This window comes from Pelophylax lessonae (assembly GCF_965119305.1).
Source record: "Pelophylax lessonae genome assembly, chromosome: 4".
Lineage (NCBI taxonomy): Eukaryota > Metazoa > Chordata > Amphibia > Anura > Ranidae > Pelophylax > Pelophylax lessonae.
In genome coordinates, this window is record NC_138771.1 from 665,285,920 (window position 1) to 665,414,587 (window position 128,668).

General features: G+C 47.3%; 1 protein-coding gene across 1 annotated transcript; it reads left to right on the forward strand.

Moving 5' to 3' along the window:
- The first annotated feature begins 54,145 nt into the window (after nt 1-54,145).
- LOC309554219 (nucleotidyltransferase MB21D2-like) lies at nt 54,146-96,102 on the forward strand. Its single transcript, XM_082255852.1, has 3 exons — nt 54,146-54,215; nt 83,887-84,059; nt 94,949-96,102. The coding sequence occupies exons 2-3, from the start codon at nt 83,888-83,890 to the stop codon at nt 95,992-95,994; spliced, it is 1,218 nt and encodes a 405-aa protein (XP_082111978.1). The 5' UTR covers nt 54,146-54,215; nt 83,887; the 3' UTR covers nt 95,995-96,102.
- Nucleotides 96,103-128,668: the final 32,566 nt, after the last annotated feature.

Sequence of the window (128,668 nt, forward strand, 5' to 3'; positions counted from 1 at the left end):
AACCCACTAGGAACCCCAAAATGTGGGAGAAGATGGTGATGATGGACTTTGAGCGGGCACAGGGTTCAAGGGGAGATCCCCTCTTCCTCAGAGTAGAGGCTCTGAGGAAGAGTCTTGCCTTGCGTTATTGCTTTAGGCTTCTCTGGGTTTTACAAGCTTAAGGTCTGATTGCTTACGCTTGTGTTCTGCAGTTTTCTAGAGTCTAGTGGGTGGGAGAGTCAAACAGGTAGCCTGTCAATTCATGCAGCTCCAGCCAATTGCTGGGGAGGTTTGCCCAGATAGTGGTTGGAAGATGCATAAATAGAGAGGGTTTATTTTCCCTGGAAAAGAGGCTCTCAGCTAGAAGGGCTGCCAGCCAATCCTGTCCATCCAGCTGAAGGTTCAGCCTGTTCATCAAGGTCCCTGCTGTGCTCAACTGGGGGGGGGGGGTCTCTACAGCCACAAGCCCTTAGGACTCATAAAAGGTGCCACTGAGAATCTGCCCTGGAGGCTTCACAGAGGAGTCTCCCTGCTGGGGTGTAAGGGAGACATTCCAAGCCTTGGAGGGCACTGTGAGTACAGACCTAAGGGCGAAAGATCTCTGCAACTATTGTTGCTGTTAACAATGGCATCACTATGGTTGCATGGTGTCACCCCCCCCCCCCATAACCTTTTTTCCATGGGAGGCAGATTCTAGCTAAGCACATTGCTGCCACTGACAGGTGTATGTCAGAGCTTTCACCATGTTCACCCTTCCTAGGAATGAAGGCCACTAGAGGGGAGGGTGAGCACTCATTTTAAAGGGAGGGTGACACCCTAAAAGGACAGAGCCCACTAGGAACCCCCAAGTGTAGGCGGGTAATGATGATGTTTGAGCAGGCACAGGGTTAAAAAGCAAAGGTGAGGTGGCAATGTTTTAGGATTATGAGTTAGTATGGTAATTATGTCACTTGAGTTTTTAATTATGGTGATCAATACAAATGGTGTTAAAATTGTCCAGTTTGTAAGATGATGTGAATCATATTTAACTCCAGCCACGTCTACCTGACTAGAGCCCTTGAGAAACTCATGTGATCTGTGACGCAACGCGTCGGTAGGAGCCGGGTGACGTCACTTCTGGTCACGGCCGAGACCGGAATTTACAATACTTATTGATGCTGCTTGTCTTTTAAGTTCATGTAAGTTACTTCTGTTGAATAAACCCGTTTTATATAAAATACTGCACAACGGAGATTTTCCTTATCTCATGTGGCCCTCATTGAATGGAGGAGAGGAGGATTATGACGGCACATTGGGAGGGTCATTGATCATCTAGGACTGCCCCACTCATCCCACCCCGGGACTGTGATCTGAGGAGAGGAGATTATAGAGTGACCTGTTGCAAGATTTTTACACCCTTGTGTTCTCTACTTGAGGTGAGCTGCTAGAACACACTGGATGTGTCCGGTACCAGAAGGACCCCCCAGATTCCTGATGCCCAGGACCTCCCTATTCATGTTTGATGCCTGTTTTTACGCTACTCTTGTGAGTAACATTGCTCTCACTTTGTAATAAAGTGGTTTTATACTACACTTAGATTGGTGCTTGTGGTTCTCTCTCATTGTGTTTTAAGACCATCGCCAAGCAGCTTAGTGAGAGGGTGACAACAGTTGGTGCGATTATTCGCAAATGGAAGAAACACAAAATAATTGTCAATCTCCCTTGGTCTGGGGCTCCATGCAAGATCTCATCTCGTGGAGTTTCAATGATCATGAGAATGGTGAGGAATCAGCCAAGAACTACACGGGAGAATCTTGTTAATGATCACAAGACAGTTGGGACCATAGTCACCAAGAAAACAATTGGTAACACACTACGCCGTGAAGGACTGAAATCTTGCAGCGCCCGCAAGGTTCCCCTGCTTTAAGAAAGCACATGTACAGATCCGTCTAAAGTTTGCTAATGAACATCTAAATGATTCAGAGGAGAACTGGGTGAAAGTGTTGTGGTCAGATGAGACCAAAATCTAGCTCTTTGGCATCAACTCAACTCGCTGTGTTTGGAGGAGGAATGCTGCCTATGACCCCAAGAGCACCATCCCCACCATCAAACATGGAGGTGGAAACATTATGCTTTGGGGATATTTTTCTTCTAAGGGGACAGGACAACTTCACCGCATCAAAGGGACGATGGACAGCGTCATGTACCTTCAAATCTTGGGTGAGAACTTCCTTTCCTCAGCCAGGGCATTAAAAATGGGTCTTGGATGGATATTGCAGCATGACAGTGACCCAAAAAACACGGCCAAGACAACAAGGGAGTGGCTCAAGAAGAAGCACATTAACCACTTTGCCACTGCTCACTAGAGCTCTACTGTGGCAAAGTGGTTCGTTATCGTCTGGCGACGTAGACCTACGTCGCCAGACACTCCCCCCTCTCGGCGGCGCGCGCACGCTGCCGGAGGCTCGCTCCCGCTGTATTCAGTCACAGTGGGAGTCGGGCCAGGGGAGGAGCAGCGGCGATCGCCGCTGCTCTTCCCCGATCGTCGGGGAATCGAGTCTGGAGATCCGCCCGCTTGTGTAAACAGAGCGGGCGGATCTCCGAAGTGACAGGCAGGGTCAGATTGCAGGATTCAGCATAGCTGAACCTGCGATCTGTCCCTGTGTCACTCAGTCACCTCCCCCCACACATGTCACTAAGCACCAGGTATACATTAACCCCTCCCTCTCCAATAAAATTAACCCCTTCCCTGCCAGTTTCATTTTTACAGTAACAGTGCATATTTATAGCACTGATTACTGTAGTAATGTCACTGGTACCCCCAAAAGTGTCAAAAATGTCAGTCAAGGGTCCGATCTGTCCGCCGCAATGTCGCAGTCCCACAAAAAAAATTGCAGATCGCCGCCATTACTCGTTAAAATAAAAACACCAAAAACGACAGAAATCTTTCCCTTAGTTAGTAAACGCAATAACTTTTGCACAAACCAATCAAAATACGCTTATTGCGATTTTTTTTACCAAACATATGTAGCATAAAACAAATTGGCCGAAAATGATAAAAAATTAGATTTTTACATTTTTTTTGGGGGGGGGGGGGATTTCATATAAAAAAATGTGAAAAATATTGTTATTTTTTCAAAATTGTCGCTATTTTTTTGTTTATAGCGCAAAAAGTAAAAATCGCACAGGTGATCAAATACCACCAAAAGAAAGCTCTGTTTGTGGGAAAAAAAGGACGTAAATTTTGTTTGGGTACAGCATCGCATGACTGTGCAATTGTCAGTTAAATTCGCACAGTGCCGAATCGCAAAAAGTGGCCTGGACGTAAGACAGCAAAATCCTCCGGTGGTAAAGTGGTTAAGGTCCTGAAGTGACCTAGCTTCAAAAATTTGTGAAGGGAGCTGAAGGTTCGAGTTACCAAACGTCAGCTTCAAAACCTTAATAACTTGGAGAAGATCTGCAAAGAGGAGTGGGACAAAATCCCTCCTGAGATGTGTGCAAACCTGGTGGCCAACTCCAAGAAACGTCTGACCTCTGTGATTGCCGACAAGAGATTTGCCACCAAGTACTAAGTCATGTTTTGCAAAGGGGTCAAATACTTCTTTCACATTAAAATGCAAAACAATTTATAACTTTTTTGAATTGTTTTTCTGGATATTTTTGTTGTTATTCTTTCTCTCACTGGTTAAAAAAAAAAAAAAAAACGACTATTAAAATGATAAACTGATCATTTGTTTCTTTGTCAGTGGGCAAACTTACAAAATCAGCAGGGGGTCAAATACTTTTTCCCCCCACACTGTATACTCAAAAATCACTCATAAAAAGAAAACACAAGAAGACTAAAAAGTGTTTTATAGATTTGTCTGGAGTTATTTTTATTCATGTGTTACATCAAACAGTGACTACACCTCTCTCTCTGACATTCTGCCCTTGCATGGTGACGGTGGTGGTCTGGGCAGTTACAATGTAAGCCGGCTGATTGTGTCTCTTGATCTCCCGAGCCATCTGGCACCAGGTGCAGCACAAACACCAATACAACATACAGCAGTCATCGCAGATCGATCCCTGGGGGGGGACAGAGGGTGTAGAGGGGGAAAGAGTGAGAGAAGAGTAGGGGAAATGAGGGGGAGGGGATGAGATTGAGAGAAAGAGAGGGGGGGGGGTACAAAGCAAAAGAGTGGAACAGAGGGAGAGGAGAAAGAGTGTGCAGGAAGAAGGAAGAGAGGTAGAGAAAATAGATAGAGGGTAGAGGAGAGAGAGAAGTGGGGATAGGAGAAAAAAAGAAGAGAGAGAGGATGTAGAGGGGGAAAGAGTGAGAGAAGAGTAGGGGAAATCAGGGGGAGGGGATGAGATTGAGAGAAAGAGAGGGGGGGGGGGTACAAAGCAAAAGAGTGGAACGGAGGGAGAGGAGAGAGAGGAGAAAGAGTGTGCAGGAAGAGGTATAGAGAAAGTAGATAGAGGGTAGAGGAGAGAGAGAAGTGGGGATAGGAGAAAAAAAGAAAAGAGAGAGGAAGAGACCAAAGGGGGGTGGAGAAGGAAAGAGACGGAGGTAGAGGAGAAAAAGGAAAAGTTAAGAAAGAGATATAGAGAAAGGGGGTAGGGAGAGAAAAAGAAAGAGATGACAGGAGAAGCGAGAGAGAGAGAGAGAGAGAGAAGGTGGGACAGAAGAGAGAAGGATTAATGGATGGCAAGTGGGAGAGGAGACAGAGAGGAAGCAAGGGTCAGAGAGGAGAAAAAGGAGAGAGAGAGAGGGTGGGGGAAGAGGAGAAAGGGAGGATGGGAGAGGAGAAAGGGATGGTGGGAGGGAGAGGAGAGGAGAGAGACCGAGGGTCAAAGAGGAGAGAAAGAAAGAGAGGGAAAGAGTGGGGGAAGAGGAGAGAGAGAGATGGTGGGAAAGGAGAAAGAGGGGGTGGGAGGGAGAGGAGAGAGAGACCGAGGGTCAGAGAGGAGAGAAAAAAGAGGAGAGAGAGGGTGGGGGAAGAGAAGAGAGAGGGGTGGGGGAGGAGAGAGAGAGGGTGAGTGGGAAAGAGATAGAGAGTATGGGACAGGAGAGAGAAGGGGAGAGGGAGGGTGGGGAGAGAGGAGAGAGAGGATGAGTGGGAAAGAAAAGAGAGAGTGTGGGACAGGAGAGAGAAGGAGAGACCCACATGGAAGAAAAATATATTAAAAATATATTTGAAATGCTACAATTTTGGCCATATTCAATATATTTCAAAATATTTTTTCCATAAATATATTGGAAATACATTTTTCTTCCATATGGGGAGGGAGGGTGGGGAGAGAAGAGAGAGAGGATAAGAGAGATGGGGAGAGAAAGGGTGGGAGAGGAGAGAGTGATTGACAGAGAAAGAGTAGACAAGGAGAAGACAGAGGGTGAGGGAAGAGGTAAGAGAGATAGAGAGAGAGGGTGGGAGGAAGAGGAGAGAAGGAGAGAGAGAGAGGGTGAGTGGGAGAAGGGAAAGAAAGAGAACGTGATGGTGGATGTTAGAGGAAAGATAAAGAGGGTGGGAGAGGAGAAAGAGAGGGGGAGGATGGGGGGGGGGAGAGGGTGAGTTGGAGAGAAGGAGAAGGTGGGACAGGAGGGAGAGAGAGTGGATGGGAAAGGAGAAAGAGAAGGAGAGCAGGTCAGAGAGGGGAGAAGAAGGAGAAGACAGAGGGTGAGGGAAGAGGTAAGAGGGATAGAGAGAGACGGTGGGATGAAGAGGAGAGAGAGAGGGTGAGTGAGAGAGGGCGAGTGGGAGAGGGGAGAGATAAAGAGGGAGGATGGGAGAGGAGAAAGAGAAGAAAATAAAGAGAGGATGGGGGACAATTGGAGAGAGAATGAGAGAGGGTGAGTGGGAGAGGAGAGGGAGGGTGAGTGGGATAGGAGAAAGAAGTTGAGAGTGATGGTGGGTGGGAGAGGAGAGATAGAGATGGTGAGAGAGGAGAAAGGGAAGGAGAGAGGGAGGGTGGGGGGAGAGGAGAGAGGGTGAGTGGGGGAGAGAAAGAGAGATAGTGGGACAGGAAAGAAGGAGAAAATGATAGCAGACGGGAGAGGAAAGAGAGGGTGACAGAGGAGAAAGAGAAGAAAAGAGAGAGGGTGGGGGAAGAGGAAAGAGAGAGAGAGAGGGGGGATGGGAGGGGAGAGAGAGAAAGAGTGTGAGTGGGAGAGTGGAGAGGAGAGAGTAATGGTGGGTGGGATAAGAGAAAGAGACAGAGAAGGTGGGAGAGGAGAAACATAAGGAGAGAGTGGAGGGAGAGGAGAGAGGGGTGAGTGGGAGAGGAGAGAGAGAGGGGGTAGGGGAGGAGAGAGAAAAGGAGAGAGAGAAGAGAAAAGAAGGAGAGAGAAAACAGGGTAGATGTTCATATAGAGAGGGGGGATTAGGGGGTAGAGAGAAGATACAGAGAGTTATTCAGTCTCCAGGCCTTGAACAGAATTACTTTCATTAATGTACACTACAATACACATGTACATTCCGGTGTCTGGAGACATCATGTTGTATCTGCAGCAACGGTGAAGGCCATCTCCAGGAGATGGCCTTCACCGTTGCTGCAGATACAACAGGATGTCTCCAGACACCGGAACCTAGCCAAGGCACTTTCAGTACCACTCTATTCTATCAGTGGAATTTCAGTGCTTTCAGCCAACATCCTACAATCTTGTAATGCTGAATCTGATTTAACCTTTGGCCTCTCCGGATACTTTATTCACCATTTTATGAGGAACACCCTCTGTTGGTGTTTTTGCATCAGGCACATGCCTATGTTGCTTTTATTGCAGTACCTTGAATAGTGGCTTCTGCCCAGGTTAATAAAGGCACATTTTCTACACTATGATACATACCCCTGAAGAAGCGGATCATTATAGTCCGCGAAACATGTCGGGTTGAATTCCGATGAGTCTCTCATTGGAATATGTGTGTATATATATATAAACTGCCACTGCAATAATAATGTATATATTTGTACTGCACAGTCTTTTTCTCAATACTGTAATTGTTTGATTTTTTTGTCGTGTTTTTAACATGGATTAATAAATATTTTATACTTCTAACCAAAATTCTGTAAGTTCATGAGCTACGGTACCAATTAAAAATCCCACTAGCCCTCTCCTTTTTCCCTTGCCTCCCTTGCTCTTATTTTCTTTTTCTTTTTTTCCCTCTTCCCCCCCCCTCTCCCCCCCCTCCCCTTTTCTTTTCCATTCTGCCCTTCCCCCCCACTTTTTCATCCCTTCCCTCCCTTCCTTTGCTTTCCCCTCTCCCTATCTTCTACTCCTTCTCCTCCCCCCCCCCTGTTTCCTACTCTTGGTGTTTGGCTCTGACACCTTGAGCTTTTCCCAGTCTCTTTATGTTTTTTTTTTTTCCCTATTTATGCATAAAAAGGAAATAGAGTAATCTGAAGTAATCTGATAATTAACTCATCTTCTTGTTTTCAGAAAGAATATAAATACAGTAAAAACGACACAAAAATAAATACATTATCTCACAAAAGTAAGTACACCCCTCACGTTTTTGTAAATATTTTATTCTATCTTTTCATGTGACAACACTGAAGAAATGACACTTTGCTACAATGTAAAGTAGTGAGTGTACAGCTTGTATAACAGTGTAAATTTGCTGTCCCCTCAAAATAACTCAACACACAGCCATCAATGTCTAAACTGCTGGCAACAAAAGTGAGTACACCCTAAGTAAAGTTTTAAAAATTGGTCCCAAAGTGTCAATATTTTGTGTGGCCACCATCATTTTCCAGCACTGCCTTAACCCTCTTGGACATGGAGTTCACCAGAGCTTCACAGGTTGCCACTGGAGTCCTCTTCCACTCCTCCATGACGATATCACAGAGCTGGTGGATGTTAGAGACCTTGCGCTCCTCCACCTTCTGTTTGAGGATGCCCCACAGATGCTCAATAGGGTTTAGGTCTGGAGACATGCTTGGCCAATACATCACCTTTACCCTCAGCTTCTTTAGCAAGGCAGTGGCCATCTTGGAGGTGTGTTTTGGCTCATTATCATGTTGGAATACTGCCCCGCAGCCCAGTCTCCGAAGGGATGATGCTCTGCTTCAGTATGTCACAGTACATGTTGGCATTCATGGTTCCCTCAATGAACTGTAGCTACCCAGTGCCGGCAGCACTCATGCAGCCCCAGACCATGACACTCCCAACACCATGCTTGACTGTAGGCAAGACACACTTGTCTTTGTACTCCTCACCTGGTTGCCGCCACACACGCTTGACATCATCTGAACCAAATAAGTTTATCTTGGTCTCATCAGACCACAGGGCATGGTTCCAGTAATCCATGTCCTTAGTCTGCTTGTCTTCAGCAAACTGTTTGCGGGCTTTCTTGGGCATCATCTTTAGAAGAGGCTTCCTTCTGGGACAACAGCCATGCAGACCAATTTGATGCAGTGTGCGGCGTATGGTCTGAGCACTGACAGGCTGACCCCCCACCCCTTCAACCTCTGCAGCAATGCTGGCAGCACTCATACGTCTATTTCCCAAAGACAACCTCTGGATATAATGCTGAGCATGCACACTCAACTTCTTTTGTTGACCATGGCGAGGTCTGATCTGAGTGGAACCTGTCCTGTTCAACCACTGTATGGTCTTGGCCACCGTGCTGCAGCTCAGTTATCTTCTTATAGCCTAGGCCATCTTTATTTAGAGCAACAATTTTTTTTTCAGATTCTCTGAGAGTTCTTTGCCATGAGGTTCCATGTTGAACTTCCAGTGACCAGTATGAGAGAGTGAGAGCGATAACACCAAATTTAACACACCTGCTCCCCATTTACACCTGAGACCTTGTAACACTAACGAGTCACATGACATCGTGGAGGGAAAATGGCTAATTGGGCCCAATTTGGACATTTTCAATTAAGGGTGTACTCACTTTTGTTGCCATCAGTTTAGACATTAATGGCTGTGTGTTGAGTTATTTTGAGGGGACAGCAAATTTACACTGTTATACAAGCTGTACACTCACTACTTTACATTGTAGCAAAGTGTCATTTCTTCAGTGTTGTCACATGAAAAGATAGAATGAAATATTTACAAAAATGTGAGGGGTGTACTTACTTTTGTGAGATACTGTATATAAAGTCCTAAGATTCCCACCAGAAGATCTGGACAATCCCAGGAATCAGATGACCACAGCACGTCCCGCCACTGCCAAATCTTCCTTGTTCCTCCTCAATGTTGCCAGTCAGCAGGGTGACAAAGCCCAGGAGCCTGCCATTGCTCCACACTGCACTTCAATTCAAGAGAGAGGGCCATACAATGATGTCTTAAAAGTCCACCCGATTTTACAGAACAAGCAAATATGTTCCAGCACACACACTGTAAAGCCTTCTACCTCTAGCCATACCGCCAACGCACGTGACATGATTGGCGACATTATAAATCCCTCTTATGAGTTAAATGCGTTGGAGGTGTGGCTAGAGGTGAAAGGCTTTGCAGTCTGTGCTGGAACCTATTTGCTTGCTCAAAAAAATAAAAAAAAATCCAGTGGACTTTTAAGATGTCATTGGTGTGCAGTCTTTTTTTTTTTCTTTTAATGAAATCCAGGAAATTAACAAAATTTCCTGTGCCAATATAATGTATGTAATGTATAATAATCAGAAATGGTGGGCAGGTCTATCTGCACCTCCTGCACCATTTTCTATTTCAGAGTGAGATAGAAACTAGAGCAGGCCTGCCCCTGATTAACAGGAGGAATGAGGCAGTTTTTTATATAGAAAATTGCCACATATTCCCACTAGGGATGATCGAACGGTTCGGGTCGACCATCGGTTCGATCCGAACATTGGCTGTTCGAAATTCAGCCAAATTACGAACTTTGTGCGGTAAAAGTTCGGAATTCGGACACCAGAACCGCCCAAAATGCAATGGGACAGGAACTGGGCTTTAATAGCCCGTGATTGGCCCAGAAACATCAGTAAAAGCAGATTGGAGTGACTAGGGGGTCCAGAGGCCAATCAGGAGTGAATACGCCCCCCATACGCCCCCCAGTATAGAACATAGCCCTGCCAAATCTCTAGCACTGTATTAGAGAGGCTGTGGAATAGAGTGGAAGCATTTCTGCTGCTCCAGTGTCATTTAGCAATTATTGGTGTGAGGAAAGGGATATGCAGTGTAGTTAGGGTACTATAGACCACTATAGTTAGATTCAATAATCTAGTTTCTGTAGGGAAAGTGTTAGGTGTCAGGGTGACTGTAGTGTAGGGTGAACTGACTCTGCTATGCCAGGGTGACAGAACTCTTCTATGTCAGGGTGACCGCCAGAAAAAAAAGATATTTTTTCTTAGAATTTCAGTAGCGCAGGGATGGGGCTCCGCTCCTTTCACACCTATATGTGTGTATGTGTATATGTGTATATATACGTGTGTGTGTATATATACCCCTATACAGAAGTTCAGATGTCATGCCTGCCTCCAAAGACGCCCAAAAAATGCCCAATAAATGCCTGCAACAAAAACGCCCAGGTGTGAAAGGAGCGGAACTAAATCCCTATGCTACTAAAAATTCTAAGAAAAAATGTTCTTTTTTTTCTGGTTCTGGACATGCTACAGAGCTGAAACGTCACATGTACACTTTTTAGACCCCCCCAGACACTAAATCCAAAGAAATCTCATTTTTTTTTTTTTTAATAATTTTTTCAATAATTGGCTCTCTATCAAAAACGACAATTTTTAAGAACTTTTTTTTGTGTGATTAATAGTCCCTGGGGCATGATCCAGAACCCTAGGCACTTTTTAGGGGCATTTATTGGGTTTTAGGGCTTCAAAATTGTGTTTTTTGATTCCAGAAGTTCAGGTCCCATTGATTTCAATGGGGTTCTGGAATCCGAACCGAACTTTCGGGAAGTTCGGTTATTCTGGTCGAACCAAACTTTTCAAAAGTTCGATCATCCCTAATTCCCACCAGGTCTGACCTTGCAGTACGGAATGTGAACTGTTAGCCTGCCACTCACATCCCTATCTCTGCCCATGTACTGATTACCCTGCACAAGCAGAGCCTAAAGGGTTAGCAACCCTCCTCCTCCCTCTCGCTCTGAGCTGAGCGGGGGGGGTGTGGATGGGCAACCCCAAGTTTTCCTTCCCTGTGCCATGTGCTGTCACAGCCACAGAACTGATTGCTCCTAATTAACAAAGTGGCTTGCACCCCTTTTGTTAATTAGGAGAAACATCTGCACATTTTTTTATGTTCTGAAGAGTGAAGCAAGGATTGCGTAAGCATCGCTCTTCGTTAATTCCATCCAGGGGTCTCACACTTGCATCAGAAGGAAATTTGCAGAACACATAGTTGACTCCCAGTCTCTATTCCAAATTTCGGCAGGCAAAAAAACGCCTTCACATCCAATCTTTCCCATTTAAGGGTTGGCATTACCCTGTATAATTACATTTTGGTCCAGGAGATCTTCATCCTTCACCTACCACCACTGACCTTGACTCCTTCCTCCCCCTCCAATTCCTCCCACAGCCTAGTTATCTATCCCCACTCAACTAGGATGATGGGCAGAAAGGGTCTTCTAGCAATCCATTGGTGGGACTGCTCTATAAAGGGAAACTACACCCCATTAAACTCTTTGTAGGGCATGCATCATTGAACTTAATGTTGTCTAGCTCCAAACATCACCAAGAATATTTATTTAGTTTTATATTAATTTATTTTATATATATTTTATATATATATATATATATATATATATATATATATATATATATATATATATATATATATATATTCTCAAAAAGCCTTTATTCTAATATTATTATTATTATTATGATTATTATTATTATCGTCATCATTAATAATCATCATTAATAATAATTATTATTAAAAATAACAAGAATAATAATAAGAATAATAAGTTATTATTTTTTTTATTATTATTTACTTATTTATTTAACCCAGTTGATGACCTGAAATGGCATTTGTCTGGAGTATTGATTATCTACTGACATAAATTTGGCGTACATTTTTATACATACAATACCATTGGCTATAGGATATTTGGTTTTAAATATTGACCCCCCCCCTTAGGAGGGAATGTTGCATTAATATCTGATTAATATGAAGATGTCCTTACGGTTTTTTTTTTTTAGCCCTGATGAAGGGGGTAGTCTTGGACCTCTGAAATGCATTGAGTACTTTTTGGATCGTCCCCCGGATTTTTATTGGAATAAAGTTGTATCTGGACCTATTAGCAGTGGTGTGGTGCTTCAATTATTATTTTTGATACATTACACTACAAGCCAAGGAGATCGTGGAGAACCTCTAGGGCAGTGATGGCGAACCTTGGCACCCCAGATGTTTTGGAACTACATTTCCCATGATGGTTAACTGTACTGCAAAGTGCATGAGCATCGTGGGAAATGTGGTTTCAAAACATCTGGGGTGCTAAGGTTCGCCATCACTGCTCTAGGGTGTAGAAGTCACCTGACCAAGAACCAGATCATTTACATCAACATCAATACTTAAGATAGCAATACCAGTGAGATAACTTTATGGGTCCAGTGTTATTTTTCCACTTTCTTCAACTTTTTTTTATAACAAGAACATACCCAAATCCATATCTCTGCTAAAGACTTGTTCCTCTTATTATACATGGACAATACCGATGCTGGCTGCTACGGTCCATCTCCACTCTCCATCAAAGATATGGAAAAGTATATTATCCGCACTCCAAACTTAGCTCCTCTTGTTGTATTTATTGATTAGTAGTTGATTAGTAGTGATGAGCCGGACATCCCCCTGTTCGGTTCGAACGGAACATCTCGAACAGGGGCAATGTTCTAGTATATTATCCGCACTCCAAACTCTTATTGTATTTATTGATTAGTAGTGATGAGCTGAACATCCCCCTGTTCGGTTCGAATGGAACATCTCGAACAGGGGAAATGTTCTAGTATATTATCCGCACTCCAAACTTGGCTCCTCTTGTTGTATTTATTGATTAGTAGTGATAAGCCGAACACCCCCCTTTTCGGTTCGCACAGAACATCTCAAATAGGGGAAATGTTCTAGCGAACATATGAACTCCATTAAAGTCTATGGGACACAAACATGAAAAATCCCAAATCCTCATTTTAAAGGCTTATATGCAAGTTATTGCCATAAAAGGGTATGGGGACCCGGGTACTGCCCTGGGGGACATGAATCAATGCAACATTTTTTTTTTTTAAATTATCGTTTTTAAAGGAGCAGTGATTTTAATAATGCTTAAAGTGAAACAATAAAAATGAAAAAATCCTTTAAATATCGTGCCTGGGGGGCCCCCTTAATGAACCTGTAAAGTGGGGTATCTGTACAATGTATGGAGCCTGCTGCAGCAATACTGACATTTCTAAAGGAAAAAATGTCATTTAAACTTGCTCGCGGCTGTAATATATTGTCGGCTTCCGACAATACAGATAAAAAAATGAAGAAAAAAACGGCATGGGGTCCCCCCCAAAATCCATAACAGACCCTTATCCGAGCACACAGCCTGGCTGGCCAGGATGGGGGTGGAGGCGAGTGAGCACCCCCCCCCCCCCTCGAACCACACCAGGCTGTGATGTATTCACTGTCACTGGAAGTGAAAAACAGATACTTAATGGTTTGAATTGCTTCAGATGGGACAGTAATATTTGTCAGCAACATCATTTCTTATATCAATTTCATATACAAATATGGAGATTTAATCCTATTTTACACTGGGAGATTTAGACTGTTATTGACCATTGCCATGAAGTCTGACTCCTAGATAATGTGTATTCCGTGTGCTTGTCTGTGAGAGAGACACACAGACTGTCATTGACAGGCTTCCCTATTGTTTGTGTATTGAAATGGAATGTGGATCGTGTCTGTCCCATTGTTAAATGTTAATGACCTCACATTGTTCAGTCCAGATGGCTAGATAATTAGTCTACTGTAATAAGGCAGAGGGGAGGGATTGTGTACACTGTATGGGAGTGTAAAACTCTGTTTTCATTGGATTACAAATGTCATGTCATTTTCTCCACAAGGTCCACCTGGGCGGTAACCTTGTGGGGGAAAACTGTATAAAAGTCTGTTTCTTGTTCAATAAAGTTTGAGTTCTAATTCACCCTCAATCTAGAGTCCCATCTCTCATTGGGGGAACCTGCTACAAGGGATTGCTATGCTCTTCATACTCCCTTGGATAATCACTAAGCTCTTGTAAGAGCTTGTGTAAGAGCTTGTTTGTGTGCCTGCTGCACTCTCTGGGGAAAGAGGGGGTGCATAAAGGAGGACCGGTGGTACCCCATATCAGTGGCCCTTGTTAGATCAGAGAACATTGGTATGTCTACAGCCCTATATCATTAATTCTTAGTTCCCAGGAGGAGTCGCCTTATTGGATTTTGTTGGCAGTCCTTGTCTCTGTTTATAGTCCAGCACTGGAGCTGAACTCCTACTTAGGCATTAACCTGCACACACGGGCAATCCACGAATGTAGAAATAATATTTAAGAATACATTTCATGTTGGTAGTTATCGGAAGAGGTGAATTGCTCTTACGCTTTGATCGTAGCCAAGTACTTACACGTATTTTGTACCGTTCCCGGACAGACGTTCGCACTGCCAGAGATACAGGAGGAAGAACTGGAGAGTAGCCAAACCAGCTTGTGTCCAGTGCAGGGAGACACAGAAACTCGCCATGGTCATGGACCGTCACACATTGGAAGTATTGGAAGCAACAGAAGGCAAAGAAACCTGAGAAGAGACGGAAGAAGGCAAGAGGTGGAGAGAATCTGTTATGTGATGGAAATCCATATCTACTGGAAATTGGAGGTCATATACAATGAAATGCCCTGGAAATGGGCTCTTAAAGTGGAAGTAAACCCTCCAATTGTTTTCAACCAAGGAAGCTGCCATCTTGGCCTCTGTTTAATCTTCAACTGCCATTGGGCTGCACATGTGATAAGTTATGACACCGGCCATTGAATGGTTTGAGAGTTTGATTGAGAGCACCATCAATGTGACTGTTACATTCCCAACATGTGCCGGAAATGTAAGTTTTTTGAAACTGTTAAATCTATGGGTTTGCTTCCGCTTTAAAGGAAACCAGTGCTGAGCAACATGTGGGCCCCCATGGGGGCATCTTGCACCGCCTTCTTCAAAAGTATAGACACACATCCTTCTCAATGAAAATGTAACAAATGATAAAATAACCTTTTTCTTTATTTCAGTGTTCTTTATTTTTTAAGTTATATTTACCTCAATGTATTATGTCTGTTATTAACCACTTTACCACCGGAGGATTTTGCTGTCTTACGTCCAGGCCACTTTTTGCGATACGGCGCTGTGAGACTTTAACTGACAATTGCGTGGTCGTGCGACGCTGTACCCAAACGAAATTTACGTCCTTTTTTTCTCACAAACAGAGCTTTCTTTTGGTGGTATTTGATCACCTGTGCGATTTTTACTTTTTGCGCTATAAACAAAAAAAGAGCGTTTATTTTGAAAAAATAACAATATTTTTCACATTTTTTTATATGAAATTCCCCCTAAAAAATGTAAAAATCAAAATTTTTTTTAATTTTTGGCCAATTTGTTTTCAGCTACATATGTTTGGTAAAAAAAATCGCAATAAGCGTATTTTGATTGGTTTACGCAAAAGTTATTGCGTTTACTAACTAAGGGAAAGATTTTTGTCATTTTTGGTGTTTTTTTTTTTAACGCGTAATGGCGGCGATCTGCGATTTTTTTTGTGGGACTGCGACATTGCGGCGGACAGATCGGACCCTTGACTGACATTTGTGACACTTTTGGGGGTACCAGTGACATTACTGCAGTAATCAGTGCTATACATACACACTGTTACTGTAAAAATGACACTGGCAGGGAAGGGGTTAATTTTATTGGAGAGGGAGGGGTTAATGTATGCCTGGTGCTTACTGAGGTGTGGAGGGGGAGGTGACTTAGTGACACAAAGACAGATCGAGGGTTCAACTATGCTGAACCCTGCAATCTGACCCTGCCTGTCACTTCAGAGATCCGCCCGCTGTGTTTACACACAGCGGGCGGATCTCCAGACTCGATCCCCGACGATCGGGTAAGAGCAGCGGCGATCGCCGCCGCTCCTCCCCTGGCCCGACTCCCGCTGTGACTGAAAACAGCGGGAGCGAGCCTCCGGCGGCGCGCGCGCGCCGCCCACAAGGGGCGGAGTCCAGCGACGTAGGTCTACGTCGCTGGATGGGAACGAGCCACTTTGCTGCAGTAGCAGCAAAGTGAGCGGAGCTAAAGTGGTTAAAAATAGGGTAAAAAAATATATTTTTGATAAATAAGTCAGTAAGGCTACAATCACACTTGTGCCACGCCACTTATCATGCAACGTTGGACATCAAAGTCGCAAGACAAGTTGTTCCCCATGTTTTCCAATGATAACCATTCATACACCATGTAGCCAGGTGAAAGTAATGGTATGCAGTATAATTGGGGCTGAAGTATTGGTCCTTTAAGACTGATGATCAGTGTGGGTCTCTCCCGTGAGAGGGGTGAGTTGGATCATGGGGGACGTAGTTTGAGGAAGTATAAAGACTGTGCAGGATGGACTTGGCTGAACTACACTCCCAGGGAGCTGTGGGATCCGCAGAGGATTGTGGGAGAAGAGATAAACAGAGGGCGGAGTCGGATGTGTGGCCTCTTGCTTCGGGACCTCGTGGAGAGCGGAGGTGCAGAGAGGAGAGCAGAACCGCTGCTGTGAGCGGAGTGAATGGAGGCGGAGGCCTGAGCTTGGAGAGCGGACCGGAAAGGCACCTGATGTCACGGTGAGGTGACCAGCTTTGTGCAGAAGCCTGATGGACAGAAGTGGAGGAAAGTTGGGTGAGAGAAGCCTAACTGTTCTGAGTGCGAGAGAGAGAGTCTGTGATGCAGCACAGACAAGGAAAGAGCCCTGAATAGCTGAAACAGTTGCCATCGGACACTCCTGAAATTCTGCAGTGCATGGTGATCCGGAGAACCGCAAGTATATGTAAACTATTACACACTGATCATATTTCAAGCAGAACCTGGGTCTACCAATACTCCCTTCCCTGAGGATTACAAATGTCATTTGGTTAACTGACCAGAGCTCCAACTGCCGGCACACTTGTATAAAGTACTCGAAACCCATACTTGAGTAGAAGTGGAAGTGCTCGATCAAAAAGTGACTTGAGTAGAAGTACTAAAGTATTCAACATTTTTTGTACTTAAGTATTGCAAGTAGTTTTTTTTTTTTAAATTTTGCTACTCAAGTACTGAAAGTAAAAGTACAAGTACTGTGTTATGTAGTTATTATAGAAAGAAGTCAAAAGTTCATCATATTGTTTTTTATTATTTCAAACGATTAACCTAAAGGACAATCACAATTCCTTTGGCTGTAACTTTTTGTAAACAAAAACAGATAAAGTATGTCCCTCCCTTCCCCCTCCTTCTCTTCCCAGCATGTTTTTTTTTTCTCCACAGCTTATTGGTGCGCAAAATCATATATAAACCAATGTGATATACAACAATATGTTCCGAAAATGAAATAAAGGAAGAGTGTATGAAATCAAAGTCAATAAAAAGTCCATATATATATAATGCCATAATGCCATAATGCCATATATATGTGACAAAACAAGATGAATATATTTTCAAAGGTGCAGGAATCAAACAGGGGCTATTCCAAATAATAGGTGCAGACTCCTCCCACCACGTTGTGGATTTCCCCCTTACCCGGCGGATGAAGGTAAGTGCAAAATAATATCCAAATAGACTCTTCCAGTGAAACAAAACTGCAAAACCTGTGCTCTCAACTTCCAGTGAAAAAAGCAAAATCAGCCTCTTACCAGAAAAAAGTTCTATGTACGCTTGTGACTCTCCTTGGTTGGGGGAGGTTCTCTTTCCCCTTAACAGCAGATATGTAGACCATTTTATTTATACATACAGTAGCATTTATTTTCCTATGCGCTGATTTACACATGACATTATACACATTTTTTTGAGCTTCATGAAACCTGCCATCTACTGTTCTGGCCGTTATAATTTTTATAATAGTAACGAGTAACTATGCAGCACAAAAAAAAAATATCGGAGTAGAAGTACTGAAATCATTGAAAAAATGTAGTGAAGTAAAAGTGGAAGTAGGAGAAAAAAATTCTACTCTAGGAAAGTACAGATACCGCCTTTCCGTACTTCAGTACAGTAGTGAAGTAGTTCTACTTAGTTACTATACATCTCTGACTGCCGGTGAAGATTTGCAAGGCCTTGCTAATATAGAGACTCTAGGTATTCTCTGCTAAAGGGGGCCCCCTATAGATGTTAGAGTGCATTCTGCTTGTTGTTAGAGTAAAGGGTTAATAGATGTCAAATACACACACATATATACTGTATGTATATTCAGCTGAGTAAATTAGATCCATCCAGTGGCGTAGCGTGGGTTGTCAGCGCCCGGGGCAAGGTAAGTAATTTGCGCCCCCAAACACAAACCTACAAGACCATTACACAGACCACTACACTGACATCTACACTGAGATCTACACTGACCCCCCCCCCCCATACACTGACACCTATACTGACACCCACTACACTGACCCCCCTACACTGACAAATACACTGACCCCCCATACACTGACTCCCATACACTGACTCCCCCTACACTGACTCCCATACACTGACACCCCCTATACTGACCCCTACACTGACACCCCCCATACACTGACACCCCTTACACTGACCCCCTACCCTGACAACTACACCGACCCCCATACACTGACACCCCCTACACTGACCCCTACACTGACCCCCCCATACACTGACACCCCCTACACTGACCCCTACACTGACCCCCCCATACGCTGACACCCCCTACACTGACCCCCCTTACACTGACACCTACACTGACACCCCATACACTGACACCTACACTGACACCCCCATACACTGACACCCCCCATACACTGACACCCCCCATACACTGACACCTACACTGACACCCCCATACACTGACACCTACACTGACACCCCCCATACACTGACACCTACACTGACACCCCCCATACACTGACACCCCTTACACTGACCCCCTACCCTGACAACTACACCGACCCCCATACACTGACACCCCCTACACTGACCCCTACACTGACCCCCCCATACACTGACACCCCCTACACTGACCCCCCTTACACTGACACCTACACTGACACCCCATACACTGACACCTACACTGACACCCCCCATACACTGACACCCCCCATACACTGACACCTACACTGACACCCCCCCATACACTGACACCCCCCATACACTGACACCCCCCATACACTGACACCTACACTGACCCCCCCCCCCCCATACACTGACCTATCTCCCCCCTCCCATGTCCACTTCCCGGGGCCCCCGGTGCAGGCAGCACATCACTCACCTCTTTCTGTGTCCAGACACTGGAAACTTAAGGGGATCCGGAGCGGAGGAGAGACACAGAGTGTCAGCAGCAGCCAACGTGGAAGCAGCCAGCCCGGACAGCAGGGAGAGACTTCAAGAGCGGTGCTGCACATGCATCGAGCCGCCAGGCGCCAGCTGCCATCTTCACCCATGACAAGCCCCGCCCCCTGGCCGCACGTTACACCTTCAGCGTCCGCCGCTCATCCTGCACAAGTGCAGGAAAGAGCTGGCGGGCGGGCCGGCCTGGGCATTGTCACAATAAAGGGATGGGGACACAATGATCTTGCGGATGGCGGGCGTGGGATGCGCCCCCCCTAAATGTTGCGCCCGGTGCCAGTGGCCCCCTCCGCACCCCCCACGCTATGCCACTGGATCCATCTATTCTGCAGACAGTGCAGAGAAGCTTGCCTGCTGGTCACTCTCACAAGTCTTTTGAGTAAGCTACTCAATATATTTCTATGTACATCTAATTCGATATTTGCATATCTATTCCTTTGTCTGATCACTGTTGCTAGATTTTGGGTCTCGAGTCTCATATTTGTATTTGGGACTTGGAGATTCAAAACCTTATTATATCTCTTGGTTGGTATTGAAACTATATCTGTTTATCTCCCATTTACACTCAGTAAACGAATATACTGATATTTAAAGTGTCATTGGTATTTTTAAACTGATAGGTCAGAACCAATAGTGTCTAGCGGGTCGGAGCTACCTCAGGATTGAAGGAGTGCGGAGGAAATAAATCTACTCAGCAGCCCTCGAGGGGGTCGTGCTACAACTATATTACCAAAAGTATTGGGACGCCTACCTTTACACACACATGAGCTTTATTGGCATCCCAGTCTTAGTCCGTAGGGTTCAATATTGAGTTGGCTCCACCCTTTGCAGCTATAACAGCTTCAACTCTTCTGGGAAGGCTGTCCACAAGGTTTAGGAGTGTCTATGGGAATGTTTCACCATTCTTCCAGAAGCACATTTGTGAGGTCAGGCACTAAAGGCCTGGCTTGCAATCTGCGACCTAATTCATCCCAAAGGCATTTTATCGGGTTGAGGTCAGGACTCTGTTCAGGCAAGTCATGTTCCTCCACCCCAAACTCGCTCAGCCATGTCTTTATGGACAACAGCTAGCAGCTTAGCCAGTTGCACACAGGATGCCTACAAGCAGGCAGTCAGTGCTGGGCCTAGCATGTTTGCACACTGGGTATTATGGATGCACACTGTCATAAATGTGCATCTGCAGGATGTTATAGAAATTATATATAGTGGAGCCATTATACTTTCTGTAGCACCCTCATAGGTAGGTGCTAGGCAAACTATAGAGGGGGCCTTGTCTGCTTATCAGAAGGGCCTTGATGGTTCAGCTAGGCTGTCATGTGTTTCCACTGTTGTGTCTGGGGAGTCTCCCCACTGTATCCAATGAGGGTTCTCATTGGACAGTGGAGGAAACCTGGCCAATGGCACTCCGGGGATTGTATCTATTCCAGAGGGCAGATTCTGCCGCAATGCACCCTGGGGGAGGGTATAAGTCTGAGGGGGAGCACATGATGCAGCATCTTTGGCGGGAAGCAGAGTCCCAGGAGGAGGGTGACGGCTGTCTCTCCTCCTGTCAGCGTCAGGAAAGGTGTCCTTGGCGGTCGGGCTGGAGGACGGAAGGTTGAGCTGAGCTGCAGAGAGGGATCCAGTGTGCTGAAGACCGTGCAGAGTTGTTGGGGCCGGAGTTTCCAGGAAAGCAGTGTCGTGAGTACTGTAAACTGCCCCGGGGTCTGCCTAGGATAGGAGACCACTCCAGGAGGTCAGGGGGATCCAGGAGCCAGCTAGCCTGTGCAGAAGTTATAGAAAGGGGGTGCCAGTGTTAGACCCTGAAGAGAAAGAGGGTGCCAGTGATTGGGCCCTGAAGATTTAGGAGTTGCAGCAGTGTTACAAGTGGCTACCTCAGCCAGGATATGTGCACCTTCTACAAGGGAGCAGTAGATAGGAGCGCATACCACAGATGTGTAGAAAGTAGGGATGCACCGATATATCAGCCGCCAAAAATCCTTTTTATGATTCTCCACAATACCAATTTTCTGGCTTCATCCATTCCTCCCACTTTCTAGGTTTGGTGCTCCCTAGAACTGCATCCCATTGTTAATCATGCCTGGTTCAACTTATAGCAGCCTCAAGAGAGTCAGCAGTGCTTATAGGGAAATATAAAGAGCGTTTCAATGCTAAGTCCCGCCCCTGAGGAACCAGAGATGATTGTTGAGTCAGGAATTAGGGGAACCTTTAAATATCCATGTATCTGAAAAGCTGTATGAACGTGACAGGCAAAAGGGAGGGAATTGTTTTTTTCTAATAGTCCTAGGTAGTGTTGAGCGAACACGGACTGTATTATTCGTGTTCGTACCGAATAATTGGATTTTTTGTACCCGAACACGGACACGGACACTTTACTGTATGTTCGGGTAAAAATCCGTGTTCGGTCGTTTTATTTCCGGGTTTTGCATGCTTTGGCGCTCTTTTCATGGCGGGCTTTCAACAGCCAATCAACAATCGTTTAACTGGTGTGCCTTAAGCCATTCCAGCCATGCCTGCAAATGTCTCAGTAGCTGTGATTGGCCGTCTGAAGCATGTGACCAAGTCTTTATAAGTTCCAGGCAGCCGCAGCGTCTTCATTCTGCTGCTTAGATCAGGGACAGAGCACACATCAACGTGCTGGCTGCTGATTAGGGAAAGACAGGCAGGAAAAAAACATTTGTGTCCGGATAGAATTGAGGGACAGGTCGGAGTGTTTAGGCAGGGCGAGTTGTAGGCATTTTAGGGATAGAGTCTGCTGAATTATAGGGTCAGTGTCTTCTACAAACTACAATCGATATTACTGTGTTGGGGGTGGGGTGACTCTGCACTCAATCCTGATCTACGATCTCTTCTCAATCCTGTTAGGGAGAGGCTGCTGCTGAATTTTAGGGAAACTGTGTTCTACAAACTACAATCGATATTGCTGTGTGGTGTGGGATAGGAGATAGGCAGGTGTCAGTGATCCACATCCATTTTTCTGTGTGTGAGCTGCAGTGAACACAATCTTTTTGGGCTGCAGTGAACACAATCTTTTTGGGGTGCAGTGAACAACGTCCTTTTTGGGGTGCAGTGAACAAAATCTTTTTGGGGTGCAGTGAACAAAATCCTTTTTGGGGTGCAGTGAACAACATCCGTTTTGGGGTGCAGTGAACACAATCTTTTTGGGGTGCAGTGAACAAAATCCTTTGTGGGGTGCAGTGAACACAATCTTTGTGGGGTGCAGTGAACACAATCTTTTTGGGGTGCAGTGAACAAAATCCTTTTTGGGGTGCAGTGAACAACATCTTTTTGGGGTGCAGTGAACACAATCTTTTTGGGGTGCAGTGAACAAAATCCTTTGTGGGGTGCAGTGAACACAATCTTTGTGGGGTACAGTGAACAGAATCTTTGTGGGGTGCAGTGAACACAATCTTTGGGGGGTACAGTGAACACAATCTTTTTGGGGTGCAGTGAACAAAATCCTTTGTGGGGTGCAGTGAACACAATCTTTGGGGGGTACAGTGAACACAATCTTTTTGGGGTGCAGTGAACAAAATCCTTTGTGGGGTGCAGTGAACACAATCTTTGTGGGGTGCAGTGAACACAATCTTTTTGGGGTGCAGTGAACAAAATCCTTTTTGGGGTGCAGTGAACAACATCCTTTTTGGGGTGCAGTGAACACAATCTTTTTGGGGTGCAGTGAACAAAATCCTTTGTGGGGTGCAGTGAACACAATCTTTGTGGGGTACAGGGAACAGAATCTTTGTGGGGTGCAGTGAACACAATCTTTGGGGGGTACAGTGAACACAATCTTTTTGGGGTGCAGTGAACAAAATCCTTTGTGGGGTGCAGTGAACACAATCTTTGGGGGGTACAGTGAACACAATCTTTTTGGGGTGCAGTGAACAAAATCCTTTGTGGGGTGCAGTGAACACAATCTTTGTGGGGTGCAGTGAACACAATCTTTTTGGGGTGCAGTGAACAAAATCCTTTTTGGGGTGCAGTGAACACAATCTTTTTGGGGTGCAGTGAACAAAATCCTTTGTGGGGTGCAGTGAACACAATCTTTGTGGGGTACAGGGAACAGAATCTTTGTGGGGTGCAGTGAACACAATCTTTGGGGGGTACAGTGAACACAATCTTTTTGGGGTGCAGTGAACAAAATCCTTTTAGGGTGCAGTGAACACAATCTTTGTGGGGTGCAGTGAACAAAATCCTTTTTGAGGTGCAGTGAACACAATCTTTGTGGGGTGCAGTGAACACAATCTTTGTGGGGTACAGTGAACACAATCTCATACTTCTGAACATTTGAGGGTGCTGCCTGTTCCATACTCCTCCTCCTACTGCTCAACCATCCTTTTAGGGGTACAAACAATAGTAATTGGGGCCTAGTGTGGTGGTGTACGTGTGAGATACATACACTTTCTTTTTGATCATATTTTCTATTCCGCTATTCAATTAAAACCTTTGGGGATCAATTAAATTGCGTGATAGTCTGTGTCGGTACGTGTGAGATCCACCTTTCCAAGTTTTTGGGGTTCATCTCATACTTCTGAAGATTTGAGGGTGCTGCCTGTTCCATACTCCTCCTCCTACTGCTCAACCATCCTTTTAGGGGTACAAACAATAGTAATTGGGGCCTAGTGTGGTGGTGTACGTGTGAGATACATATACTTTCTTTTTGATCATATTTTCTATTCCGCTATTCAATTAAAACCTTTGGGGATCAATTAAATTGCGTGATAGTCTGTGTCGGTACGTGTGAGATCCACCTTTCCAAGTTTTTGGGGTTCATCTCATCATACTTCTGAAGATTTGAGGGTGCTGCCTGTTCCATACTCCTCCTCCTACTGCTCAACCATCCTTTTAGGGGTACAAACAATAGTAATTGGGGCCTAGTGTGGTGGTGTACGTGTGAGATACATACACTTTCTTTTTGATCATATTTTCTATTCCGCTATTCAATTAAAACTTTTGGGGATCAATTAAATTGCGTGATAGTCTGTGTCGGTACGTGTGAGATCCACCTTTCCAAGTTTTTGGGGTTCATCTCATACTTCTGAAGATTTGAGGGTGCTGCCTGTTCCATACTCCTCCTCCTACTGCTCAACCATCCTTTTAGGGGTACAAACAATAGTAATTGGGGCCTAGTGTGGTGGTGTACGTGCGAGATACATACACTTTTTTTGATCATATTTCCTATTCCGCTATTCAATTAAAACCTTTGGGGATCAATTAAATTGCGTGATAGTCTGTGTCGGTACGTGTGAGATCCACCTTTCCAAGTTTTTGGGGTTCATCTCATACTTCTGAAGATTTGAGGGTGCTGTCTGTTCCATACTCCTCCTACTCCTCATCCATCCTTTTAGGGGTAGAAACAATAGTAATTGGGGCCTAGTGTGGTTTTAGACGAGCGAGATACATACACTTTTTTGGAACATATTTCCTATTCCGCTATTCAATAAAAACCTTTCTAGGGCAAGATCTTAAATTACAGAAATATGAGGAGACCGTCAAATAAGGGCCGTGGCCTGGGTCGTGGTGCTGCTGGTAGAGCTCCTGTTGCAAGGAGAGGACGTGGTCAATCTGTGCCAGCTACACGCACAAGTGAAACACCTTCCTCAAGTGTGAGTAGGCGACAGAACCTGCATCAGTATTTGGTAGGGCATTTTACGCCCCTAGAAGTGATGAGGCCAGAACAAGTGGAGGCGATAGTAGATTGGTTTGCTGCTGACAGTGCCTCCAGTTCCTTCACATTGTCTCCCACCCAGTCTACTGCAGAAAGGTCACAGTTGGCACCTGCAGCCGATGTCCAACCGTCTTTCACCTCACCCCCTTGCAAATCAGGCAAGCAGTCTGAGCCCCAAGCCATACAGCAGTCTCTTCTTCTTTTTGATGACTCTGTCAGCAGGGTTTCCCAGGGCCATCCACCTAGCCCTGCCCCAGAAGTGGAAGAGATTGAGTGCAGCGATGCCCAACCACTTATTTCTCAAGATGAGTACATGCAAGGATCATCGCAGCACGTCTCCGATGATGACGAAACGCAGGTGCCAACTGCTGCGGCGTTCAGCATTGTGGAGACCGACAAGGAGGGCAGGGGTGAAGACTGGGTGGAAGATGATGTGGAGGACGATGAGGTCCTCGACCCCACATGGAATGAACGTCATGCAGGTGACCTGAGTAGTTTGGAGGAAGAGGCGGTGGTCGCACAGAGCCACCAGCACAGCAGAAGAGGGAGCAGGGTGCAGAAGCGGAGCGGCCGTGCCCTAGACACTACGCCCGCTACTGCCCAACGCAGCAAGGGAACGAGCGCACCAAAGTCAGCTCAAAGGAGTTCTCTAGCGTGGAAGTTCTTTAGAAAATGTGCTGATGACAGGACACGAGTGGTTTGCACCCTGTGCAATCAGAGCTTGAAGCGAGGCATAAACCTTCTCAACCTGAGCACAACCTGCATGATCAGGCATCTAAGTGCAAAGCACGAGCTGCAGTGGAGTACACACCTTCAAAACCAAGAAACGTCTCTGGCTCATCCTGCTTCCTCTTCTGCTGCAGTCTCGGCCGCTCCAGCCACATCTGTAGTGATACCGGCACCTGCCACCCCGCAAACAGACGATCTGTCAGCAACACCACCACCTGGGTCACCAACAACCATCTCCACAATGTCCCGTGGAAGCGTTCAGCTTTCCATCTCCCAAACACTTGAGAGGAAGAGGAAGTACCCCCCTACCCACCCGCGATCCCTGGCCCTGAATGCCAGCATTTCAAAATTATTGGCCTTTGAAATGCTGTCATTCCGTCTGGTGGAGACGCACAGTTTTAAAAACCTTATGTCGGTGGCTGTCCCACAGTACGTCGTGCCAAGCCGCCACTACTTTTCCAGGCAAGCCATCCCTTCCCTGCACAACCAAGTGGGGGAAAAAATCAGGTGTGCACTGCGCAACGCCATCTGTGCCAAGGTCCACCTAACTACCGATACGTGGACCAGTAAGCACGGTCAGGGGCGTTATATCTCCCTAACGGCACACTGGGTAAATGCAGTGGCGGATGGGCCTGAGGTGGATAGCAATTTGGCGCATGTCCTTCCACCACCGAGGATTGCAGGGCGCTTCAGTTTGCCTCCTGTTCCTAACTCCTCCTACTCCGCTTCCTCATCCTCTACCGCCTCCTCATCCGGACAGCGTAACACCTTCACCACCAACTTCAGCACGGCCAGGGGTAAACGACAGCAGGCAGTTTTACAACTTGCCTGTTTGGGGGACAAACCACAGACCACGCAGGAGTTGTGGAGGAGCATGGAACAGCAGACAAATGAGTGGTTGCTGCCAGCGAGCCTCAAGCCCGGCCTGGTGGTGTGCGATAACGGGCGAAATCTCATAGCAGCTCTGGGCCTAGCCGGTTTGACGCACATCCCTTGCCTGGCGCATGTGCTGAATTTGGTGGTGCAGAGGTTCCTTAAAAACTACCCCGATATGTCAGAGCTGCTGCAGAAAGTGCGGGCCGTCTGTGCGCACTTTCGGCATTCTCACCCTGCTGCTGCTCGCCTGGCAGCGCTGCAGCGTAACTTAGGCCTTCCCGCTCACCGCCTCATATGTGACGTGCCCACAAGGTGGAACTCCACCTTGCACATGCTGGAAAGACTGTGAGAGCAGCAGCAGGCAATAGTGGAGTTTCAGCTGCAGCACGCACGCGTGAGTCGCTCTGCGGAACAGCACCACTTCACCACCAATAACTGGGCCTCCATGCGAGACCTGTGTGCCTTGTTGCGCTGTTTTGAGTAGTCCACCAACATGGCCAGTGGCAATGACGCCGTTCTCAGCTTAACTATCCCACTTCTATGCCTCCTTGAAAAAACAATTCGGGCGATGATGGAAGAGGATGTGGCACAGGATGAGGAGGAGGAGGAGGATGAAGAGGTAACATTTCCAAGGCTTTCAGGGCAGTCATTCGCAAGGGGCTCCGAGGGTGGGTTCCTGCACACACAAACGCCAGGGACACAATTGTCCAGCAGGGGCACAGTTCTGGAGGATGAGGAGGATGAGGAGGAGCTGGAGGAGGAGATGGAACCATGTTCACAGCAGGGTGGCACCCAGGCCAGCTCATGGCCATCACTGGTGCGTGGCTGGGGGGATACAGAGGACACGGACAATACACCTCCCACAGAGGACAGCCTTTCGTTGCCTCTGGGCAGCCTGGCACATATGAGCGATTACATGCTGCAGTGTCTCCACAACGACCGCCGAGTTGCCCACATTCTAACTTGTGCTGATTACTGGGTGGCCACGCTGCTGGATCCCCGTTACAAGGACAACGTACCGTCCTTAATTCACTCACTGAAGCGCGATCGCAAGATGCGCGAGTACAAGCGCACGCTGGTAGACGCCATGCTGCTGGCATTCCCATCTGACAGCGGGGCCGCAGTGGAAGCACAAGGCAGAGGAGGAGGAGGAGGAGGAGGAGGAGGTCGCCAACGCAACCAGGGCACCGCCAGCACCTCAGAAGGCAGGGTTAGCATGGCCGAAATGTGGAAAAGCTTTGTCAGCACGCCACAACAAACAGCAGCACCAGCAGCTCAGATGGAACGTCTTAGCAGGAGGCAGCATTTTACCAACATGGTGGAGCAGTATGTGTGCACACGCCTACATGTAGTGAATGACGGGTCTGCCCCCTTCAACTTCTGGGTCTCCAAATTGGGCACATGGCCTGAGCTTGCCCTTTACGCCTTGGAGGTGCTGGCGTGCCCTGCAGCCAGTGTATTATCTGAACGGGTATTTAGCACGGCTGGGGGCGTTATAACAGACAAGCGCAGCCGCCTGTCCAGAGACAATGTGGACAAGCTCACGTTCATTAAAATGAACCAGGCATGGATCCCACGGGACTTTTCCGTACCTTATGCAGAATAGCAATGGATACCGACCTTACCCAACCATTGTTCCATTTTTGCTCTTTCTCACTCTTTTGGGGTGTACCCTCATTTAAAATTTGTGAAAAGAAGCAGTGTTGGCTACCTCGTCCTCCTCCTCAGGGCCAGATTAACGTAGGGGCTATTGGAGCTACAGCTCCAGGCCCCTACCTTTTATATAGGCCCTGGGTTGGCCATTTTCACTGTTACCGCTCTTCTGTCACTTGTAAACACAGAAGTCTGGCTTCTATGCTCGCTTCCCCAGGCAGCACCCTCAGAACCTCCCCACACAGCGCGAAGGCCGGACAAGGAGGGACAGTTGCCGATGCATGGATGTGTTTATGGGCTTCAGAGACAGCATCCCATGTTGAATTAGGCATGCATGGCTGCACCCTTCCTCCTCTGGGTGCATGGCAAGGCACGGCCCTTAAGGCCCTTCAAAATCCTCAGCACCAAGCCCATGATGCTCTTAATCCGGCCCTGGTCCTCCTCCACCGCCGCTTCCACCTACACCGCCCATAGATGTGCGCAGCCTATTGCATTAAGGTGTGCACCCCAAAGTTGAAATACACATGCATGTGTTTGCCAGCAGGGAGAGTAATGTATCGGGGCCATGTACCTGTAGGCAAAGAGAAATAGAGCAGAGCAGGTCCGAGGGAGATCTTTCCCATCTCCTCACTGGCAATGCTATGTGCCCTAGGTGATTAGGGTGTGCCCAGGCACCGCCACATCCACCACCACCTCAACCTCCCTCCTACTCCATATGGGCCTCGTCCTTCAGAGATGAAGAAGAACATTGTTTTATTTTTCAGTTTTTTTTTGTTGGTTTAAGTTATTTCTCTATCCACATTTGTTTGCAGAGCACTTGCCATGCTCTTAATTGTGCTTTGCTGCCATTTGCAGCACTCTAGCCCTTTCCTTTGGTGTTTTAGAGCCATTTTAGTGCCTTAAAGTTCGGGTCCCCATTGACTTCAATGGGGTTCGGTGTCCGGGAAAAGTTCGGTAAAAGTCCGGGACACGGACCCGGACTTTTTTTTAAAGTTCGGCCGAACCCGTCGAACACGGACATCTAGGTGTCCGCTCAACCCTAGTCCTAGGTGAAGAGAAGTGACACTTACATGAGCCCACGTCATCAAAGCAGTCAAAGATTGTGTTGTGACCACCGAGGATGGCTGTACTGTGACGGTCTGCATTTCCTGCAAGGGACAATCAATAAAAAGTTAGTGACCTCATATGTTACCATTCTGTGCAAGGGGCAACCAATGACAACATAGTGACCTCACATGTTACCATTCTGTTCACCCCCACCACACCACTGTGAGCATGGTCACACGGAGTCCCAGAAACAGGATCCCCGCACCTTCCATTTATGGCTTCTGGAGACTCCCGCCACACCACTGTGAGCATGGATATGGCCACTATCTCTGACCATCTCTTGTATACTATGTGCAGTCTCTGACCATCTCTTGTATCCTCTGTGCAGTCTCTGATCATCTCTTGTATACTCTGTGCAGTCTCTGACCATCTCTTGTATACTATGTGCAGTCTCTGACCATCTCTTGTATCCGCTGTGCAGTCTCTGACCATCTCTTGTATACTCTGTGCAGTCTCTGACCATCTCTTGTATACTCTGTGCAGTCTCTGACCATCTCTTGTATACTCTGTGCAGTCTCTGACCATCTCTTGTATACTATGTGCAGTCTCTGACCATCTCTTGTATCCGCTGTGCAGTCTCTGACCATCTCTTGTATACTCTGTGCAGTCTCTGACCATCTCTTGTATACTCTGTGCAGTCTCTGACCATCTCTTTTATACTCTGTGCAGTCTCTGACCATCTCTTGTATACTCTGTGCAGTCTCTGACCATCTCTTTTATACTCTGTGCAGTCTCTGACCATCTCTTGTATACTCTGTGCAGTCTCTGACCATCTCTTGTATACTATGTGCAGTCTCTGACCATCTCTTGTATCCTCTGTGCAATCTCTGACCATCTCTTGTATCCTCTGTGCAGTCTCTGACCATCTCTTGTATACTCTGTGCAGTCTCTGACCATCTCTTTTATACTCTGTGCAGTCTCTGACCATCTCTTGCATCATGCCCACGGGAGGGGGGTGTCACCATATTTTACGGCACCAGGTGACACTAACACTAGTGGCGCCATTGGATCAGAATGCCACATTGTAACTTTGAATATCGAGTCAAGGGGTGAGGGGCTGATCTGTGACAGACATTTGTGACAGACACCAGGATCTACATGACTGTCAGCCGGAATCTCAGTCCTGGAAGTAGAGGGTGACCCTTGATGATGCCTGAACAAAGATGATGCCTTTCTTCCGGAGAGAAGTGCAGATGAAGGCATTGTCAGGAGGAGTTCTGTTATCCCTGGGAGGGGTAATAAATACCTGGAAGTTTTTTACCCTGATGATACTCAGCATGCTGCTCTTCTATGCAGTATATGGGATATATGTGATGACAGATCCTCCTATAGATAGAAGGGAGTATATGGGATATATGTGATGACAGATCCTCCTATATATATAGAAGTGATATATAAGAAGTGGAACCCCCCCCCCCCATAATGTCTCTTCTTATAGATCTCCGATCTTATGGGTCCCCCCATCTGTACTGACACCTCCCTGTATACAGGATAATATACACTATATATACAGTATATAGCTGAGTGGTCGGTGAGGTCCTGGCAGGCGGTTGGCTGTGACATTGGCCGGGTCGGTCAGAGTCTGGCACGCGGTAATAGGATGTGAAGACGCTGACACAGCACAGAGCGGTGACATCTGTCAATCACAGAGCGCCATTGTCTGTAGGTCACCCCTATACCGCCGTCTGAGCCGAGCCCGGGACCCGAATCACTAATCTATCTCCTGTTATTACCAACAATGGGGGATAATACACAGGGGGGGGAGGGGTTCTCCTTTATGTCTGTTCTAGGAAAAGGTTCAATTCCAACACTGCTCTGCTGGAGGACTCTGCTCCTTCCTCTATAACTCTCCTCTCCTGAAATACTCTGCACTGCTGGAGGACTCTGCTCCTTCCTCTATAACTCTCCTCTCCTGAAATACTCTGCACTGCTGGAGGACTCTGCTCCTTCCTCTATAACTCTCCTCTCCTGAAATACTCTGCACTGCTGGAGGACTCTGCTCCTTCCTCTATAACTCTCCTCTCCTGAAATACTCTGCTCTGCTGGAGGACTCTGCTCTTTCCTCTATAACTCTCCTCTCCTGAAATACTCTGCACTGCTGGAGGACTCTGCTCCTTCCTCTATAACTCTCCTCTCCTGAAATACTCTGCACTGCTGGAGGACTCTGCTCCTTCCTCTATAACTCTCCTCTCCTGAAATACTCTGCTCTGCTGGAGGACTCTGCTCCTTCCTCTATAACTCTCCTCTCCTGAAATACTCTGCACTGCTGGAGGACTCTGCTCCTTCCTCTATAACTCTTCTCTCCTGAAATACTCTGCATTGCTGGAGGACTCTGCTCCTTCCTCTATAACTCTCCTCTCCTGAAATACTCTGCACTGCTGGAGGACTCTGCTCCTTCCTCTATAACTCTCCTCTCCTGAAATACTCTGCACTGCTGGAGGACTCTGCTCCTTCCTCTATAACTCTTCTCTCCTGAAATACTCTGCATTGCTGGAGGACTCTGCTCCTTCCTCTATAACTCTCCTCTCCTGAAATACTCTGCTCTGCTGGAGGACTCTGCTCTTTCCTCTATAACTCTCCTCTCCTGAAATACTCTGCACTGCTGGAGGACTCTGCTCCTTCCTCTATAACTCTCCTCTCCTGAAATACTCTGCACTGCTGGAGGACTCTGCTCCTTCCTCTATAACTCTCCTCTCCTGAAATACTCTGCTCTGCTGGAGGACTCTGCTCCTTCCTCTATAACTCTCCTCTCCTGAAATACTCTGCACTGCTGGAGGACTCTGCTCCTTCCTCTATAACTCTTCTCTCCTGAAATACTCTGCATTGCTGGAGGACTCTGCTCCTTCCTCTATAACTCTCCTCTCCTGAAATACTCTGCACTGCTGGAGGACTCTGCTCCTTCCTCTATAACTCTCCTCTCCTGAAATACTCTGCACTGCTGGAGGACTCTGCTCCTTCCTCTATAACTCTTCTCTCCTGAAATACTCTGCATTGCTGGAGGACTCTGCTCCTTCCTCTATAACTCTCCTCTCCTGAAATACTCTGCACTGCTGGAGGACTCTGCTCCTTCCTCTATAACTCTCCTCTCCTGAAATACTCTGCACTGCTGGAGGACTCTGCTCCTTCCTCTATAACTCTCCTCTCCTGAAATACTCTGCTCTGCTGGAGGACTCTGCTCCTTCCTCTATAACTCTCCTCTCCTGAAATACTCTGCTTTGCTGGAGGACTCTGCTCCTTCCTCTATAACTCTCCTCTCCTGAAATACTCTGCACTGCTGGAGGACTCTGCTCCTTCCTCTATAACTCTCCTCTCCTGAAATACTCTGCTCTGCTGGAGGACTCTGCTCCTTCCTCTATAACTCTCCTCTCCTGAAATACTCTGCACTGCTGGAGGACTCTGCTCCTTCCTCTATAACTCTTCTCTCCTGAAATACTCTGCATTGCTGGAGGACTCTGCTCCTTCCTCTATAACTCTCCTCTCCTGAAATACTCTGCACTGCTGGAGGACTCTGCTCCTTCCTCTATAACTCTCCTCTCCTGAAATACTCTGCACTGCTGGAGGACTCTGCTCCTTCCTCTATAACTCTCCTCTCCTGAAATACTCTGCACTGCTGGAGGACTCTGCTCCTTCCTCTATAACTCTCCTCTCCTGAAATACTCTGCACTGCTATGGGCTTGTTTTTTTTTTTTCATTATTATTTTTTATATATAATCTCCCTCCCCCCACCCTTTTTAGTCCAGTACTTGGACCCAGTGTTGGCGTTTGGCACCAATTTCATTTTCCTTTTTTATCTCCATGAATGGAATGTGAAGCTGAGAACTGCCTATAATAAAAGTAGATTATCCTGAGTGTAATCTCATAATGGTGAATATTAAAGCTCAAGGTGATTTACCTTCATGCATTCTCTCTATGAAGGTAAAAAACATTCTGCTTTGCAGCCGCCCTCCCCTCCTCCCCCCGCAATACTTACCTGAGCCCCACCTCGATCCAGCGCTGTGCAAGAGAGCAGCGGCTCCCCCGGGTCTACTCCTCCTCATTCCCTGAGACAGCAGCGGGAGCCGTTGGCTGGATGTCAATCACAGCCAGTGGGCCAATGAGGAGAGGGCGGCAAAGGAGCCAAGCTGGGCTCTGTGTGTGAGCAGCTGTTTGGGAGGGAGCCTGCTCGGGTGCCCCCATAGTGAGCTGCTTGGGGGCACTTGGCAGGAGGGAGGGGCTGGAAGCACCCGCAGGGGAGCCAAAAAGAGGAGGATGGGGGCTCCCCTGTGCAAAATCATTGTACAGGACAGTAAAGTATGACATGATTGGTATAAAAATCATAAATCCTCCTTTAATATCACTTTAACATTTTCATCAGATTGCTAAATATCATCATTATCTGCATTGTCCACATTCCCCGCTTCATTTATCTATCTATGTATGACTGAATAACACATCCGGATACCTTGTTTTATGGTTATAAACAATGTTACTTTGTATCTCTCTATCTCCCATCTGATCAATGTTTATAAACAATGTTACTTTGTATCTCTCTATCTCCCATCTGAACAATGTTTATAAACAATGTTACTTTGTATCTCTCTATCTTCTGTCTGATCAATGTTTATAAACAATGTTACTTTGTATCTCTCTATCTCCCATCTGATCAATGTTTATAAACAATGTTACTTTGTATCTCTCTATCTCCCATCTGAACAATGTTCATAAACAATGTTACTTTGTATCTCTCTATCTCCTGTCTGATCAATGTTTATAAACGAAGTTACTTTGTATCTCTCTATCTCCTGTCTGATCAGTGTTTATAAACAATGTTACTTTGTATCTCTCTATCTCCCATCTGATCAATGTTTATAAACAATGTTACTTTGTATCTCTCTATCTCCTGTCTGATCAATGTTCATAAACAATGTTACTTTGTATCTCTCTATCTCCTGTCTGATCAATGTTTATAAACGAAGTTACTTTGTATCTCTCTATCTCCCATCTGATCAATGTTTATAAACAATGTTACTTTGCATCTCTCTTCACCATTCACACCAGCATCACCAATGTTTGCCATATTGTTTTTAATACGATTATCCCCAATGATCATCGGCTCCATCTAGTGGCCATATTGCTGTACCTTTTTTTTTTAAATGAGGTATTTCAGGACAGCACTGCATTTGTATTAGGGATCGACCAATTATCGGCAACACTGATATATTGGGGGCCGATTTGCACTTTCCCAGATATATCGGAATCGGCCCCTGAGGTTACTGATATTGCCGATATATTGGGGGCCGATCTGCACTTTCCCCGATATATCGGAATCGGCCCCGGAGGTTACTGATATTGCCGATATATTGGGGGCCGATATGCACTTTCCCCAATATATCGGAATCGGCCCCTGAGGTTACTGATATTGCCAATATATTGGGGGCCGATATGCACTTTCCCCATATATCAGAATCGGCCCCTGAGGTTACTGAGATTGCCGATATATTGAGGGCCGATATGCACTTTCCCCGATATATTGGAATCGGCCCCTGAGGTTATCGATATTGCCGATATATTGAGGGCCGATATGAACTTTCCCCGATATATCAGAATCGGCCCCTGAGGTTACCGATATTGCCGATATATTGAGGGCCGATATGCACTTTCCCAGATATAACGGAATCAGCCCCTGAGGTTACAGATATTGCCGATATATTGGGGGCCGATATGCACTTTCCCCGATATATCGGAATTGACCCCTGAGGTTACCGATATTGCCGATATATTGGGGGCCGATATGCACTTTCCCCGATATATCAGAATTGGCCCCTGAGGTTACCGATATTGCCGATATATTGAGGGCCGATATGCACTTTCCCCGATATATCGGAATCGGCCCCTGAGGTTACCGATATTGCCGATATATTGGGGGCCGATATGCACTTTCCCCGATATATCGGAATCGGCCCCTGAGGTTACAGATATTGTCGATATATCGGGGGCCCATATGCACTTTCCCCGATATATCGGAATTGACCCCTGAGGTTACCGATATTGCTGATATATTGGGGGCCGATCTGCACTTTCCCCGATATATCAGAATCGGCCCCTGAGGTTACCGATATTGCCGATATATTGAGGGCCGATATGCAATTTCCCCGATATATCGGAATTGGCCCCTGAGGTTACTGATATTGCCGATATATTGGGGGCCGATATGCACTTTCCCCGATATATCGGAATCGGGCCCCTGAGGTTACCGATATTGCCGATATATTGGGGGCCGATCTGCACTTTCCCCGATATATCAGAATCGGCCCCTGAGGTTACCGATATTGCAGATATATCGGGGGCCGATATGCACTTTCCCCGATATATCAGAATCGGCCCCTGAGGTTACCGATATTGCCGATATATTGGTATTTGGTGCCGATATGCACTTTCCTCGATATATCGGAATCGGCCCCTGAGGTTACCGATATTGCCGATATATTGGGGGCCGATAAGCACGTTCCCGGATATATCGGAATCGGCCCCTGAGGTTACCGATATTGCCGATATATATTGGGGGCCGATATGCACTTTCCCCGATATATCAGAATCGGCCCCTGAGGTTACCAATATTGCCAATATATTGAGGGCCGATATGTACTTTCCCCGATATATCGGAATCTGCCCCTGAGGTTACTGATATTGCCGATATATTGGGGGCCGATATTTTGGAAAGTGCTGCACCGGAGTGATTCCTGCAGCTAGAGACATGACCCCAGTACCGGCATCCATAGCCGACGGTTGGCTGACTTGTAATGACAACCGATGCGGCTGAGAAGTCGCTCAGCTGTCATTACAAGGAGCGGGAGGGGACGTTCCCCCCTACCCCCTCCCGCCACCTTCTGCGGCTCGCCCAGGGTCTCCCGTCCCATCCCATTTGGCTCTGATCGGGCCTCCATGTAAAAACCCGGAAGTGATGTCATGACATCACTTCCGGGGACTCGGCGCCAGATTTAAAAAAAATGACAGCATTCAAAACAGCCAAACTTGGCGCTTTTAATGCTTTTAGGTGCAGAGGAGGGATTTGGGGTCTTTTAGACCCCCAGATCCCTCCACAACCGTACCTGTCTAAAAAAAAAAAAAAAAAAATTCTTTTTTTTTTTTAAATGTCCGAAAATATCGGCCGATACCGATATCCGATGACCAAAATATCGGTATCAGTATTAAAAAAAAACGATATCGGTTAATCACTAATTTGTAGTGCCTCTGCAAATGGTTTACACCTTCCACACAGCGAATGTTTTATACATAGACCCCCTGTGATAAGTACTTTTCTTTTTTATTCCCATTTTTATATTGCTGTTGTTATTTAGAGTACAGAAATCTGAGACATGATCTCAATAAAGCGATGCCACATCCCAAAAATGGATATTTGGAAACTGGAAGGGGGGAGGGGGGGGGGGGGGGTAGAATAATATATTTTCATCCCCTTATAGAGAGTGGGACTTTGAAGGCATCCACTGACTGATCTCAGGAAAAATATACAATTTGAAGAAGTATGTATAAAAACAAATTTATTGTACAAAGTACAAAAGGTTCATCATTTTTCTAATTCTCACTTTTCAATAAAGCTTTTTTTTTGGGAAAAAAAAAGGTTCATAAAAACCATCATGCAAACATATATAGATAGCCATGTAACAGAATACTCCTAAATCAAAAGAACCCATATACATGACAAGCATAACATGTTTGATTATTTTCGGACCATATGATTGGTCAAACTTATCTATATAACCACTTCTGGACCGGAAGGATTTGCCCCCTTAATGACCAGGCCATATTTTGCGATTTGGCACTGCGTTACTTTAACGGACAATTGCACGGTTGTGCGACTCTGTACCCAAATAAAATGGACGTTCTTTTTTCCCCACAAACAGAGCTTTCTTTTGGTGGTATTTGGTCACCTGTGCGATTTTTATTTTTTGCGCTATAAACAAAAAAAGAGCGACAATTCTGAAAAAAAAAAATATATATACAGTATTTTTTACATTCTGATATATAACATTTCCAAAAAAAAATTAAAAATCAAAATTTTTTAACATTTTAGACCAATTTGTTTTCTGCTACATATTTTTTGAGAAAAAAAAAATCACAATAAGCGTATTTTGATTGGTTTGCGCAAAAGTTATCGCGTCTACTAACTACGGGAAAGATTTATGTAATTTTTTTGTTTTTTACTAGTAATGGCGGCGATCTGCGATTTTTAGTGGGACTGCGACATTGCGGCGGACAGATCGGACCCCTAACTGACATTTTTGACACTTTTGGGGGGACCAGTGACATTACTACAGTAATCAGTGCTAAAAATATGCCCTGTTACTGTAATAATGACACTGGCAGGGAAAGGGTTAACAGTATAGGTCAGTGATGGCGAACCTTGGCACCCCAGATGTTTTGGAACTACATTTCCCATGATGCTCATGCACTCTGCAGTGTAGTTGAGCATCATGGGAAATGTAGTTCCAAAACATCTGGGGTGCCAAGGTTCGCCATCACTGGTATAGGTGATCAAGGGGTTAAATGTGAGCCTAGGGGAGTGATTCTAACTGTGGGGGGCGTGGCTTGTGAAATGATCATAGAGACATGTGATCCTATATAGAAGGATCACAGGCGCTCTGTGATCATTCCAAGGAGAAGAACGGTCAGCTGTGTTTACAACAGCCAACCGTCCTTCTCTCTCGGCGGGGAGCGATCGCGGATGTCAGGTGGCAATTGGAGCCGCCTGACCCATGCATCGGTATCCCCGCTGTAGACTGGGGGCGGGAGAGCGCTCTCCCCCTAGCTCCCTGCTCGCGACCGATGTAGCCCTACGTCGGTTTGCCTGGGGGAGCCACACGACATGTGGTCGGCAACCGGTTAAGATATGCAGGATTCAGTTGTAGTGGAAACGAAACCAAAGAATCGCTACGCGTTTCGCTCCGCAGCTTCTTCAGGCGGTTCCGTGGAGTTATGGCAGCAGGAGCATTAGATATCTTGCGTTCTCCCCATATGTAAAATCAAAGGGTTGCCGAGATCATATGGTTGTTTCATATATACATCACCTATGTGTCTCCTTTGTGTGTAATAAAACATTACATGCAGAGTGCCGATCCGGGTATACTGCCACCAGCCTCTCCGGGAGACGTTCGTATTGCTGTTGTTATTATTGTCCATTTTGTATATTTTCCTTTTCTCAAAATATTTTGTTTGCACAATTTTTTTTCTCTTTTTCTTTTATTAAACAAAATTTAAAAGTTGTTAAGTTTTATCTCTAATACTCTAAACCAGAACTTAAAGAATTCCCATCTTTTCTGGATCTTCATCTCTGTCATATCCCTGTCTGGCGTGGCAGCGTGTATTACAGACATTTCCCGAAACCTTAGAATTCCTGCAGGAGATACTGGGATCCGTTTACTTTTCTGATAAAATTATTTTTCTTTCATTAAACAAAATTTTAAAGTCGTTAAGTTTTACCTCTAATACTCTAAACCAGAACTTGAAGAATTCCCATCTTTTCTGGATCTTCATCTCTGTCATATCCCTGTCTGGCGTGGCAGCGTGTATTACATAGATTTTCCAAAACCTTCGAATTCCTGCAGGAGATACTGGGATCCGTTTCATTTTCTGATAAAATTATTTTTCTTTTATTAAACAACATTTTAAAGTTGTTAAGTTTTATCTCTAATGCCTCCTTTCCCCTGAGTGGTATGGTACGGTTCGGTTCGATACGGTACGCAATTTTTGCTGTTTCCATTGTCAAAAGTTGTAAGTGGTACCCTAATTCCGAACCGTACCGTACCACCTTTTTGGTACCCTTTCGTTGGGGTACCAAGCACATTAGTACCGTACCAACAGGGTGGAGCAATACTGTTGAGGTACTGTTGAGCTTAGGTACTGTTGGCGGTAGAAACGCAAGCCTGATCAAGATGTACTGTACCAAACCGTACTGAACTGAACTGTACCGAACCAAACCGAACCGTACCGCTCAGTGGAAATGAGGCATTATACTCTAAACCAGAACTTAAAGAATTCCCATCTCTTCTGGATCTTCATCTCTGTCATATCCCTGTCTGGCGTGGCAGCGTGTATTACAGACATTTCCCGAAACGTCAGAATTTCTTCAGGAGATACTGGGATCCGTTTCCTTTTCTGATAAAATTATTTTTCTTTTATTAAACAAAATTTTATAGTCGTTAAGTTTTACCTCTAATACTCTAAACCAGAACTTGAATTCCCATCTTTTCTGGATCTTCATCTCTGTCATATCCCTGTCTGGCGTGGCAGCGTGTATTACATAGATTTTCCGAAACCTTAGAATTCCTGCAGGAGATACTGGGATCCGTTTCATTTTCTGATAAAATTATTTTTCTTTTATTAAACAACATTTTAAAGTTGTTAAGTTTTATCTCTAATACCTCCTTTCCCCTGAGTGGTATGGTACGGTTCGGTTCGATACGGTACGCAATTTTTGCTGTTTCCATTGTCAAAAGTTGTAAGTGGTACCCTAATTCCGAACCGTACCGTACCACCTTTTTGTTTTTGGTACCCTTTCGTTGGGGTACCAAGCACATTAGTACCGTACCAACAGGGTGGAGCAATACTGTTGAGGTACTGTTGAGCTGAGGTACTGTTGGCGGTAGAAACGCAAGCCTGATCAAGGTGTACCATACCGAACCGTACTGAACTGTACCGAACCGAACCGCTCAGTGGAAACGAGGCATTATACTCTAAACCAGAACTTAAAGTATTCCCATCTCTTCTGGATCTTCATCTCTGTCATATCACTGTCTGGCGTGGCAGCATGTATTACAGACATTTCCCGAAACGTTAGAATTCCTGCAGGAGATACTGGGATCCGTTTCCTTTTCTGATAAAATATGTGGTGGAAGCTGCTGTGTGTATGCAAAAAGTTAACTGTGGAGTTAACCAATCCAAGTGTAGATCCCTTCCATTCGGTTGATACATGAGCTGCCATTATCACATATTGATGGAAGAGGATGGGATCTGACCCCCCCCCCCCCCCCCCGGCGCTCAGTACGACTTTACCGGTCCCGTAGGCTGGGTGTAAGATTCTGACTTTAACCAGCAGATGTCCTTCTCATCCCACTGATCAATAATAGATTGAAAATCAAAAGGAGGAATGGGTGGCACTGCCTGGGGGAGAAACTACAGATGGATCCAAGCAGTTGGTATGAATGTAAGAATTTACATACATACATTACATATAGAACTTTGGTAATGAGCCAAAGGGGGGGGGGGGTGTGCCAATAAATATATAAAATCTATCATGTGTCTATAATGAAATTAGGTGCTCAGATGGCAACAAATAAACAATAATTATGATAAATGTTATTAACCACTTGCCGACCACCCGCCGCATATATACTGCGGAAGGCTGGCTCGGCTGCACGAATCAATGTAGGGGTACGTCGGTTTGCGGGAGTGGTGCTGGGGACGAGCACTTCCGCCACGGGACCGACAACCGTGATTGCCGCCGGGCACTCGCGATCGCTCCCCGCTGAGAGAGAAGGATGGGCAGCTGTTGAAAAACACAGCAGACCGTTCTTATCTCTGGAATGATCACAGAGCTCCTGTGATCCTTCTATATAGGATTACAGGTCTCTATGGTCATTTCACAAGCCACCCCCCCACAGGGCTGCTGTTAGAAATCATAGAGCCCCCCTGTGCAGCCTACCCCCCCCCAAATTTATCAAGACAATATTTTCACTAAAAATACACTAAAATAATTATTAGCGGACACAAACATAACAGAGAACCTGTGTGAATTCGCCCTTTTTTAATTGTTTTTTACATTGTTTTTAAATGTATCATTTTTTTTTTTAAATGTTAAGACTTTTAACAATCATTTTATTTTACAATTTTTTAAAAATTATTTATTACAATGTTTAATTATTATTATTTTTTTACAATTTGGCATTTTTTTTTAAAGGACAGGGAAGCCAGCAGCGCTGCAGGGGGGGGGGGGGGCTTCACAGTGAAAGGGGGGCACACGGGAAGGGGGGGGGGGCTCAGAGGAAGGCAGAACAGGAAGGGGGATCGGTGTTGGAGAAGCAATTACAGGAATGATGCCCTGTGTCTGTATCTCTCCCTGCAGCAGCTGAAAGCTGGCAGGAGGGGGAGAAAATGGCTTTCAGCTGCTGCAGAGAGCCGCACAGGGCTTCCTTCTGTAATTTTCCCTTCACCGACTCCTCATGCTGTTGGGGCCCCCCCTGTGTTCCCGAGCCCCCTACAGGAGGACTGGTGGTTCCCCCTATCAGTGGCCCTACTCCCCCATACAGTTAGAAATCACTCCCCTTGGCTCACACTTAACCCTTTGATCACCACTGTGTTAACCCCTTCCCTGCCAGTGTCATTAGTACAGTGACAGTGCATATTTTTAGCACTGATTACTGTAGTAATGTCACTGGTCCCCCCAAAAGTGTCAAAAATGTCAGTTAGGGGTCCGATCTGTCTGCTGCAATATCGCAGTCTCGCTAAAAATAGCAGATCGCCGCCATTACTAGTAAAAAAATAAATAAAAATGACATAAATCTTCCCCTAGTTTGTAGACGCGATAACTTTTGCGCAAGCCAATCAAAATACGCTTATTGGGATTTTTTTTTTTACCAAAAATATGTAGCAGAATACAATTTGGTCTAAATGGATGAAAATGTTTGATTTTTAAATTTTTCTTTTTTTTTTTGGGAATGTTAAATAGCAGAATGAAAAAAATATTGTTTTTTTTTTTTTTTTCAGAATTGTCGCTCTTTTTTTGTTCCCGTGTGTCAAAAGTGTTAACCAGTGTCCGATAGTCCGCCTCAATATCACAGTCCCGCTATAAGTTGCTGATCACCGCCATTACTAATGTAAAATAAAAAATAAATACATATTCCATAAAAATATCCCATAGTTTGTAGACTCTAAAACATTCAAATAAACCAATCAATATTCGCTTATTTGTTTTTTTTTTTTTTTACCAAAAAATATGTAGCAAAATACATATTAGCCTCAATTAAAGAAGAAATTCGATTTTTTTTTTGGATATGTCTCATAGCAGAAAGTAAAAAATATTATTATTTTTTTTTTTTTTTCAAAATTTTCAGACTTTTTTGTTTATAGCGCAAAAAATAAAACCCACAGAGGTGATCAATTACCACCAAAAGAAATCTCTATTTCTGGGGGGAAAAATTACATCAGCTTTATTTGGGTACAACGTCGCACGACTGCACAATTGTCAGTGCCGAACCCCAAAAAAATGGCCTGGTCATTAAGGGGGAAAATCCTTCTGGTCCAGAAGTGGTTCTGTTCGCTTATTGGGATTTTCTCTACCAAACAAATATGTAGCAGAATACATATTAGACTCAATTAATGAAGAAATTCAGTTTTTTTGGATATGTTTTTTTTTTTTTTTTTTTATTTAAAATTTTTGAGCATAACGGAGTATAAAACACATATAAGCAGATACAATAATTTTGGATATGTTTTATAGCAGAAAGTAAAAAATATATATTTTTTTTTTTTCAAAATTGTCAGACTTCTTCGTTTATAGCGCAAAAAATAAAAACCACAGAGGTGATCAAATACCACCAAAAGAAAGCTCTATTTGGGTATAGCGTTGCATGACTGCACAATTGCCAGTGCCGAATCCCCAAAAAATGGCCTGGTCATTAAAGGGGGAAAATCCTTCCGGTCCAGAAGTGGTTAAATAAGCAAAGTAAAGTGTTCAAGTGCAAAAAAATGCATAACGTGATCCCAAAAAAAAGTGTCAATATATAGTAACTAGTGCAAATTGCGTGACAACAACAGGTGAGTTTGACATAAAAAAGTTGAATAAATAAAAATATATAAAAAATAAATCATAAAAATGTATGAAAATATAAATGCTATACATAAAAAAATATTATATATATATATATATATATATATATATATATATATATATATATATAGATATATATATATATATATATATATATAAATATATATATATATATATATATATATATATATATATATATATATATATATATATATATATATTCTATATATATATATATATATATATATATATATATAGACCATTGAAAATAATTATTTTGGATCAAGAATTCATAAGTGAGTCCGTAAGTCCATAAGGTGACAGAGTGTAAAAATCAGTGCCAGTGATTTATCTTCAGTGATAAGCCGTAAAGGTGGGTACAATGGTACTACCCCGGTGCTACCCCTCTCTCCAAGGTCCGCACTCACCAGAATAAGGAACCCCCTGCAGGGGTCATAGGCATCAATCACAAAGCTGTATATATCCTCTTCTCCCATACATGCCCAACGATAGAGACCTCTTACCATGGACCACAGACACCAGCTAGACCACAATCTCTTAGTGTACTGGGTTCCAGTATATTACCACAGGTATAAAGGGATGGAAAGGGGTATCTTATAATGTGAATCCATTAAAAACTTTTTTAATAAAAAAAACAGTGAAGCAATACTCACAAACAAATGAGGAACAAAGAGCTTGTATTCAAAATGCAGACACTGTTTCCGGAACGCAATGCGTTCCGAGAATCGGAAGTGCGAAAGCAGAAATTACGTGATGGCGCTCTACACGTTTCGTCAGTGTGACGTCAACAAGAGCCATGACTTTTTATAATCCACTTGTTGTAGTTTTGGATATCAGGTCACATACACTAACTGGCCACTTTATTAAGTACACCTTGCTAGTACCAGGTTGGACCCCCTTTTGCCTCAATTCTTCGTGACATTGATTCAACGGGGTGTTGGAAACATTCCTCAGAGATTTTGGTCCATATTGACATGATGGCATCACGCAGTAGCTGCAGATTTGTCGGTTTCTCCCATTCTACCGCATCCCAAAGGTGCTCTATTGGATGAGATGTGGTGAGTGTGGAGGCCATTAGAGGACAGTGGCCTCATTGTCATGGTGAAGAAACCAGTGGTGAGATGATTGGAGCTTTGTGACATGGTGCATTATCCTGCTGGAAGGAGCCATCAGAAGATGGGGACACTGTAGTCATAAAGGAATGGACATGGTCAGCAGGGGCAGACTGGCAACTTTTGGCCCAGGGGGCAAGTACAAACCAGAGGCCCATGGTGCACGACTCGGCCCCCCTCCCACTCTCCCTCTTTCTATCCTCCTACTGACCCCTATTCCAGGCTGAAGCCCTGATCCAGGTACTCTCTACTCACTGGCCGAATCTGGGTTCCCAACCTGGCCAACAGGGGGCAGTTTGGGGGAGCTGGGGCAGCTTGATCTGGGCTGGCTTGGGGAGAAGAGTCTCCAGTGGGGTATGGAACTGGCCTCTGCTCAAACACAGTTTACACCATCCATGCTGGGGGTGGATAGGCCTGCGCTTTGTCCTTGTTTTCAACACGCACTCAGTAGGTCAGTAGTGGGGACTTTTTACTTCTCTTCACCAGGAATCATTTAGGCATGTCTATGGTAGAAGTGGTGCAGCCTTTTTATGGGGCATCAGGGCAGCCCAGGGGGCAATTTCCCCCCTGTCCCCTGGCCCAGTCCTCCCCTGATTGGTCAGCAACAATACTCAGGTAGGCCGTGGCGTTTAAACGACACTCCATTGGTACTAAGGGGCCCAAAGTGTGCCACGAAACCATCCCCCACACCATTACATCACCACCAGCAGCCTGAACCATTGATACAAGGCATGTGCTAAATTCTGACCCTACCATCTGAATGTCACAGCTGAAATTGGGACTCATCAGACCAGGCAACGTTTTTCCAATCTTTTATTGTCCAATTTTGGTCAGCCTGTGCGAATTGTAGACTCAGTTTCCTGTTCTTAGTTGAAAGGAGTGACCTCCTGGTGTGGTCTTCTGCTAGTGTAGTCCATCTGCTCCAAGGTTGGATGTGTTATACGTTCATAAATGGTATTCTGCATACCTTGGATGTAACGAGTAGATATTTAGTTACTGTTGCCTTTCTATCATCTGGACCCAGTCTGTCCATTCTCCTCTGACCTCAACAAGGCATTTTTCTCCACACAACTGCCGCTCACTGGATATTTTCTCTTTTTCCCACCATTCTCTGTAAACCCGAGAGATGGTTGTGTGTGAAAATCCCAGAAATTCTCAGACCAGCCCGTCTGCCACCAACAACCATGCCACGCTCACAGTCACTTAAATCCCCCTTTTTCCCCATTCTGATGCTCGGTTAGAACTTTAGCAAGTTGCCTTCACCACGTCTATATGCCTTAATGTATTGATTTGCTTCCATGTGATTGGCTGATTGGCAGTTTGTGTTACCAAGCAATTGAACAGGTGTACCTAATAAAGTGGCCGGTGAGTGTATAAGGTAACACAACCTATGTATTCCCAGGACAGTGGAAGATGACATTCTTTGGGTTTTGAAGTGACATCTTGTTTCTCCATGATGGCTACAAAGTGCAGAATGGTACCCCCACCCAGAAGCACTGTAAAAGGCCTGCTGAGTCTTCCTGTAATAAAATGCAATAAAATATTATTTTCAAGGTTTTATTTTTATAGGTTTTTGAGACAGCATGCGCCACACCCATAAATGCGAGGGGTTTGCTTCTCCAATCAGGTGGCAGACAGGTGATGTCCTCTCTAGCCAGGGGCTGACTGGCAACTTTCGGCCCAGGGGGCAAGTACAAACCAGAGGCCCCATGGTGCAGCGACTCGGCCCCCCTCCCACTCTCCCTCTTCCCAGCCTCCTCATGACCCCCATTCCAGGCTGAAGTTCCGCTCCAGGTACTCTTTACTCGCCAGCCGAATCCGGGTTACCGACATGGCCAGCGGAGGCTGGTTGGGGGGAGCTGGTACAGCTTGGCCTGGACTGGCCTGGGGAGGAGAGTCACTTGGTTTCTTCTGTCCACGTACACTTATCAAAATCAGGTGCATCCCACTCATGTAGGACAATTCCATAAGAACAGGGGCTGACTGGCAACTTTTGGCCCAGGGGGCAAATACAGTCCAGAGGCCCATGGTGCAGCACATTGCACCCCCCCCCCCACTCTCCCTCTTCCCGGCCTCCTCCTGACCTCCATTCCAGGCTGAAGCTCCGCTCCAGGTACTCTCTACCCAATGGCCAAATCTGGGTTCCTGACCTGGTCCGCGCCTTTCCTGTCGTCCTGGGGTCCTCCAACTGTGGCAGTTTGGGGGGAGCTTGGACTTCTCAGTCGGACTGGCCCAGGGAGGAGAGTCTCCAGTGGGGCATGGAACCGGCTTCTGTAGGCTCAGTAGGTCAGCAGTGGGGACTTTTTACTTCTCTTCACCAGGAATCCTTTAGCCATGTCTATGGCAGAAGTGGTGCAGCCTTTTTATAGGGCATCAGAGCAGCCCAGGGGGCAATTGCCCCCCTGCCCCCGAGCCCAGTCCTCCCCTGTCTCTAGCAAACAGAACCTTTCCAACAAGGATACAAAGCAACATCCTAAAATTACAAAAGTTCCCATAAACATGAGATGGCTGTGAATGCATCCGAATCCGAGCGGCATAAATCCGAGGTATTGTGGGATTTTTATGATTTAATGTATTTGTTTATCTCTCTGATAGCGGCCTCATTATTGATGGAAGTAGCAGGATCTTGCATCAGCCGATCGATCTGATTATATAATAAAGTTACATTATATTATTACTTTATTCCACTTACGTCCCCGGGTCACTGATCTGTGGCACTTTGTTATTTACTGATACAAATTATGTCTGGAGATGTGCAAATCCATCCATGAAATTGATGATCAGACTGGGGGGTTGGGGGGGGGGTAGTTGGACAATTCCCAACTGGAAGATTGCTACCAAGAATTTCTGATCTTCGGAAACAAATCTTTCTGTTTTCTTTTTTACAAAAAAAAAAAAATTCTGGTATTTGAGAGTTCCTTAGAAATGGGGAACAATCAAAAGAAATAAAGAAGTGGTGCTGGACCCGCTGCCTGGCTTTCTTCAGATTAAGGTAAGTAGTGGTTTTTATGCAGGGGAGGACTGCGGCAGGGAGCAGGGGGGCCTCCCCGGGCCGCTCTGAGGCTCCGTAAAAAGACTGCACCACTTCTGCCACAGACATGCCTGAAGGAGTCCTGGTGAAGAGAAGTAAAAAGTCCCCACTGCTGACCTCCTGAGTGCGGGATGAAGACAAGGACAGAGCGCAGGCCTCAGCCCCCCCAGCATGGATGGTGTAAACTGTGTCTGAGCAGAGGCCGATTCCATGCCCCACCTGAGACTCTCCTCCCCCAGGCATCCCCGACTGAGCTGTCCCAGCTCCCCCCAACTGTCCCCTGCTGACTAGGTTGGGAACCCAGATTCGGCCAATGGGTAGAGAGTACCTAGAACAGAGCTTCAGCCTGGAATGGAGGTCACGAGGAGGCCGGGAAGAGGTAGAGTGGGAGGGTGGCCGAGTCGCTGCACCATGGGCCTCTGGTTTGTACTTGCCTCATGGGCCAAAAGTTGCCAGTCAGCCCCTGTTCTTATGGAATTGTCCTACAGGAGTGGGATGCACCTGATTTTGAGAAGTGTATGTGGACAGAAGAAACCAAGTGCCAAAATATCAGTTCAAAAGTGAACATAGGCTTTTCTTCTTGACAATGAGGTCACAACCAGTAGAGAAACGATAGTCAACACTAAGCCCCCCCAAAACACGATATCTCTTCTTCTCTACTTTTGAAGGATTTGTTGGGTCACCACCCTTTCCTTTTCATCTCTTGGGGATTCTGGTGGTGGGATCTCTATCCTGAGTTTCTCTTACGCACAACCTATGCAGCTCACTCACCCAAATCACACCCAACCTCCCCAACCTCAAATGAGATCTGCCTCATTCCTGATGAAGAGGGGTTTCATGACCCTTGAAACACATTCAATTTTGTTTCTCTACTGCAGGGTTGCTCAACCCGTGATCTGTGGAGCCTTCTGATGTGGGTAGCAACCTCAAACCAGGGAAGCATGTGCCCATGCTCTGAGATCAGAGGCGAAACTAGAACCTTCAGGGCCCCGGTGCAAGAAATCATGAAGGCCCCCCCTGTTCCCTTCCTACTAATGCAGACCCCTTTACTCCCACCCTGGAACCCTTTATTATGGTCCTGCAGCGGGCCCCTTTCCTGTCGTCCTGGGGTCCTCCAACTGTGGCAGAACGCCGGAGCCCGGTCGCAAGTGCAACCTTTGTGACCCCGGTAGTTCCGCCACTGGTGTCAGTCGTTTTTTATTTTATTTATTTGTTTTTTTAACCATTTTATTTTATGTGTTTATTTATTTACATTTTTCTTTTTTCTCTTTTTTAAATTAGAACCCCCATTGATGGGGCTTCGGTGAGATATCAGAATCCCTGGTGTTTCACCTTTGAGACACAGAAAGGAGATTGATGACACCTCAGTCTCCATCTCTGAAGCCTCCTCTGCACAAAACTAATGAACAGGAATAGCTCTGTACAGAGGCTCCCTGTTCATTCACAAACTGAAGCATAGTAATCACAGTTTGCTATGCCCCAACTATAAATGAAAATAGTCATTAAGACAAGGATTACATGTTTACCGGCTCCTTCCCCGCTCTTCATCATGACAGTATCCCCCACAGCGGCCTGGGGGAGGTGAGAGGAGGAAACCCAGCAGCGCTGCAGGAGGGGCCAGGGGAATACACAGGGGCCCAGGGTAGCAGGAAGGCGATAGGGAGATGGCAAGGGTGGAATAGAGAGCAAACAATGCCCTTCATTTCTTTCCTGCAGCTGCTGAATGTCGGCAGGAGGGGGAAGGGGGAGTAGCGGGCATTCAGTGGCCACATGGAGGGCTCAGTTCCTCTACATGCAGCTGCCCCCCACCGCCCTTCCCATCCAGGTGTACAGGGGGGCTGGACGGGACCCCTGGAGCATGGGGCTGGGCCACAATTGCACCCCCTTTACGTATGCCGCTGTCTGGGATGGTGGGTCAGCAAGCCCAAATAGCTATCAACGGTTGCCAACTCGGCATCTCAAAGCATCAGAGTGCATGGAGCTGGTGCTGGCAGCGGAGGAAGCAGGAGCAGGATCTGCAGAAGCCGATGGATCAGATTAAAGGTCTGCTATGGAATTTTAGGGGGACCTCATGCTATTTTTTGTGTGGAGACCTCCTTAAAATCTGTATCAGACCCCAGAGATCTTGTATGGATTTCCTAGGGGACTTCCTCTTGAAATCTATTCCAGACTCAACATGCCTGGCATGCATTTGTTTTTTGTTTTTTTTTTTGGGGGGGGGGGAGTGGAACTCCTCCCAAAATGGGGAGGTTCTGCTTATCCTCCTTGTTCCCCCTTTTCACACTTTTGGATTTTTTTTCTTTCCCCCCAAAGATATTTTACATCAGAAAAACTTCCCCAAAAAAAAAAAAAAAACACTGAGCACTAATATGCATGCTTACCCCTAAGCATAAATGCCCCCTCCTCCAAATACAAACTAACCACCCTGCTAAAATCCCCCCTCTCAGCATGAATATTTACCCCCCCCGACCCCCAAATCCCCCCAGCTCAAACGCCCCCCCCCTCCCAAAAAAAATTCACCCCTCCTGGCACAAATCCTCTACCCCTAAAATTTCCCCGCCTAGTACATATCTCCCCCACCCCCCTCCCAGCACAAATCCCCCCCCAGATCACTACTCTTAGCACCCCCCCCCCTTATTTCCCACCCTAGAACAATACTTACCTTCTGCTGCCCCCCAAATTCCCCCTTCCAACACTAATCCCCCCCATCTCCTCGTGGCGCCCCCCCACCTCACATGATACCATAGTGCCCAGGGCAGCCTCCCTTCCTGCCAACCCCTTGTCCCGGCCCTGGCCCCGGCCCCATGTTCTTTTTTATTCCTGGAAAGTAAATCTTTGATGTCGTATCAGAAAAGGCACTTGGAATAAAATGCACCCCCCCCCAAAAAAAAAAAAGAATTCACCCCTCCTAGCACAAATCCCCTACCCCTAAAATGTTCCTTCCTATTACACATCCCCCCCCCCCAACACTAATCCCCCCAGATCACTACTCTTAGCACCCCCCTTATTTCCCATCCTAGAACAATACTTACCTTCTGCTGCCCCATAAATTCACCCTTCCAACACTAAACCCCTCCCCCAAAATCTCCTTGTGGCGCCCCCACCTCACATGATACCACAGTGCCCAGGCCAGTTTCCCTCCTGCCCACCCCTTGTCTCTGCCCTGGCCCCGTGTTCCTTTTTATTCCTGGAAAGTAAATCTTTGTTGTCGTATCTGAAAAGGCAGTTGGAATAAAGTGACCCCCCCCCCCCCAAAATAAATAAATAAATTAATGCAATTAAAACTGCTCTGAAAAGCAACACATCCAGCGCAGAAGGCGGAGCCTGTCTGACCTGCAGGAAAGGCACCAATCGGGGGGCCTCCGCCACCTCTGTGTCTCATCCTAATTTTTGTGATCAGAGCTCGCCGTCCTCCCAGCATCAATATGGATGCAACCCTCCCCCCACTCAGAAATTGGTCTGATATTGGGTCTCTGGCAGCCGTGCGCTCAGATGACATCACAGAATGTGTAGATGGCAATCACTAATATTATCCCATCGCGCACGCTCTCCTGCGGTCCCCGGGGACGGAGGACACGGTGTAATTAGATTGCAGGCTGCATCCAGAGATTACATCACCCATGCTTCTTATCCACCAAAGCTGCCAGCAAGCTGAGGCCGCAGTCACACCATGCGTCCTAATAAAGGCACATAGGTGGACGCAACACGTTTTCCTGCATTAGGTTGTGTTGCATTATACAGAAAAAACATCAATCTTCATTTTCCAAAACACAAATGGCTGACATTCGTCAAGGTGCGTTAGGGTGCGATTTAAAACGTATGATGTCATAGTGAAATTCCCTGCACCACAGATCATGCGTGATGAGATAATGTATGGCAAACCGCACACATCACCTTGATGCTCAGGGCTGGATGAGGTATAAAGCCGGAGCCGACTGTCAGGATACAGGTTTGTCCATCCACACTGTGAGCGTGGGTGGAGGAATCTGGGAGATCTCTTGGTTTCAGAATGCAGGCTGGTGTAAGGCCAGATTAAAGCCGGCCATACATGGATCGAAAATTCGCCCAGTTCAGCAGGGACCAGACGACTTTTGATCCATGTATAGGCACCTTGGTTGTACGAAAGTTGGTCTACCAATCAACTTCTGTACAAGCAGCCTGTTGTTTTTTTTTCGGATCGATCAGTGCCACCGGCTGTAGCTGGCAGCACTGATCAGTGGATTCTGATGAAGGCGGCCACTGTCACAACTCTAAAGCACAGCCGGAGGATTTCCCCATCCACATCAAGTATGTGGCTGAAGGAATCGGGTCATTTTTTTTGTTTCATTCAACCATGATTCCTGTATGGCCAACCTAAGACCACCAGGGGCAACCACAGCTTTACTCAGGACAACATTCACAAAAGTCAAACCACATTTTACGTTACCATGTTTAATGAGATGTCATTGACGAATCTTCCCCAACCACACTCTTCTCTCTCTCCCCTCCCCCTCTCTCCCTTTCTATTCCCCCTCTATCTTACCTTCCCTCTCTCTCTCCCCTCCTTCCCCTCTCCTCTCCCTCTCTCCTCCCTCTCTTTCTCCTTTCCCCCCCTTTCTTGCCCCTCTCCCTCCCTCTCTCTCTTCACCCTCTCCTTTCCCCTCTCCTCCACCCATCTCTTTCTCTCTCTCCCCTTTCTTCCTCTTCCCCTTTTGTCTCCATCCCTCTCTGTCTCTCCCCCCTTCCCTCCCTCTCTTTCTCCTCTCCCCCTCCCTTTCTCTCTCCCCTCTCCCCCTCCCTTATCTTTCTCTCTCCTCCCCCCTCTTTCTCCTCTCCTTCCCCTCCCTTTCTCCTCTCCCCTTTACCCTCCCCCTCTCTGTCCACCCTCCCCTCCCACTTCTCCCATCACTTTCTCCCTCCTCCCTCTCCCCTCTCCCTTCCCATCACTTTCTCCCTCCTCCCCATCTCCTTCTCCTCCACTCCCCCTACCTCCCCCCTCCCCCTTAACATTCCACTCTCTCTCTCTCCCCTCCTCTTCCCCTCTCTTAACTTTCTCTCCCCTCCCCTCTCAATCTCCTCTTCTCCCCTCCCCCTCTCTCTGTTCACCCTCCCTCCCTTCTCCTCCCTCTCTCTGCCCTCCCTATTTACGTCCTCCCCTCTCCCTCTCCATTCCCCTCTCCCCTCCCTCTCCTTTCTCCTCCCTCTCTCTCTCTCCTTCCTCCTCCCCTCCCCTTCTCTCTCTCCTCCCTCTCCTTCTTTCCTCCGCCTCCCCACTCTTTCTTTCCTCCTCCTCTCCCTCTAATTTCTCCTCCCCTCCCCTCCCCATTTACCTCCCCCTCCTAACCCTCCCTCTCCCCTCCCTCTCTCTCTCTTCCCTCTCTGTCCTCCTCCCCTCCCTCTCCTTCGCCCTCCCCTCATCCCTCTCTCTCCCCCCTTCCCCTCTCCTCTCCCTCTCTCACCTCTCCCCCCTCTCCTTTCCTCTCTCTTTTTACCCTCTCCTTCCCCCGATCCCTTTCTTCTTCCTCCCCCTTCCTCTCCATTCCTCTCGCCCCCTCTTCTCCTCTCCTCCCCTTCCTTTCCTCTTTCTCTCCTGTCTCCCTCCCCACCCTCTCTTCTCTCTCTTGCCCCTCTCCTTTCCTCTCTCTTTACCCTCTCCTTCCCTCGCCCCCCCATCCATCCCTTTCTCTCTCCCCTTTCTTCTTCCTCCCCCTTCCTCTCCCTTTCTCTCTTTCCCCCTTCTCCTCTCCTCCCCTTCCTTCCCTCTTTCTCTCCTCTCCTCTCCTCTCCTCTCTCCTCCCCTCCCCTCCCTTCCCCCTCCCTCTCTCTCCTCTCCCTCACCTCTCCCCCCTTTCCCTTTCTCTCTCTCCTCCCCTTCCCATCACTTTCCTCTCCTCACCCCTCCCTCTCTCCCCCCCTCTCTCCCCCCTTCTTTCTCCCAATTTACCTTCCCCCTCTCTCTCTCCCCCTCTCTCCCTTTCCTTATCCCCCTTCCCCTTTTCTCCCTCTCCTATCTCCTCTCTCTCCCCTCCCCCCCCCCTCTTTCCCATCCCCTCTCTCTCTCTCTCTCCCTCCATCTATACAATGGGGAAATCTGCAGGCTCTCTATCTATAAATCCTGGAGCTTGCCTCTCTTGATCCCACCGGGTGCGGTGCGATGCGGTCTTGCACATGAAGTTCTGTGTTTTTCCGCACCACCTGAAAACACGCAGCATTCCGCAGACACCCACATATAGCAAATATTATAACAGAAACAGAATACAAATGAAATGTGTGCATGAAAAAGAATGTGCATAATGCAGAGAAGAAAGCAACAGTGCATCAATGTGTATCAATATCCTTCTGGGTAAACGATAATCCAGTTTCATGTAAAATAAGCATGTAAGGAGTTATAAAAGAAGTGTGAATACACCTGGCATGGGACTTTAAGTTTGGAGACAAGGTCCCTTTAATTAGAGTGAAAATCTGTCCCATCTTCAGTGCCAGATCTGTCTCACACCTGTGCAAATCTGTCTCAGATCTGTCTCATCTGATCAATGTCTTCTCTCTGCTGAGAAATTCCCTAGAATGCAGCCCAGCCAGTGCCTCCAGGTGTGACTGCAATCAGTGCTCAGGGGGCGGGGATTCCTCTACAGGTAACAGGTAGGACAGGTGAGGGATCAGGTGAAGAGGAGGGGAGAAGCAGCACAGGTGGTAAGGAAATAGACAGGTTAGAGGGGCGGGGCTAGCAGGGGACACAGGTGAGAGTTCTGCCGTCACATCCAGGAAGAGGGGGATGGAGATGTCTGCTACCAGAGACACGTAAATCACAGACAGGTAATGTTACCTGATACTCCGAACCTGGAGGGATCCCGCAATTTGATTGTTATATAAAGAGGATCCCTCTGTGCCGTATTCCATATTAAACCATCCAGAGCTGATGTGGGGTCATGGTCAGGGCCGGACTGGGAATAAAATTCAGCCCTGTAAATGATTTCATACCAGCCCCATAGCATTATTATACCGGCCCAACAGCATAACGCCATTATTTTCTTGTTCATAAAAGGGAAAACCATGCATTTTGTGTATTGTATATGACAGATATGAAAGCATATAGGGCTTATATATATATATATATATATATATATATATATATATATATATGTCTGCAAATTCCAGCTAAGAGTGGTAAAAGTGTGGACATGGTACAGGTGATGGCAGAGGCTGCGGAGATGGTGCATAGGCTGTGTGGGCATGGTACAGGAGATACAGGGACTGCGGACATGGTACAGGAGATGCAGGGACTGCGGGCATGATTCAGGAGATGCAGGGACTGTGGGCATGATGCAGGAGATGTCAGAGGCTGCAGGCATGGTCCAGGAGATGTCAGAGGCTGCGGGCATGGTCCAGGAGATGTCAGGGGCTGCGGGCATGATGCAGGAGATGTCAGGGGCTGCGGGCATGGTGCAGGAGATGTCAGAGGCTGCGGGCATGGTCCAGGAGATGTCAGGGGCTGCGGGCATGGTCCAGGAGATGTCAGGGGCTGCGGGCATGGTCCAGGAGATGTCAGGGGCTGCGGGCATGGTCCAGGAGATGTCGGAGGCTGCGGGCATAGTCCATGAGATGTCGGAGGCTGCGGGCATGGTGCAAGAGATGTCAGGGGCTGCGGGCATGGTGCAAGAGATGTCAGAGGCTGTGGGCATGGTCCAGGAGATGTCAGAGGCTGCGGGCATGGTCCAGGAGATGTCAGAGGCTGCGGGCATGGTCCAGGAGATGTCAGAGGCTGTGGGCATGGTACAGGAGATGCAGGGGCTGTGGGTATGATGCAGGAGATGCAGGGGCTGTGGACATGGTACAGGAGGACATGTCAGGGGCTGTGGGCATGGTACAGGAGAACATGTAAGGGGCTGTGGGCATGGTACAGGAGGATATGTAAGGGGCTGCGGGCATGGTGCAGGAGATGCAGGGAGAGATGCAGGGGCTGCGGGCATGGTGCAGGAGATGCAGGGGCTGCGGGCTTGGTGCAGGAGATGACAGAGGTTGTGAGGACATGGTGCAGGAGATGTCAGAGGCTGTGCGGACATGGTGCAGGAGATGTCAGAGGCTGTGCGGACATGGTACAGGAGATGTCAGAGGCTGTGCGGACATGGTGCAGGAGATGTCAGAGGCTGTGGGCATGGTGCAGGAGATGGCAGAGGCTGTGGAGACATGGTACAGGAGATGCAGGGGCTGCGGGCATGGTGCAGGAGATGTCAAAGGCTGTGGAGATATGGTACAGGAGATGTAGGGGCTGCGGGCATGGTACAGGAGATGTCAGAGGCTGTGCGGACATGGTACAGGAGAATGTCAGAGGCTGTGCGGACATGGTACAGGAGATGTCAGAGGCTGTGCGGACATGGTACAGGAGATGTCAGAGGCTGTGCGGACATGGTACAGAGGATGTCAGGGGCTGTGGAGACATGGTACAGGAAATATCAGAGGCTGTGGAGACATTGTACAGGAGATGTCAGGGGCTGTGAGGACATGGTACAGGAGATGTCAGAGGCTGTGGAGACATTGTACAGGAGATGTCAGAGGCTGTGGAGACATTGTACAGGAGATGTCAGAGGCTGTGGAGACATAGTACAGGAGATGTCAGAGGCTGTGGAGACATTCTACAGGAGATGTCAGAGGCTGTGGGCATCGTGCAGGAGATGTCAGAGGCTGTGGAGACATGGTATAGGAGATGCAGGGGCTGCGGGCATGGTGCAGGAGATTTCAGAGGCTGTGGAGACATTGTACAGGAGATGTCAGAGGCTGTGGGCATGGTGCAGGAGATGTCAGAGGCTGTGGAGACATGGTACAGGAGATGTAGGGGCTGCGGGCATAGTACAGGAGATGTCAGAGGCTGCGGACAGGGTACAGGAGATGTGAAAGGCTGTGCGGACATGGTACAGGAGATGGTCAGAGGCTGTGCGGACATGGTACAGGAGATGTCAGAGGCTGTGCGGACATGGTACAGGAGATGTCAGAGGCTGTGCGGACATGGTACAGGAGATGTCAGAGGCTGTGCGGACATGGTACAGGAGATGTCAGAGGCTGTGCGGACATGGTACAGGAGATGTCAGAGGCTGTGCGGACATGGTGCAGGAGATGCAGTGCTGCGGGCATGGTGCAGGAGATGCAGTGCAGCGGGCATGGTACAGGAGAATCTCTTGTACCATGCCCGCAGCACTGCATCTCCTGAGGAAATGCAGGACTGCGGAGGGGGTCTTGCTTACCCATCGGTGAGGCACCTTACATTTAAAAATGGCGCCCGGCGGCATCACGTTACTGCGCATGCACTGTCTGCCCGAGAATATCCGAGCGTGTACAGGCTTTCCTGAGCAGCGTCGGCGCATGCACAGTGCACATGTCAGGCCGGCCGCAGCCATTTTTTTTTACAGATGGCACTGATGTTCAGCCAGCCCCAGGGCAGGGGGATTTGCTGGCCTACTGAGAAATTTCCCGGTATCCCGGTTGGCCAGTCAGGCCCTGGTCATGATATACATTGGTTACTTTAAGGCTCCATGTACACGGGACGCTGGAAATGGCCGTTTAGGAGCAGTTGGGCGTTTTTTTCAGAAGCCCCTGAACCCATCTACATTTTATCTTATCTGTCCATGTACACCAGGTCGTTTACAGTCATTTGCTGGCAGTTGCGTTCAGGGACTGTTTTTAGAACGCAATTATTTGCGTTCGAACGTGTGTTTCCCGGCGTTTCAAACGCATAAACGCGTCCGAACGCATCTGAACGCGTCCGAACGCGTCTGAATGCGATGACCCGCGTTTAGCGTTCGCGTTTTTCCATTTTAAAGGGGAATAATTTTTATGACCTCTAGGAACGCTTCTAAACGCAAACTCCCGCAAACGCTGCTAAACGCCCACTAAACGCGGGTACAAACGCGACTGAACGGACGTTTCAAACGTCCTAAAAATTCCAGCATTCAAAGGGACTTTTAACAACGTCCCGTGTACATGGAGCCTTAGTGTTGGATTTTTATGTTCTTTCATTTTATTGGCTGGTTAACTGGTGATTTCCCTGGTAGCATGTTGTAAATGTTATGGTGTAATTTGTCAAAGCTTTAAAAATAGAATATTATTATTAAATAGATTATTATTATTTGCTTTAGTAGTATTTGCCTTATTATTATTATTATTATTATTATTATTATTAATAATAATATTTGCTGTGGTGTTATTATTATTTGCTGTACTATTATTATTATCCACTTGACCTCTAGGCCTTTTTCTGATGCTTTTTATTTGTAACAATCAGGGGGAGGAAGGATTGTTACAAGTGTAACAATCAGAATTTTACCAGATACCAAACATGTCACACTTTAAAATTGTGAATGCCCGTACAACGGTGACAAACAGAAAGTTTGCTATCCATAGGTTACACTTTAACCACTTAAGCCCCGGAAGATTTTACCTGACCAGGGGGTATTTTGCGATTCAGGACTGCGTGACTTTAACGGACAATTGCGCGGTCGTGCGATGCTGTACCCAAATGAAATTGACGTTCTTTTTTTCCCACAAACAGAGCTTTCTTTTGGTGGTATTTGATCACCTGTGCGATTTTTTGATCATGCGCTATAAACAAAAAAAGAGCGACAATTTTGAAAAAAATAACAATATTTTTCACATTTTTTTATATGAAATTCACCACAAAAAAAAAATGTAAAAATCTAAATTTTTTAACATTTTAGGCCAATTTGTTTTCTGCTACATATGTTTGGTAAAAAAAAATCGCAAAAAGCGTATTTTGATTGGTTTGCGCAAAAGTTATTGCGTTTACTAACTAAGGGAAAGATTTTTGTAATTTTTATTGTTTTTTTTTTTTAACGAGTAATGGCGGCGATCTGCGATTTTTTTATTTTTTTTGCGGTATTGCGACATTGGGGCGGACAGATCGGACCCTTGACTGACATTTTTGACACTTTTGGGGGTACCAGTGACATTACTGCAGTAATCAGTGCTATACATATGCACTGTTACTGTAAAAATGACAATGGGAGGGAAGGGGTGTCCCTAGGGGCGTGTTTCTTACTGTGATTGGATGTGGCTTTGTGTGTAAAAGCAGAGATCAACAGTCCTACATAGCAGGACCGTATGATCTGTGCTTTTACACAGGGGAGAATGACAGGCGGCTTTGTTTACATTAGCCGCCTGCCTTTCTCCCTCTCTACCCGACGATTGCGAGTGACCGGCGGACATCGGGTCCACCAGTCACACGCGCCGGCTTCTTTGGATACGAGCGCTCGCCCCCTATTTGCTCCCAGGCTAGTGACGTACCGGTACGTCACTTTGCCGGGGAGGGGCTGACCGCCGCCGTATATAGTCGGGCGGCGGTCGGCAAGTGGTTAATGTCCAGGCCATTTTTTGCGATTCGGCACTGCGTTATATTAATGCACAATTGCACGGTTGTGCGACACTGTATCTAAATACAATTAATGTCCTTCCCCCCCCCCCCCCCCCCCCCCACAAATAGAGCGTTCTTTTGGTGGTATTTGATCACCTGTGCAATTTTTTTTTCCCCGCTATAAAAAAAAACAAACCACAATTCTGAAAAAAAAAAAAAAAATTTTTGCTTTCTGCTATATAAAATCCCACCCCCCCCCCCCCCCCAAAAAATAAAGAAATTTAAAATCATTTTTTTTTTTCATACTTTTAGGCCAATATGTATTCTGCTACATATTTTTAATAAAAAAATCCCAATAAGTGTATACTGATTGGTTTGCACAAAAGTTATCGAAGAATACAGTAAGTCCAGACATGCAGGTGAAGCAAAGGATAGGGGGACGTGGAATAGAAGGGGAATAAACAAGCATGTTTGGATGGCAGGGGATTTAATTGTGCCACATATTCACTGCAGAAACACAAAATATATAAAAATATCAATTTTATTAGTTATAACATCATTCTAAAAACAGGGATAATTACAGTTATTGAACATAATTTAGCACATCTCTCCAAGGGGGAGGTGTGCATCCAGGTTCACTGATGGATCAACGCGTTTCGCTATGGCATCTCCATCAGGATCCAGCAAGTATATTTCAAAATAATGTGTACAATATTGTAATATCATTCATCTAAAATCAAGTTCAAGAATGTTGAGACATCATATCATCCTATCAATCTAGTAGCCACGGCTGTTTCATGGTTTCATGATGGCTTCATGGACACTTTGTTCTGCTACTAAAACCTATAGAGGTAATGATAAGAAGACATCCTTTCTTCATAGGCACCCTGGTGGTGGCTGTAGAGGCACATGGGCTCAGACATGAGTTGTGCTTTTACTATGGGGCTGATGGAAAATAATAAGATTCCAAGCCTTTAGTTACGGGCTGTAGGAGATGTCAATGGACTGCAAAGACAACACTGCACTTGTGTTCCATTGAGAACTAGAGTCCCTCCGCTGTAGTGGTTGATAGGACTTGTAGTCTCTTCATAGATGATGTGGTTGTGTGGGCAGAGTCACGCACAGCAGTGCCAAAGTGTAAAAAAGTCAGGAGCCTGCGGGGAGAAGGACCTGGAGATTCAGTAAGTGAGCATGGTCTAGGGCTCAGGGGCAGTGGATTCTGACCATGTTACATGAGTGTGACATCAAAAATGGTCCGAAAGATGGACTTTTAATATAGTTTGCAACAGCCAATAGGAGAAGGTTGTTCATTGTTTTGTTGTTGACGTGTTGCACCATTGGTATGACACATGCTCACCTATTGCTTTAATCCCTTTATTGGCCAGCTGACTATCCAGTCAGGTGTTAGGAAGGAAGACTAGATGGTGAGGGTGAATGAAAGCACCAGTGTTCCCTCATCTCTAGAGATTGCTAGAGTTTCAATCTCCCAATTATTGCATCATCCCAGGAAGGGGAGGTGGCTACCCCCCTACACCCCCTTTTTCTCCCACAACTGGAAGTTCTGGACAAAAGGAGTAATGTGGAGAGCTTGGCAAAGGTAAGTATTGAAGGATGAAGGGCCTATCAAGAGAACCTTTCACCTTGCCCTGGAGCTAAAGAGAAAGAGAAAGCTGCAAACCTAGATCAGGTCCAGTTAAAGTTTATTTTACATAAAGTTGGAAGATAAATTCAATGCATACTTAAGCCCCGTACACACGATCAGATTATCGAACGATCTGTCGTCCGTTTTTTGTGGCATGCTATTCTGATGTGGAAAGTGAAGAGATTTTTTTCATACGAATTTTCCCGTACAACAGAATTCTACTTCAGAAGTGATGTCATGTGTTGGATTGCTTTGTATGTGTTCTTTCTTCTCTGAGCATGCCCAGTCTTGCACTCAAGATTTTTTTCCGTCGAAATCTGTACTAATGAGACGAAAATTGGATGTTGTATTACGGAAAACAAAAATTTTATAGCCTGCACGTCAGGATTTTGTCAGCCGAAAAGTCGGAGTCGGCTGTCAAAAGCACCATACTAACAATCCGAAAATCGTCAGATCGGTCGTCGGACGAAATTTCCCTTCCGATATTTCTTATCGCGTGTACGGGGCTTTAGTGGCTCAAAACTCCTTCATCAGGGCTAGGAGACAAGATAGCAAGAGGATCTATGATAATGAACACATGATCAGCAAACCATATTTCCAAAATCCTCTTCTAGAACAGTCCATGAGATATAGAATCTTCTACAGGAACAGGAATCGCATCACATAAAGTACTTTAAAGTAAGTCCTCCTGCTGAACTTGTGTTTCCTCTGGCCAGAGGAGAAGCATGACCTGGGTGAGGGAGGCCTCTGTTTCTCAGGCTGTCCTTTTCTTTCGCCCACATTCTTACCTGCCTGGCTCCCCTGTGAGCAGCTGGTAGGGTTCTCTGCTAGACTGCCCTACACGATCCCTCCTTGGTATGTGAAGAAGGTGGCTTGGTTCCCTTTCTCCTTCTGTGCCTGGGGAAGGCCATGTCTGGAGGTGGTACACCCCCTTGACAGGGACCAGAACAGGCAGGGTGGGTTTGCAGTCTGGGTGCATTGGTGGAAGTGCCTGAAGTTGGAAGATTCGGTGCGTTTCATGCGCTCAAAACTCCTTCATCATGGCTAAGTGACATGATAACAAGAGGATCTACAAAAATGAACACACAACCGAAAAACAATATCTCGGATCTTCTTATTTGCATTATAGGCTACTTGATCCATTTAGCCCTGATAAAGTTTGAGTTTTGTCCCCCCAAAATATGTTGACTTTTTTTTTTTTTTCTGACCTGTCAAAAAAAAAAAAAATCTTTTACTGGACTCATTTACTCTCATCTTTACATGCTTTCCTCTGGAACACTCCCCTTCACCACGGAGCAGAACTTTTGGGACTACCTTGAGGACCCCCAGGGATACCCTGGTTGACAGCTGCCTTCAAGAGTTGGATTTTAAGCTTAATTTTGTCTTTTTAAGCTTAATTTTTCCTTTCCCTAAGTCCAGCGTTGTACAAATGTCTTTTGTCAAACTTTGTCCATAGGGTATAGAAAATAATTTTCCTGGAAACTGCCCGGGATACCCTATCCAACAGGGTACTGGTTCCAAGAGTTGGAGCTTTACCTCCCCTTTGTTCCATCACTCCACCAATACATCTTTTGTCAAACTTTCATTAGTGACAGATTCTATTTAAAAGATCTTCCCATCTTCCTCCACTGCTGACCATTGGGTCTCCACTTACTGATTGCTACTGAGCATCTCTGAGGCTTCTACTGTGGAAATGTTTTTTGAAGTACTGAATGAAAAACGAGTCAATGGATAAGAAAAGAGTATAAACCTACAAATGCCAGTTCTGAATATTTATGGAAACCCAGGCAGTCCCTGCAGAGGTGTATGGCTTGACGCCTCAGAGCAGAGGGTCTTTGGATCTTGGGAGAGCCAGGGGGCGGAGCCGGCCGGCGAGTGAGACGGAAGCTTAGCTGCACATCTCCTCGCCAAGCAGTCATCCCGGAGCGATTTATCTCACAGGGGGTCACCCGACAGTCACAAGACTTACCTCCCAAGATGCCTGGACGTCAAGCGCAAGTGCCGGTGAAGAGAAAGGGGAAAACTAAGCCCGGTAAGCTCCTTAATTTCTTCCAGCCTGCAGGTGGGCCGCTCAGCCAAAATGGCACTGGAGCCTTTACAAGCAGCGCCACGCTCCCCATACACACATCCCCCACGATCAATCAGCATACAGGGACTCATCAGGATACAGGGGAAGCCTCAGACATACAGGACAGGGTGCAAGCAGCTTCTACTCCCCGCTCTGCATGTGCAAGCCCTGCCAAATCCAAAATCAAAACTACAGCTTAATGAAAGCAATATGGCCCCTGGGGATAATGCAGATGACACCCTGGAATTTCATGATACCATTTCCTCATTTCCCACAACAGGCCAACCTGTCATGGACTCTTTATTGAAAGACACGATGTTATCCCTGCGAAGCTCTATTCATGCAGACATGCTTCAACTCATGTCTCAATGTAATAAAGCAGTCACAGCAGTTGACTACAGAGTGGAACATATTGAGACCAAGGTGGGCGAATTTGCTGATACATTTAACAATATGGTAGATGCCCACAACGAACATGAGGATGATATTACATGGCTTAAGGCTAAAGTTGCTGATCTTGAGGACCGGTCAAGACGCAACAATATTAAAATTAGGGGGATCCCTGAGACGGTCAAGCCCCAAGAGTTGGCAGAATTCCTCACATCATTAATGCAAGAAGCACTTCCTGATGTCCCCTTGTGCGACATGGCAATTGACCAGATACATAGGCTGCCTAAGCAGAAACACATTGCAGCCTCCCTACCCAGGGATACTATTGCTTGTATACATTTCTACACTGTAAAGGAGAAATTCATGTCCTTGGTGAGGAAAGGCACAGGCCTTCCACCCGCCATGAACAATTTATCCTTCTATGCTGATCGGTCTGCCTATACGATGGATCTTGGGAGAGCCTTGCTAGAGGAGTCCCCTGTGTATCACTCCCCCCCCCCCCCCCAAAGGGCCTCTGGATTTTAGATTGGGATGAGTGGTTATGGTGGGATGCCCAAAACTAAATTCAGTAACAACTTGGAGGGCACCTTCTCTATGTACACTTGCAGCAAAATGGATCATAGACTGTACTCCCTCCAGAATAATGTCAGTCCTTAATGGATCCATAGCAAATATCTTCTTACAGGAGCTCTATGCCCCCTTAGTGGGAATAGCAAAGCCTTCACTATATGCAGGAGCTCCATTTCACCTTGTAGAAAATACCTTCTCCCTTATTGGCCCAGGGGATGATAGGTAGAGATACTTATACTGTCCCCTTGAATCCTGCTGCTTGCATAGACTGCTGTTCAGTCCTTTTGTTGGACAGATCTTTGCTCGCTCGACAGGGTGTTTCCTGGATGATATGGCAGATAAGGGAGATCCCTCTGCAGCTTCACTTCCTCTCTCCTCAGCTTTGACCTGGGGGCAGCTCTGGGGTCCCCTAACAGGCCTCACAACTCCAGCCTCAACACTCTATCTTCCACCCAACAACAACCCCCTGCTGGCCAGGCTCTTCCATATTTATAAGCCTATCTAACTACCTTGCCAGGCCACTGGCCTGGGGATTGATCAGATTATCATAAATATTCAGATAACTGCCCCCTCACCTCTGCTTACTAGCTTCCAGAACTTTCAGGTAGTTTCTAGAACCAGGGGGCGGTGCCAGAGTCTGACTTACATTTGAACCCACAGCAATCACCCATACTCACTTAAGCTACTGTTTCCCTACCAGCTTTGTACACTAGAGGGTGCTACACCTATCTGAGGGGTTCTGCCCCTCTGGGCAGTCTGGTGGGATGCTGCTGTGAGATCATTTACTGTGAGGGGCTATTCCTTAAAGTCTAGAGTTTCCTGTTTCTTCTTTGGTCTGGACAAGCACTCTGGAGGATGCCAGATTGAAGGTGGATGGAAGAAGGTCCAGTGGTTGGTGGTATCATGAGTTTGCGTTTCCCCCACTCAGTGAATATCAGAAGGTAGCAGCTGCTGATCCTGAGGCCTGTGAGTACTGACCGATGTTCTATGCCCCAGAGACTGCATGCAGTTCCCAGGTCTACCCCGAAGCAACTGTAGTATTTCTCCTAGCAAGTGGAGACTTAGTGTGAGTCCTCTTCCGGGACAGAGAGAAGAGTCCCCAGTTACTTCAGTTCCCTTGGGGTATCCCATGCCTCCCCCATACCTATCCAAGTTTTATATGAGCAATACAAATACAAACGATACCCCCATACTTTTATAATTGATTGTGCTCTAATGTATAGATTAAAGTTCCTTGATACCTACATCCCAAATCACATAGAGAGATACCAACTTCCAATAGAGGATGTCGGAAAAGAATTGGGCTAAAGGGGACTTTTTCTGGTATCGTACTCAGAGATATATGGACACATATCTATAAAAAATTAACAATTTTTATTGGATTCTAAAATTTGAACATGCATATTTCTCCAAGTTAACATTACAAAACATGTATACAAAAAAGACAACATATATATAACCAACTTGGTGACATTTCACAGACTTATTTGACAAATTCGGTCCTCTTTACATGGTTATGGGGCTATTGGTGCCTCCATTTTGGATCCTTGCCCGACATGTTTCGCTATATAGAGCTTCCTCAGGGGCAAAAGAATTCAATAGAGGTATCGTTATTGTCTATAAAAACATTAATGCAAATAGTTACATATCAATATACATGAACATTCTGAGAGTATAGATACCCCCATACTGTTTTATTGAGGCAGTGTGAGAGAAGAAAATGTTGTGTGCCTGGCTGTGTGTGCTTTAATGGGATATTGGACCACTTCATGTCAGCAGATTCAGTGGGAGTAGAGATAGACTACATTCATGTCAGCTGGTGAGTATTGGCATCAAAGTTGACTTGGAGATTCTTGAGTAATTAGCTCAGCTGCTTGATTTAGCATTCTTTAGCACATGGAATGGAGAGAGACGGTCTGTAGATGGCATTTGGCCTTCTAAAAGCTTGGCCTTGGGGCTGTGTACTCTACATATATACAGAAGTGTAGACGCTTTCCATAATTCTTTATATGGTGAGTAAACCATGTAAATTACAGTAGAAGGTACCTTCCTGCTGGTCTCTTAATCAAATAGAAACTATATCACGACTCCTCTCGTTAGCTAACATTCTGTAAAAAGCTCAATATAGACACTTCTTCATGGTTATGAAAAGTCCTGCATGTATACCAGCTTTGTCCTTCAAATAATACATGTAGAAGGACAAGACGGAGTCTATGTTCAAAGGTCTATATAATGTCAGAGACCTTATGAAATGAATCCACCCAATCGGAAGGGACATAGGTGGGCTGGGGTATATGAATTGTCCCAGGACCTCCAGAGGCCCAACTTCTTCCAAAGAGATGAAAGAGGGACATAAGCTTGGGTGTGGCTTGTTAGGAATGGGTGTGGTTACATAGGTCTAAAGCCTCGTACACACGCAACGAATTTCCGCCGACCGGTCGTCCGTCTTTTGTTCAGAGTGGTGTCTGTTGGTTGGAATGTGCTCTAGACTGGACATGAATTTTCCCGTACGATAGAATTCTACTTCAGAAGTGATGTCATGTGTTGGATTGCTTTCTTTGTGTTCTTTCATCTCTGAGCATGCCTAGTCTTGCTCATAAGATTTTTCCCCATCGAAATCTGTACTGATGAGACGAAAATCGGACGTGTTTTGACGGAGGACAAAAATTTGAATGCCTGCACACCAGGATTTTGTCAGCCAAAAAGTCGGAGTCGGCTGTCGAAAGCCCCATACTAACAAGCCGAAAATCGGCAGATCGGTCGTCGGCCGAAATTTCCCGGCCGAATTTCTTATCGTGTGTACGAGGCTTAAGATGGGGCTTACCCATAATGTCAAAGTGGGACCATTGGAAGAAATCTTGTGTTTTTTTTTTTTTTTAGAACATTTCCTTTCTTTAGTAACAACTGAGATGAAAATGTAAAGAGGAATTTTATCTTCTCCATCAACTTTATGTCTTTCTATATTTATATATGTATCACTACTCCCATGGGAGCTGCTGGTTACGGATTCCCCTGGGTTACCCATAGCAAAAACACCACAGTTTAGCATTTTCAAAGTGCTTGGCTCAGTCAAGAAACAGTCTAGGAGTTTTGTTTTTTTTTGTTTGAGAACTTGGATAGGAGAAGGGATGAGGGGGATACTCCAACTTGAATAACTATGCACAGTTTTCTGGGACTGCTGAATATTATAACTGAATGCGGCAAGGCCGATGCTTCACCTTTACTAAGCAGTGAAGAAGTATTTAGATGAACTGTACTGTAATGCAGAACACTCTTCAGGGCCCTTCCTGGTACCCCCCTTTGTCCCTATTCTTCAGGGTCCTCTACACGGCACCCCCTTTATCAGGGGTGGACATACAGGGGTCGCAGGGGTCGCCACGGCGACCGGGCCCCATGCTGCAGGGGGCCTGAGAGGGCCCCCTGTATGTATAGAGAGGAGGAGCGGCAACCGCAGCTGAGACCGGAGCTCCCCCGATCCTCCCGAGAGAGGTGATCGTGATCACATTAGAAAGAATGGAAAGTGAAAGCAGTGTGTGCTGTGCTCTCTGCCTCCCCCTACAGTGCAATACCCGGCAGGAAGTTACAGGAAGGTACAGTCCTTTCTGCCGTTTTTACTGTAAAAAGGCTTTCTGTATGTATGTTTGTGTGTGTATGTGTGTGTATGTATATGTATGTATGTGTATGTGTTTATATGTGTGTGCATATGTGTATCTATATGTATGTGTGTGCATGTATGTATGTTTGTGTGTTTATATGTGTATGGATATACTGTATGTACGTGTGTGTGCTTATTTAAGGGTACATGCCAGTTGTGTGGGGGACACTTATCATCTAGGAAGCAATGTGTGGTGTGCTTGTCATCTGGGAGGCGTTGTGTGTGCGGGCACCATTCCTGGGGAGGTGCTCTGAGTGGGGAGCTTGTCAACTGTGGAGTGCGGTGTGTGCGGTGCTCATGAGTCATTATCTGTGTGTGGGTTGCTTGTTATATGAGGGGGGCTGTGTGTGGGTAACACATATCAGCTGGGGGTGATGCCTGTCAGCTTTGTGGGACACATCAACTGGGAAATGCATGTATGTATATATATGTATATGTATATGCTATTCCTCTGAAAAGCGATCCATACTCATATGGCTTTTCAGAGGCATTTGACAGGCGGTGAAAAGGCAATATGTTGCTTCCTCACCGCCTGTTTTAACCCCCTAATGCAGAGGTGGGGAACCTGCAGCCCGCACAATCATTGCCCGTGCCGCTGAGCCTGTGTATGCCAGCGGAGCTGTCAGAAGGAGCCGATGGCTCCGTCCTGACAGTGTGAGTCACAGAAAAGCTTCAGAAAAGGGTGGACCCGGGACGCAGAGCAGTGCGCCCTGAGCCCACCCATTTGTGTGACAATAGCGAATGAAAATTCACTATTGTCACACGGATCCTCCTCCTAGCCAATCAGGAAGCGGGTCCAAGACCCGCTTCCTGTTTGGCCAAAAGGCGAACACATGCCATTGGTCGAGGAGCAGGCGGGAGGACTCGAGGAGAAGCCGCCACTGCAGCTAAGTGCACTGGCTTTCTGCATTGAAAGGGGGCACGCTGTGGTCAATCTGCATTGAAAGGGGGCACGCTGTGGTCAGTCTACATTGAAAGGGGGCACGCTGTGGTCAGTCTGCATTGAAAGGGGGCACACTGTGGTCATTCTGCACTGAAAGGGGGCACGCTGTGGTCTGTCTGCACTGAAAGGGGCACGCAGTGGTCAGTCTGCATTGAAAGGGGGCACGCAGTGGTCACTCTGCATTGATGGGGGCACGCTGTGGTCAGTCTTTATTAATAGGGGGCACGCAGTGGTCAGTCTTTATTGAAAGGGGGCACGCTGTGGTCACACTGCATTGATGGGGGCATGCTGTGGTCAGTCTGCATTGAAAGGGGGCACGCTGTGGTCAGTCTGCATTGAAAGGGGGCACGCTAGGTAAAAGCAGGAGCTGACTGGCAATTTTTGGCCCAGGGGGCAACTACAAACAAGAGGCCCATGGCACAGCGACCTGACCAGCAGCGGGCAGTTGGGGGGACCTGGGACAGCTTGGTCGGGGCTGCCTAGGGGAGGAGAGTCTTCAGTGGGGCATGGAACCGGCCTCTGCTCAGACACAGTTTGCACCATCCATGAAGGGGGGGGGGGGGAGGCCTGCGCTATGTCCTTGTCTTCATCCTGCACTCAGTAGGTCAGCAGTGGGGACTTTTTTACTTCACCAGGAATCCTTTCAGCATGTCTGTAGCACAAGCGATGCAGCCGTTTTGGGGGGCAATTTCCCCCTGCCCCCTGGCCCAGTCCTCCCCTGGGTAAAAGATACTTCTAGGGCACAAAGCCACGCACAGGAACATTAAACAGCCTCCAATAATAGAAATAAAGGGGATAAAAGTGTAACGGATCAACCGGCACCCTGACTGGGTACCTCCATTGACGGATGCTCCTAGTGCTTCCCGAGGGCTCGAAGCACTCCACCAGACACCATAACTAACTCAGACCCCACGAACCGCCGCACCTTGGTTGGGGTCTCGTCGTAGCCTACCCATCCAGGACCTACGACAAGGCTCCAGGTTTCAGTGGGTGAACCTCTCTTTCCCCAGAGGTGAAGCAGGCACAGGAACAGGAACAAGCTCTTACAAGAGCTTAGTGATTATCCGAGTATGAAGAGAATAGCAATCCCTTGTAGCAGATTCCCCCAATAAGAGACAGGATTCTAGATTGACGGTGAAGTAGAACTCAAACTGTTTATTTAAACACATGCACAAAGAGATATACACTGTGGCACAATCCCACTCCCTCTTAGCAGCCAATCCACATACACATATACATCCCATAATAAGTTTATCTTAAGGCAGACAGAAACAATAGAACAATGGGATACAGGTACTTACCAATAACAAACCCCACCCACCTCACTATCTAGCAAGGGTCTATGAGACACTCCTGCAATATTCTAGCAATCTGAAAAGTCAAACCATTCATCTTCATACATTTCCTGAGAGATATTGCTGAGAAATATTACTGTCCCATCTGAAACCATCCAAACCATTCTCTCAGCTTCCCCACAAGTATCTGTCCCTCACTCCCAGTGACGGTGAACACCGTCACAAAAAGGTAATAATAGAGAGAGAGAAGGAGAAAGGTCAAGAAAGTAAGAAAAATAAGTCCTTCCTTCATCACTCCCGGGCTAGTGGAGCATGCTTTTCCATGAACAAGTAAAATTGTAAAGACTCGTGGGGAATCCTCTCAAGAATACCAAGGCTCCCAGATTGCGTTATGTCTCTCAGCCGTATCAGTGAGACGAGCCGTGAGAGATTCCATAACTTCCACATCTTTTACTTCTAGCATACAACTCAATAGGGGTTGGAGGGGTCTGCTTCTTCCATAGAACGGATACTTTTTTTTCCCACCATTTGAATTGTGGTCATTTATAACCACTTGAGAAGACCTGACCTTTTCTTGGAACTTTTTGTTTACATGTTTAACCACTTGCCGGCCAGTTGCTGTAGTTTTACGGCGGCAGGTCGGCTCTGTCCCGCGAAATGACGTAAATGTACCAGCTAATGAGCAGCTCGGACCGCATTTAAGAAAAAAAGGGCTAAAAAAAAAAATGAGCTTCATCTCCATAACTCCGGGAAATCATTTGCATACCGCAATGTGTGTGTATGTTAGAGCTGCACGATTAATCCTTCAAAAAACGCAATCTCGATGCACCCCCCCCCCCCCCCCCCCCCACGATCTTAAAACGGTATGTCCTTGATTCGAGCTGTTCTCTGCTCACTCACAGCTGTCAAAAAAAAAAAGCCTCAAGCAAATGTTTATTAACATTGTTAAAGCCTGGAGATAACTATAAACACAATGTGTTACAATGTATCATTTCCTTCTTTTACATCAAAGGAATGAACTTCCGTCTGTAAGTGGGGGCAGTTTAACCTCTTAACCACTTTAAGACCGGAAGGATTTTCCCCCTTAATGACCAGGCCATATTTTGCAATTCGGCATTGCGTTATTTTAATGGACAATTGCGCGGTCGTGCGAAGCTGTACCCAAATAAAATTGATGTCCTTTTTTCCCCACAAATATAGATTTATTTTGGTGGTATTTGATCACCTGTGCGATTTTTATTTTTTGCGCTATAAACAAAAAAAAGAGCGACAATTTTGAAAAAAAAAAAATGTTCACATTCTGCTATATAACATCCCCCCTCCCACCAAAAAAAAAATAATAATTAAAAATCTAAATTTTTTAACATTTTAGGCCAATTTGTATTCTGCTACATATTTTTGGTACAAAAAAAAATTGCAATAAGTGTATTTTGATTGGTTTGCGCAAAAGTTATTGCGTCTACCAACTATGGGAAAGATTTGTAATTTTTATTGTGTTTTTTTTATAGCAATGGCGGCAATTTGCGATTTATTTATTTATTTTTTTCGCGGGACTGCAACATTGTGGCAGACAGATCGGACCCCTAAGGGCCCTTTCACACGGCCGCTCCGTATGTCCGCAAATCATCCTATTTTTTTGCGGATGATTTGCGGACATAATGTAAGTCAATGGCATTGCGGATGTCAGTGGAATACCATCCGCTGACATCCGATTTTCTTCCTGTCAGTTCTGTTCCGTTTTTTGGAACTGAACAAAACCCTATTTTTGTTCCGTTCAAAAAACGGAAAGGAAGGAAAATCGGATGTCAGCGGTGTCATCCGCTGACATCCGCAATCCCCATAGACTTACATTATGTCCGCATATCATCCGCTCCGTGGAAAAAAAAAAAAAAAGGACCGCAGCGGAGCTCTCACATGGAGCGGCCGTGTGAAAGAGCCCTTACTGACTTTTTTTTTTTCACAAACAAGGTTGCTCTTTATTGAAAACCAGGCAAAAAAATACAGAATCCAACAATAAAGTGTGGCCAGTGTACATCATCACATGGGGGGGCGACAGGTGTACTGGTAGAAAACCAATCAGTCGGGGGGGGGGGGGGGCGACAGGTGTACTGGTAGAAAACCAATCAGTCGGGGGGGGGGGGCTCTCTAAATAGCATAAAATACAAGAGAGAGATCATGAGCAGCAAACAAGAAAATTGGGCAGACAAGGCAATAGAAATAACGCAAAAGTAATATTAAGAGTCCAACCAGGGTTGCCAGATTTTCTCATACTTCTGGGGGCAATTTCTATTGATATAGGTGAGTTTGTACATCAGGAGGGCCCCGTTAACCAGGGCCTCCCAGGAGGCTGTCATGGAGGGGGGAGGAGAGACCCAGCGAAGGACAATCTCCTTCTTAGCATAGTAGAGTAGCAGTGAAATCGGTAAGCGAGCATACTTAGACCATTTAACAGTATCTGGAATGCCTAGGAGCGCCAGCTCAGGGGCGCAGGTGACATAGAGCGGCTAGCTATTAAGGATATCAAACACAGACCCCCAGAACTCAGCCACCCATGGGCATGTCCAGAACATGTGAAAGTACGAACCCTCTGCAGTAAGACATTTAGGGCAAGTAGATGACCTGGCAGGGTACATTCTGTGCAGCCTCTGGGGGTGAAATACACCCTATGGATGGAGGAACTTAGTTTGGATGAGTTTATCCCTAGACGCTATCACCCATTTGGAACATTTCCCCAAGCAGTCCTCCCTATCCAGGTCAGGTATGTCCATGGACCACCGCTGCCAGAGTCGCTCCAGCGCAGGTGAGTCCGTTGTCAGCAGGGTAGCATAAATGGCTGAGAGCGGCTTAGGTAATTCAGCCTGCGCCAGCACATCCTCCAAGCCGTCAGTCTGTAGAACAGGAGTGACAGGGAACTGGGCCCTGACCGCATGTTGCAACTGCAGATAACGGAAGCCTATCCATTGGGGCAAGTTGAACGAGCATTTCAGGTCCAGAAGTGTACGGAGCGTCACAAGAGGCATGATATCCCGAAGCCGTTGTATACCACACCAAGCCCACAGCTGCAGATCGGGAAGCATCCACAGGTGTGGCAGTGAGGGGTTGCCCCACAGAGGGTGGTAGGGGGACCAGATGTTAGGTTTGAGAAAACGCAGCCTAGCTGCCGTCCAAACCCGAAGCGTCGCTCTAGTGGGGAGAGGCAGGGAAGGATACGTACCCGAGCCACGGTAGGCCAGATTGCTGAGCCCAGCCAGGGAGCCCAGGCAAGCCGCCTCCAGGCATATCGCGCCGAAAGTTGACCAACATAGCCGCTCAAAAATACAGTTTAAAGTTAGGGAGCGCCAGGCCCCCCGAGGTAACTGGGAGTTGCAGAGTTGATCGAGCCAAGCGGGGCTGCACCCCAGCCCAAGTAAAGGAGCCAACACAGCCCTCCAAGTCCCAAAAAAAGGCGTTAGGGATCCACAAAGGGGAGTTGTGAAAAACATAAAGGAATTTAGGTAAAAAAATAATTTTAATAATGTTGATGCAGCCCAGGACATTCAGAGGTAGGGTGGCCCAGTCAGCACAGCGGTCATGCAGACGATTCAAAATTGGTAGCACATTATTATAAAAGTATGTCCCGAGATCCCTAGTAACCCTAACCCCAAGGTATTTAAATTCCTCCACCCACAGCAGGGGGGATGGGAGCCGCCAGGGACCTGGAATCAGGGTCCAGCAGAAAGAGCACGGACTTACCCCAATTGATTCGGAAACCTACCCTAAGTCTCAAAGATGGCCAGGGCTGCCTGCAAGGAGGAGGCCGCTTCAGCAAGGTACAGGAGGGCGTCATTGCGTACAGTGACACCTCCTCAAGGGGGCCAACCCCGAACATCCCCGCAATTACGGAGTAGGATAGCCAATGGCTCCAGTGCCAGGGCAAAAAGCCCTGGCAACAGGGGGCCCCCTGCCTCGTCCCACTGCCCAGCGGGAACACCGCAGAGGTAGTACCATTGGTGCAGACTTGGGCCACAGGGTGACGGTAGAGTAGCTCCAACCAACGCAAGTATTTAGGGCCAAAACCGAAACAACGCAACACACCCAAGAGGTAGGGCCATTCAACAAAGTCAAATGCCTTTTTAGCGTCCAAGGAGGCCACCACCCTCTGACCCACATTGGGGTGCGGAAAAGACAGATTGAGGAAAAGATGACGAATATTAATATCAGTACCCTTCCCAGGCATAAAGCCCGTTTTGATCCACAAGTACAAGATCTTCAATGACCGTGGCCAGACGGAGGGCCAAAACCTCGGCCAACAGCTTGGCATCGGCGTTGAGCAGGCAGATTGGGCGGTATGAGGCACAGTCCTCTGGATCCTTGCCGGGCTTGGGTATCAGCACAATCAAGGCCTCAGACAGCGAGGCCGGCAAGGCATCCAGCTCCTCAAACTTACCCAGCAGCTCTACCAACCGGGGCGCCAGCAAAACCTGGAAGCAAATACTCCAGAGTCCAACTGGACTATAAGGAGTACAACCCCACTCAATAAAAGAAGGGACTTTAGAGGGTGTGGATTATGCAATAGTGAGCATATTAAATCAACAGAAGGAAGAAAAATACATTTAAAATTCAATTTATTGTACTGTATATACTTCATTAAACATAATAGAACATCAATTGCATATAAAAAAAGAGCAACTACATATCCGCCAAGAGGAAAACCTCCGGCCAGTAAATATAGATGGCCTGCTGATGGTCAAAACAAAGATGATATGGGGCTAACGCGTTTTGCTGAACTGTATTGTTCAAAAGTGCTTCATCAGAGACTCTTTAGATTTCTTGGCAGACACATAGCATATATATATATATATATATATACTGTATATAACCAGATACGTCTTCAATGGCTGGGATAGAGGGTGCCCCATAGGTACACCAAGGACATTCGGCAGTGGCAGCTTGAGAGGAAAACCCCCAGCAACAAACCGGGCAACCCCAACCTCAGTGTGGGACTGGACTAGTGGTGGTGAACCATTCTCTTGTGTTTCTGTGGCACCAGAGTTATGGACTATTTTGTGTTTGCTGAAGAAAGCGTTTTTGTTTTCTGAATAGTTTGCAAGTTTCAATAAAGATTTGTCATTTATACAAGCAGCTGGCAGTGATCCTGAGCTCCCAGGGAAAAAAAAAAAACCTGATAGTGACTGTGGATTGTTTTCTAGAGCCTTGGAGAGTGTGAACCTATCCATTACTTTTGCTGGACAGCTTGGCCCGTTACAGGAAGAAGAAAATGAATGGAGCTACTGGCGAGAGCAACAGGAAATATGTGAGACACCTGATGTTTTACTGCAACAGAGCGATCTACTTTAACCACTTCCCACCTGCATGACGTCGTATGACGCCATGGACTTGAAGTGGCTTTATCTGGATGATGGTTGCAGCTACAGGAATCATCCAAACGTCTTTTTTGGCTATTGATTCTCTACACTTTAAAAGCCCTCCTAGCGTCTGATTAGCAACTGGATTGCTTTTACAGGCAGTGGGACAGGACGTCCTCCACCCCCCCCCTTCCCTCTCACCCCCCCCAGTGCCTTTCCCCATACAATCGAGAAGCTTGGGATCTGATCTGGTGGCGACGCCTGGTTAGTGGTTACCACACAGCTGACCAAACACCGGATTATCCGCAGCCATCTCTATGATCATTGGGGGCCGGAAGCGACGTCATGGCGTCACTTCTGGTTCTGGCAGATGTAAACACTGCCAAAAGCAGATATCTTAAAAAAAAAAACATAACATTATGCTTTTTAGGGTAGAGGATAGATCTTATAGACCCCAGATGTCTCCATAAAAAGGACCTGTCATGCATTTTCTATCATAAGGGATGTTTATATTCCTTGTGATAGGAATAACAGTGATAAACAAATAAAAAAAAAAAAGGACAGTGTTAAAAAAAATAAAATTAAATTAAATTAAATAAATAAATAAAATAAAATTAAATTAAATAAATTAAAATAAAATTAAATAAAATTAAATTAAATTAAATACAATAAAATAAAATAAAATTAAATAAATTAAAATTAAATTAAATAAATTAAAATAAAATAAAAAATAAAAAAAGTTTAAAGTGCCCCCTGTCCCAAATACATAGGGCGCCCCCACATGTAAATGGTGTGAGGTATCGCGGTGAACGTTCTACGAAGAGCAATAATTCTAGCGCTAAACCTCCTCTGTAACTCTAAACTGGTAACTTGCAATCATTTTTAAAGCGTCGCCTATGGAGATTTTCAAGTACCGTCATTTGGCGCCATTCTACGAGTGTGCGCAATTTTCAACCGTGACATGTTGGGTATCTATCTGCAACATCATCTTTCAATTTTTACAAAAAAATATAGTATATAATGTATACTGCTTGGCACCCCCAGATCTTCACCCCCTAAAATTTCCATCACACTGTCCTCCTTCTTCTCTTCCAGGTGGCGGCAATTTACGTCTGTATGAAGTTATTGACATCTTATGGAGAACCTGGTGAGCTGCTGCCTGCCGGGACCTGGGACATCTTGAATGTCTAAACCTCTCCATACAGAAGGTGAGTCCTAACAGATGCACAATACTGAACACCATGGGGGAAGGGATGCGCGGGGAGGTGTGGGGGGGGGGGTGGTTTGTTATTCGGAGCCTCGATGCCCAGACTACAGTGTGCTGAATGTGTATGCATCAGTTATTTGATGAATCTTCCAATTTTAACCCGTTAATGCCTAAGCACAATTTTGCAACTTTGACACGTGTTAGTAAAACTGTACATGTCATCACAACTACTTTGTGCATACCACGTTTTTTTTTTTTTTTTTTTTTAGGACAAATTAGACTTTCTTTTGGTTAGTAAATTAAAATGGATATTGTGTGTTTTATTTATTTATTGTTTTTTTATCAAAGGAAAACTGGCCCCAAAATAGTTAATTTTTTTTTTTCAAAATTTAGCTGTAAATTTCTTGCTATTACCATAATTTACCACCGAAGAACAACCCGAAATAAATTCTCCTGTTCCTGACGATTGCAGTGATACCACATATGTTTGTTGTTGTTTGTACTTGTAGTACAGCCCAGAAACAATAGTGCGCATTTTTTTTTTTTATCCTGGCTAAAACACACTGACATTTAACTGACACTGATACTAATTTATTTATTTATTTTTTTTTCTCATTCTACATTCTACCCAAAATATGCTGGACGTGAGTTTCGACCCCGACCTTGATACTAACCCTGGCAAAACTTGATCTTGTTATTTTTTTTTTTTTCTTACATTTTTTTTTCTTTTTTTTTTTTTCCAAATTGGGCCCTAAGTGTAAAAATTGTGTGGCCACCATTATTTTCCAGCACTGCCTTAGCCCTCTTGGGCATGGAGTTCACCAGAGCTTCACAGGTTGCCACTGGAGTCCTCTTCCACTCCTCCACGATGACATCACGGAGCTGGTGGATGTTAGAGACCTTGCGCTCCTCCACCTTCTGTTTGAGGATGCCCCACAGATGCTCAATAGGGTTTAGGTCTGGAGACATGCTTGCCCAGTCCATCACCTTTACCCTCAGCTTCTTTAGCAAGGCAGTGGTCGTCTTAGAGGTGTGTTTGGGGTTATGTTGGAATTCTGCCCTGCGGCCCAGTCTCTGAAGGGAGGGGATCATACTCTGCTTCAGTATGTCACAGTACATGTTGGCATTCATGGTTCCCTCAATGAACTGTAGCTTCCCAGTGCCGGCAGCACTCATGCAGCCCCAGACCATGACACTCCCACCACTATGCCTGACTGTAGACAAGACACACTTGTCTTTGTACTCCTCACCTGGTTGCCGCCACACACGCTTGACACCATCTGAACCAAATACATTTATCATGGTCTCATTAGACCATAGGAGATGGTTCCAGTAATCCATGTCTGTAGTCTGCTTGTCTTCATCAAACTGTTTGTGGGCTTTCTTGTGCATCATCTTTAGAAGAGGCTTCCTTCTGGGACGACAGCCATGAAGACCAATTTGATGCAGTGTGGGGCGTATGGTCTGAGCACTGACAGGCCGACCCCCCCACCCCTTCACCCTCTGCAGCAATGCTGGCAGCACTCATACGTCTATTTCCCAACGACAACCTCTGGATATGACGCTGAGCACATGCACTCAACTCCTTTGTTCGACCATGGAGAGGCCTGTTCTGAGTGTAACCTGTCCTGTTAAAAGGCTGTATGGTCTTGGCCACCGTGCTGCAGCTCAGTTTCAGGGTCTTGGCAATCTTCTTATAGCCTAGGCCATCTTTATGTTTTGCAACAATTCTTTTTTACAGATCCTCAGAGAGTTCTTTGCCATGAGGCACCATGTTGAACTTCCAGTGACCAGTATGAGAGAGTGAGAGCGATAACACCAAATTGAACACACCTGATCCCCATTCACACCTGAGACCTTGTAAAATTAATGAGTCACATGACACCGGGGAGGGAAAATGGCTAATTGGGCCCAATTTGGACATTGTCACTTAGGGGTGTACTCACTTTTGTTGCCAGCGGTTTAGACATTAATGGCTGTGTGTTGAGTTATTTTGAGGGGACAGTAAATTTACACTGTTATACAAGCTGTACACTCACTACTTTACATTGTAGCAAAGTGTCATTTCTTCAGTGTTGTCACATGGAAAGATAGAATAAAATATTTTCAAAAATGTGAGGGGTGTACTTACTTATGTGAGATACTGTACTGCTAGTTTTTTTTTTTTTTCATTCAACCCCGCGGGCTGAACGTAAAAAAACCTGACACCTCAGGTCAGAGCCGCTGTACTACCAACCTGATGTTAGTACAGCAATTGTTCAATTGTGTTCTGACAAGGGGATAGCCCACCCAACAGAACATTCCGGTCAGCGCTCTCGGGCCATTGACTGAGAGGACTGATCGGGAGACCCTTTTTTTTTGGTCATGCCCCTTCAACAGAAGCCGGCTATCATACAGTCAGACAGGGGGGCTGTATACATGCCATGGCTGCGATGCATTACTTCATAGCTGTGGCATTTTTAACGCAGGCTACAGAGTTTGACAGGCAGCACCACCTATCAAACTCCCCATTGAGTTCAATGGGGGGGTCGCTCTGCACTTTGAAGACCAGTAATTGGCTCACGGTTGCAATGCGATCTCGCAATGGAAAATTGCAATTCAGCAATTTGAAAAAAGTCGGAAGGCGACAGTAGCGAGGCTGTAATTTCTGCCATGGCTGCAAAGCATACCATTGCAACCCAGGTCATTTTAGCAAATTTATATTTCCAGGGGGGGGGGGGTGCCCTGTGCCCTGTGCCCTGTCAGGTAGGTTGTACGGGGCAGCATAAATTCTAACAGCAGCCCTGTTAACCACTTTACCACTGAGTACCGTAGTACTACTGCGGCAAAGTGGCTCGTTCCCGTCTGGCGACGTAGATCTACGTCGCCAGACTCCTCCCCCTGTAGGCGGCGCTCGCGCGCCGCCGGAGGCGCGCTCCCGCTGTTTTCATTCACAGCGGGAGTCGGGCCAGGGGAGGAGCAGCGGTGATCGCCGCTGCTCTGCCCCGATCGTCGGGGAATCCAGTTTACACAGGCGGGCGGATCTCCTCAGTGACAGGGAGTGACAGATTGCAGGGTTCAGCATAGCTGATCATGCGATCTGTCCCTGTCTCACACAGTCACCTCCCCCCCACACGTCAGTAAGCACCAGGCATACATTAACCCCTCCCTCTCCAATAAAATTAACCCCTTCCCTGCCAGTGTCATTTTTACAGTAACAGTGCATATTTATAGCACTGATTACTGCAGTAATATCACTGGTACCCCCAAAAGTGTCAAAAATGACAGTCAAGGGTCCGATCTGTCCGCAGCAATGTCGCATTCCCGCAAAAAAAATCGCAGATCGCCGCCATTACTCGTTAAAAAAAAAAAACACCAAAAATGACAGAAATCTTTCCCTTTGTTAGTAAACGCAATAACTTTTGCGCAAACCAAACAAAATACGCTTATTGCGATTTTTTTTTCCAAACATGGGTAGCAGAAAACAAATTGGCCAAAAATTTTTTTGTGGGGAATTTCATATAAAAAAATGTTAAAAATATTGTTATTTTTTCAAAATTTACGCTCTATTTTTGTTTATAGCGCAAAAAGTAAAAATATCGCACAGGTGATCAAATACCACCAAAAGAAAGCTCTGTTTGTGGGAAAAAAAGAACGTAAATTTCGTTTGGGTACAGCATTGCATGACCGCGCAATTGTCAGTTAACCACTTAAGCCCCGGAAGATTTTACCCCCATTCCGACCAGGGGATATTTTGCGATTCGGCACTGCGTGACTTTAACGGACAATTGCGCGGTCGTGCGACGCTGTACCTAAACGAATTTGGCGTCCTTTTTTTCCCACAAACATAGCTTTCTTTTGGTGGTATTTGATCACCTGTGCAATTTTTTTGATTACGCGCTATAAACAAAAAAAGAGCGTAAATTTTGCAGAAATAACAATATTTTTCACATTTTTTTATATGAAATTCCCCCCAAAAAAAATGTAAAAATCAAAATTTTTTAACATTTTCGGCCAATTTGTTTTATGCTACCTATGTTTGGTAAAAAAAATTGCAAAAAGCGTATTTTGATTGGTTTGCGCAAAAGTTATCGCGTTTACTAACAAAGGGAAAGATTTTTGTCATTTTTGTTGTTTTTTTTTTTAACGAGTAATGGCGGCGATCTGCGTTTTTTTTTTTTTTTTTTGCGGTACTGCGACATTGCGGCGGACAGATCGGACCCTTGACTGACATTTTTGACACTTTTGGGGTTACCAGTGACATTTCTACAGTAATCAGTGCTATATATATGCACTGTTACTGTAAAAATACACTGGTAGTGAAGGGGTTAACTTTATTTGGGAGGGAGGGGCTGTGTGTGTCCCTAGGGGCGTGCTTTCTACTGTGATTGGCTGTGGCTTGAGCTGTAAGGACACTGATCAACGGATCTACATAGTAGATCCATGTGATCAGTGTCTTTACAGCGAGGAGAATGACAGGTGGCTTGTTTACACAAGCTGCCTGACATTCTCCCTCTCCCCCGCCGATCGCCGAGTGACCGGCGGACATCGGGTCCGCTGGTCACACGCGCGGGGGGGTCCGTGACCACGCGGCTCGCTCCCTAGACCCTCACAAGCAAGCAACGTAGCCCTACGTTAGTTTGCCTGTGAGGGGCTGACCGCCGACGTAGATAGTCGTGCGGCGGTCGGCAAGTGGTTAAAGTCGCACAGTGCTGAATCGCAAAAAGTGGCCCAGACGTAAGACAGCAAAATCCTCCGGTGGTAAAGTGGTTAATGTCCATAGTTTTTGAATGGGATGTCCAACCATACCTATATAAATGTGATGGTCAGGGGTCCAAACATCTTTGCCTATACATATGTAGCCCCCTCCTAGGTAGGTTCTAGTGAGAGAGTATAGTTTTTGGCTCTGTCTGCCCATCAGAGGAGCAGCAGGGAATTCTATATTGCTTTTTGCCTACCAGAGAGCGGGATCTGTTAGTTAGGTCTGCTCAGTATGCGATTCATTGAGTCTAGAGAGTGTTTCACACTGGTCCAATAGGGAGGCATGTTGGACAGTGGGAGGAAACCTGACCAATGGATACATAGGCTTTGATACAGTCCCAGTGATTGGTAGAGACAGGCTGTCTCGGTGCATTCTGGGATACTGTATAAAAGCCAGGAGCACATGTGCTGTGGGGTCTTTGGCTGGTGAGCAGAGTCCCCGGAGGGAGGGTGGCGGCTGCCTCCTCCTCTGTAGGAAAAGGGGTTTTGATCTCTAGGATGCCCTATAGTAAGGTTTTGCCACCGTCCCTGTGAAATCGTTGTGTTTTGGGTTTGGTGCCTCAAACCAAGGTTGCTGGGACTTTAAGGGCAAGAGTAAACAAAGTAAACTTTACTTTTTTACTCTTGCCCTTTAAGTCCCAACAACCTTGGTTTGAGGCACCAAACCAAAAACACAACGGCCTCCTCCTCTGTAGCAGTGGCACGGGGCATCAGGAGGTTCTCCTGAGGGCCAGAGGAACAGAGCTGAACCCAGAGGTCCAGGAGAGCTGACTGAGGGGGGAGACTCTAGGAAAACCGTATCGTGAGTACAGGGGATCGTGTCAAGGGGCCTGACCTGAGGGGGGCCACCCCGGAATAGGATAGTCAGTGGACGGGTGTCAGTGATCAAGAAAGAGGATACTAGGAGAGCGTCCTGAAGATAACATTACTTCTTCAAATCATCTGGATAGAGAAGCCAGGAGCACATGTGCTGCGGGGTCTTTGGCTGGTGAGCAGAGTCCCGGAGGGAGGGTGGTGGCTGCCTCCTCCTCTGTAGCAGTGGCATGTGGCATCAGGAGGTTGTCCTGAGGGCCAGAGGAACGGAGCTGAACCCAGAGGTCCAGGAGAGCTGACTGAGGGGGAAGACCCTAGAAAAACAGTATCGTGAGTACAGGGGGTCGTGTCAAGGGGCCTGACCTGAGGGGGGCCACCCAGGAATAAGATAGTCAGTGGACGGGTGTCAGTGATCAAGAAACAGGGTCCTGAAGATAACATTAGTTCATCAAATCATCTGGATAGACAGTGGTCCTCAACTCCGGTCCTCGGGACCCACTAGCAGGCCAGATTTTAGGTATTACCTTGGGGAGATACAGACTAGAATACTGCAATCACTGAGCAGCAAATGAGATCACCTGTGATGTAATTTAGTTATCTTGCAAACCTGGCCTGTTTGTGGGCCCCGAGGACCGGAGTTGAGGACCACTGTGGATAGAGACTTTAATTTAAATCCACAGTGGCAAGGTGGATCAACAGCCTGGCTATATCCACAGATAGATGTCCTCCAAACCTTGTGAATAGTTAATTTGGGGTATCCCACTATTCCCTTCTCCCATCCCTATTTAACCACTTAAGGGCCGTCTGCCGCAGTTTTACTGCGGCAGGCAGCCCCTCCTGCGCGAACAGACATAGCCCTACATCGGTCGCGCGCCTGCTGCTAGAGGGTGAGCACGCTCCCGCCCCCACTCGGCAGCGGGGACTCTGATGCACGGGGCTGGCGGTTCCAACACCCGCGATCGCTCCCCGCTGAGAGAGAAGAACGGTCGGATGTTGAAAACACAGCTGACCGTTCTTCTCCCTGGAATGATCACAGAACGCCTGTGATCCTTCTATATAGGAACACAGGTCTCTATGGTCATTTCACAAGCCACGCCCCCCCCCCCCCCCAGTTAGAATCACTCCCCTAGGCTTACATTTAACCCTTTGATCTTCCACTGTGTTAACCCCTTCCCTGCCAGTGTCATTATTACAGTAACAGCTCATATTTTTAGCCCTGATTATTGTAGTAATGTCATTGGTCCCCCCAAAAATGTCAGTTAGGGGTCCAATCTGTCCGCCGCAATGTTGCAGTCCCGCTAAAAATCACAGATCGCCGCCATTACTAGTAAAAAAAAAAACAATTAAAATGACATAAATCTTTCCCCTAGTTTATAGACGCGATAACTTTTGCGCAAATCAATCAAAATACGCTTATTGCGATATTTTTGGTTTAAAAAAGAAAAATGTAGCAGAAAACAAAGTGGCCTAAAATGATGAAAAAAAATATTTTTTTTTTTTTGGGGGGAATTTTATATAGCCGAAAGTGAAATATATATATATATATATTTTCAGAATTGTCGCTCTTTTTTTGTTTATAGCGCAAAAAATCAAAGTCGCACAGGTGATCAAAAGCTCTATTTGTGGGGAAAAAAATAAAATCAATTTTATTTGGGTACAGCGTCGCACGACCGCGCAAATTTTCATTAAAATAACGCAGTGCCGAATCGCAAAAAGTGGCCTGGTCATTGGGGGGGGGGGGGGGGGGGGCAAATCCTTCCGGTCCAGAACTGGTTAAAATTAAACGCCAAAAACAACTACAAACCCCTGGACCGATCACTGACTGAGCCAACAAGTAAAGTGTTAAATTGGGAATGCCAGTGTTGCGAACGGTAACTCAGTGGGACCCGAAAGTGTAATATCCAGCTGTCCTCAAGGGGGCAGTGCTACACATAGTATTGAAAAAATGTATCCAATGTCCATTTAAAGAATTGGCAACAATATTTTCACCTCCGAAGTTGATATAAAGACCGGGGCCTATCCTAAATCTGGAGGAATGAGAATTTTACCGCCAGTATTGGAAGTTCTTTTCTTTATGGTATATCCACAAAAGTAATTTACATTTCAAAATACCTAGGCACGATCACCTGAGTAATTAATACTTACAAACATTTTCCCGCATTGGAAGTTCTTTGCGGGAATCATTCAACAAAGAAATAATTTTTAAAATCTTCGAAAGAATCTTAAAGATTTATTGCACCCAAAGGTATAATTAAGGAAGGATTTCCATCCAAGGAGCGGATCGCTTTGTCACTGTCGGGATGAAGTTTCTTCCTATTTTTGAATTAATTTCTCCTGTTCGGTTGCCTCGGAGGTGTTTTTCATAGTTTGCGAGGGATTGAACTTGATGTTTGTCTTTTTAATTAAAAACTCCATAACCAGATCTGCAATCTAAATGCGTTTTTTTTTTTTTTGCAGGATGACCTCGTCTGCCCGGCCTCTGACGGACGTGGATTTCTGTTCCGGCTCTCGTATTGAAGAGATAAATAAACTCCTGGAGGAGCTGGAGAGGAGAGAGAGCAGCACCCTGCAGGGGAAGGAGATCCTGCAGAGCTGTGAGCAGGCCAAGGACCTCATCTTCTCCTTAGTAGGTAGGAGACTTATCATTGAGAGGGGGATGGGTGGAAATTAAATATTAAAGTAGAACCGAACTTAAAAATTTGTATTGTGCTTAACCACTTGCCAACCTCCCGAGCAGGCTGGCTCGGCTGCGCAGTTCGCGTGATTGCTCTTGGGGGCGTGCGTGCGCCACCAGAGGTGGGCATGCGCGTGCCACCAGAGGGACGTACGCGCCACTAGAGGGGCACACCCACCCCTTTTAGGCAGCGGGGAAGCCGATGCACGGTGCTGGCGCCACTAGAGGGGCGTGCACGTGCCACCAGAGGGGTGTGCGCACGCCACTAGAGGGGCGCACCCACCCCTTTTAGGCAGCGGGGAAGCCGATGCACGGGCCTGGCGCCACTAGAGGGGGCGTGCACGCGCCACCAGAGGGGCGCACCCACCCCTTTTAGGCAGCGGGGAAGCCGATGCACGGGGCTGGCGCCACTAGAGGGGGCGTGCACGCCCCACCAGAGGGGTGTGCGCACGCCACTAGAGGAGCGCACCCACCCCTTTTAGGCAGCGGGGAAGCCGATGCACGGGGCTGGTGCCACTAGAGGGGGCGTGCACGCGCCACCAGAGGGGCATGCACGTGCCACTAGAGGGGCGTGCCCACCCCTTTTAGGCAGCAGGGAAGCCGATGCACGGGGCTGGCGCCACCAGAGGGGCGTGCGCGCTACCAGAGGGGCGCGCCCACCCCTTCTAGGCAGCGGGGAAGCCGAACCATGGGGCTGGCGGCTCCGATTGCTGCCTGACACCTGCGATCACTCCCCGCTGAGAGAGAAGGGCGGTCAGCTGTTGTAAACACAGCCGACCGTTCTTCTCCCTGGAAGGACCACAGAGCTCCTGTGATCCTTCTATTTAGCATCACAGGTCTCTATGGCCATTTCACAAGCCCCTCCACCACACAGTTAGAAAACACTCCCCTAGGCCAGTGATGGCGAACCTTGGCACCCCAGATGTTTTGGAACTTCATTTCCCAGGATGCTCATGCACTCTGCAGTGTTGTTGAGCATCATGGGAAATGTAGTTCAAAAACATCTGGGGGTGCCAAGGTTCCCCATCACTGATCTAAGCTCACACTTAACCCTTTGGTTGCCCCTGGGTTAACCCATTCACAGTTAGAAAGCACACCCTAGGCTCACACTTAACCCTTTGGTCGCCCCTGGGTTAACCCCTTCCCTGCCAGTGTCATTAGTACAGTGACAGTGCATATTTTTAGCACTGATTACTGTAGTAATGTCACTGGTTCCCCCAAAAGTGTCAAAAATGTCAGTTAGGGGTCTGATCTGTCCGCCGCAATGTCGCAGTCCCGCTAAAAATTGAAGATCGCCACCATAACTAGTAAAATACATTTTAAATAATGACAAATCTTTCCCCTAGTTTGTAGGCACGATAACTTTTGCGCAATCCAATCAAAATACGCTTATTGGGATTTTTTTTTTTTTTTTTACCAAAAATATGTAGCAGAATACAAATTGGCCTAAAATTATGAAAAATAATTTGATTTTTCTTTTTTTTTATTGGGAATGTTATATAGCAGAATGTGAAAAATATATATATATTTTTTTTTTTTTTTTAGAATTGTCCCTCTTTTTTTATTTACAGCGAAAAAAATAAAAATATCGCAGAGGTAATCAAATGCCACCAAAAGAAAGCTCTATTAAATTGTGGGAGAAAAAGGTCATCAGTTTTATTTGCGTCGTGCAACTGTGAAATTATGCATTAAAGTAATGCAGTGCAGAATTGCAAAAAATGGCCTGGTCATTAAGGTGGGGGGGGGGGGGGGGGGAATCCTTCCAGTCCAGAAGTGGTTAGGCAATACTATGAAGAAATTCTACCTTTTTTTTTTCTTGATTTGTTGCTGAAAAATAGCAGAGCCCCTGTGCCTAGGCCCTCCTATACAGCCCCATAGTGGTACATATGCAGTGTGAGATCATCTAAGGCTCACATGTCAAACATAAGGCCCTTATAATGTGGACCTCACACCCAGGTTTGTAGCTGGAACGTGGTGGAGATCCATTCTGCCAACTCTGGCTCTGTGTTGGGGCTGTTTTTTTAGGGGACAGGATTTGTGATAGGAGGGGGGGGGGGGAACTGGGGGGGGGGGGTTGATTTAATTTGGGAGGAGGATAATATGACGGTGTTCATCATCACTGGGAGTGAGGGACAGATACTTGGGGGATGCTGAGAGAATGGTTTTGATGGCTTCAGATGGGACAGTAATATTTGTCAGCAATATCTCTCCGGAAATGTATGAAGATGAATGGTTTGACTTTTCAGATTGCTAGAATATTGCAGGAGTGTCTCATAGACACTTGCTAGATAGTGAGGAATGTTATTGGTAAGTGCCTGTATTCCATTGTTCTATTGTTTCTGTCTGCCTTAAGATAAACTTATTATGGGATGTATATGTGGATTGGCTGCTAAGCAGGAGGGGGGATTGTCCCACAGTGTATATCTCTTTGTGCATGTGTTTGAATAAACAGTTTGAGTTCTACTTCACCCTCAATCTAGAGTCCTGTCTCTCATTGAGGGAATCTGCTACAGGGGATTGCTATGCTCTTCATACACCTTGAATAATCACCAAGCTCTTGTAAGAGCTTGTTCCTGCTTCACTCTCTGGGGAAGAGAGGTTACATAGTTACATAGTAGGTGAGGTTGAATAAAGACAATAGTCCATCCAGTTCAACCTGTGTAGGTGTGTGTGGCTGTAATCATCTCGCATAGCCCTGAATGTTCTGATCCTTGAGATGTACGTCTAAGAGTCTTTTGAAAGCCACCGTACTTCCCGCAGAAACCACCTCTTGTGGTAGAGAATTCCACAATCTTGTAGCCCTAACAGTAAAGAACCCTCCTCGTTGCCTGAGGTTAAAACGCTTCTCCTCTAATTGCATTGTATGCCCCCGAGTCCTCATGCAATCCCTTCGACTGAACAGCTTTTTTTCTAAGCTGGATCCCCATTGAGATATTTATAAATTGCTATCATGTCCCCCCTCAGGCGTCTCTTCTCCAGGGAGAATAAATCAAGCGATTGCAGACGCTCTTCATAATTAAGGTCCTCCAATCCCCTAATTAGTTTAGTTGCCCTTCTCTGGACTCTCTCCAGCAACAACACATCCCTCCTGAGGACTGGCGACCAGAACTGGACAGAATACTCCAGATGCGGTCGGACCAGAGTTTTATAAAGTGGAAGGATTATAGTCTTATCTCTGGAATACATCCCTTTCTTTATGCATGCTAATATTCTGCCGGCTTTGGCAGCTGCCGCTTGACATTGCATGCTATTGCCTAGTCTATCATCAACCAAGACTCCCAGATCTTTCTCCATTTTTGATTCCCCCAAGGGTTCCCTTCCTAACGTGTATTGTGCTTTTATGTTTCCAGTCCCCAAGTGCAAAACCTTACACTTCTCCACGTTAAACCTCATTTGCCAAGTGGTTGCCCATTTCGTTATTTTGTCCAGGTCATTCTGTAGGATATCTGCTTAATGCTGTGCAGTTATTGCCCTGCCCAATTTTGTGTCATCTGCAAAAACTGATATAGAACTACTGATCCCGACCTCAATGTTGTTTATGAATAAATTGAACAAGGTTGGTCCCAGGACTGAGCCTTGGGGGACCCCGCTTACCACCTCAGACCAGTCTGAGTATGCGTTGTTTATTACCACCCTTTGGACACGGCCTTTTAGCCAGTTCCGTATCCAAGAGCAAACCCTGCTATCGATACCTGCAGACCTTATTTTATAAATTAAGCGCTTGTGGGGAACTGTATCAAATGCCTTAGCGAAATCTAAGTACACCACATCCACTGGTCTGCCCCTATCTAGCTCACAGCTCACCTCCTCGTAGAATGCTAAGAGATTGGTTTGACAAGAACGCCCATTTGTAAACCCGTGCTGGTTACTGCTGATGATGTTGTTGTCTTTAGCAAACTCTACGATATAGTCCCTTATCATCCCCTCCAGAAGTTTACACACTATCGATGTCAGACTGACAGGCCTATAATTTCCCGGGATATGCCTCTGCCCCTTTTTGAATATCGGAATCACGTTAGCTTTCCTCCAATCCCCTGGTACATCTCCTGTCCTAATACTGTCAGCAAAGATCAGGGACAGTGGTCTAGATATAACCTTACTGAGTTCCTTGAGTACTCTCGGATGTACGCCATCCAGGCCTGGTGATTTGTTTGTGTTAAGTTTATCCAGCCTTTCCCTGATTTCACCCTCTGTTAGCCATAGTGGCAAGTCCTGTGTATTACTACTAACCATACAGTCATGGTCAGTGTACCCCTCCTTTTCCTGTGTAAATACTGACGAGAAAAAAGCATTCAGCACGGTTGCTTTTTCAGTGTCCTCTGTAACCATCCTCCCATCATCGTTGATTATGTGTGCAATATGCTCTGCCCTAGTTTTTTTGCTGTTGATATATTTAAAGAATTTCTTTGGGTTTTTTTTTTACTATCCTCCGCTATTTGTCTCTCAAAGTTTATTTTAGCCATCTTGATTTCGTGTTTACTTTTCTTATTTGCCTCCTTGTATTGCTGGAAAGCCGATACTGTGCCCTCTGATTTATATTTCCTGAAGGCCAATTTTTTTCCCCTAATACGTTTCTTAACGCTACGGTTTAGCCAGTAGCCGGTTCACCCACTGGAACCTGGAGCCTTGTCGTAGGTCCAGGGTGGGTAGGAGACACCGAGACCCCAACCAAGCTGCGGCGGTTCGTGGGGTCTGAGGTGGTTATGGTGTCTGGTGGAGTGCTTAGAGCCCTCCGGAAGCACTAGGAGCATCCATCAACAGAGGTACCCAGTCGGGGGGTGCCGGTTGATCTGTTACAGAGAATATATATTTTTTTTTTTTTCTGGAGGAGGGAAATTTTTACTGAGACCCGATGCTCACACGCGGCATGTTGTCATCTTCGCCCTGAGCACTAGGTGACCATGTCTCAGTACTGAGTGTAAGGACCTACATTTGACTTGGTATAGGCCTCCTGCAGTCCCTGTTTAGAGAAGCTCAGACTTGTAGAGGGAGAATCGGCACACGCAGCCAATTAGTGCAAGAATCCTGCTATTAGGAGGAGAGGGCAGATCTACAGAGAGATGATCTCATCAGTCTGCTGCTCCTCCTTTCACTGTCCAATCACAGTTTACCCAATCCTCCTGGTGATGTGTTTTACAATCTTTTTGGAAAGGTGGTGGAGATGGAGCCTGAAATAAAAGTCTGCACTACAAAAAAAAAAAGTTCTGGCCGGAGTTCAGTTGGTTGTTTGCTCTGTTAGCAATTATTTGTTCTGCAAACAATCATCCTGCTACTTTATCTGCCACCAGCAGAGCACACCCTCATCCTCCGCACACAATGTATTGGCTTTGGATCAATGTTCTACATTCTTCAACTGAGGTTTTATCTCTTTATTACCTTGTATGTGAAGTTTTACAGTCATTTTACAGATAAACATTTGAAATCCGCCTCCAGAATATTTCCCAGCCCCCCCACCACCCCCCACCCCCATCACCCCCTTACGCGGTCAAGTGATACCGCCACCTTTCTGGAGGTCCTCCTTCAGTTGTCCACATCACTGCATGATGTAGACGCCTCCTAATGGTTGTCCTAAGAGAGAGTCCTGAACATCCCTGACCTCTCAAGGAGACTGGTGGTCTTGGTGGTTTTGGAATTGGATAGGGGACTTGGGTGAGCCTTCCTTCACCAGGGAAGCACAGTAAAACGTTGGGCAGGGTTGGTTAGTAAAAAGTTGGGCAGGATTGGTTGAGAAGTTGAAGGGAGGGGGTTATTTTTATCCCAGGGTGGGGTTTACTTGCCGACCGCCTAACTGGGAAAACCTGTCAATACTATGAATTTTAATACCAGGGTTGGGGCTGCAGCTAGATGCCATAACCCCGTATTAAAATTTTCCACAGCATCGGCGCTTTCTGATAAAAGTGATTCAAGCGGCTGGTTAGCCGCTGGATCGCTTTTAGAAGCGATGCTCCTTCCCAATCCCCCAAAACTTTTTTGGTGGTTCTTGAGCTTACCTGGCTCATTGGGAAGCCGGAGAAATGATCCAGCAGTTACAGGAGCTGGACATAGAGATTAGTAGATCGGCCTCCACCCATCTCTATGATCTAGGAGGGCAGGAGCGACGTTATGACGTCACTTCCGATTCACAGCATATATATATATATATATATATATATATTTTATATATAGTTTTTTTATATAATAAATTATATATATATATATATATTATATAATACATTTTCTTTTTATATATATATATATATATATATATATATATATATATATATATATATATATATAATTTATTAATTTTTTTTTAATCTGATCCTTTCCATTGTAGAGGAGAGATTTATTAACCCCAGATCTCTCTGTAAAGAGGAGCTGTCATGCCTTTTTTCTATCAGAAGGAATTTTTAAAAAAAAACAAAATGTAAAAAAAAAAGTATAAAAAGTAATAAAAAAAATGTATATATATATATTTTTTAAAAGCACCCCTCCATGCTCGCTCGCAGTGGTGAACACGTGCAGAGTTCACGCCCACATATGTAACCAGTGTTGGCACCACATATGTGAAGTATCACAAGAGCAATAATTCTAGCGCTAGACCTCTGTAACTTTAAACTGGTAACCTGTAAAAATTTTTAAAGCGTAGCCTATGGTTATTTTTAAGTCCCTTAGTTTGGCGCCATTCTACGAGCGTGCACAATTTTAAAGCATGACTTATTGGGTATCTATTTACTTGGTGTAACACCATCGTTCATTTTTTTTTTTTACAAAAAAATTGGGTTATATATTGTTTTTGTTTTTTTCATTAAAGTAAGAAAATTGCATTTGAAAAACCACTGCGCAAATACCGTGTGACCTAAAATTTCAACTACCTTTTGTTTTCTCTAGGACCAAAATATATATATGTGCGTGTGTGTGTGTATGTGTATATATATATATATCTTTTCATGTGACAACACTGAAGAAATGACACTTTGCTACAATGTAAAGTAGTGAGTGTACAGCTTGTATAACAGTGTAAATTTGCTGTCCCCTCAAAATAACTCAACACATAGCCATTAATGTCTAAACCGCTGGCAATAAAAGTGAGTACACATCTAAATTGAGCCCAAAGTGTCAATATTTTGTGTGGCCACCATTGTTTTCCAGCACTGCCTTAACCTTCTTGGGCATGGAGTTCACCAGAGCTTCACAAGTTGCCACTGGAGTCCTCTTCCACTCCTTCATGATGACATCACAGAGCTGGTGGATATTAGAGACCTTGCGCTCCTCCACCTTCTGTTTGAGGATGCCCCACAGATGCTCAATAGGGTTTAGGTCTGGAGACATGCTTGGCCAGTTCATCACCTTTACCCTCAGCTTCTTTAGCAAGGCAGTGGTCGTCTTGGAGGTGTTTGGGGTCGTTATGTTGGAATACTGCCCTGCAGCCCAGTCTCTGAAGGGAGGGGATCATGCTCTGCTTCAGTATGTCACAGTACATGTTGGCATTCATGGTTCCCTCAATGAACTGTAGCTCCCCAGTGCCGGCAGCACTCATGCAGCCCCAGACCATGACACTCCCACCACCATGCTTGACTGTAGGAAGACACACTTGTCTTTGTACTCCTCACCTGGTTGCTGCCACACACGCTTGACACCATCTGAACCAAATACGTTTGTCTTGGTCTCATCAGTAGAGATGGCCTTGCGGTTCGCCTGGCGGTTGGTTCGCGGCGAATTTTGCTTGTTCCCTACCCGCCAAATTTTCGGACACATGACGTCGTTCGTGGTGGCCATATTTGTTTACATTGGGGAGAACTTTGACCCGTGACACAGCCGTCAAGTGGAACGGGACAGCCAATTGAAACATTCCAGCACATGGACAGTCCCCCTACCCTATAAATAGATCCGATCTGGCGGCCATTACACATTCCGCTTTCTGCCAGTGTAGGGAGAGGTCTGCTGTGCTCATCAGGGAGAGTTTGCTAGACACATATAGCGCTGTGAAGATCCACAAAAGTCCTTTCCAGGGCTGGTATTTCGGTATAGGCCTTCTACAGTCTCTTTTCAGGTTAGGGGCAGGTATCCTGTGGTTGCTTTAGGGGCAGTTAGAGATTGGCTGCAGTCACAAATCGATCTGTCAATGTCCACAAAAGTCCTTTCCAGGGCTGGTATTTCGGTATAGGTCTAGTATCTTTTGAGCTTAGGGAGAGGTATCCTGTGGTCGCTGTAGGGGCAGTTAGACACAAATCGCTTTGTCAATGTCCACAAAAGTCATTTAAAATGCTCCAATGTCATTTTAGGGTCTATTACAGTCTGTACAGTTAGCTGTCAGGTAAACGCATGTGGGCTAATTTTTGGGGCCTGGAATGGCCGACACTTACTTATTTATCCTGTGAATGGCTAATTTTTCAGACTGGAATTGAAATTCAATGGGTCTGTAAAGGTTCCGCCAAATTGTGGAATGGATGCGGACCCATTTTATGGACCCTATATGTATTAGACAATGTATTTACCGGCTGCTGTCAGTTCTGGCTGATTTATGAAAAAAAAATATATATATATTTTTTGCTGTAAAAAAAAAAAATAAAAAAATTTAGGGCAATTTTTCCAATTGCAATACTTCTGTTATGACATTGTCCATGTGCTGGGATTAATTGTGCACAGCTAGTACGTGTTTTGTGGCTGCAAATTTGACCTAAAGGTTTTTAAAGTTCGCCTCCCATTAAAGTCAATGGGGCCTGCCGCAAACTCGCGGTTCGCTGACTTTTGAGAAAATTTGCGGCTGGCGTTCGCGAACCGCCCCGGCTAATGTTCGTCCATCACTACTCATCAGAGCACAGGACATGGTTCCAGTAATCCATGTCCTTAGTCTGTTTGTCTTCAGCAAACTGTTTGTGGGCTTTCTTGTGCATCAGCTTTAGAAGAGGCTTCCTTCTGGGATGACAGCCATGCAGACCAATCCGATATAGCCTAAGGTACACCTGTGCAATAATCATGCTGTCTAATCAGCATCTTGATTTGTCACACCAGTGAGGTGGATGGATTATCTCGGCAAAGGAGAAGTTCTCCCTAACACAGATTTAGACAGATTTGTGAACAATATTTAAGAGAAATCGGCCTTTTGTGTACATAGAAAAAGTCTTCGATGTTTGAGTTCAGCTCATAAAAAAAATGGGGGCAAAAACAAAAGTGTTGCGTTTATAATCTTGTTCAGTGCTGGCCCCAAAACTCTCCCAGAGCTGGGACCGCGTTGAACCACTAGCAGGCTTCTGGTGGATGGCGCAAGAATGCAGACAGCCCCTCCAGGCTGGGTCTCTCTTCACCAGGGTAAGGATCCCACTGTTCTAGGTCCCAGGCTATTTATGCACTCCTAAGCTCCTGCTGGTCACTCTCTTGACCAGGGATTGACTGTGACATCATAAATATGTATGCCATCTAATTGTCTACTCCACACATATGTCCCAGAACTACCCAGAGAGTTCTGGAATTCAGGGAGGAGCAATTAAACCTGAAGCCTGTGAAACCCAGAACAGACAAAATCAATCAACCTGCTCCTCTGGCTGCAGAGGAGACAAAAACTAAATATACCTAACCCTAACTAGGAGGGAGCTACAATCTTTTAGAAACATCAAACTTTCACATGCCCACCAATCAGGGCTGCTGTTAGAAACGGCCCCTACCCATATTAACGCAGTTCACTATGCATCAGTTATAAATGAATACAGTGGGTGATCAGTACTGATCACTCATTGTGTTCATTCAGGAAAGGAAGGGGATGGTACATATGACATATATACCGGACCTTCCCCCTACTCTCCATCCTGAATTGTGTGCTTGCAGCTGCCAGCGGGAAGAAGAGGAGGGAAGCCGGAAGCACCACAGGGGTAGGGGGCACACAGGGGGACCTGGGCAGCAGGGGGAAATGTATGAAGCACAGCAGGGGAGGACTGGACCAGGGGGCAGGGGGGGCAATTGCCCACCGGGTCGCTGATGCACCTCTTCTGCCACAGACATGCCCTAAGGATTCCTGGTGAAGACAAGAAAAAAGTCCCCACTGCTGACCTACTGAGTGTGGGGGGAAAGACAAGGACAGAGAGCAGACCTCCCCCCAGCATGGATAATGTAAACTGTGTCTAAACAGAGGCCGGTTTCATGCCCCACTGGAGACTCTCCTCCCCCAGGTAGTCCCGACTGAGCTGTCCCAGCTCCTCCCAGAACTGCCCCTTGCTGAACCGGTTGGGAACCCGGATTTGGCCGGTGAATAGCGAGTGGAGCTTCAGCCTGGAATGGGGGTCAGTAGAAGGCCAGGAAGAGGGAGAGTGGGCCGAGTCGCTGCACCATGGGCCTGTGCTTTGTACTTGCCCCCTGGGCCAAAAGTTGCCAGTCAGCCCCTGGTGCACAGGGAGGATGATTGCGTGGGGGGCAATTACTGGAACTCCTGTATGACTATCTCGGCTGGCATTCAGCTACTGCATAGAGAGCCATACAGGGGATCGGTTCCAGTAATTGCCCTCCTGCTGCGCCGATCACCCTTCCTACCCATATCTCATTATTCCTGCTGGCCCGGGCCACATACAGGAGGACCAGTAATACCCCCTTATCCAGGGCTCTGCCACCAGTCGCTGTGACACCATGGCAAACTTTGTGTGATACCCTTTTTAACCTATAGAAGCATGTCCCCCTCATGAAAGGACTAGTCGTTGGTGTTCCCCCAACCTAAGGTTCCCAACGTTCCACCTTATAAGCATTCTATGTTATCTCAGTGCCTGCTGTGTCCTCCTGAGATGTTCATATTTTTTTTCCATAGAATATGAAGTATTGGCTGTAGATCTTTGAGTAATCCATAGATCTAATGTAATATTTGTGTTTTTCCTTCTCCAGGTCAGATCCATCCTCTGCCATCTCCGAACGCCTTTCTTCTCCTCCCTGGTGGATTGTGTTCTGGACTCCTCGACGTTTCCCCAACTGATTTAGGAACACGGACCCCCTTCATTTCGTACTCCATCTCCTATACGCTCCTAATCCCCATCCTTCGTCTACCATCCCCTGATGCCCTATCACAGCCCTGTCCATGCCACTACCTCCTTCCGATATCCCTCTGGGAGTCTCCACAGCCAGAGTTCGCCTCTGACAGCCCCCACCTCACCCCAGACCACATATCTCAATGGTTTGTTCCTTCTCTTCTTTCTGCGGTGTCCGGCCTCCCGGGTTCCTCCCTTCCCCTGACTCTAGAGAGGGCTGATGAGTGGGGTAATTGTGCCTCCATCCTGCTATCTGCATCTAGTGGCCTCCTCATTCGCTTTGACGTTGTTCCCGTAGTGGAAGTTCGAGGTTGGCCCCCAGGGGCTCAATATCTAGATGACTGGATAAATGAAGATGGAGTCCCACCTCAGGTGTTCCATCTTCTCCCATGGGGAGCCGAGGGACAGTGGAGGGTGGGCTTCCCAGGGGTTGAGCTTTACATGCGACGATACTTGCACCCGACGCAGTCCAGGGTGCTAAGAGCCTCCATGGCCGTGTTGGGGCCCATACTCCAAAAGCACGGAGGCCCAGGTCCATATGTATTATGGATCACCCTCATACACGCCTGTGAGAGGCTACCACGTGGGTACCTGTGCCAAGGGCAGAATGCAGCCTCGTGTTTTCTTGGGCTCCTTGAGGAACTTTCCCTGTCCTTCCTTCGAGGATCATGCCCCAACCCATTCCTACCAGGATGTGATCTGCTAATGGGTTCTGCCCAGGGCCACTGCCTTGCCCGAAAGGTGTCCGAGGTAAGAGCCCAGCCGGTGTTTTACCTCCGTGAGGTGGTGAGAGAGGCCAAGGAGGTGGTGAGAGAGGCCAAGGAGGTGGTGAAATGGGAGAAGGTGGAGAAGGAGGAGGATGTTGAGGAGAAGGAGGAAAGAGGGTCCAGCTGTTACCCCAGCTAGGGTAACGATCTCCTCATGTAGCAATATATTAAATTCTACTAGGAAAGTGCAGTCCTGACCAACCATACCTCAGCTGAGATCAGGGGACCTGCTCCAGTTTTGTTACTCCCCACCAGATAAAAGTGGGTGTGGCCTGCTTAAATTAAGACTTTGATTTGGGTGAATCAGAATGGGTAAGACTCAAGGCCTTAATTGGGCTTTGGTTTTGCTTTTAAAATGTTAAAGTATGAAGTGCACATGTACATATTTCCAGACACACACAGCAATGCTCTGCAAGACCACGAGGCAGCTCAGCAGTGCTCTGCAAGACCACGAAGGCAGCTCAGCAATGCTCTGCAAGACCACGAAGGCAGCTCAGCAATGCTCTGCAAGACCACAAAGGCAGCTCAGCAATGCTCTGCAAGACCACAAAGGCAGCTCAGCAATGCTCTGCAAGACCAGGAAGGCAGCTCAGCGGTGCTCTGCAAGACCACAAAGGCAGCTCAGTAATTCTCTGCCAGACCACGACGGCAGCTCAGCAGTGCTGTGCAAGACCATGAGGCAGCTCAGCAGTGCTCTGCAATACCACGAAGGCAGCTCAGCAATGCTCTGCAAGACCACAAAGGCAGCTCAGCAATGCTCTGCAAGACCAGGAAGGCAGCTCAGCAGTGCTCTGCAAGACCAGGAAGGCAGCTCAGCAGTGCTCTGCAAGACCATGAGGCAGCTCAGCAATGCTCTGAAAAAACCCTGAGGAGTCTCAGCAATGCTCTGCAATATGATGAGGCAACTCAGCAATGTTCTGCAAGACCTCAAGGCAGCTTAGCAATGCTCTGAAAAGTCATAAGGAGTCTCAGCAATGATCTGCAAGACCACGAGGCAGCTCAGCAATGCTTTGCAAGACCATAAGTAGTCTCGGCATTGCTCAGCAAGACCAGGAGGCAGCTCAGCAATGCTCCATGAAGAAAAGTTTACTCCGGCAATGCTCTAAAAAGCTGGGGGTGGGTGGGTTGCAGCATTGATGTTCTCCAAAGGTTGAGGAACTGGCAATGCTCTGCAGAGCACAGGAGTACCATAATGGCTTAAGCTGTGGGTAATGCAGAGATGCTCTGCAGACCAATTTAATAGCTTTGCAGTGAATATAAAATCTTTCTCCCTTAACCCTTCGCCCTCCACATCCTGCAGATCTTCCTCTTCATCCCGCAGAGCACTCTTCGGTCATTAACCCTTTACCCTATGATCCCCACAGAGCACTCTTCCATCATTAACCCTTTACCCTCCGATCCCCGCAGAGCACTCTTCCATCAATAACCCTTTACCCTCTGATTCCCGCAGAGCACTCCTCAATCATTAACCCTTTACCCTCTGATCCCCTCAGAGCCCTCTTCAGTCATTAACTCTTCACTTTCTGATTCCCGCAGAGAACTCTTCCATCATTAATTCTTCACCCTTCGATTTCCGCAGAGCACTCTTCAATCATTAACCCTTCACTCTCTGATCCCCGCAGAGCAATCTTCCACCATCAATCCTTCACCCTCTGATTTCCGCAGAACACTCTTAGGTCATTAACCCTTCACCCTCCAATTCCCGCAGAGCACTCTTCCGTCATTAACCCTTTACCCTCCGATCCCCACAGAGCACTCTTCAATCATTAACCCTTTACCCTCTGATCCCCACAGAGCATTCTTCAATCATTAACCCTTTACCCTCCGATTCCCGCAGAGCACTTTTCAGTCATTAACCCTCACCTTCTGATTCCCACAGAGCGCTCTTCAATCATTAACTCTTTACTCTCCAATCCCCACAGAGCACTCTTCAGTCATTAACCCTTCACCCTCCAGTTCCTGCAAAGCATTTTTCTCTAACTTGGTTTCGTTAACCACGATGACATCACAAGCCGCGATCTGTTAAGAGTGTTGCAGGGCGGCGATGCATCGCACATGATGGATTCGCCTCACGTCCCGTACAGGGTGTCCCTCCCTTAATTCTGATCAATTTTCTGATTAGCTCAGTGGCTGGCGGCGGTGTGCATGTATATATTATATCCGTACCCTGCTGGCAGCGCACCGAGGGCGATGTCACCCCTGACAGTATATCTGGAGGCATCTCTCCATAGAAACCTCCATCTGCTTCCACGCACAGGAGGAGCATCTCTTCACATCAGGATGCAGAATTCTCTCCATGGGTCCGGGCGGAGAATTCTTATCTGTACAGAGTTTACATTGTTACTGTATATCTTTTTAGGAGTGGAAATATAAAGAAGCGGAGATAATTGTGTGCATGAGATGGAAGGGTTCAATTATTCCAACTATTTGTATATAGGGCTCTATAGGTGGAGACTTCCTTTTATATAATATTTCCAGATTTAATTAACTCCAGATACAGAATAAATCCCTGCAAAGAAATCTCCACCGTCACCCTATATACCGCCTGACACCAAGGAAGAATCCTTATCTGTCTATCTACCTCTGTTTTATTCTTCTCGCAATTCCTCCATTTACCATTTAAGACCCCCCCCCCTCCCCATTCACCCAGTCCCCCCCCCCCCCCATCTCTCCACCCAGCCCTCATTTCCTCTCCAAGTATCTCGAAAATTCTAATTGTATAGAAGAGTAATACATATTAAAGTGTAACAAAGCCTGAATAAATGAAATAAATATAATTTATAAATATTTTCGATCGTGGTTGCTTCTGTATGTCTAAATATTTCTGTTCTGTCTGTTACATGTATTTCTTCTTTCAATGTGTTATATTGAACTGCATCAAGTTATTATTGTCCCAGTCGTATGTTGCCATCTAGTGAAGGTTTTGGGCAACTACACAACTTGTTTACTCATGTTATTTGGTTTAACGGAACCGCCGTCCCACACTGTGTTTGTGGACTTCCGTCAGTATACGGCTTCCTTGCAGTCATGAACATATATACCAGATTTTCTCAGCCGCCCCCATACAAAGCTAGCCGGCAACTTAGCGTGTACTGGAGTCACACTTTATTGAACAGTCACACAGAATTTATATACAGCATGGACCTCCCCCTCTTGATCATATTACCGCACACAGGTCAGGGGTTGCCTGATTACATTATCATATGCAGATGAAATTGTATACAGAAACAGAATTAACCTGAACTAATTATCTAGCCATCTGGAGAGAACAATGTAGGCTTATTAATATTTAAAGTGGCGTTCCGGCCTCAAAAATTTTTTAACTAACAATACCCCTATAATACTAACCCATCGCCCTTTACAGAACCGCTATTCTCATACTTACAAGGTGTACAGTATTGGATTTTAGTCAAAATCTTACTTTTAAAAATGCTGTCTGGGCGTGGCCATCTTAGACGTGGGCATCTGAAGCCACAGTGTAATCTGCTGTGTCCTTCTTCCTGATTTCAGGGAGTGTTCTGGGAGTTCTTCCTGATTCCAGGGAGTGTTCTGGGAGTTCTTCCTGATTCTAGCCTCCTGGGAGTGATGACAAAGAGCTCCCAGGATGCAATGCAAAGGCGGAAGTGATGTCGGTGGCCGTGGCCACAGAGGGGGGGAGAAGGAGGAAGTACAATCAAAAATACCCTGAAAATAAGGTAAGGGATGCCCAAAAAAAATTGAAAATGCCCAATTGTTGATCAGCATAGCGAGCACTCCAGGAATCACTAAAGTTGCAAAATAGGCCGGAACTCCGCTTTACCAATGGGACAGGCAGACTTAACACAATCCACATTCCACCTCAATAGATCGACAATAGGACAAGACTGCCAATACCAGTCTGTCCGTCTCCTACATTGAAGTACATGGAATACACATCTACGTATTGCTATGATTATTTAGGAGTCAGACTTCATGGCAACAGGCTATAGGTCTCACAGTGTAAAGTGGGATTAAATCTTCATATTTCTTGAGAGATATTGCTGACAAATATTACTGTCCCACGTGAAGCAATCCAAACCATTAAGTATCTGTCTTTCACCCCCAGTGACGGTGAGTACTGTCACATTTGGTATCTCCCTCTGTCCTCTCCTACTGTTTTAGTGCTAGTTCAGGGGTGCCAGACTCAATTTTATCGAGGGCCGCATCAGCATTATTGTTGCATCTGTAAGACTAGATGTTCAGAGCACCCTACCACCCCCTTACATCAGATATCAAGAGTCCCCTCCACCATCAAAAGTCGAGCCCCCCCCCCCATCACCCCTTATCGCACAGTTTACCCATCTTGCTTTGTGCTATTACTGGGAAGAAGCTAGTGGCGGAGCTGGGAAACAGAAAGTGCAGGTTCTGGAGGAGGACCAGAGGAGGGCTGGAGTCAGCTGCTAGAGTCTGCTAAAGCTGAGACCAGGGGAGACATAGACAAGGCGGTGCTGTGGCCGCAAAGAGAGCCGCAAGATCATGGGACTGCTTAGACAGTGGGGTGGGAGCAGAGACGAGTTTCTCCAAGGATGCATGGAGGCGCACAGGATCTGGCAGAGGAGTTCTGTCCTCCTCTCTGCTGCTAATTTCATAGACTAGGTGGGGGCGGAGATGAGGGGGGTGCTGCTGAGACAGTGAGTGTGGGAGCAGAGACAAGCTTCTCCAAGGATGCATTGAGATGCACAGGATCTGGCAGAGGAGTTCTGTCCTCCTCTCTGCTGCTAATTTCAGAGACTTGGCGGGGGCGGAGATGAGGGGGGTGCTGCAGCTGCAGGAGAGGTGCAAGGGCCACATGAAATGGCCTGGCGGGCCACAATTGGCCCCCGGGCCTTGTGTTTGACACATCTGTTCCAGTTAGTTAACCACTTGACCTCCAGAGTATTTACCCCCCCCCCCCTTTCATAACCAAGCCATTTTTTTTTGTTTGTGATTTGGCACTGCATTACTTTAACCACTTGCCTCCTGGGTACTTTTACCCCCCTTCCTGCCCAGGCTAATTTTCAGCTTTCGGCACTGTCACACTTTGAATTTGAGGAGGCACTGATAAGGCTGCACTGATAGGCTGCACTAATGGGCACTGATAGGTGGCATTGATGGGCACTGATAGGCTACACTGATGAGAAGGCACTGATAAGGCTGCACTGTTAGGTGACATTGATGGACACTGATGAGTAGGCACTGATGAGGCTGCACTGATAGGCACTGATGAGGAGGCACTGATGAGGCTGCTCTCATAGGTGGCACTGATGAGGAGGCACTGATGGGCACTGATAGGCTGCACTGATAGGCAATATGTGGCATTGATGGGCACTGATGAGGTGGCATTGGTGGGCACTTATGAAGAGGCACTAATAGGCGGCACTGATAGGTTGCACTAATGGGCACTGATAGGTGGCATTGATGGGCACTGATAGGCTACACTGATGAGAAGGCACTGATAAGGCTGCACTGTTAGGTGACATTGATGGACACTGATGAGTAGGCACTGATGAGGCTGCACTGATAGGCACTGATGAGGAGGCACTGATGAGGCTGCTCTCATAGGTGGCACTGATGAGGAGGCACTGATGGGCACTGATAGGCTGCACTGATAGGCAATATGTGGCATTGATGGGCACTGATGAGGTGGCATTGGTGGGCACTTATGAAGAGGCACTAATAGGCGGCACTGATAGGTTGCACTAATGGGCACTGATAGGTGGCATTGATGGGCACTGATAGGCTACACTGATGAGAAGGCACTGATAAGGCTGCACTGTTAGGTGACATTGATGGACACTGATGAGTAGGCACTGATTAGGCTGCACTGATAGGCACTGATGAGGAGGCACTGATGAGGCTGCTCTCATAGGTGGCACTGATGAGGAGGCACTGATGGGCACTGATAGGCTCCACTGATAGGCAATATGTGGCATTGATGGGCACTGATGAGGTGGCATTGGTGGGCACTGATGAAGAGGCACTAATCGGTGGCACTGATGGGCACTGGTGAGGCTGCACTGATAGAAGGCACTGATAAGCGGCACTGATGGGCACTGATAGGTGACACGAATGAGGAGGCACTGATTGGCACCGATTGACAACACTGGTGGGCACTGTTGGGACTGCACTGATTATCAGTGTATATGTCCCTTTTACACAAGCCAAATATTGGCTATTTGCTGATAACTGGCTTCTGTTTACATCTCTGATCAGCTGTGATTGGACACAGCTGAACACGTGGTAAAGAGCCGTTAAATGGCTCTTTACCTCAATCCGGCCACCCAGAACTACCTGGCCGCGCTGTAGCCATCACTTTAATGGCATCCCAGTCTTAGTCTGTAGGGTTCAATATTGAGTTGGCCCACCCTTTGCAGCTATAACAGCTTCAACTCTTCTGGGAAGGCCGTCCACAAGGTTTGTTGCAAAGGGTTGGCCAACTCAGTATTGAACCCTACAGACTAAGACTGGGATGCCATTAAAGTTCATGTGTGTGTAAAGGCAGGCGTCCCAATACTTTTGGTAATATAGTGAGATTTTTTATTTTTTTTTATACTAGTAATGGTGGCGATCAGCGACTTACAATGGGACTGCGATATTGCGGAGGACAATCTGATACGAATTGACACCTTTCAGGAACCATTGACACTATTACAGTGATGCACAGTCACTGTACTGATGACACTGGCTAGGAAGGGGCTAAACTTCTTGGGGGATAGAAGGGTTAACTGTGTGCCTAACCAGTGTTTATGTGTACTGATCCACTTTAACCCTCTTGCATATTGCCCACTTTAATCCCCTTCATGCCCAGGCCATTTTTCAGCTTCTAAGTGCTGTCACACTTTGAATAACAATGACGCGGTCACGTAACACTGTACCCGTATGACATTTTTATTGTTTTTGTTTTTTTCACACAAATAGAGCTTTCTTTTGCTGGTATTTAACCGCTTGCTAACCGCCCGCCACACATATACTTTGGCTGGCTGACTCGGCTGCGCAAAACAACGTATGGGTACATCAGTTCGCGGGAGTGGTGCCGGCGGCGTGCTCCCGCCCCCACTAGACAGCAGGGATGCCGATCCACGGGGTCAGCGGCGGTAATTGCGGCACCTGCGATCGCTCCCCGCTAAGAGAGAACGATGGTCTGCTGTTGTTCCTGTGATCCTTCTATATAGGATCACAGGTCTCTGTGGTCATTTCACAACCCCCCCCCCTCCCCCACACAGTTAGAAAACACTCCCCTAGGCTCACACTTAACCCTTTGACTGCCCCTGGTGTTAACCCAAGCAAGGCACTAGACACAATAAAGGACTCATTTTTGGAGTGCTGCCATCTAGTCCATTTCGTCCATATACCTGGTGTTAACCCCTTCCCTGCCAGTATCATTAGTACAGTGACAGTGCATATTTATAGGACTGATTACTGTAGTAATGTCACTGGTCCCCCCCCCCCCCCCAAAAGTGTCAAAAATGTCAGTTAGGGGTCCGATCTGTCCGCCGCAATGTCGCAGTCCCGCTAAAAATCGCAGATCGCCGTCATTACTAGTAAAAATAAATAAAAATGGGGGCATCAGGGGGGCGTTTGTGTAAAATGAAACATGTAGGTGGAGCTTGGCTGGCGTGGTGCTTGTTGCTGAGGAGGATCCGGCGGCCATCTTTTTGGAGTCCAGAGCTACTGATCTGCATACATATCGTTCCATGCTGTGTTTTACTGGATAATGTGTAAGTGGCCAATTTTACTTTCAATAAAACCTTAGTCTGATGTACTATACCATGAGGAGTCTCCCTTTATATCTCTGATCTGAGGTCTTTCATTCACTGAGACTGGGCTGCTTGACTTGGAAGATGTTTGGATCTGGGATGAGTGATTGTTTATTGGGCATGCTTGACTGATCTCTGTAATGGGGGTCTGTCAGATCCGGTAAGAGGCTTGGACACCTGGTGTTTGCTGGTGGTGGCTTCTGGATTCCCAACTTACAACTTTTTTGTTATTTTAAGCTTATTCATATCCACATTTCAGGATTGGTGCAAGCTGCCTTTCTCTGTTGATATAGGGTTTGTTTATTTAGCGCAGTATTATATCTTTTTTTTACAAATATACAGGATGTCCCAAACAGAGGCGGCTCTAGGCTTTGTGAGGCCGAAGGCAAAACTTGGACATGAGGCCCCACTCACGCCTATAATGGGAAAAATAATTCAAGCGATAAAAATGATCTGTATAAATTGCATATATTAAGAGCCTTAACCTTTGTACTATGAATTCACAGTTTCTAGAATTTTCTCTAACCAATTCTTCTTTAATCAAAGATCATTAAACATCGGGTATGTATATATATATATATACAGTGGGTACGGAAAGTATGCAGACCCCCTTAAATTTTTCACTCTTTGTTATATTGCAGCCATTTGCTAAAATCATTTAGGTTCATTCTTCTTCCTCATGAATGTACACACAGCTCCCCATACTGACAGAAAAACACAGAATTGTTGACATTGTTGCAGATTTATTAAAAAAGAAAAACTGAAATATCACATGGTCCTAAGTATTCAGACCCTTTGCTGTGACACTCATATATTTAACTCAGGTGCTTTCCATTTCTTCTGATCATCCTTGAGATGGTTCTACACCTTCACTTGAGTCCAGCTGTGTTTGATTATACTGATTGGACTTGATTAGGAAAGCCACACACCTGTCTATATAAGACCTTCCAGATCACAATGCATGTCAGAGCAAATGAGAATCATGAGGTCAAAGGAACTCCCTGAAGAGCTCAGAGACAGAATTGTGGCAAGGCACAGATCTGGCCAAGGTTACAAAAAGATTTCTGCTGCACTTAAGGTTCCTAAGAGCACAGTGGCCTCCATAATCCTCAAATGGAAGACGTTTGGGACGACCAGAACCCTTCCTAGAGCTGGCCGTCCGGCCAAACTGAGCTATCGGGGGAGAAGAGCCTTGGTGAGAGAGGTAAAGAAGAACCCAAAGATCACTGTGGCTGAGCTCCAGAGATGCAGTCAGGAGATGGGAGAAAGTTGTAGAAAGTCAACCATCACTGCAGCCCTCCACCAGGCTTTATGGCAGAGTGGCCCGACGGAAGCCTCTCCTCAGTGTAAGACACATGAAAGCCTGCATGGAGTTTGCTAAAAAACACCTGAAGGACTCCAAGATGGTGAGAAATAAGATTCTCTGGTCTGATGAGACCAAAATAGAACTTTTTGGCCTTAATTCTAAGCGGTATGTGTGGAGAAAACCAGGCACTGCTCATCACCTGTCCAATACAGTCCCAACAGTGAAGCATGGTGGTGGCAGCATCATGCTGTGGGGGTGTTTTTCAGCTGCAGGGACAGGACGACTGGTTGCAATCAAGGGAAAGATGAATGCGGCCAAGTACAGGGATATCCTGGACAAAAACCTTCTCCAGAGTGCTCTGGACCTCAGACTGGGCCGAAGGTTTACCTTCCAACAAGACAATGACCCTAAGCACACAGCTAAAATAACGAAGGAGTGGCTTCACAACAACTCCGTGACTGTTCCTGAATGGCCCAGCCAGAGCTCTGACTTAAACCCAATTGAGCATCTCTGGAGAGACCTAAAAATGGCTGTCCACCAATGTTTACCATCCAACCTGACAGAACTGGAGAGGATCTGCAAGAAGGAATGGCAGAGGATCCCCAAATCCAGGTGTGAAAGACTTGTTGCATCTTTCCCAAAAAGACTCCTGGCTAGTGGCGGCTGGTGCTCAAAATTTTTGGGGGGGCGCAAAAACAAAAATGTAATAGGTATTGCTTCGCGGCAAAAAACGAGGTAAAAAAATTGCATGACTTTGAGGTCATGGTACAGGCATGGCACATGTGATGGTATAGGCATGGCACAGATGGTACAGGCATGGCACAGGTGATGGAATAGGCATGGCACAGATGGTATAGGCATTGAACAGGTGGTAGAATAGGCATGGCACAGGTGATGGTATAGGCATGGCACAGGTGATGGTATAGGCATGGCACAGGTGATGGTATAGGCATGGCGCAGGTGATGGAATAGGCATTGCACAGGTGATGGTACAGGCATGGCACAGGTGATGGAATAGGCATGGCACAGATGGTATAGGCATGGCACAGGTGATGGAATAGGCATGGCACAGATGGTACAGGCATGGCACAGGTGATGGTACAGGCATGGCACAGGTGATGAAATAGGCATTGCACAGGTGATGGTACAGGCATTGCACAGGTGATGGTACAGGCATGGCACAGGTGATGGAATAGGCATGGCACAGATGGTATAGGCATGGCACAGGTGATGGAATAGGCATGGCACAGATGGTACAGGCATGGCACAGGTGATGGTACAGGCATGGCACAGGTGATGGTATAGGCATGGCACAGGTGATGGTATAGGCATGGCGCAGGTGATGGAATAGGCATTGCACAGGTGATGGTACAGGCATGGCACAGGTGATGGAATAGGCATGGCACAGATGGTATAGGCATGGCACAGGTGATGGAATAGGCATGGCACAGATGGTACAGGCATGGCACAGGTGATGGTACAGGCATGGCACAGGTGATGAAATAGGCATTGCACAGGTGATGGTACAGGCATTGCACAGGTGATGGTACAGGCATGGCACAGGTGATGGAATAGGCATGGCACAGATGGTATAGGCATGGCACAGGTGATGGAATAGGCATGGCACAGATGGTACAGGCATGGCACAGGTGATGGTACAGGCATGGCACAGGTGATGGTACAGGCAGGGCACAGATGGTACAGGCATGGCACAGGTGATGGAATAGGCATGGCACAGATGGTATAGGCATGGCACAGGTGATGGAATAGGCATGGCACAGATGGTACAGGCATGGCACAGGTGGTGGAATAGGCATGGCACAGATGGTACAGGCATGGCGCAGGTGGTGGAATAGGCATGGCACAGGCATGGCGCAGGTGGTGGAATAGGCATGGCACAGATGGTATAGGCATGGCACAGGTGATGGAATAGGCATGGCACAGATGGTACAGGCATGGCACAGGTGGTGGAATAGGCATGGCACAGATGGTACAGGCATGGCGCAGGTGATGGAATAGGCATGGAACAGATGGTACAGGCATGGCACAGGTGATGGAATAGGCATGGCACAGGTGATGGTAAGGTCATGGCACAGGTGGTGGAATAGGCATGGCACAGATGGTACAGGCATGGCGCAGGTGATGGAATAGGCATGGAACAGATGGTACAGGCATGGCACAGGTGATGGAATAGGCATGGCACAGGTGATGGTAAGGTCATGGCACAGGTGGTGGAATTGGCATGGCACAGATGGTACAGGCATGGCGCAGGTGATGGAATAGGCATGGCACAGGTGATGGAATAGGCATGGCACAGGTGATGGTAAGGTCATGGCACAGGTGGTGGAATAGGCATGACACAGGTGATGGAATAGGCATGGCACAGGTGATGGTAAGGTCATGGCACAGGTGGTGGAATAGGCATGGCACAGATGGTACAGGCATGGCGCAGGTGATGGAATAGGCATGGCACAGGTGATGGTAAGGTCATGGCACAGGTGGTGGAATAGGCATGGCGCAGGTGGTGGAATAGGCATGGCGCAGATGGTACAGGCATGGCACAGGTGATGGTAAGGTCATGGCACAGGTGGTGGAATAGGCATGGCACAGATGGTACAGGCATGGGGCAGGTGATGGAATAGGCATGGCACAGGTGATGGTAAGGCCATGGCACAGGTGGTGGAATAGGCATGGCGCAGGTGGTGGAATAGGCATGGCACAGATGGTACAGGCATGGCACAGGTGATGGTAAGGTCATGGCACAGGTGGTGGAATAGGCATGGCACAGATGGTACAGGCATGGCGCAGGTGGTGGAATAGGCATGGCACAGGTGATGGAATAGGCATGGCACAGATGGTACAGGCATGGCGCAGGTGGTGGAATAGGCATGGCACAGATGATGGAATAGGCATGGCACAGATGGTACAGGCATGGCGCAGGTGGTGGAATAGGCATGGCACAGGCATGGCGCAGGTGGTGGAATAGGCATGGCACAGATGGTACAGGCATGGCACAGGTGGTGGAATAGGCATGCCGCAGATGGTACAGGCATGGCGCAGGTGATGGAATAGGCATGGCACAGATGTTACAGGCATGGCACAGGTGATGGAATAGGCATGGCACAGGTGATGGTAAGGTCATGGCACAGGTGGTGGAATAGGCATGGCACAGATGGTACAGGCATGGCGCAGGTGATTGAATAGGCATGGCACAGGTGATGGAATAGGCATGGCACAGGTGATGGAATAGGCATGCCGCAGATGGTACAGGCATGGCGCAGGTGATGGAATAGGCATGGCACAGATGGTAAGGTCATGGCACAGGTGATGGTAAGGTCATGGCACAGGTGGTGGAATAGGCATGGCACAGATGGTACAGGCATGGCGCAGGTGGTGGAATAGGCATGGCACAGGCATGGCACAGGTGATGTAATAGGCATGGCACAGATGGTACAGGCATGGCGCAGGTGGTGGAATAGGCATGGCACAGGCATGGCGCAGGTGGTGGAATAGGCATGGCACAGATGGTACAGGCATGGCACAGGTGGTGGAATAGGCATGGCACAGGCTTGGCACAGGTGATGGAATAGGCATGGCACAGATGGTACAGGCATGGCGCAGGTGGTGGAATAGGCATGGCACAGGCATGGCGCACGTGGTGGAATAGGCATGGCACAGGCATGGCGCTGGTGGTGGAATGGGCATGGCACAGGCATGGCGCAGGTGGTGGAATAGGCATGGCACAGATGGTACAGGCATGGCACAGGTGGTGATATAGGCATGGCACAGATGGTACAGGCATGGCACAGGTGATGGTAAGGTCATGGCACAGGTGGTGGTAAGGTCATGGTACAGGTGGTGGTAAGGTCATGGCACAGGTGATGGAATAGGCATGGCACAGATGGCACAGGCATGGCGCAGGTGGTGGAATAGGCATGGCACAGGCATGGCGCAGGTGGTGGAATAGGCATGGCACAGGCATGGCGCAGGTGGTGGAATAGGCATGGCACAGGCATGGCGCAGGTGGTGGAATAGGCATGGCACAGGCATGGCGCAGGTGGTGGAATAGGCATGGCACAGATGGTACAGGCATGGCACAGGTGATGGTAAGGTCATGGCACAGGTGATGGTAAGGTCATGGCACAGGTGGTGGAATAGGCATGGCACAGATGGTACAGGCATGGCGCAGGTGGTGGAATAGGCATGGCACAGGCATGGCGCAGGTGGTGGAATAGGCATGGCACAGGCATGGCGCTGGTGGAATGGGCATGGCACAGGCATGGCGCAGGTGGTGGAATAGGCATGGCACAGATGGTACAGGCATGGCACAGGTGGTGGAATAGGCATGGCACAGATGGTACAGGCATGGCACAGGTGATGGTAAGGTCATGGCACAGGTGGTGGTAAGGTCATGGCACAGGTGGTGGTAAGGTCATGGCACAGGTGGTGGAATAGGCATGGCACAGATGGTACAGGCATGGCACAGGCATGGCGCAGGTGGTGGAATAGGCATGGCACAGGCATGGCGCTGGTGGTGGAATGGGCATGGCACAGGCATGGCGCAGGTGGTGGAATAGGCATGGCACAGATGGTACAGGCATGGCACAGGTGGTGGAATAGGCATGGCACAGATGGTACAGGCATGGCGCAGGTGATGGTAAGGTCATGGCACAGGTGGTGGTAAGGTCATGGCACAGGTGGTGGAATAGGCATGGCACAGATGGCACAGGCATGGCGCAGGTGGTGGAATAGGCATGGCACAGGCATGGCACAGGTGGTGGAATAGGCATGGCACAGATGGTACAGGCATGGCACAGGTGATGGTAAGGTCATGGCACAGGTGATGGTAAGGTCATGGCACAGGTGGTGGAATAGGCATGGCACAGATGGTACAGGCATGGCGCAGGTGGTGGAATAGGCATGGCACAGGCATGGCGCAGGTGGTGGAATAGGCATGGCACAGGCATGGCGCTGGTGGTGGAATGGGCATGGCACAGGCATGGCGCAGGTGGTGGAATAGGCATGGCACAGATGGTACAGGCATGGCACAGGTGGTGAAATAGGCATGGCACAGATGGTACAGGCATGGCACAGGTGATGGTAAGGTCATGGCACAGGTGGTGGTAAGGTCATGGCACAGGTGGTGGAATAGGCATGGCACAGATGGTACAGGCATGGCGCAGGTGGTGGAATAGGCATGGCACAGGCATGGCGCAGGTGGTGAAATAGGCATGGCACAGGCATGGCGCAGGTGGTGGAATAGGCATGGCACAGATGGTACAGGCATGGCACAGGTGATGGTAAGGTCATGGCACAGGTGATGGTAAGGTCATGGCACAGGTGGTGGAATAGGCATGGCACAGATGGTACAGGCATGGCGCAGGTGGTGGAATAGGCATGGCACAGGCATGGCGCAGGTGGTGGAATAGGCATGGCACAGGCATGGCGCTGGTGGTGGAATAGGCATGGCACAGGCATGGCGCAGGTGGTGGAATAGGCATGGCACAGATGGTACAGGCATGGCACAGGTGGTGGAATAGGCATGGCACAGATGGTACAGGCATGGCACAGGTGATGGTAAGGTCATGGCACAGGTGGTGGTAAGGTCATGGCACAGGTGGTGGTAAGGTCATGGCACAGGTGGTGGAATAGGCATGGCACAGATGGTACAGGCATGGCGCAGGTGGTGGAATAGGCATGGCACAGGCATGGCGCAGGTGGTGGAATAGGCATGGCACAGGCATGGCGCAGGTGGTGGAATAGGCATGGCACAGATGGTACAGGCATGGCACAGGTGATGGTAAGGTCATGGCACAGGTGGTGGTAAGGTCATGGCACAGGTGGTGGTAAGGTCATGGCACAGGTGGTGGAATAGGCATGGCACAGATGGTACAGGCATGGCGCAGGTGGTGGAATAGGCATGGCACAGGCATGGCGCTGGTGGTGGAATGGGCATGGCACAGGCATGGCGCAGGTGGTGGAATAGGCATGGCACAGATGGTACAGGCATGGCACAGGTGGTGGAATAGGCATGGCACAGATGGTACAGGCATGGCGCAGGTGATGGTAAGGTCATGGCACAGGTGGTGGTAAGGTCATGGCACAGGTGGCACAGGCATGGCGCAGGTGGTGGAATAGGCATGGCACAGGCATGGCGCAGGTGGTGGAATAGGCATGGCACAGGCATGGCGCAGGTGGTGGAATAGGCACTTACCTGGCGACGGCTCGGCTCCCGGCGGCGGCTTCTCCCCTCCTCGCGACTCTGATGTCCGTCCTCTTCTGCTCGGCTCCTGGCGGCGGCTTCTCCCCTCCTCGCGACTCCTCTTCTTCGCGGGCTGCGGCGGGAAAGTGACCGGGCGGTGACGGTGAGTGACTGATGCACGCACCGGCACCGCCCCCAACGAGGTCACCATGGATGTCCTGAATCATGATTGGTCCAGGCTGGAGTCTGGACCAATCATGATCCAAGACATCACAAAAGGGGGTGGTGTAGCGCATTTTTCTGCGCTACAGTTACGCCCCAGAAGGCCGCCAATTGGCGCCTCTGCTGGTGGAAAACCCCACCCCCCATCGGCACCAATGCGGCGGACGCCGAAAGAGGGGTGGTGGAGCGCAGAGCTCTGCGCTACAGTTACGCCCCAGAAGGCCGTCTATCGGCGCCTCTGCGGGTGGAAAACCCCACCCCCATAGGCACCAATGAGACGGGCGCCCCTTGTGGGCAAAAATTTTTTTTTTTTTTTTTTTTTTTTAAATCTTTTTTTTTTCTTTTTCTTTTTTTGGGGGGGGGGGGGCGGCGCCCCTGCGCCCCCTATGGGCCGGCCGCCACTGCTCCTGGCTGTATTAGATCAAAAGGGGGCTTCTACTAAATACTGAGCAAAGGGTCTGAATACTTAGGACCATGTGATATTTCAGTTTTTCTTTTTTAATAAATCTGCAACAATGTCAACAATTCTGTGTTTTTCTGTCAGTATGGGGTGCTATGTGTACATTCATGAGGAAGAAGAATGAACTTAAATGATTTTAGCAAATGGCTGCAATATAACAAAGAGTGAAAAATTTAAGGGGGTCTGAATACTTTCCGTACCCACTGTATGTCTGCTCTTACATCACAGTCCCCAGCATTTCCCTATAGGTCATGATTCCCTGAGTCCCTCCTAACATCAGAGTTCAGTGCCCCCCCCCCCTTATATAAGAGTTCTCCTTTAAATCCAATTCCCCCCAGAATCACCTCCTTATATCAGAGTCCACAGAATTCCTATTTACATTAGAGTCCCCCTCTTAAATCAAATTTCACAGAGCCCCCTTTACATCAGAGTCTCCAGAGTTTCCCCCTTACACTGTAAGAGGGAACTCTGGAGACTCTGATGTAAGAGGAGTTCTGGGAACCCTGATTTAGGGGGAATTTTGGGGACTCTGATGTAAAAGGGAACTCTGTGGTCACCAAAGCTCCCCCTTGCATCAGAGTTTCCAGAGTCCCCCTTACACTTCCCTTCCTCAGTCCGCCACAGTCTAGGGCACGACAAGTCCCACTGCAGAAGGCTGCCATAAATTCACTAATAAAGGGCACTGTAAATTCCAGTATAGTGCACTGCCATTCCTCCCTGAGGAATGGAAGCCTGCTATGCTTGGACTTGTACTGCTCTCTGTAGGGGACTGAGGAACCACTGCCTCCTATGCTAAGACTTGTAGTGCCCTCTGTGGGGACTAAGGCATGGCAGCCTGCTATTCTGGAACTTGTAGTGCCCTCTGTGAGGGACTGAGGATTCCTCAGTTCTCCACATTCTAAGGCACTATAAGTCCCAGCATAGTGGGCTGTCATACCTCAGTCCCTCACAGCTGGGGGGAAAAACAACAGAGTTAAACATCTAAAGGACAACTCCAACCAAAACTACCAATAATGTACAGAGTCAATATGCTATATAATGTCACAGCCCCGCTACCCCTCACCTTCCACCTCAGGTGCTGTCATTGTGTAGGGCAAAGGGCTCCAGCTCCACCATGTTTGGCTTTGATGTCAGATATGCAGGACTGGCTCAGCTCCACTTTCTTCCCTGGCAACTGACTCTTGCTTCATGGGGGCCCTCTCCTCCTCCCCCAGCCACCAAGGGGCCCTCTCCTTCTCCCGCAGCCACCAAGGGGCCCTCTCCTTCTTCCCCAGCCACCCAGGGCCCCTCTCCTTTTCCTCCAGCCAACCAGGGGCCCCTCTCCTTTTCCTCCAGCCACCCAGGGGCCCTTTCCTTCTTCTCCTCCAGTCACCCAGGGTCCCTCTACTTCTCCTCCTCTAGCCACCCAGGATCCCTCTCCTTCTCCTCCTCCAGCCACCCAGGATCCCTCTCCTTCTCCTCCTCCTCCTCCAGCCACCCAGGGGCCCTTTCCTTCTTCTCCTCCAGTCACCCAGGGTCCCTCTACTTCTCCTCCTCTAGCCACCCAGGATCCCTCTCCTTCTCCTCCTCCAGCCACCCAGGATCCCTCTCCTTCTTCTCCTCCAGTCACCCAGGATCCCTCTCCTTCTCCTCCTCCAGCCACCCAGGATCCCTCTCCTTCTCCTCCTCAAGCCACCCAGGGTCCCTCTCCTTCTCCTCCTCAAGCCACCCAAGGTCCCTCTCCTTCTCCTCCAGCCACCCAGGGTCCCTCTCCTTCTCCAGCCACCCAGGGTCTCTCTCCTTCTCCTCCAGCCACTCAGGGTCCCTCTCCTTCTCCTCCTCCAGCCACCCAGGGGCCCTCTCCTTCTCCCTCAGCCACCCAGGGGCCCTTTCCTTCTCCCTCAGCCACCCAGGGGCCCTTTCCTTCTCCCTCAGCCACCCAGGGGCCCTCTCCTTCTCCCCCAGCCACCCAGGGGCCATCTCCTTTTCCCCCAGCCACCCGGGGGCCCTCTCCTTCTCCCCCAGCCACCCACGGGCCCTCTCCTTCTCCCCCAGCCACCCGGGGGCCCTTTCCCCCAGCCACCCAGGGGCTCTATCCTTCTCCCCCAGCCACCCAGGGGCCCTCTCCTTCTCCCCCAGCCAACCAGGGGCCCCTCTCCTTTTCCTCCAGCCACCCAGGGGCCCTTTCCTTCTTCTCCTCCAGTCACCCAGGGTCCCTCTACTTCTCCTCCTCTAGCCACCCAGGATCCCTCTCCTTCTCCTCCTCCAGCCACCCAGGATCCCTCTCCTTCTCCTCCTCCAGCCACCCAGGGGCCCTTTCCTTCTTCTCCTCCAGTCACCCAGGGTCCCTCTACTTCTCCTCCTCTAGCCACCCAGGATCCCTCTCCTTCTCCTCCTCCAGCCACCCAGGATCCCTCTCCTTCTTCTCCTCCAGTCACCCAGGATCCCTCTCCTTCTCCTCCTCCAGCCACCCAGGATCCCTCTCCTTCTCCTCCTCAAGCCACCCAGGGTCCCTCTCCTTCTCCTCCTCAAGCCACCCAAGGTCCCTCTCCTTCTCCTCCAGCCACCCAGGGTCCCTCTCCTTCTCCAGCCACCCAGGGTCCCTCTCCTTCTCCTCCAGCCACTCAGGGTCCCTCTCCTTCTCCTCCTCCAGCCACCCAGGGGCCCTCTCCTTCTCCCTCAGCCACCCAGGGGCCCTTTCCTTCTCCCTCAGCCACCCAGGGGCCCTTTCCTTCTCCCTTAGCCACCCAGGGGCCCTCTCCTTCTCCCCCAGCCAACCAGGGGCCCTCACCTTCTCCCTCAGCCACCCAGGGGCCATCTCCTTTTCCCCCAGCCATCCGGGGGCCCTCTCCTTCTCCCCCAGCCACCCACGGGCCCTCTCCTTCTCCCCCAGTCACCCGGGGGCCCTCTCCCCCAGCCACCCAGGGGCTCTATCCTTCTCCCCCAGCCACCCAGGGGGCCTCTCCTTCTCCCTCAGCCACCCAGGGGCCCTCTCCTTCTCCCTCAGCCACCCAGGGGCTATCTTCTTCTCCCCCAGTCACCCGGGGGCCATCTCCTTCTCCCCCAGCCATCCGGGGGCCACCTCCTTCTCCCCCAGCCACCCAGGGGCCATCTCCTTTTCCCCTAGCCACGCAGGGACCCTCTCCTCTCCAATCCCCAGGCAGAGAAAGCGGGGTAAGTGTCAGCGGACAACAGACACCTGGCAGCTGCAATGAAGGGACTGCAGCACACTGCTGCAACTTTTATATCCGAGGATTTAAAGCAATCTTTTACTTAGGAGATTTCCCTGACTGCGCCTTTCTAAATGTTGTCGCTCCGCCACTGGCCGCGAGGCCCCTGTAGGTGCGAGGCCTTAGGCGACCGCCTAATTTGCCTAATTAGAGAGCCGCCTATGGTCCCAAAGGAAGGTCGTCCATCAACTGCCATAGAACCAAGTGTGGTGACGAAAGTTGAGCAGCTAGTGCTTGAAGATAGATGTGTGACTAATAATTTCTTAGCTGGGGAGGTGAACATTAGTAGGGGGTCAGTTTACAACATATTACATAATATTTTACATATGAGCAAAGTGTCTGCACGTTGGGTTCCCAGGTTACTGACACCTTTCAAAACACAGCAACGAGTGGAATGTGGACAAAGCATTTTGGACCTGTACCACAAAGATGAGGAGGACTTTTAAACAGATTAGTGACCATGGATGAAAGCTAGGTATATCTATATGCAGGGGCAGACTGGCAACTTTGGCCCAGGGGGCAAGTACAAACAAGAGGCCCATGGTGCAGTGACTCGGCCCCCCTTCCACTCTACCTCTTCCCGTCCTCCTCCTGACCCCTATTCCAAGCTGAAGCCCTGCTCCAGATACTGTCTACTTACTGGCTGAATCCAGGTCCCCGACCTGGCAAGCAGGGAGCAGTTAGGGGGAGCTGGGACAGCTCGGTCAGGGCTGGCCATGGGAGAAGAGTCTCCAGTGGGGCATGGAACCAGCCTCTGCTCAGACACAGTTTACACCATCCATGCTGAGGGGGGGCTGCACTCTGTCCTTGTCTTCAACCCACACTCAGTAGGTCAGTGGCAAGGACTTTTTACTTCTCTTCACCAGGAATCCTTCAGGCATGTCTGTGGCAGAAGCAGTGGAGCCTTTTTACGGGGCATTTAGAGCGGCCCAGGGGGCAATTGCCCCCCTGCTCCCTGGCTCAGTCCTCCCCTGTCTATATGATCCTGAGACTAAAGAAATGAGTAAACTTCATCACCGACTTCCAAAAAGGCTAAGGTGCAACATTAATCCAGCAAGGTCATGTTGTCAGTCAGTCAGTCCAAATCTGCATACCTCTACACAGATGGTATTAAAGGTCTGTTCCACAGAAGTGAGAAGTGTGTGACCATAGGAGGCAGATATGTAGAAAAGGAAGAGTTAGGGGACTAAATTTCAGATCCCTAGCATATCTAGATCTTGGTGAGGGTAAGAACTTATTGGCCTCTCCGCGTACTGATGTTTCCAAGCTGGCTCCCCACTGCACATGCTTGCAATCACAGGGTGCTTTCAGACTCGTCCCGCAGTCTCCTGAGAAATGTGACATGTCCCAGGAGGGTGCAGCCCGGTCACATGATCTCCCCAGCGGCTGCTTCAGAGAAGAGCAGAGAGGCCAACAGCAGTTGAAATGCTTGGGCGGTGATATCACCCATAGGCTTTCTATGGGGCATCTATTGTCCCTCCTACCCCAAAAACTCCCAATGGGACCCAATCACGTGACCGGACCGGAGCATCCCAAAAATAGGTATGTATATGCATTTTTCTTCTACATTGTAGTTAGTATAGAAGTTAGCATGGGGGTGGGAGCAGCTTTAGGCTCAGGTAAGCATAGACTGGAATTCTATTTTAGGTGCAGAATACCGATCTGGTTACTCCTGTTATTGCCGGATATCTACACTCGATATCCTATTAGGTGGTAGCTTTCTTCAAAGAAACAAAAAAATGTTATTTCTCATTAAGAGAATCAACTTAAAATGTTTTAAATATTGTGTAGCACTGCCCCCTAGGGACCTGCTGAGTGTGGATTCCCCTGGGTTACCCATAGCAACAGTCTGTAGAACTTATCACTCTAAGACTTGGCTCAGACAATGAACAGTTCAGGGGATTTGTTTTTTTGTATTTTATTTTAGAACTTTGATAGAAGAAGGGATGAGTGGGATACTCCAACTTAGTAACTATGCACAAATCCTGAGGACATCTAACTGTAGTGTGTGCGGCAAGGCTGCTGTTTCACCTTGCCACTGAAGTGAAGATATTAAAGGTAAACTCTGCTTTAGGTTACTCTTCAGGGTCTCAACTTGGCACCCCCTTTCTCACTTGCTGTATGTGCTAGCTCCTGTCCACTGACTCTCTGGAGTGGTCCCGATCCTGGGTGGACCCCTGGCAAGCTACCTGGTACTCACAGACACTGTTTTTCCTCAGGTTGCTATGTCACATGCTCCACAGTCAGTATCCTGGACTTTCTGGCTCAGCAACACACCTCCGGTCCACTAGGCCGACTGCCAGGCTGTGACCACTTTCCTTGCTGACAGGAGGAGAGATAGCCGTCACCCTCCTCCGGGGACCTGACTTCCTGCCCAAAGACGCCCTGTCACATATGCCCCCGGCTTTTATGTACTATCCCAGGATGCACCGCAGTTGTGCCCTCCCACTGGGAGATTCACAAAAGCCTGTGTGTCACTGGTTGGGTTCCCTCCACTGTCCAACAGGCTCCCCTATTGGATACAGTGGGGACACTCCCTCAGACCAGGTGAATCACACATGGACACATGTAACAGGCCGAACTATCGATCAGGCTCTCCTGATAAGCAGGCAGAGCAACAACTATGCTTTTCCTAGCACCTATCTAGGAGGGTGCTACAATTGTTTTAATGAACAAAGAGAAAAAATAGTGCAAGGAAATATTTATAGTTAAAGATACAGTATTACAAAAACAGTCCTTAACAACCGTAAAATAAAGGGTTAACAGTGAAAGTACTTAATGTGGCATACATGTTATACTTACTTGCTTTGTAATGTTTTTGAACAGAGCAGCCCCAATCCTCCTCTTTTCGGGTCCCCCGCCTCCCCCGCCGGCACTGCTGCCTCCCCTTTTTCAGCCAGTGCCCCCAATAGCAAGCTGCTTACTCGGGATGGGGGGGGGGCACTGATGTGTGCTTGCTCCCAAGGCCCACTCTATTCATAAGACACAAGGGCTTGGCCCTGCTCCCACTCTCTCCTCATCGGCTCGCTGGCTGTGATTGACAGTAGCTGGACATTGCTCCCATTGCTGTCTCAGCCAATGAGGAATGAAAGACCCGGGAGAAGCTCAGCTCTTGTGCTCATCGCCGGACAGAGATGGGGCTCAGGTTAAGTATTGGGGGGGGCGGTAAAAAACCTTGAGCCTTTAAAAACACTTTAACAAGGTTTACCTGGATTTTGGTTCCAGTACAGAGTATAGACCCGAGAACTCAGCATAGGTAGGATGGGAGGCCCTCATAATGGGCATATCAGGTGTACAGACCCAAGAACTCAGCAACGGGATGGTGGGAATTCCATAATAATGGACACAGCAGGTGTGCATACCTGGGAGCTCAGCACAGTGATGGTGGGAGCCCCTCATAATGGGAACAGCAGGTGTACAGACCCAGTAACTCAGAGCAGGGATGGTGGTATCCCTTATAATGGGAACAGCAGGTGTACAGACCCAGGAACTCAGCACAGAGATAGTGGGGTCCCCTCGTAATGGACAAAGCAGGTGTTTAGAACCAGGAACTCAGCATCTCCTTGACAGGGAGGTGTGAGTTTGCTGGTACCTAGCTTGTGTGCTTCCAGAAGCTGGGGGCTAGAGTTGCTTCTCTGCTCCAGGAGGGATGCTGGATCCTGGGGAGGACCCCGGTGGGGGCCCCCTGGATAGACCTGAGACTAGGCCTCAGTCTGTGGAAGACATTGGGCCTGGTCCAAGCAGAGATGAGTCCCTGTCTGCCTCTAGATGGAGGATTGTCGACAAGCTAACTCGGATTGAGAAAGAGGAGGAGAAATTGGCAGCTTTGAAGGCTGAATTTAAAAAGAAAAAGTTGTTTTGCGCCAAAGTGTACAGCAAGAAGAGACCGGCTCTGAGGCCTGAGTTTAAGGACTTGGAGCAAGCTTTTGAGAAACAACTGGTGAGCTCTCTGAAGCAGAGCAGTGGAGCATTTAAGGAGAAATACAAGAATGAGGAACGTTTCAGCCGAATGAGGAGAGGAGCTGCTTCCAGCATGGAGAGTGACCCAGTCAGTGAAGAGATTCAGGTACCGACAGAGTAAGCAGAGAGTGAGAAAGTGGGCCCGTAGGATGAGCCCAGCTCTTCAACATCTCAGACATCTGCTGAGCCTCCAATGGTGGAGGCCTCTGTCTCCCTCCCTCTGCAGCAGCAATGTGGAACATCTGAGCAGGAGGTTGAGGGGGGTACTACTGGCATGCTGGAGTTCATCACTGAGCTGGAATCCCCTCTGGATGGAAGTTCAATTTTTCTGTGGATTCCTCAGATGACAATGAGGGGATGGATACCATCCCTCGTCCTGTGAAAAAGTGACCTGTGGAGAGAGGAAGATTGCCCATAAAGTCTGAAACAACCAGGAGGAAGTTTGATCGCACCGTCAGCCATGACAACGCAGAGGTAACAACACAGCAAGCAGGTACAGTGTGTGTGCAAGGTGGTGATGTGAACTTTAATTAATAGCAACAATGGGCTGAGGGTTATAGTGCTATAGGCAGTCAGCCCTGACCCATAGACAATCTGCAGCATGCAGTGCAACCTGATGCACCTACTGAAAAAATTCAAATGCAATTGCCGGGAAAGCTGGAGATAACTGTGAGCTTCTGGGGGAAGAGTCTGCAGAGAGGAGTGCCACGGACATTAGGGAGGCTTTGCCTGGACCAGATAAAGTTGCTGTTCCTGAGAATGGTGGAGAAGGTGCTGGGAGCAGTAGTGCCACAACTGTTTGGAAGTCTGCAGTAGACAAGACTTTGTTTGAACCCAGGAAAGCAGCTGAGTCGTCAGAGCAGGGGGAAGGGGTGGGTCTTGTCTCTGCTGCTCCAAAGACTGCAATGGTTGTTTCAGATTCCTTGTCAGCAGGTGTAGTTGTGCCTAAAGACAATGCTGCAATTGCTGGTGGTGTGTCTGGGAAGAAAACATATGCTGATGCTGCTGCAGGATCTGCGCGTGGGAGCGAGCGAGCAGGGAAGGAGCATGTAAATGTTTTATCTTCCACATTATTTAAAAGGAGGAATGTTGTGCAGCTTCGATGGGAGGGTGGGGTATTCCTCCACATAGGAGGGCAGTGGTAGATAAGATTCTGCAGATGGGGTTTAGGCCCACAGATATCTTCGCGCTGATCAGTCCGTCCGGAGTCTTTGGACATATTTTGGGAGAGATATGACCATGTGTGTAGGGCCTGCCAGACTGGAAAGGGCTCATTTTCAAGCTTGTATCACGCCAGCCACTCATTAAAATGGTGACAATTCTTGTTTGCAATGAGTCCATACCACAAGGGGATTTATCTGTATGGTTGAAGAGATATGGAGACATCCTGAGACCCTTAAAGAAAATTGTGGATGATTGGGGAATATGGATGGGGAGCTGGTCTGTGCAGCTAAAACTGAGAGTCATTGACAATGTCATCCAACATCTGCAATCCTCAGCTTTCCTGGGGAGGGAGAGGCTGACCATCTTCTATCCAGGCCAGCCAAAGCTGTGCAATAAGTGTTTGCCTAGTGTGTCAGGGTCTTCCCAGTCTGTATCTAAAGTATCAGTTACCCAGAATGTGTCCAATCCTTCTGTGTCTATGTCTTCCAAAATTGCAGAGCAGCAAGAGGTACTGAGGCAGGAGCATCAAATGCAGTGCCAGTTCCCCCAACCCCCCCCCCCCTCGACATTGCATGGCTTCTGTTAGAGACCATGGGGTGCAGAGGAGTGGGGAAAATTGTGAAGAGGCTGGCCTGGTGGCAGATAAGGTAAGGGAGAGTGGGGGTGAAGGGGAGGGTAAGAGTGGGGAAACTGTTACTTCCAGTTTGTCCAAGGATGATATGGAATAGTTGGAGGAGAAAAGGAGGAAGGGCAAAAGAAGGAAAAAAAGGTGTTCAGTTACCCCAAGTCCTAAGGTTTTTTTTGGCAAATAAGTTTGGGGTCCTGTCAGATGATGACGATGAATGGGACTCGTTAAGCACAGCGTCTTCTATGGATGATGAGTCCCAGGGTGCACTGAAGCGCACTGGTTCTCCAGGGAGAGAGAGTAGTCAGGCTAAGAAACGGCTGCCTCAATTATTCTAATGGCAGTTCCCACTCCGTTAAAAGTGGCAACCATTAATGTTGCCAACTTAAAATCAGTGAGTGCTCGTCATATGGTCCTATTTTTCCTCAGCGAGTTTGATGCTGACATTTTGTTTTTGCAAGAGACCCATCTGAGTAGTCTGGCCGATATGTATCTGGCAAAGAAGGGGTGGAGACATGGTCCCTCCTTTTGGTCTCTTGCGGCCGAGCCTTACAGCGGGTTTGCGGTCCTTTTTTAATGTATGGTAACGTGCCGAAGGGTAATTGAGGTCGAGATTGGGAGATGCATGATTTTGGACGTCTCTGTGAGGGGGCAGGACCTGCGCCTGATTAACATCTATGATCACCAGAGGAAATGGGAATAGAAATGCATCTTTACAAAGATTAAGCCTTTTCTTTTTACGGCTCAGCAGGTTATCTTTGGAGGTGACTTCAACACCATTACTAGGTCTAAAGACAGGAGAGGTTTCAGAGATGAGCTGGGCTATGACAGTTTTTTCCTAAATGCGATAGTTAGGGAAGTGTGTGTCGGGCAGTGGAGTTTTCCGATCACTGTGTTCTATCTGTAACTCTGAATGCCTAAGGCATGCCACCTAGGGGAATGGGTATCTGGAGATTGAATTTGGCCCTCCTTGATGAAGAGGAAGTAAAACAATCCTTTGAGGAATTTTTTCAGGCACAGGTAACTATCCTAGGCTTTTGCAACAGTAATGCAGAATGGTGGGAGCTTATAAAAAAGCGAATTGTTAGGGTTTTAAAGGCCATAGGGAGAAAGAGGCAGCAAGATAAGTATATCACCTACCAGCATTTGACTGCCTTGTTTGGAATGGAGGAGATTCTGGGGGGATCTCTGGGGTGACCCTTCTCTTGAGGAGACATCAATATGACCGGCACGCCTCTTTGGTTCAGGAAAGGGACTATGGGAAATACCATTCGCCTGACCCTTACCAGAACTGTAAACAGAGCGTAGCAGTTAAGACGGTCAATGGCCTGAAGGACAGTACGGGCTCTCTGACAAAGTCTAGGTCAGGGATCATGGAGGTCATACTATGCCGATCTCCTGGGAGGAAGGAACCTTGATCGGGCAAGGATGTTAGGCTTTTTGCACTCTAAACCAGGTCTGGAAAGTAATGTTCCTTTGATGAATTTGACAGATTAAATCACTGCAGATAAGGTGATCCAGGCTATTGATAAACTAGCCATCAGGAAAACACCAGGGCCAGAGGGTTTGACAGCCAAATTTTATAAAAGTTTTAAGATGATCCTGGCTTCATACCTTGTAGTAATGGCTGTTTACATGAGGGTTCTCTCCCTCCTTCCATAAGGCAATCTGTAGTAATTCTTCTGACAAAGGGCAAACATCCTTAGATGATTGGGAATTGGTGCCCCATTAGTCTTCCTAATGTCGTTGGAAAGATACCGACAAAGATTTTTTTTCTGGCGATTATCATCAGTGACAGGCGGTTTGTTACCCATCACCAGCACTGCTCAGTCCAGGGTAGAAGCACTTTCTCAGCTGTGTTAGCTGTCCGGGAGGCCTTGGAGCGTTGTAGGGTTTGTGGTTGGGGTAAATTTCTGCTGACATTGGATCACTCTTAAGGCTTTTGATAAGGTTAAACATGAGTACCTATGGCTCCTTCTTGGCAAGTATGACCTGGGGGAGGGTTTCATTGATTGGCTCAAGATTTTGTACATAGGGGCTCTGGTTAATGGTTGGGTTGGGCAGCCCTTTGTGGTTGGCTCAGGTTTGCATCAGGGATGTCCTTGAAGTTCTCTGCTATATGCGTTTGCAATCGACCCCTTCATTAGAAGGCTAGAGAGTGGACCATTGTGCGGGATACCTTTTGGGCATCGCTGGTGAGCCTCCTTTGAAGGTTGGCGCTTATGCTGATGACGTTTCTGTTTTTATTTCTGGGACTGTGGAGACGCAGAAGGTGGTCTCAGTTAGAAGGCAGTATACAGAAGCATCCAATTCAAAGGTCAACCAGGACAAGTGTGAAGCTTTCTGGATGGGCTTGGAAGGTGAGAGCTTTGTTCTGCTGGATGACTTCCCTGAGCCCCAACAAAAAATTAGAGTTCTAGGCATTGAATTTGGCCCAGGTGACTATGGTCATGCAAATTTGGTGAACAGGCTAAAAAGTGCCGATGCCAAGGTGGCAAGCTGGAAAGGGTAAAGGTTGATCTGATCAAGGCCTACTTGATTCAGATTTTTCTGTATGTCAGTTTTGTTTGCATTTTGCCAGTGTCTCTCTATACCAGGATCTATAGGCCTGTTAGTTTGACATCGATAGTATGTAAACTTCTGGAGGGGTTGATAAGGGACTATATCGTAGAGTTTGCTAAAAACAACAGCATCATCAGTAATAACCAGCACGGGTTTACAAATGGGCGTTCTTGTCAAACCAATCTCTTAGCATTCTACGAGGAGGTGAGCTGTGAGCTAGATAGGGGCAGACCAGTGGATGTGGTGTACCTAGATTTCGCTAAGGCGTTTGATACAGTTCCCCATAAGCGCTTAATTTATAAAATAAGGTCTGCAGGTATCGACAGCAGGGTGTGCTTTTGGATACGGAACTGGCTTAAAGGGCGTGTCCAAAGGGTGGTAATAAACAGCGCATACTCAGACTGGTCTGAGGTAGTAAGCGGGGTGCCCCAGGGCTCAGTCCTGGGACCAACCTTGTTCAATTTATTCATAAACAACATTGAGGTCGGGGTCAGTAGTTCAATAGCAGTTTTTGCAGATGACACAAAATTGGGCAGGGCAATAACCGCACAGCATGAAGCAGATATCCTACAGAATGACCTGGACAAAATAACGGAGTGGGCAACGACTTGGCAAATGAGGTTTAACGTAGAGAAGTGTAAGGTTTTGCACTTGGGGACTAGAAACATAAAAGCACAATACACGTTAGGAGGGGAACCCTTGGGGGAGTCAAAAATGGAGAAGGATCTGTGAGTCTTGGTTGATGATAGATTAGGCAACAGCATGCAATGTCAGGCGGCAGCTGCCAAAGCCGGCAGAATATTAGCATGCATAAAGAAAGGGATGTATTCCAGAGATAAGACTATAATCCTTCCACTTTATAAAACTCTGGTCCAACCGCATCTGGAGTATTCTGTCCAGTTCTGGTCGCCAGTCCTCAGGAGGGATGTGTTGGAGCTGGAGAGAGTCCAGAGAAGGGCAACTAATCTAATTAGGGGATTGGAGGACCTTGATTATGAAGAGCGTCTGCAATCGCTTGATTTATTCTCCCTGGAGAAGAGACGCCTGAGGGGGGACATGATAGCAATGTTTAAATATCTCAATGGGGATCTCAGCTTAGAAAAAAAGCTGTTTAGTCGAAGGGATTGCATGAGGACTCGGGGGCATACAATGCGATTAGAGGAGAAGCGTTTTAACCTCAGGCAACGTGGGGGGTTCTTTACTGTTAGGGCTACAAGATTGTGGAATTCTCTACCACAAGAGGTGGTTTCTGCGGGTAGTATGGTGGCTTTCAAAAGACTATTGGACGTGCATCTCAAGGATCAGAACATTCAGGGGTATGAGAGATGATTACAGCCACACACACCTACACAGGTTGAATTGGATGGACTATTGTCTTTATTCAACCTCACCTACTATGTAACTATGTAACTATAGTTGTTTCCTCCAGCTGTTTTGGGGGACCAGAATAAACCTTGTCAAAAGGAGTGTGACTTATCTACCTAGGCGGGAGGGTGGTCTAGGAATGATCAACCCGAGAGAGGGAGGAATCCAGCGACGTATGTCTACGTCGTTGGACCCAGCCGAGCCACTCTGCTGCAGTAGCAGCAACATGAGCGGGCGGCTAGTGCTTATATTCAGTTATATTGTTCATATGTTTTATTTATCCATTTATTTATTATGGTTTTATTGTATATAAGTTGTTGTTTGTAAGAGTGTTTCAATAAACAAAATTAACCCCCTTCTAACGATCACAGCAGATGTACAGATCCAGGAGCTCAGCACAGTGATGGCGGGATCCCCTCCTAATGGGCACAGCAGGTACAGATTTGGGAACTTAGCACAAGGTTGGTGAGAATCCCTCATAATGAACACTGCGGGTGCATAAGTTTGAAATTGAGTGACTCTTTATGTGGCGATGAATATCACAGCTTATTTGATATCGATTTAGCCAACATACTCCTCTCCTCCACACGAAGGACATGGCTAGTAAGGTGACATATATTAAGATAAAGGATGTGCATTAATTCCCATACCAATATTATTCCACGGACATAACTGATTAAATATATAAGACAAACGCAGATCAGACACAGCAGTGTATATTAAATTCCGCTGTCTTCCTGACCTCCGGATCCTCACCCTCCCACCCGAACCCCCCCCGAGCCGCCGTACCATCCCTCACCCTTACCCAGACCCACACTTTGCTCCGCATAGACAAAGAAGCTGGCACAGCAAACTGACAGATTCCTGGCACTCCCTCCTCTCCTTGCTTCTCCCTGCCCATCCTGCCAAACTGGACCCTTGCCCATCTAAAAAAAACACACTTTTAATAAATGTGTCAATTGAAAAACGTTGCAGTGTGGTTGCAGAGAGCGATGCAGAACATCTGCTATTATTTATATGGAAAAAAGTAGAAGGATACAGGAAAGGGTGGGGGAGTGTGGATAGAGTATTGCAAGGGGTCAGTACAGGAATATAGATATACAGGACGGGTTTGAGGTGTTTATGAAATAGGCTTTCCTAAAGAAATGGGTTTCCTAAAGATCACCTGATATCACGGTCAGGTGTTAGGCTTGGTGACCGGTAGATATAGCAGTAGAAAGGCTCCCACCAACCAGCAGGATAAGTGAACAAACAGGTCACCCTGGTAGATGGTGCAGGCTCACCCAAAGTGTGGGGTCTAAGCACTAGCTGGTGTTCACCAGGGCTCCTGATGGTGGGGATAGATTTTGCTGCTTGTTAGTATCAGATCGTGGTCCTTAGGATTGCCCCACCAGGAGGTAAACATGCTAGGGTCCAGTAGCAGATATAGCAGGTTGGGATCAAGCAGAAGTGTAGTCATTAATCAAGCCAAAGGTCAGTAACAAGTGGTTGCAGGTTGGGATCAAGCAGAAGCATAGCGGAGGAACAAGCCAAAGGTCAGTAATGGGTGGTAGTGGAGATATGGACAGAAGCAGGAGTGACAAGAGTGAGATATCAACCGGAGAAGAGCACAATAATCTGGCAAACACTCTGAAGGCATGTGCAGCACCCTCTAATGTGTGCTAAATGTAGATATGTTTTTTGTTAGTGTAGGTAAAACTTGCCCGAGCTGTGTAATCTGGGTCAGGGTTACTTTAGGTTAGGCTGGATGACTCATCCTGACAGCTCCTCTGGTGCCTCCCCCTGGTCTAGAAACTTGTAGAGACTTCTAGAGCTGGTGGGTGGTGGTGAGGAGGGGCTGTGTGGCATATTTGAGAGCCAATCCCCAGCAAAATAGGCTGGCAGAGGGGCAGACTCACCTCATAAATGGGATAAATGGGCATGAGTCATGCCAGCAAGGGTCAATCGGGTGGGAGATGGATTGCTGAGGAGGTTGTCAGTGGCCTTCAAGGGTGTCCCCTAGTCTGAGAGGGGGGGGGGTGCTGGGAGAAAGCTCAGTGACCAGAGTTACTCCAAGACACAGCAGAGGTTCTGGGTCCAGGTCCATACCCTGACACCTATGGTTGGACAGTTAGGTGTAGGGAGTTCCATAGAATGGGAAAAGCTCTAGAAAAGTTTTGGAGGTGAGCATGTGTTTGGGTGATAATGTGATGTAGCCGTGTATGGATTTGTAGGCTCTTGTTAGTATTTTTTTTTGTTAGGTGAGCCTTAGAGTGATTGGCAGAAAGGGGTGGAGGACACTGGGTTCAGGCCATTGGAGGGATTGGCAGAGAGAGGTAAAGAACATTAAGTGGAAGCCATTGGAGGCATTGGCAAAGAGGTGTGGAGAAAACTGAGTGGAGGCCATTGGAGGGATTGGCAGAGAGAGGTGGAGGACACTGAGTGGAGGCCATTGGAGGGATTGACAGAGAGAGGTAAAGAACATTAAGTGGAAGCCATTGGAGGGATTGGCAGAGAGGTGTGGAGAAAACTGAGTGGAGGCCATTGGAGGGATTGGCAGAGAGAGGTGGAGGACACTGAGTGGAGGCCATTGGAGGGATTGGCAGAGAAGGGTGGAGGCCAGTGGAGGGATTGACAGAAAGGGATGGAGGAGACTGAGTGGTTGGTAAGGTAGATGAGTCATGGCATGAGGAGGAGATACCCTGTGTAAAGATATTCCAATGAAGAGGGAATTTACATAATGGAGGCTAGTGATAAACGAGTGAATCAGTGGCTTTGGTGTCATTGGTTAAGTGATGTTAAAGAGGTTAAGGTGTCAGGATTTGGACAGTAATTGGCTGTGCAGCCTTAAGAAGAGGTCAGAGTCAACAACTAATTCTACTCACTGGCATTAGAGGAGGAACTGATAGTTGTGCCTGGTTGTGCCATTGATCTTGTTGGAAAGTCAAGGGAACAAGAACCGGGAGGGGGAAATATTATGAGCTTGGTTTTGGAAAGATTGAGACTGATGCAATGGTTTAGACATCCAGACTGATATATAAAGTAAATAAGTAAATAAGTGATGGTTGAGGAGTTTGAAGGGGTGACCTGAGAGGTAGAAAGATACATTCGGGTCTCCTCAACATTGAGATGGTATTGGAAGCCTTGAAAGTCTATCTGCTGACCCAGGGAAGAAGTTTAGGTAAAGAAAAGAAGGGAGCCAAAGACAGATCCTTGGGGGACCTCTATGGAAAGAGGAGAGGAGGAGGTAGAGTTGTAGGCAGGGCTTTTTTTCTCGGAGAATAGGTGCAGGAACTTCCCACTTCTGAGTGACTCCCTTGTCTCCACCCACCTCTGAGCACTGTCCCTTGGTTCCATCCCCTACCCACCTCCCATGCACAACAAAATACCTCACCCAGCAACAATATATCTACCCCAGCAACATTAGCCCCCCTCCAGTAGCAATAACGGCTCTCCCAGCAACCAGTATCAATAGATCAGCCAACAATAGACCTCTACCTCAACAGGAGATCCCTAACAAACAACATAAGACCCCTCAGCAACAACAGACCCTCACACAATAACAGATCCCTACCAGTGACAATAGATCCCCAAGCAGCCAACATCAAGAGACCCTCCAACACACCCCACTCCCCTTGCTATTACATACATTCAGTGCTGGAGGTGCCGGAACTGCGTTCCCCCGCGTTCCTGCTGAAAAAAAGCCCTGGTTGTAGGTGATACTGAAGGTGCGCTAAGATGGGTAGAAGTAGACCCAACAAAGAGCCTCAGAAGCCAAGGAAGTGAGTGGTTTTAGGAGGAGCAGGTGGCCAACTGTATCAAAAGCAGAAGAAAGGTCTAAGAGTATGAGTATGGAGTAGTGGCCATTGGTTTGAGAAGATAGTAAGACGGTATTGAGTTTTTGTAGATCAGTTTCTTCAGGGTGTTGCTGGAAAAAGCCAGACTTTTGGCACTTTTCCACTGCATGGAACCGAACGGTTCGGCTCGCTTTTGTGCTTTTCCACT

Bases quoted from the DNA above. Each gene is read 5' to 3' on its own strand.
- LOC309554219 (XM_082255852.1), top strand. From the start codon at position 83,888: ATGACCTCGTCTGCCCGGCCTCTGACGGACGTGGATTTCTGTTCCGGC. The intron at 84,060-94,948 runs GTAGGAGACTTA...TTCCTTCTCCAG, and splicing joins CCTCATCTTCTCCTTAGTAG to GTCAGATCCATCCTCTGCCA.